General features: G+C 43.8%; 2 protein-coding genes across 12 annotated transcripts; one reads left to right on the top strand and one right to left on the bottom strand.

The window, feature by feature from the left end:
• Window positions 1-4555: 4555 nt before the first annotated feature.
• Tor3a (torsin family 3 member A) lies at window positions 4556-25194 on the top strand. Its single transcript, XM_021660184.2, has 6 exons — window positions 4556-4964; window positions 5355-5468; window positions 8578-8843; window positions 11355-11533; window positions 23591-23715; window positions 24274-25194. The coding sequence occupies exons 1-6, from the start codon at window positions 4721-4723 to the stop codon at window positions 24522-24524; spliced, it is 1179 nt and encodes a 392-aa protein (XP_021515859.1). The 5' UTR covers window positions 4556-4720; the 3' UTR covers window positions 24525-25194.
• Window positions 25195-30868: 5674 nt separating this feature from the next.
• On the bottom strand, window positions 30869-128241 carry Abl2 (ABL proto-oncogene 2, non-receptor tyrosine kinase). 11 transcript variants are annotated; one of them, XM_021660346.2, is made up of 13 exons: window positions 127505-128234; window positions 60106-60168; window positions 58366-58536; window positions 53563-53858; window positions 49659-49931; window positions 48085-48169; window positions 46584-46761; window positions 45922-46106; window positions 44688-44840; window positions 43037-43126; window positions 39791-39964; window positions 39187-39423; window positions 30869-38877 (listed from the first exon to the last, which is right to left on the bottom strand). In XM_021660346.2, exons 1-13 carry the CDS (start codon window positions 127659-127661, stop codon window positions 37703-37705), a joined length of 3237 nt encoding a protein of 1078 aa, XP_021516021.1. In that variant the 5' UTR covers window positions 127662-128234; the 3' UTR covers window positions 30869-37702. The 11 variants fall into 11 exon arrangements, with proteins under 11 accessions (XP_021516021.1, XP_021516028.1, XP_021516060.1 ...); XM_021660353.2 differs by having other exon boundaries at window positions 39187-39420; window positions 127505-128229; XM_021660385.2 differs by lacking the exon at window positions 127505-128234 and adding an exon at window positions 64831-65620 and having other exon boundaries at window positions 39187-39420.
• Between the last annotated feature and the right edge of the window lie 9613 nt (window positions 128242-137854).

The raw sequence follows: 137854 nt of genomic DNA, 5'->3' as shown, positions 1-137854 counted from the left end.
GGACTTGGTGGCACAGTGCACTATAGGCAGGACCACAGAGTCGTTTCCGTGATTAGAATTTTCATTTTGCAAATGGAAATCCAGTATCTAAACCCTCAACCAGACAAGCCTAGTTTAAGTTTCCTCCCGGTTTGCTGCGCGATTGTGCCAGCTATTGTCACTGTGTTTGAACATAACCCTTGGAGGCTGGAGGCTGCCTTCTGCCATGTGTTTCTCCCTGACCCACTGCATAAAGACTGTACTTGTTTTCTATTGCTCTGATAAAGCACCATAACCTAGGCAAGTTACAGAAGGAAAGGGTTGTTTGGGTTTACGGAAGCAGCAGGGATGGTGGCTGGAGCAGAAGCCATGGTCTCATGCCTTCAACCACAAGCATGAAGTCCGGCAAACTTGAAATGGTACAAGTTTCTTAACTTTGTTGTTGTTTTGTTTTCGGGACCGGATTTCTCTAGTCCTGGTGGTCCTCGAACTCACTCTTTAGGCTGGCCTTAAATTCACAGAAATCCACCTGCCTCTGACTCCTGCTGCTGGGGTTAAGGGCGTGAGCCAGCACCACCCTGAGTAAGTCTTTAGACTCTTAGCACCTTCCTCTAGTCAGCTCCTCCAGCAAGGCCAAACCTCCTAAACCTCCCAAACTGCTGTGGGCCAAATTCCTGACACTGAGGGACATTTCTCATTCAAATGATTATTGATGTCCAAAAATCCAAAGCAAACCAAGCAGTCAGTCCAGCAAAGCAAGATCTTTATTTGAATTAGGTAGCAAAAACTGGCCAGTCAGGGACTACAGCACAGACTGGGCATCTGGCTGTTTCTGTGAACATTCATCTTGTTAAGTATTTACAGATAAGCAAATGACAAAAATTTATTGTGCTCAGGCTGTTACTGATCAATCAAGACCACAGAACAGACTTGGGAACTGAACTGTAACCCCTGGCCAGAATGCTACAGAGTTTGGGGTTTTATTTTCTCGAGACAGGGTTTCTCTGTGTAGCTCTGACTGGCCTTGAACTCACTGAGATCTACCAGCCTCTTCCTCCTGAGTACTGGGATTAAAGGTGTGTGCCACCACCTCCCACCTGTACAGAGTTTTTAGGCCAAAAATCCACAAACATCTGTGCCCAGTTACCCGCCAATCAGGATTTAGGAATGAGGACTTCCTTAGGGACATGTCTTTTGTGGTACACTTAACATGTTCCAGCTGGTGGGGTGGCTTGCCTAGCGTTCGTGTCTCAACTTGCCAGCCAGGATGCCGGTTACTCAGGGAAGTAATAGGAACTTAAATTTTATTTGACCCTATTCAAAGTAGAAGTTTTATTCAAAATGGCTTCAGTTTGGCTCCTTCTTACATGATTACATAGATCCTTCTGCAGGCCCCACTTCAGGACCCTTTTGCTCCTCAGTGGAACAGGCATTAGAACTTGTAGCTGAGCAGTCTTCATTTTCTAAAGCTATACCTAGGCCGTATAGCTAGGCTCTTCTCTGACTAGCTCATAACTTAAAATAAACCCTTGGACTCCATTCTGTCACGTGTCTGGTTACCTGAGCTCAGGTACCATGCGTTCCACCTTCCTTACATCTTACCAGCTGAATCTCCCATGCCTGTCTCTCCCCCACAATCCCTCTGCCTACCAGACATTTCACCTCCTATTTCCTGCCTAAGCTATAGACCATAGGTTTTTTAATCAACAGGCGTAGCCATATAATACACAAGAGATTTCTTCTACAAGGTAGCGAGAATGAGAGTGGAGTTCACAGCACCTCCATTGAAGAAGGAGATATACTGGTTTAGATTTAATGGATGTGTATAGCCTCTAGCTGTAAGAGGCAGAAGGAGTGCCGTTTGAAGCCGACCTAGTCTATGTAGTGAGTTCCAGGCCAGCCAGCACTACTATAGTGAGACCCTGTCTCAGCAATGATGAGATAAAAACCCCATGACTCCAGAAATAGGGTGCTGCAAACTCAGAAGATGCAGGGCCTCTTGGGCCTGCACTCCTGCCCAGCGCCTGGTCCACGTTTCCAGAGGTCATTGTGTTACCTGGATGTACCCTCTCTTGAAAGAACAGTCACAGACGATGGGGATTCCACAAGTGCTGTAGGCCACTGAAGTGTACTGGAAACTTTCATGTGTTCAGAGTTTGTTTATCAAGTTTGTTTGTAGAGATAAGAGACTTGAGTTGTTCCCCAGAGATTGTTTTCAAGGCAAAGGGTTCTGGTTATCTTCAGGGGGTTGGAAGACCCCCTTTTGAAAAGTGAAGTCCCATGCAGATAAAGTCATTAAGAGAGTATGCATTTTCTCATGTTGCTTTTAATAAAATCGTTCTACCAGTAAAGACTTAAGAGCCAGATGCTGGGGGGAAAGCCTGCTAGCTCAGAGAGGCAGAGAAAGCACCCAGCTGACCTTCCTCTTCAGCCAGCATCCCAGAAGGAATGAGCATTTTCCCACACCATCTCAAACAACCTCCTTTAAACTGAATGTCCCTCCCTTCCACTTCCTGTGCATCTCTCCATGCATTGTCCTTCCTTTTACTCTCTGAGTGTAATCTATGTTCACTTCCTATCTGCTGGTTGCTTACTCTTGACCTATGGTGACTTTATTTAATCCCGTTTACAGTATTCAAGCAGAAAGCCCCGGATTAAAGGTGTGTTCTGGGCTGAGCAGCACCACAACTAGAAACACCTGTTTCTAGTAAACACAATCTCAGGGTTCACAGTGTGATCAGATGCCCTGCAGCACTCTTACATGTACCTGTCACACACATGTGTTGACTCAGTAAGTCTGGGGTCTCACTTCAGATTCTGCACTTATGACACGCTCGCAGGCAAGGCCAAAGCCTTGAATCTTTGGACCATTCTCAAACAATGCTGAGAGCTCATAGCCTCCTGTAGTTCCCACAGTGGCCTCTAGATGTCCCCATCACCCATGAGCCTTTACAGCCACCAGCCCCGAACCCTGAGCCAAACACTGATGTGTGGATTTGTTGTTTCAGTGTGGGGCTGACTTCTTGGTGAACCACCTGCCTCAAGTTTTGTTTGTTTTATTTTTGTTTTGCTTTGAAAATGTCTTGAAATCAGGGCAGTCTGAGGATTTCTTTATCTGCAGTGAAATGCTAGTTCAAAGCAAAGCATCTCAGACACTGCTAGTGTCCCCCAAAGGGTGCCCAGCCGAGATGATTATCCTACAGTCTTAAAATTTGGGTGCTTTTGTCAGATTTCTTTTAGGTTTTTGTTTTTGTTTTGTTTTGTTTTTTATTTTGGTTGAAGTTAGCACATAAGCAGGCGCTGTACCAGAACACTAGCCCTCTTTGACACCATAATTACCAGTAAACACTAGTAAGTAATAAATGCTGGTGTTTTATACATTCCATATCAGTGCACATACTTGCCACGTGAGGAGAAAATACTACCCAGGAGTGTGAAACGTTCATTTGACTCCTCCTCCCAGGGACCCGAGGACCTGAGTGTGGGTGGGACAGTCAACGCATAGAAGAGTCAGGTGACACCCAAGTTCTCCGTAGGTCAGATGATCAGTAGGCCTGGTTGGTGGTGGCACAAGCCCTTAAATCCCAACACGCCCGGAGGCAAAGACAGGCAGATCTCAGCGATTCAGGCCAGCCTGGTCTACAGAGTTTCAGGACAGCCAGGGCTACACAGAGGAACCTGTCTCCAAAAATGCAACAAAAACCCCAAACATAATCAGTATGTTAGACTGTCATGCGTACTCAGATATTTATTGAATGAGTTAGTGTTATCAAGTAAGTACAAAAGTGTGTCGGTTTCCTGACAGATAACACAGAAATTAGCAAGGAAATCTCCAGTTCGCTATTTACAGGCCTCTGGAGAAGGCGAGCAGCGCGCATCGCGGCAGGAGCAGTTGGCAGAACAAAACTGCTCACCCACAATCCTCTTTCGGGAACATGCCCCCTCCCCCGCAAAAATCCAAAGACCCACTCCCAACTAGGGCTCAGCTCTGACTAATTTTACCACCTCTCCCATGATGTCAAGCTGGGGACCAAGCCCGGGTTCTTTGGTGTTTTCTAAACATAGACAGGGTCTCACTACGTAGCCATAGCTGGCTGGAACCTGGTATGTAGACCAGGCTAGCCGTGAACTCACAGAGCTGTGCTGGCCTCTGCCTCCTGGGTGCTGGTATTAACGGCTTCGTAAACCTAGCCGATGGGCAGCCACTTTTCTAACTTCTGTAATTCTCACGTTGACGCAGTAACCCGGGGGGTTTCCAGACCTCAAATCCTCCCTTCTGCCGGACTGGCACCCGTGAAAGCCTGCTGCTGCCCGCTCCAGGGGCGACCTTGGCCGCCCGGCTCTCCACCCAGCTGACTGCCCTGCCAACAAAACTGCCTGCTTGGCCGATTTCAACACCTTCCTCGTTGGCAAAAAGCTGACCTCTACGAGGGCAGGGAGTCCTAGTGTGGGAGGCGCAGCTGAAGGGTTGGCCGCGGTCCTTTTAGGGCCTGCTGGCACCTTCCTAGGCCACAGACGTTGCTGCGGGATAGGCCGCGTCGGGCAGGGTGGGCTGGGGCTCAAGCCTGTCTGAGGATTCGGACATCAGCTTGAGTTTCGGTTCCGACTTCAGCGACTGGCTCGGCCTCCTCAAGGGCGGGCCGGTCACCATGGCGACGCCAATCCTGGGCCGCTCCAGCTCTTGGGTGCGGGTGGGTCCCGGGTCTCCGGACTCCTCCAAGCGGAAGCGCTCGAGGCGGTCATGCTTCGTAGCTTGCTCTGGCTACTGCTGCTGCTGCCGCTGCGCCCCCCGGGCGTGCAGGGCCACCAAGGTGCCAGGACCCCGGGGCAGGAGGCGGAGGATTCGGCCCCGTGGCCGAGCATCCAACGCCTGCAGGAGCAGCTGAGGACAGCCGGGGCCCTCTCCAGACGGTACTGGGCGCAATTCAGCTGCGCCATGTGGCCCGATCACTGTGAGGACCCGGAGACCCCCTGGCCGCCGCTGGGTAAGAGCGATCCCCGCCTCCCATCCCTCGCCCACCCACCAGCTTCGCTCTTCCGCCCGGCGTCACGCACCCGGCCAGAGCAGCGGATCAGGGGGCCTGGTCACATCTCCCGGCGCAGACCCTGGTGCAGAGGTCTGGCTGCTCTGCTGCTCTCACCTGCCCCATTCCTGCCGGACCGCCTTGTTGATGGCTTAGGGAAAGTCCTTTGTAAACACCCCTGGCCACTGTCCCCATCCCCAGATACTTTCGCTTCTGCGGCTCCTGGAGGGAGTGCTGGAGCACAGCCGGAGCCCGGCTGTGAGTTGGGAGCTGAATTCTAGTTTGGGCGCTTTCACTGAGAAACCTCAGGGGTGTCTCCTTCATCACCGTCTGAGAGCATCCTCTTTCCAGGCTGGAGCCTTCCTTTGTGGGGCCGGAGGTCGCTGGATATGCTCACCGCGTGGTTCTGCCGCTTTCACGACTGCTGCACCGGCGGGGACTGCAGGATCTCCAACAACCTGACAGGTCGGAGCTGATTTCCAGGGTTCAGGTATCTAGGGGAGGGAGTTGGAGACTGGTGAGAAACTTACCCCTCAACTTAGAGGGCTGGTGTGCAATTTGAGGCGCTCTCTGACAAGACTTTGAACTCCGTGATTTTCAGAAAGGACACCCTCCTCAGTAGGAACGACAGGGCACCAACACTGAGGGTGTCCCCAACGGATGTTACATTCTGTCATCTAGGAACAAGTATGGAGACACTTAGGTCGGGAGCAAGAAGCCCCTTACCTTATCCCCACCGCACTCTCGGTGCCCCCAGTGCTGGGGACACTTTTTACCTTTAAAGTTGCAGAGTTTATGATCTACGGGAGCTGTGGATATGTGCCACCCAGCTAAGACACGTGACAGGAGACACTGAGATGTAGGCCAGGCCCAGAGGGACAGACACCATCTGTCCCTCCACTCGTGCAGTACCATCCCCGCGTGGGGTCTGAGGATGGATTCTCCTCTCTGTTGAGCCCCACTATGTACCCAGCTCTGTGTTCTGCAGAGACTGAGTCAGAGGGTGATACAGCCTCCCTCCAACCCTTTCCGGACAGTTAGAGCCAGAACAGGAGTAGTAAGCAACCTCTCTGTAGGTGGGTGAGAGCGCGGAGCCACAGAGCTGATGAAAACATTGTGGTTAAAGTGTCCCTCAGGGCTGGAGACATGGCTCAGCAGTTAGCCAGGACCTCTCCTGACAGAGGACCTAAGTCCAGTTCCCACCGCCCACACAGGCAGCTCACAACTGGCTATAAGTCCGTTTCCAGGGACTCTGACACCCTCTTCTGCTTCTGCAAGGCTGCTGTGCCCATCTACACAAGCCCATGACACACACACAGGGACACATACATACCTAATTAAAAAAATTTGTAATTGTTGGGGGTTTTTTTGAGGCAGGGTTTCTCTGTGCAGTTTTGGCTAGCCTAGCACTCACTGTGTAGACCAGGCTTGCCTTGAACTCACAGCTCTGCCGGCCTCTGCCTCCCGAGCGCTGAGATTAAAAGTGTGTGCCACTACCGCCCAGCCAAAAAGAAAAAGAGAAATTTAAATGCTATTTTCTAGGGGTTTGGAGAACCCACAGGGCAAGCATGGCGATGTCTGAGTCCTGATGTCCAGCACCCACGGAAAAGCTGAGCACAACACTGCACACCTGTCACTCAATGGCAGCCCGTGTCTGAAAAAAAAAAAAAGAAAAGAAAAGAGCAGGGAGTGATCAGACACCTCATGTTCACCTCCACTTTCATGCACGCATGCACACCCATATGAACACACACACACACACACACACACACACACACAGTGTCCCTTTCTAGTCCGGTGTGGAAAACTGAGGTGGGAAGGTGATGAGTCCAAGGTCAGCCTTGGCTATGCAGAAAGACCCACTGTCAATAAAAAAAAAGCGCCTGTCTCAAAGCTTAGCCATCAGAGTTCTATGGGGGTAACCTGGGCTTCTCGGTTTATCTTGTTAGAGCAAGGCTGCCAGGGAGGGAGGAGGGGTGCTGCATCCCGAGAGAAACAGAAGGTTGTTTTCCATTCTAGAAACCAGTTCATTGGTTTGTAACCAATATAACACACTCGTGTGTGAAAATCGCCCTTGCGGAGAGCCTGCACCCCTCAGCCCAGCTGCAGGCATACGAGTCACTGCTGCACTTTTTATTAGGCTGGGTGGGTCTAGCGCTTGTGCCGGTGGTTTGTGTTTGAATGCTCCAGTGCGGCAATTAGCGTGACTTGCAAAACCTGTTCTGCCTCAGGCCCAGTGCTTTAAGTCCTTTGCAGAATTTCTGGGTTCCCCCAGAAGCAGTTTCTTACCTGGAGTTTGCCTGCAGTTCTCCCCTTGTGTTTCTTGCGCCTTGAAGCACAAACTAGACATTAGGTTACTTGATGACAGGAAGTGCCAGAGGCTCTGAGTCGGGCTCAGTCCGGGACGGTGCTTGCCGCTCAAGCTTGAGGCTCTGAGCTCAGTCCCCAGCACCCATGTAAAAGCCAGGCGCGGTGCACACTTCCTGGGACAGAGAACTGTGACAGGAGGATTCCTGGGGCTCGTGGGAAAGTCAGTCTAGCGAAACCCGAGCTCCGGGTTCCACGAGAGACCTCGACTTAAAAAAAAAAAAAAAAACAAGGTGGAGAGTGACTGAGGAAGATGCCTGATGCGAAGCTCTGGTCTCCACAGTCCTGTGCACGATGTAGGTGCGATCCCCTGCACACATACAGGAGCACGGACACACCCGCAGAGAGAGAGAGAGAGAGAGAGAGAGGAGGAGGAGGAAGGAAAGGCGGACAGATCACACTCAGTGTGTTGAGCACGGTATAGCACTAGCATGGGGTAGAGTCTCAGGCCACATGCAGGTCAGGAAGCCTGAGTGCAGCTTTACAGCACGTCAGTACACTCTCTCCGGTTTTTTTTTGAGACAGGGTTTCTCTGTGTAGCCCTGGCTATCCTGGAACTCTGTAGACCAGACTGTCCTGGAACTCACACAGATGCCCCTGCCTCTACCACTGCACCCGGCTTGCACTGCTCTCTCCTCAGACTATGGGCTGCTCCTCAGGCCTGGATATCCACATTTACAGCAGCCTAGTTCTGATGCCAGTTTTCCCTTCGTGGCACCAATGGTTTTGAGATGAAGCAAAGTAATGGCAGTGTTTAAAAGTAGACTGTCACTTGCCAGTGTCCCCTCTGGGTTGGCTCCAGGTGGCAAGCCAATCGGTGTTCATAGGAGGGTTATAGCCAGCCTGGACTCCAGCTAGCAGCACGGCCTCCCTGCCTCCAAACTGTGCCCATTCAAGGGGGAAAGGAAGGCAGGCCTGGCTTTGGGACGGGACAGACAGAGAAGGTGAACCCCTTTGAAATGTGGCAGGGCCCTCCACACTGGCCTGTCCACCCAGTATCCAGAGTGGGTAATTCTGTTTTCCCAGGGCCCAATCTTGATTTCTCAGATTCTTCAAAAATGGCCGTTGACCGGCATGTGCCGTGAGGTCTGACCTCTTGCTCCTTGTTGCACGGTCACAGGGGCCAGATGGTAGAAATCCTGGGGTGGGGAGGGGAAGGGCCAAACGCGTCCTGTGCCCCTCACTGTCACCTCCGTCCTCCTCCCAGGCTTAGAGTCAGACCTGCGGGTGCGGCTGCACGGCCAGCATCTGGCTAGCAAGTTGGTCCTAAGCGCGGTGAGGGCCTACCTGGAGGTGCCCGGAGCCCGCAAGGCCCTGGCGCTGTCCTTCCACGGCTGGTCTGGCACGGGGAAGAACTTCGTGGCTCGGATGCTGGCGGACAACCTGTATCGGGACGGGATGAGGAGTGACTGCGTCAAGACGTTTATCTCCACCTTCCATTTCCCTCACCCCAAGTTTGTGGACGTGTACAAGGTGAGGGGCCCGCCGGCCCGGCCGAGAGGGGGTAAGCTGGCGCAGGATGGGGAAGGCAGCTGCGGGAAGGAAACTGGGGCAGCAGCTGTGACAGGGCTTTTCGGGGTCCCACTTGCGGTTCAGTAATGAAGCCCCCTCGGAGACATCTCTACAGTTTAAGGGGCCTTTCTGCTGGGGCAGCCTCTCGGCTAGCCTCTAACTTAACCTGACTTCTGGGCCACTGCGGCCCCGCCATTGGCGTTCTCTTTTCTCCTTACTTTGTTCCGTCCCTGCTTCTGTCTCCTGCCTCTGTCCATCCGCTCCGGCGTCCTGCCGGACCTTCTGTCCCCGCTCCAGCCAGCCAGCTGTTTATTTAACAAAAGCCATAGTCCTCTCTTGTTAAAAAAAAAAAAAAAAAAAAAAAGGCTGTTAGAGTGGGAGAGGTTCTACAGCTTATTCATTCTGAGTCAACAGCAGGGCCACGCCCAGTCTGCATTTTAGCGTTGCCTTTCCTGACCTCCCCCACCGGTGACCTCCCCCCATGGCAGCCGGCTTTTCCCTCTCTTTGGGCAAGTGAGGAGGTGACAGACAGGTAGTGGGCCAGAGAAATGACGCTGCCAAATGTCCTGCCAGCATTTGGCATTGCCTTGAAAATACAGGGGCACACCTGCATAGCCATTTGATACAGTAGGCGTGGGTGTAGGTCACCCCCAATCCCCGCCCTCTCACAGAGGCAGCCCAGAGCGCCAGGAAGGAAAACTTAACGTCTCTAGAACACTCTGGAACTATTTCTATGACAGCTGCACACTGGAGGCCAGACACAGCCCCGACAGAATCACAGGGCGGAGGGGAGGTTTGAGTGTGTTAAAAATAGTGAAAAGTAGCTGGGTGACACATACCTATAATCCCAACACTCATTGGCTGTAAGGCAGGGACATCTTGCGTTCAAGACCAGCCTGGGCTGCACAAAGAGATCCTGTCTATGTCCAAGGGGAAGAGACTTTGCCACCCCCTCACCTAAGGCCACGGCCTCCTTAGCTGGCCACAGTTGGCCTCCTGTGGTCCTGCCCTTCCCCGAAGTTTTGGCCGAAGTTTCACACCCTTGTAGGTGTATGAGGCGGAAAGGGGAATGGGCTGTGGGGGTGACTTTCTCCAGATTTACTCTGGGCTATGAGTGTGTGCCTGGGCCTTCCAATTGTGCCTGCCTGGATTCAAACAGGAGAGCTCAGTTAGCGATGATACCAGCCTGCGCCTTACGGACGGGGCAGTAAGGTGGCCACAAAGGCGTGTGCTCAACACCTGGCTTAACCGGCTTCTTTGTTTTCTTTTCCCCCCTCGAATATATAATTGAATAACAATTTGAGGTGTTTTTATTTTTTTCTTCCATTTATTTATTTGGTTTTCAAGACAGGGTTTCTCTGTGTAGCCGTGGCTGTCCTGGAACTCACTCTGTAGACCAGATTGGCCTCGAACTCACAGAGAACCGCCTGCCTCTGCCTCCCTGAGGGCCACCACCTAGCCCCTACTGCAGCTTTTTACAAGCCAGCAAGCCCAACAGAAGGATCCTTTGCTCTTTTGCTATTTGGAGGTTTTTATCATTTACCCATGTAGTAAAATTAGCTTGAAAATGAGCAGCCAGCTGTGACCACAGCCGTGTTGGCTGGCTCTCAGCTGTAGCACTTTGGGAGTCTGTAAACTGGGAAGATGAAGTCAGCCTTGAGGGCAGAGCTTGCCTGAGTCACCTGAGAGTTTCAGAATGGCCTTGGAGTGCAAGGGCTGGGTGACCTGAGCCTCAGAGAGTGATCCTGTCAGGACGTCAACGGTTGAGCTTTCCAGAAAGAATTCTCTGGCCTTGACTGCAGCGAAACTGCTTGAGGATGTCAGCTTCCCCACTAGAATGCCGACATGTCCACACACATGCACATGTGTGTGCTCGGGTGTCGAAGGGATGAAGATGCCAAGGAGGACGAGCTGGACAGGTGGTGTAGACTTGCCGGGCTGCCCCTGAGAAGCGGCTGTGCCCAGCTCCGAGAGCACCACAAAGCTTATGTTCAGTGGAGGGTTCACCGTCTTCTTGTGGTTGGGCCGCCCACGTGGTAACCCTCAAGTTACATAGAGCCTGTGCACCAAGGCAGAGCAGGCTGGCTCCCTTGAGATCCCGGCCCAGTCTGCGTGCCAGTGGGCCATTTGCTTTGTGGCTGGCAGCCTCTGGGCCTCGAACCTTTCCTTTATTTCCGGGGGTTCTTGAGCCCCTGGGAAGGGTGAGGAGCCCTTAGCTCCAGGAAGGGACTTTGCTTTTGGAGAAGGCACCTGGCTGGTGCTTGTTCCCTGGGCAGAGCTTCTCGCATCTTCCCAGCAGGTGGGGATGCTGAGGCCAGGATCAGGAGCATCACCTGGGAAGCTTGGCAGCCTGGTGGGGCCCTCCCCAGACTTTGGTAGTTGTGGTGGGTGGAGCCTGGCCTCGGGTGCCCCACTGCGCCTGGGCCGAGGCACGGGCTTGCAGAGGTCTGCAGCTTTCTGTGTCCTGCGCAGGAGGAGCTGCTGAGGCAGATGCAGGAGACGCGGCGGCGCTGCCACCAGAGCACGTTCATCTTCGACGAAGCGGAGAAGCTGCACCCCGGGCTGCTGGAGCTGCTCGGACCTCACCTGGAACGGAGGACCCCCGAGGCCGACCGCCCCGAGCCGCCCAGAGCCATCTTCCTCTTTCTCAGGTGAGGCCTGAGCAGGAGGCTGGGGAGCGGAGGCCCTCCGGAAGCCAAAGCCCCCAGCCTGGAAGCAGTAAAGGGACTGTGAGCTCGCCCACCCTCACCCTCCATCGCTTCCCGGGGACTCTGGGAGGAGTTAGGAAAGGAGCTGAAGCGAGGCTGCCTTTTCAAAGAGCATCGGAAGCATAAAGGAGGGGTGTTTTGAGTTTGCTTTTTCCCCCCCCTTAAGGTTTTCCTACAGTGTTTTTTGTTGTTTTAGATTTATTTATTTATTATGTATACAGTGTTCTGCCTGCACATATGCCTACAGGCCAGAAGAGGGCACCAGATCTCATTATAGATGGTCATAAGCCGCCATGTGGTTGCTGGGAATTGAACTCTGCACCACTGGAAGAACAGCCAGTGCTCTTAACCTCTGAGCCATCTCTCCAGCTCCCTACAGTGTGTTTTGATCATATTCACACACATCCAAACCCTAGTTACTAGATCCAGTCCCTACCTTCCTGCCCATACCCATCCAACTTTGTGTCCTTAAAAACACAACAAAAAAAAAAACCATTGTGACCAATTTCTAACGCCCAAGTATTCTTAGCAGCTGTGTTGTCTTCGCTGGCGTGCACGCCACTTAAACCAAGGGCTATGTGAAGGAAGGACTCTCCCTCTCCCAGTAGCTAATAATTGCCAGTAGCTCCTTAGTGAGGGTGGGACTTGGTGCTCATCTCCCCTCTCCTCAATAGGACTTGGTTTATTTTGGGGCTTGCCCAGATCTTGTACATGTTGTCACAACTGCTGGGAGTTCATATGCGCAGCTGCCCAGCTGTGTCCAGAAGACAGTGTTGCCTTGTAGTCGTCCGTGTTCTTCCACTCTTCCTCCTTCCTCATCCGAAATTATCCCTCTGCCTTGGGGGGAGACGGCTGGGCATTTATCATCTATTTGGGGCCAGGCGTATTGCAGGCTTTTACTCTGAGCACCTTAGCCAGTTGTGAGTCTCTGTGTTAATCACCATCTACTGAGGACTGGAGGGATGGCCTGCTGGTTGGGAGCACTGTCTGCTCTTCCAGGGGTCCTGAGTTCAGTTCCCAGCAACCACGTGTCAGCTCACCACCTTCTATAATGTGATCGGATGCCCTCTCCCGGCACTTGGATGTGCATGCAAATAGAGCACTCATAAACCTAAAGGTTTTAAAAATTACCATCTGCTGCAAATAGATGCTCCTCTGATGAGCATTGAGAGACCCATTCGCTATAGGCATAGTGATAAGTTGTTAGGAGTCCATTTAATGCTATGTCCAATTAGGACTGTCTTGGCCACACTGAGTTTTTGTGTTTTCATATGAAATTTAAGATTCATTTTTCAATTTTTATGAAGAACTGCATTGGAATTTTTTAAAATAACTTTTTAAAATTTTATGTGCATTAGTATGAAGGTGTCAGATCCCTTGGAACTGGAGTTACAGACAGTTTCGAGCTGCCGTGTCAGTCCTGGGAATTGAGACAGTGCTCTTAACCACTGAGCTATCTCTCCAGCCCCCTGCATTGGAATTTTAATGGGGACTGTGTTAAGTCTGTAAGTTGAAAAGACATGGGAGATCTTTACATCCTCTGATATCTTATTCAGTGTCCTTTGTTTTTAAGCCTCTCAAAGTGTTTACTGCACACATCTTTTACTTTCTCAGAAGTATTCCAGGGTATTTTTTTTGGGCCATCGTTAATGGATTGATCTCTATCTTGGTGTGTTTGACATGTGTATATAGGAAGGCTGCTAATTTTTGAATGTTTTGTATTTTGCTCCTGTGCTGATTGTATCAGCTGTAGTTTTCCAGTGGCGTCTCAGAGTTTTTTATATATAGAATCACATCGTTGCCAATAAAGATGCTCTGGCTTCTTCTTTCCTGTCTGTGACCCCTCAGTCTCCTTCACTGTCTTACTGTTCCAGCTAAGACTTCAAGCATCATATAAAGCAGGACGGTGCAGAATAGACATTCTTGTCCTGTTCCTTATTTTTATGGAAGTGCTTGAGTCTTACTGCTTAGGGTGGTGTTGATGTGTAGGCTTCCTGTGCGTGGCATTTCCTACGTTGACGTAGTCCCCTGTATCCAGATTCTCCCAGGACTTTTATGAATGGATGTTCATGTCAAAGGCCTTTTCTACGTCTAATAAGATGATCCATCTACTTACATGGTGGATTGAGTTTATTGAGAATCTCCTTGATAAAAGAAATTGGTCTATTCTTTTCTTCTTCTTTGTTGTTGTTGGGTCTTTGTCTGGTTTTAGTATGAGGATAAAATTGGCTTCATAAAAGGGATTTTTTTTTTCTTTTCTACTTGGTAGAAATTCACCCATTTCTTTCAGATTTTTCAGCTTAGTGGAATATAGATTTTTAGTATAAGCCCTTACAGTTCTCTGAATCTCCTCAGATCTACTGTAATGCTTCCCTTTTCATCTCTAATTTTATAAATTTGGATCTCCCTCCTCTTATTTGGTTAATTTGGCTAAAGATTTGTCTGTCTTTTCACTGATTCTTTGTTTTGTGTTTTTATGTGGGTCTTTTTTTTTCTTTCTCATTTCTGTTTCACTAGTATCAGCTTTGATTTTGTTTATCTCATCCCACCTATGTTATTTTCTTATTTTTTAGTTTTTGGAGTGCTGTTGATCTTGTTTTTCTAAGATCTTCAGGTGGATCATTAAATTATTAAATTGAGATCGCTCAATTTTTTTTAAATGTAGGTACATAAACTTAACTCTTAACTTTCGTTGTGTCCCATAAATTTTGGTATGTTGTGTTTTTATTTCCTGGCCATGTCTGTTTGGTGTTCTGTATGATGTTGGTATGTTGTTTTTGTTTTTTTTTCTTCTATGTTAGCTCTAGCTCCCAAGTAACGAGATGGAGACCTATTACACTTATTAATAGCTTTAGAGCACTATAGCTGGGCAGATATTGATCCAGTCTAACCCGTCTATATTATCCTGGCTACTTCCCAGCCATGTGCCCCATGCTACTTGCTATCTAGTTTAATTTCGACCAGTCCTGCCCCATCTTTGTCCTCATGGTGATTCCTCATGGCCGGTAACTCCTCAGGGACCTTCTCACCCATGCCCTCTCTCTTTACCTGAGACCCCCATATAGGGAACAGAAGTCCCGCCCAGTGTCGGCTCTTCAGCTTCCTTATTAACCAACCAGAGATAATTAGGGAGTAATTTTTACACAGCAGCAAGACAGGGGATTCCTCAGCAGCAATGACAACACTAGAATCTATTAGCTCACTGCTACTTCAGCTATTAACAGTTGAATATACAGAGACACACTAATACAATGTAAAGGTTACCTCTACATCTCCCCCTTCTAGTCCAGGAAATAAATGGCTTTTTCTCAAACAGCAATAAACTATATACAATAAGAACAATTATGAAAACTATCATGTAAGAATTACATTCACAATGTCCAGTCTATTTGTATTTGACAACCTTGGAGAAAGTATTCTACCATCTATCTTGGTGAGTACAAAGTTCTGTACCTGATTCAGTTTCTTATTACCATCTACGCCTTTAAATCCTCTAACTTTCTTTTTTTTTTAAATATTTTATTTATTTTATGTCTTAGTGCTCTATCTGCATGTATGCCTGGATGCCAGAAGAGGGCATCAGACTCCAGTATAGATGGTTGTGAGCCACCATGTAGTTTCTGGGAATTGAACTCAGGACCTCTGGAAGAGCAGACAATGCTCTTAATCACTGAGCCATCTCTCTAGTCCTATATCCTCTAACTTTTACAACTTGCAGTTTCCAGCTCTAAAACATCTCCTTAGACCCTAAACCACTTTCCTAGCCCCTTTCCAACCTAAGCTCATCTGTGAGCCTGTGTCTAGTCTTCAGCCCTGCCAGAGACCTGAGGAGGATGAATATTATCTGAGTAAACCGGAGGTGCAGAGCAAGCAGCTTCCAAAACCACAGAAACAACAGAGACAACAGAGACAGCTGTCTGCCTGACAGCCACCCAGTATTCCTCAGCCATGCTGGGGCATCATCTCCAGCCTCCTGGTCCAGCATATGACAGACTTTTCTGTGAAGCAGGAATTACAAAACACTGCTTGCCCTGTCTTGGCAAAGCTTAGTAATAGAGTTCTCTGCATGTCTTGCTTGTTCAGCTTGGACAGCATGCAGTCTGCAGTTGAAGAAAGGGCAGTTTTTGCCCAGTGGCTAGTTTGCCACTTTTGAAAAACGAAAACAAAAACAAAACTCCATATGGAGATTCTTTGATGCCCATCATCTTCTTTGAAGTAGAACAGGGGTGCTGCCAGGAGCTGACATGTCTCACTGTCAAAGAAGCTTTTTATTAATAAAACATCTTTAAATGCTAAATAATAAAAAAAAATCTTTAAATGGTTTTTGAAGACCATCTATGTATCTGTAGTATATCTGAATGGGCAAACATTGCTTGTTTCTAGCTATTTATATCTGTTCAACCTAGGAAGCATATTTCTGTAATTAACTCTAGTATCTAGCATGACCACAAGTTTGGTTGACTGACTGCTAATTTGCATTACTTAATTATCCTGAACAATTTGTAATAGCAGCTTTCAAAAGAACTCGAACTTCACATTGCATTATTAAATGAGTTGCATAGGTATAATACCATATACAAGGGTTGAAATATATATACATAGTCTAGCAAAATATAATCCTGAATCTGTATCAATATACAAGTCCATACCAAATGTGAAATATTTGGCTTGCTAATGCTCTTTAGTCTAAAAGTAGATTCAATAATCTATCCTTTTATCCTAGCTGAAGCCCTGGGTGAAGCAGTCTGTAAGGCTAGACCAACTTTGAAGCTATTCTGGAAGCAAGTTTCGATGAAACAGTAGCTAGGCAGTCTGTGAGGCTGGGTCTAGCAGGATGCTGGAGTAAACATGTCTCAGCATCCTCCTTAGCATTGAGGGTGAACCTCATCAGGCTTGCTTTAATTGCATTGGTTTCTGGTCCTTTTGTTCTGTAAACATGTAAACTACCACAGGTAATATACGTTTTTGCATAAACACAAGTATAGCGTGTTCAATGTGCCCAATTTAGCTAAAGATGATTCGCTTCTCTTTGTTTGAGCAGGTGAAAGACATCTGTCTTCATCAGCCAGTCCGGACTGTATAACCAAACTGTAATACAAAATTTCATCCATGCCATATAAAAGGATGGTATGATAAGTCCTGAGGATTCTATAGCCAACAAGGTTATAGCTACGCAGAGACATATTCTCATGTCTCAGCCAGGCTTAGAGCTGTTCCCATGTAGAGGGACCAGCAGTACAGCAGCACAGGTTACCTGCTTTGTTGGTCTTTGTTTCTTCCTCTCTGTCTGCAGTCAAGATCTTCATTTTTAGGAATTTGGATGGGATCCAAAGTTTTTCTTCTGTTGATGCAAGTAGAAAGCCTCTTTCCCAATGTAACACATTTCCTCTCTTCCATTTTGAAGTTAAGGCATATATAGACAGATTTAATTTAGCAGTTCTTTTCTTATCTAGGTCTGCTTTATTATGAGCTTTTTTTGTCTTTTTTTTTTTTTTTTTTTTTTTTTTCTTTTTGAAACAGGGTTTCTCTGTGTAGTTTTGGCTGTCCTGGACTCACTTTGTAGACCAGGCTGGCCTCAAACTCACAGAGATCCTCCTGCCTCTGCCTCCCTGAGTGCTGGGATTACAGGAGTGCACTATGATGCCCAGCTTATTTTGATCTTTCTTAAGGAGCATGTATAAAATTACAATAATTACTGGACATATAATTATGTTTATGTTGACAGTCAAAACAAAACTATATATGGGGTCCAAATGCCCTCCTCTATAGCATTTTTTTTTCTTTTAAATATGGAAAATACTTTCTTTTTTAAATCTTTCTCTCCTTCCTTTGGAGACTTCAACTATTATTTTCAAAGTAATGTTTCTGTGATGGTCTATACCCACTTTCCTTTCTTGCTTTAGCATCTAGGTATATTTTAGGCACATTGTACCGCTTCAGAAGTTTGGGTCTGCCTACCTGTGCTGTGACTAGCCTTGCCCCTACTTTTTCATTTAACTGGAATGGGCAGTTCTGCCATGGGACCACGGAAACCACAGCTTCTGTGCTTTGGAACCTATTCCTTGGCTGGCATGTATTCTACCTCCTGTCCTGGTTATTGAATTAAGTGGTTTTTTTTTTTTTCCCTTTCTTTCTGTAGTGTCTATGCCTATGCACAAAACAATTCTATCCATTTCTCTTTTACTGCTCTCAAACTTTTAATATTATTTCTCTACCTAAGTTTCTTTAAACTCTGGAGCCTGGAAACCATGTGCTTCAGCACACATTACTGCTCCTGGAGTCTTCTCAGTCATTCCGTGGCTCTGGGAAGGTGCTGGGCTCAGACAGTGGCAGAGGCTCCTCAGGCCCACACGTGGCACTCCAGGCTACAGCCCGGCCACTTCTCTGGGTCTGCCATCTGCCATGCTACCTCCTCCCCTTCTTTGTGGCCTGCACTGGTGGCGTAACTCTGATCTCTGGGTCTCTGCTTCTGCCGCCTGCAGTCCCAGCCTGCCCCTGGCTCTGGCCACAGCAGCTGGCCTAGGCTGCACTTCCTCATGACGTAAGCATAGAGCGCTCATAAGCTTGCCCAAGTCTCATGTCCCGAGCTCCTAACCTTGGCTTTCATGCCTCATGTTGGAAAAACCAATTGTTGAATTAAATGTTTTTTCTATGTCTGCTCTAGCTCCCAAATAGTGAGGCAGAGACATTTATTAATAAGCTTCAGAGTGCATGACTGGGAAGAAGAGATAGTAGGTAAGATTTCTGTTCCCAGTCTGGGGGTCCCAGGTAGAAAGGGAGGAGAAGGTCGTAGGGCCATGAGGACAAAGATGGATCAGGAACAGGCCGGGTAAGACTAGATGGCAAGTAGCATGGAGCACATGGCAGGGCAGTATAGATGGGTTTGAATAGGTCAGTATCTGCCCAGCTGTAGTAATAGGTCTCTGTCTCATTCAGGAGCTAGAGTGGGCATAGAAAAAAAACCTTTCATTTCAACAGAATGGAATTAAAGACTTTACACCTATTGTTAGGATATATTTTTTAAAATGCCACACACTCAACAGATCTGATAAGAAGAGATTTATTTGGGGGAAGGTAAGGGGAGAGGTGTTGGAGCCTAAATGGGCCATGAGGGTAGAGAAAGAGACGGAGATAGACAGAGACAGTGGGAGAGCATGGGAGAAGAGAAAGAGGAGGGAAGGAGCGAGAACCCAAAGCAGGGAGAGCATGCAGTGATGGGTTGGTCCTTTATATGTGGTGTGTACCTGAAATGAGTCTGCCAGGTATGTCTGCCACACAGATGACATCATAGGTTGCCAGGCAACCTAGGGGCAGACTGCCTATATGCTAACACTGATACCCATCTCTTTCTTTGGATAAGGGAGTTTTTTTCTTAAGAGTTATTATTTTTAAAATTATGATTCTGTGCTTTTGTGTGGATATGTGCGTGTGATTTCGGTGCCTGCTAAGGCCAGAGGTGTCAGGCCCCCTGCAGCGGGAGTTATAGGGAGTTGTGAGCCACCTGAGATGGGTTCTGGGAATTGAACACGGATCCTCTGGAAGTGGAGCATGTGCTTTTAACCACTGAGCAGCTTTCTAGCCCGGGGAAGTTCTTTTCCCCTCTATAATCTTGTTGAAAATATTTTCTGTGCCCTAACCTAGGCCTGTTCCTAATCCTGTGCCTATTACTTGCAGGTTTGATCTTTTCTTTAGTCCTGGAGTTCCTGCACATTCTGTTCTTAGCATAGTTTTTGGGTTTGACATTTTCCTTGTCTTGAGTTTTTTTTTTTTTTAATTTTCTTTTTTTTTTTTTTTTTTCTTTGTCCTGGAACTCGCTCTGTAGACCAGGCTGGCCTCACACTCACAGAGATCCACCTGCCTCTGCCCCCCGAGTGCTGGGATTGAAGCTGTGTGCCACACCTGATGTTCTTTCTTCATCTTGATCTACTGCCGAGGCCCTCCTGAGTTTTCTGTTTGAATTCCTAAATCTCCCACGTTTTGATTTTTTGCTTTTCTTCAGAGATTATAGCTTTATTAAGTTTTGTTTTTATGACTTTGTTTCCATTATTTCATTCTATTTTGAAATCATTGTTATCTGTGTCATCAATGGTGATTTTCTCAGACATTACTGTGGAAGTGCTAATTCTTCTTGGTGGAGACTTGTTTCTTGTGCACTTGGGATGGGACCTGGGCATCTGCAGTTCATCACTGATAGCAGCTCTGGGTGTGGGAATCTGGTGTCTTTGTTGAGTGTGTGTTTGAAGCTCTGTTTTCTGTTACCCAGCTTGCCAGGCACTTGGCCAGCTGAGACATAGGTTTGAGTCTTTGGACAATTCAGTGTTGAGGTTGCAGTGGGGCATCAGAAGTAGATCTAGCTCAGCCTGAGCTAAGGGAGAAGCAGAAGCAGACCTTCCATTGAGTTAGGACAGCCTCACATCCGGTCTCCATGATGTTTCGGAGATAGATGCTCAGGATCTTCCTTAAGCAACAGGAACTGGCGGAGTTGGTGATGCAAATCTAGCGTCCTTATTGAAGGTGTTGGGAAGGGATGTGGTGGAAGACAGTCACAAGATGAGTGGTCCCCAGGCAGCTCCTACAAGTGGGTGGAGTTGCCACTGTGGATCCGGTGCCCTTCCCTGGAGAGGGCATCCTGGGTCACCAGGATGAGTGGGGTTGGTAGGGCTGGATAGAGTTAGCATCAGCAGGCTACACTCCCTGCAACAGAGATGGAGTGGGGGTTAGTAACAAGAGTCTGAGAGCACGGATCAGCAATTGTTCTAAAACCAAGTAGAAGAACATGTTAAATTCCTCAGGATTTCCACTCTGGAAGGGCAGTCTCTTCTCTGAAAGTGAGGAGTGAAGGGCGGGTCTCCCACAGTGTGAGGCTGCTGGGCAGGGGCAGCTACTCCGGCATCACTGTGCTTTTGTTCCATGCACCCAGATCCCCAGAATGGCTCTGTGGAGAGGAAACTTGTCCAGTATGAACACTTCACTAAAGACCCTTGCAGACTCAGTTTCGGACTGTTGGTAACCTGTTGCTTACTCCCTGGCCACGAAGCCTCTCTTCCACAGCCTGGTACCTGCTCACTGGTAGTGTGGGGTGGGAGGTGGCGTTTTCTAGGCTTTAGGGTTGCCCTGGGGAGGCAGAAGTGATTTGCTCCCCACTGAACTGTGGAAGGCAGGTTTGGGTTTAGAGTGGCTGCCTAAGACAAGATGAAACACATCTAAGCCACTTGGGTTTCTGCATAGGGAAGGCGAGGATAGATGGAGTAGGGCTGAGGATGTTAGAGTGGTTGTAAGAGAAAAGAGGCATTTGTTAACGTAACTGGAACGCCAGAGTGAGAACTGCCCCTTTCTGAGGCAGTGGCCTCAGCTGTCCGTGCAGAGGCGGCTGAAAGGTTCCCTAAAGCACTTTCTCTCCTACCCAGCTGCTTCACAGCTTGGCAAACTCTCTCAGGTGTTGCAATTGCCCAGTGTGACCCAGTGACCCTCCTATCTCAAGGCAAGCAATTTGGTCACTGACCAGCTGGCAATCGTCCTGCCCTTTCCCCTAGAGACCTGACCTCAGTGGACTGAGGCCACGTAGCCGTACACAAACACACACACTAGTTCATTCACATGGGTGAAGGTGGAGCTGGGGAGATGCCACCTGACAGCAGTCAAGCTTGCCTCTCAGGGAGTTCACTTTCCCAAGGGCTCTTAGACAGACAGGGCAGTGATTTCCAGCAATCCTGATGCAGGCTTGAACCGAGGCCTTCCACCACGGAGTCTGTGATTCAGTCTGCCACAGCCACCCCTCTGAGGGTATCCCAAAAGTAGCCACCTCCAACCCCTTCCTAACGTTCCCTGGTGTTCTAGTTATGAGAGATGAGATTTGAATCTCTGGACTTAATTTCTATAATGAACGTCAGTGTGCCTTCCCTTTGTGGTAAGGATTCTTGCATGTGTGTTGTGTATGTGCAGGCTAGCTTGTGTGGAGGCGACACTGGCTGTTCTGTATCTCTCTACCTTGTTCATTTTTTTTTTAGCGCCCCACCCCCCTCCGACCTTGCTATGTGGCTGACTGGACTGTAACTTACAGAGATCCATGTACCTCTGTCTCCTGAGGTAATTAAAGGCCCGTGCCACCATAACTTGGCTCCACCTTGTCTTTTGAGACAGGGTCTCTCACTGCATCTTGGTAGACTGGCTGGCCATCAAGCCCCCAGAGCTGAAGGTATAAGTGCACACAGCTGTGCCCAGCTCTTCACGGGGCTGCTAGGAACCTGGGCTCAGGTCTTCACGCTCAGGCGACCAATACTTCGTCCACTGAGCCGTTCCCAGCCCCCAACACAGCCCACTTAATCTGCAGTTTAATTCTGAAATATACCTGAGACCTGCTGTTGAAATGAGGGCCTGGTGCCTTTCTGCCAGCTCTCTTGTGGCACCTGATGGCAGGCAAGAGTAGGTGAAGCCCAGGAGGCCTTGCTTGCCCAACACGGATGACAGCCGGTTTCCAGTGCTAAGATTTTGCAAGAGTGAGCTTTATCCATACAGCTGACACCCAGTACGATGGGGGCAGCCAGGCCTGGGACAGAGTGCAGTGCTGACTAGCTGTGAGGAGGGCGCAGAGCCACAGAGGTGCTGCGCAGTCCAGGTGGACTTGGCCACGGTCCTGGTTCTTCCTGCGTCTACTGATGACATCCCTCCTTTTCATCTCGGGTCTCAGTCTTCAGGTTCTGCTTATTGGAGACTCTTGCTCCCACTACACTCGGGATATTTTAGGTCTGTCCTGAGGAACAGTAGAATTATCAGGAGCAGGGACAGTGCTGCTTATGGCTTGGTTTCAGAGGTGCCAGCTGAAGTGATCAGGGAACCAAAGCCCTATCCTTAGCCAGCTGGAAGAATTTAGGCACTTGCTATATGGTTACACTAATACTGACTTTCACCTATATGTCTGCCAGTAGAAGACCCAAGTCCCATGGCAAGATTGGACATGTGCGCCTAGAAGCGGGTTGCTAATGTCTGTTTCTGTTGAGCCGTGTGGTCAGTGTATGAACAGAGGGCTTTGAAGAACAACCACATGGACGTGAGCTGTCCATGAGCACAGCATGGGGAGGGCACTGTATCCTGACCGATGAAGAGCCCCTAGATTGTCTGGGCCCAGTTTCTTATTTTATGAATGAAGAAACTTGGAGGCCCAAAGAGGTTCGTGATTGAGTCTAGCTCTGTTCTTCCAGGAAGAGTTCACGGCTGGTGACAGAGCTTGTGACGCTGGTCCTTTCAGCATACAGTCAGCAGGGGCCTGGGAGGAATTGAGCACCTGTTTGGTGCCAGAGTACAGCCCTGCTGAGCTGAAGACACTGTGCAGGCAGTGAAGGCTTCCCAGGCATTGTCCTGTGACAGACGCAGCCTGCACCGTGCTAGAACAACACTGGCTGTAGGCAGCGCAGTCAGGCAATTCAGAAGAAAGCCGCAGGTAAATGTGCAGACTGCGTGCAGAGTGGGTCCCTGGGGCCACACAGAGGAGCAGGCCACTGCTTCTGGGCTGAGATGGGACGGCATTCTGTGACCTTGGAGCTGAGAGAGTCCCCAGAGGCTGGCTGCCTAGTCCAAGGCATGGAAACAGGCCTACTGTAGCAAACTCGGATGTGGCAATCTCTGGTGCTGGGTCTAGGCTTGCCTCTGCTGATGCAATTATGTACCCAGAAAGCCTCCTGATAGCAGGTGCAGAAATCAGATGAGTGATGTGAGCAATTGCTGCAGGCCTGGACAGTGTGCCCTGACGGGAGCCCCGTGTTTATCCATTAATGCCACATGGCCCTAGAATCTTATTCACATCTGACTTGCAGGTCACACACAACTTGAGTGCTTCCTGCACTGAGCACAGATTCATCTGGGCTAGGAAAGCAGGGTGGGGCAAAGCAGGGGAGCTCTTCTGCCCTACCCCTTGGAACAGGCTCCACCCTCCAGGAACTGGTGTCAGTGGAATTTGGAATTGAGTATGGGAATCAGCTGTTAACAAGCGCTTGTTTCTTTCAGTAATCTTGGGGGCAGCGTCATCAATGAGGTGGTCCTGGGTTTGCTCAAGGCTGGAAGGTCCAGGGAGAAAATTACAATGCAGCACCTGGAGACTCCCCTTCAATCTGAGATCATGGAATCCGCAGGTTAGTGACCAGCCCAGGCATATGCACAGGCCTTGCCAAGAGCCACAGCTGGAGGCGAATGGTGTATGCATCCAATGGGAGATAGTGAGGGTATCTGGATGGTAGAGGGCACAGGACCATCTCAAATTGTCAGCTTCTGTAGCAGAAGTACAAGTGAGCCTAAACTCCTTTCCTGAAAATGCCCTCTGAAAAGGCCCAGCCACAGAAACAACCGTGGTCCCTGATGCCCATAGACTAGCCAGTTTCCCTGACAGAACGGTGCAGATGGTTCAGCCATCAGTGGAAGGTAGGACGGCTACTTCTTTCCTGTACCAAAGCAAGCCACAGTCGTGGTGCCTGCACCCTGCCACAACATGCTCTAGCCCTGCTCACTGTGCTTCTGTGTGCCTAGAGCAGCCACAGCTGCTGCACAGCTCTTGGAACCTACTGCTTCCAGCACTCCTAGAGCTTTGTGGGAGACCATATCTTGCTCAGGTCTCAATTTGGGGGAGCACCTTAAGTCTCCAGCAGTGTTTGGTCCCAGGTCAGACTCCATATAACTTTGGGTCTTGATTTCAGACAGTAGCTTTGGCTCCAGCCGCCTCGTGAAGGAAAACCTTATCGACTTCTTTATCCCCTTCCTGCCTCTGGAGTACCGCCATGTGCGGCTGTGCGTCCGGGATGCTTTCCTGGGCCAAGACCTCCCGTATACAGAAGAGGCCCTGGATGAAATCGCCAAGATGATGATGTACGTCCCCGAGGAGGAGCAGCTTTTCTCCTCCCAGGGCTGTAAATCCATTTCCCAGAGAATCAACCTCATCCTGCCTTGACGGTGACTCACCGTGCTACCTGAGCTGTCCTCCTCTACCACAGAGACCCTGGATCTGCCAGGCACCTTGGTGTCCAGCAACCACTGCTCCAGCTAGTGTGCAGGAGGCAGTTCTTAAAACCACTCAGTGCCTTAAAGCCCTGCATTCTAGACTTTCTAGAATGTGGGCCACAAGTCAGAAAGCAAGCAGGAGGTCCAAGTGCCAAAGGGTCCACAGAATGCTCCCAATGTCTCTTGACTCCATAGCTCTTCCTGGAAGGTGGCTAGACTTGAGTATGAACCTGAAGCTGCAGGATTCTTGGGCTACAGAACATGGAAGAAGGAAGATCTGCGGCCCAGTGGGAGTGTGCCCCAGGGGGAGGCTTGGCTGGCTTTGGGGCGGGGGTTGGGGAGTAGTGACTGTGTGTGCGCAGATCAACCAAGGGCCTTAGACTAAAGGGTAAAACACACACTTTCAAAACATGCCAGTGACAGTGCTGTGACACATACCTGGAAAAGAATTCAAGAAACCTGAGCTGCCTGTGGAGTTTGAGACCAGCCAGCCAGGCTTGATCAACAAAACCCCACAGCTGTCTGTAGCTAAGGCATGTTCTGTTCTTCAGATTGAATTTTTTTTAGGTGCCTTGCTAAGAATGTCATATGTGTAGATTAAATTTTGTATTTTTCTAACATCCTTGGCCTTTTTTAAAGGTTTATTTATGTGTATGAATGCTCTATCTGCATGTACACCTGCATGCTAGAAGAGGGCACCAGATCACACCATAGATGGTTGTGAACCACTATGCAGTTGACTGGAATTGAACTCAGGTCCCCTGGAAGAGCAGACAGTGCTCTTAACCACTGGGCCATCTCTCCGGCCCCTCGGCCTCCTTTCTTACTGAGACCTAGTAACTGTACTCAGTACTGATGGGAACTGGTGGAGGGAAGGGTAGGTGTGAGCCCAGGCAGGCTGGCACACGCTGTCCCGAGAACTGGTTTCGGTTCACTGTGGGGCCACATCAGCTGAGGGCAGAGCTACGCCAGCTTCTTACCAAGAGGCTCCCACAACTCCCGGCGGCTAGCAGACACGCGTTCTCCACTCCAGCTTCGACAAGGAAAGCTGTGGTTCCTGAGGCTGGCATGGGTTGGCAGATTATGCACCGCCAGTCTGTGACACCTGTGTTCTGCCCTTTCCTCTTCCGGTCCCTTGTCACGTTTTTGAAACACGTAGATCTTTGTGCTTTGGCATAACCCCCCCTCAACACTCTCCCTTTTAGCTCTTGTAAAATGGACTGTTTCTGCATCCCCCACGTAACAGTGGGTTGTATACGAGTACTCACCTGCTGGGTCAGAGTGATCTAGCCCAGCCGTATTGGATGAGTGTAGTTTGGAAGCTGGATCTTGAATTGCAAAAGCAGCTCACAAAGTTCAAGGGTTGAGGGGCTCAGCTCTGCTGGTACAAATCGAGGATGGGGATTTAACGATTCAGATTTCTCATAAAGCAGCACAAGTGAGCATGAAATGAGGCTTAAATTTCTTGTTCAAGCCAGGTGCTGTGGTGCCTGTCATCCCACATCCAGGAGGACAGAGCAGGCCAGGACAGACTGAACTACACAGTGAGAACCAAGTGACCTGCAACAAAACCATGCAGAGATTGCCCCCATCCAAGAGGCACGCACACTCTCCCACTCAGGACAGACGATGTTGGAGAGCTGAGCAGGTCTCACCTGAGCTAACAGGACTCATCTTAGAAATGCCTCATGGTCACAAGGGCATAGAAATAGAAAAGCAGGAGAGGAACTTCAGAACGACCAAAAGGTCAGTGGACAGATTAAGACGGAAAAAATTGTAATTTCTTGAGACAAAACCTATGAGGAAAGCAGTTGAGCAATCGCACCCATACACACATCTCAGTAGCGCTGTGCCCTAGAACTAGAAAAACAACAAGGTCAAAAGGAGTCTACCATCACGGTGGGAGTAAGTGAAAATGAAATAGCTATGTGTGGTGTTACGGGAGCACGCACCTGTAACTCAAGTCCTCAGAAGGCTGAGGCAGGAGGCTGCCAGGCTTAAGAAAACCTGGACTGCCCATTGCGTTTGCAACTGGCTGGGGCTCTGTAGCAAGACCTGTCTTTTTGAGACAATGTGCCGTAGACCCAAAACTGGTCTTGATGTAATTCCAAAATGATCTTGATTTTTTGCCTTCATCTTCTAAACTGTATTCCAGGCATTACAGGCTGGTGCCAGTACATCTGGATCTATAAAGAGTTAAAAGTCTGAGATGGACATGGTAGCATAAGCCTTTTATTTCAGAGCAAGTTGGTTCTCTGTAAGTTCGAGGCTAGTCTGGTCTACACAGTGAGTTTCAGGACAGCCAGGGCTATGTTAGAGAAACCCTGTCTCTATAGTAAGTAAGTAAATAAATATATTTAAAAACCTGGGTGTAGTGAAACACATTAGTAATCCCAGCATCAAGGAGGCTGAGAAAAAGGGTTTAGAAGTTTAAGGCTGGTTTTTATTAGACAAACAAGCACTAAATACCAATTCTATTGAAACTGCCTCCAAAATTAAAGAGGAATACTTCCAAACTCAATACATGAGGCATTACCTTAATAGCAAAGTCAGACAAAGATATAAATTTAATCAAACAATAACTACCACTCCAAACCCAAAAGCCCAGCGGTCAATACAATACAAAAATCCTTAACAAACCATATAACCAAATATAACATCACAACAAAAGGAACTCATCCCAGAAATACAAGCATGGCTCAACCTCTGTAATTCATTAAATGTGATATTTCACATTAGCAGAATGAAAGGTAAAAACCATATGAACATTTCAATAGATGAAGAAAAAACACTTGACAAAACTAAAAAAAAAAAAAAAAAAACAAAAAAACTTGCAATTTAAAAAAATTAACTTGCAAGGTGGCGGTGGCACACACCTTTAATTCTAGCAGTCAGGAGTTAGAGATAGGCAGATCACTGAATTTGAGGCCAGCCTGGTCTAGAGCGAGTTTCAGGACAGCCAGGGCTACACAGTGAAACCCTGTCTCACAAAAACAAAACAACAACAACAAAAAAAAAAACAACCCACAAATAAATAATAAAAATAAAGCAAACCCAATAAATCAAGTACAAAAGTGTGACACATTCTTTTAATCCTGGCAAAGGCAGGCACATCTTGGTGAGTCGTAGGCCAGCCTGACCCAGGACAGCCGGGGCAGTTATACACAGAAACCCAGTCAAGAGGTCTAGAGAGACTGCTCAGTGGTTAAGAGTACTTGTTCAATTCCCAGCACCCACTTGGTGCCTCAGGGGATTCAGCACCCTCTTCTGGGTATGTGTGCACTAGCCAGGCATGCGTGTGATGCGCACACAAAGACAAAACACTCATGCATAGAATATTTATAAAGGAAAGTCTTAGGAAAGAGACAAAAGCAACAATAAAAAGTGTTCATCCTAAGAAATGGAAATGTCAACCAAGCTGAAAGATAGCGTCCTGCAGCTTTTCCAGATACAGAAGACAAACTTCTATTCACCTCGATAGGACACTAATGCCAGACCAAAGAGACAATTCCATCCAAGTCTACCCTGCTGAATCAATGAATTTATTGGGGTTGGGTACAGGAATTTGGGTGACCTTCGGGTGGCTGCATCATTGAAAAGCCTCTCCTAGCAAGGGTGACTCAAAAGCTGCATCCCTGGAGCCCTCTGCCCAATGTAGCATGTAAGCAACTCCCCCAAAGTCTCTCTCCTGCAGCCACTGTTCAGTGTCCGGCAGCCTAGAGGAAGGGGTTTGTGACTCTAAGTTGCATGAGCTTCTCTCTTCCATCCAGAGGGAAAATGGTTCCACTCAGAAGAAACACCTTACCCAATCAGAATAAGACAGCAAATCCTAGGGTGGACCCAGACACTGTTGGGAAGAATACACCTTGGCATAGGCATTATGGAAATGGTATAGAGGTGATGCAAGGCATTGTGCATAGCTTGACGTGGAGGCGGTTATTTGGATCTCCAGCACCTGGAAGGCAGAGGCTTAGGATCCAAAGTTCAAGGCCAGCCTGGATTCCATGATGAGATGTGTATTTTTCCTAGCATATTTGATCCCCAGCACCACAAAAAGGCAAAACAAAAAGCATTAAAAAAAAAAAAAACCAAAAACCTCAGCTAAAACAACTAAGTTTGAATTAAATATACAAATGTAAGATCTGAGTCGAGCACGGTGGTGCAAGCCTGTAATCCTAGCACTCGGGAAGGCAGAGGCAGGCGGATCACAGAGTTTGAGGCCACCCTGGTCTACAAAATGAGTCCAGGACAGCCAAGGCTACACAGAGAAACCCTATCTCAAAAGACAACAAAACAAACAGATGCAAGATCTGAAACTATGAAATTATTGTAAGGAAATAGAGAATCCTTTAGGGTAGCAGGAGGTGAGGAAAGAGGGAGGGAACAGGAAGAGGCCCATCAGTGGATACTGCAGGAGTTAGAAATTTTGTCTTGAATATTAAGATAGACATGGCTCATCCAGGACCTGAATTTGGTTCCCAAAACTCATGTCCAAGAGCTCACAACTATCTGTAACTCCAGCTTCAAGGATCTAATATCCTCTTCTAGCCCCCGAGGGTACCAACACACACACAAACACACATACACACTCATAGAAAAATAAAACTCCATTTTTGTTTTGTTCAAAAATGATGGAGCTGGGCGCCGTAGCGCACGCTTGTAATCCCAGAACTCGGGTAGGCAGAAGCAGGTAGATCTCTGCCTGGTCTACAAAGAGAGTCCAGGACAGCCAAGGCTGCCACCCCGTATCAACCACCCCTCCCCCACAGAAAGGCTTTAGATAGGTAAACCAACTAGAAAGGTTTGAGGCTGAACATGGTAGCACACACCTGTGATTCCAGCATTCAGGAAGGAGAGGTGGATGGTCAGGGTTCAAGGCTAACCTGATCTACATAGTAAGGATGAGGCCAGTCATGACAACGTAGTAAGGTTCTGTTTAAAAAAACAAAACAAAACAAAAAACTAGAAATCAATGTTTAAGGAGGCATGTTTAACATAATTTCAACATTATGCAGTGTAAACAATGATTGAAACATATCCCATAAATATGTATAATTTTATATACACTAAAATGTGAGAAGAATGCTTTTAACAGGACTGCTTTAAATAGGCTATAATGTATTACACAATTCTGGAATAAGCACAAATTCACTAGAGAGAGTGAAGAGAATGGGGTCTTGTCAAACAGACATCTGCACAGATGTTCAGTGCAGCACTATGCTTGGTAGAAATAAGACGGAACCAGCCTAAGATTTCATCAAAGATGTTGGGGCCCTAGAAACGTACACACAATGAGAAAAGTATCTGAGCATAAAACCCGATGAAATCCAGTCTTGTGGCAACGTGGATGAATGTGGAAGGCATTATGTTACTTAAAATGACCCCACTCATGTGGAATGTCAAGAAACTGATCTCATGGAGGGAGGAGAGGAGTGCACCAACGCCCAGGGTTGGGCCTGGGGGACAGAGGAGAAGCAAAAGTGGAAGCACTGGCCAGCGGCCACCACGACAATGTGCCAGGTGAGAGAACTCCGTCCCCATGTTTTGTCTCAGCGGCTCACTATGGTTAAGGATACTGCACAGAGTATTTCAGGAGCTCACAGGATTTTCAGTGTTCTTACCACAATGAAAACAGGTCATGGATGGTCTAAACACCGACTGAGTTAGTGCAGTGTGCACATGTATAGGACCACACTATTCTCAACAAATGTGTACAAACGCATCAAAAAGATGCTGGAACCTGGGCGTGTTGCTCAGTTGTTGAGTGCTCGCTTATCATGTATGCCAGCACCCACAGAAACAGAGTGTGGTGGTATACAACAGTGACCCGGAGCAGGGGAATCCTAACCTCAAGGTCGCCTTTGGTTGCCTGGCAAGTTTGAGGCCACCTTGGGAAGGATACATGAGGCCCTGTCTCAAAGGCATGAAAAAAAAAGGTAAGTAATTTTGAATAAGACTGTTCTTTGAGGATCTCTACTTAATTCTGTTAATACCTGTCTCAAAACACTTTAAGAACTTATTTGCAGTTGTGTTCAGAATGGAGTTTTAGACAGTTAAATGTCTCCATGTAATCACTTCACCTTACACACACTCACCTGACATCTGCCAGCCCAGGCTCCAGGAGGTACCGCATGTACAACACTCACCACAGGATGAGGATTCATAGCACCGCGCACACTCCAGAAAGAATGTGTCATTTTCTGGACTTGACAGTCTACTACTGAATGCCTGTAAAAATCTGCTTAGCTTCCCTGTCAATTAAAATCCTGGGAAAAATACTCCAACTCAAGTTCATTTTGCCGATAAAATATTTCAACCTTTATTTAAAACAAAACACAACTTGCAAACCTTGTGAGACACAGCAGGAAGCAGTCCCTGCCTAGGGCATCATTTATTTACATCAAGTTTAACACTGTTAGCAGTTCACAGTCAGACAACAGAGTGAGAGAATTAAATTAGAAAAACAACTGAAAATATATTACAAGAACAATTAAGAACAAATACTTGACAACAGTGGTAGTGTGACCCAAGACTGATGTGTTTTAGTCAAATCCCATATGGTCTCACTGGGCACTGTGTCCCCTTAGCAAGGCACACAGCGCCCACTGTGGGCATCACCCTCTGTGCACCACCTTCGCCTGCAGTGTAACCTTTGGTATAAACATTAGTTTTAAAGAGTCTGAATTAGCAAGTTTCAGGACAAAGTTCTATCAACCACAAAATGTTTGTATTTACTTTTACCAAGCAAGCACAAATCGGCGTTTCTCCACTGATAGTCACGACAGAACCAGACTGCAAAGGGGAGGAAGTGCAGGGGCTACAAAGTATGGGTCTGTGTGGGCAGTGTGCTCAGGGAGCTGCTCAAGGCGGCATGCTCACCACACCACAGGTGATAAGGAGCTGCAGAGAGAACCTCACCTTCTCTTTAATTTCTGAATACTCATTTTCCCTGAAGGCCATTTCTCAAGATGGAGGTCAGGTGGCATAGTGGAAGCTGGCCATGGAGATCAAGAATGCTCGTTCATGTGGCCCTGACCATCAGCATTCTTGCCATTCCCAATGCATAGCATGGGTCCTTAAGAATACCAAACATAATGTGGGAACTAATGGTTCTGGAGCACTGCAGCCCTCTGCAGCACTATTCTGACTCAACAATAAACTTGTTGTTTTATAACTGCTGAAAACTAGGAACCTACGTATGAGAAATTTTTATTAAGTCCCACGTGCCCTAAATTGTATGGTTACAAAAAACAAGATGTTAAACTATTCAGAGGCTCAGAAGCAAACCTAAGCGAGCTCCACCCACAGAATCCGCAGCATTTCCTTTCACTACCTTGTTAGTATGACAATGTCTCCCCCATGTGCTAACGGGCTAGGGTCCATACTCTGGGAACGGCTGAGTAATTCAGGACCTGCAGAACAGCCCTATTCTTCCCTGAAGATGCTATGCCCGAGGACCCTTAGATGACGGTAAATTTGCAGACCCACTCAGTGTGCCACTCACCTGTCCTTTCTGGCTACCAGGGTTCTGCTACTGTGTTCAGGTTTACAGCGACAGGGAAATGAGAATATTATTATCCAGGAGATGTAAACAGCCTCAGGTTTACAGGTGTACACGGAGCTAAGGGAGTGTGTGAGGAGGGAAGGGCAGGTCCAAAAGGGGCTTCCTTCCCTCAGCTCATCACACAGGGCTGAGAAAGGCGCAGCAGCAAGCTGCCAGTTGGCATCTCCTGTGCAGAGATGAGTGGGGGTCTGAACCAATAGGGACTTTGAACCCTGGTGAGGCTTGTTTCAACAGCTCTAGTTCAATAGTTATGCACACCAACCCAGCAGGCAAGTATTTCTCCCAGCAACACTCAGGACCCATCTTTGAAGGTACAATCCTGAGGATGACTTCTGGCAGCTTCTAATCAAGATAAACTGCCCCACACCTTATCCAGGGTCCTCCCATGGCACCTGGGAAGCTAGTCCAAAAGGAAATTTATCACACACAAGTAGCAGCCTTATAAAAACAAGCTGGAGCCACAAGAGTCAGCTGCCAGCGCTTGAGAGCAGGGTGAGTCATGCCAGCCTCCTCAGTAGCAGGATCACAGGCAATAGCAGTGAAGCTGGGCCACTGTGCTCTGCTGACCAGCACAGGAGACAGGAGCCACTGCTCAAAGCACTACTGACCCAATATGCTGGAAAAACTGGAACTCCATGCATAAAACTTAAGAAGTAGGCCAAATTTTAGAAGCCTCACCTCTCTGCCTCAGAGGCAACGGCAGCATGGGAGCCACAGGAACCCTTGGACTGCCTCAGCCAGTTTGTGTGCAGGGTCCCTTGGAGCTGCCTTACTCTAGGCTTCTGCATGCCTACAACACCCAAACAGAAACAGGCAATTTCAAAGAACTGGGCTACTGGCTTGATGAAGCTAAGGCAGTTGACAGGAAATATAAAAAGTACTGGCCATAGCAGATGCTAAGGGCAAAAAGATGGATCCCAGATTCAGATGAAGCAAGTTAATGCATGCAAGATCACTAAGAACAGAAATAAAGACGACTCTCAACCCCATACCAACTCCCCTGAAGGAAGATACGGCCTAATGATGACAATGATATCACTAGCAAAGGCAGAAAAACACGGAGAGGTCAGAGTAGAGTGCAGCTGTATGTAAGCTGCCTCCGCATGATTTACTAGAAAAATACAGGGTGGTCAGAATATAGAGTGCAGCCTGATGTAAGTCATCTCCACATGATCTACCTGAGCGTAGGATAGGTTATTAACTATCATACTATCATATTAGAACTAATAGGTGACTTAAGCTCAGTTACTTTTTAAGGAGATGATAAATGCCAATGTTGTTTATAACCGACAGAAAATTCTAGAAATTCTCCAAGTACATCAGTCTTCTTCCCCTAACCCCTCCAAGCCCCCAAGGCATGTTTTAAAAAGATGCTGTCAACACCAATGGGAAATGAGTCTGCTCCTACCATGGCAAGGACGCCAAGAGCCCAGCATGTGTGCAGTAGACGAGTGCTCAAGAAAAAGAGGGCCTTCATCTTCCCGTCCAGGGCCTGGGAGAGCCGCCAGGCTCCAAGGGGAGCAAGCCCTCCTCCAGTCTCACTCTGCAGCCTGGCTGGTCTGAGCTTGGCTCTCTTGCATTACTGTTGTTACTGTTGATCACATGCTGTCACCTGACTACTTTAAAGATGAGAATTAAACCAAGGAATTGGTCCCTAATGTTCTGAAGGTCCTTAGCTCTGAACTGTTAGCAAACATTTGCAGGATCTTCACATACTCATTTAGCAGTTTCATATGTACCTTCGCAACAAACTATGGAGGTGATTCTCTAGCTGCAGCTCCAAGCTGGGTCACCCTGTACAGACATTCGTAATACAACTGTACAGCTGATTTGCATTTGATTTCTCAAGGTGCTTTCAGACACACTATCTCACAGTCATTAAAATGACACCAAACGACAGATTTATTTTTGAACAAAAAGGAATGTAGGACTGTTTTTTTTTTTTTTTTCTTTTCTTTTTTGTTTTTAAACAACTGAAGCTGGTATTCTTCAACTACAAAGTGCAGATTTCTGTGTGGCTGAGGTCTGGAAGAATGGTGCTATGTTCTCCTCAAAACCAAGTTCTACTGATGGCTTGTCCAGCTACACTGCCATTACTGAACATCCAAGCCCCTCCTGGCCAGGGCCTGCCAGAGCCTGTGCTTTAGAAGTGTGCGGCACCAAGTATACAGATTGTCTAGCTGAGCATCCCACAAGGCAGCAGGTGTGGAGCGACGCTGCTGTGTCAGGGCTCCTGCATTCTAGCCTCAGCTCTGCCACTGACTGCTCCAAGACATGGACTAGTGACAGCTAATATTCCCAGCCTCATCTTCTGTCAGTGATGAGTGTGTGAAACCTGGATAAGCTCTGGGAAACACACTTGCTAGTCTCACCCCACCACAAATTCCAATAGAGAGTTGGGCTAATTCACCAGTTTTCCTTTAAAAAACCTCTGGAGGGTTAATGTGTGCTTCTGCGTCAGGAGTTATCACTAGCAGTTAACACCCATGGAGTTCCCACTGTGCACCACACACCTTATACAGGGGCCATCGTGAAAATGACCAAATCAGGTTCTTACATGACAGATCAAAACTTGGTGTATCATGCTCAATTCAGTTCAAGTCATTGCAAAACACATCTTTTACAAAGGGCCAATTTTAAGGTCTCTCTGTGAACGTCATGATGAGAATCACCTGAAAATGTGAAATATAATTGTACCCAAAGTTTGAAAAAACGCTTCCTATAAAGCATAATTAGAACATATTCTATATAGAACATTGCATTTGAAGGTGGGAAATCCAACTAAAATCACAAGACTTTTATATGAAAGTAATCAAGCTGTGACAATCCAAAGATATGCATAGATCTAACGGCTTGAGGAACTGCCAGACACCCTGAACCTTTTCTCTTGCCATCTGCTTTGTTTTTAGGCTATACAAGAGATTACATTTTTAGTTTCTAAAAGTAGTTTTCTCTAGATTCAAACCTTATAATTTGCTGTTTTTTTTTTTTTTTCTCTCTCCCCTTTTCTAAGCTGGCCCCTTGCAGGCAGATATGTGACAAACCCAAATAATTCTTTCATAGCAAGCTGACAATGCCTCTTTGGCCCGAGACCTCAATCCCTGACAAGTCCACAGTTCCTGATCATGCAGAGAGAATTGTGCTACAACAGCTAATGCTACTCGTAACAGAACTGAGAGAAAAGTCACTTCAACTCAGGGATTTAGTGAGGTTCCTCTGTGAGCACGACATGGCCTTGACTCAGCACTTCAGACTGAGAAAAGCAGAGAGCTGAGAGACTCAGTAGTGTTTCTCCAAGCCTGTTTTCAGAACTCTGAAGGGAAAACCAACAACAAACAAACAAAACAAGACCCAAACCTGAAAACAACCATTGCTTAAGATATCCCACTATGACAGAGATAAACTTTAAAAGCAGCATTAATAATGGCCTCAAATTTTAGCTTTCTCTTCCCCACCTGTACAAAACTAACTGCTAAAATAAATTCAAGTTTATGGGTGCATCCGATGGCAGAGAGTGGTAAAGGAGGAGGAGGGAGTGTTCTCTTTCAGAGACTACAGGGGCATTAACCTGATCTCTAGCAGCCAGAATGCAGCTGTGGGAACACTAACCTTCAGGGGCTATCTCCTCCACCCCAAGCCTCCTCTTACCCTGAGCCTTATCTGGAGCAGCAGTGATATGTAGCCACATTTTATTTCTTTATAATGAAAACTAAATTTCTTCCTTGGTCAAGGATGCCAAATGCAACTTGAAATAGTTTCCCCTTAGGATTCTAGTCCAATTATTGTCAAGACAGCAGTTCTAAAGTTTCTTATTTGTGATTCAGCGAAGAGAATGAAAAGCTGCCCAACATAAAAACATTAAGTAAAGAGCTTTTGAGAAAAGCTCTCAAAGGAAGCTGTGTATTAGTCTGCAAAACACTCTTGAGAATGTGGGCTATTGCCTTCAATTAATAGATCAAAAGATGGGCAGTGACTTGACAGCAGATCAGTGACAGTCAGGAAGAAAACACTGCTCAGTGCTGAATTCCTATCTTCCCACATTAATACTCCTTTGGAAGGAAAAAAATCAGGACATTTTGTATTGGGTTCTCTCTAAAGAATAAAAGGGGTGTTCACAAAGTAAAAACCAGTAACTGGAAATAGTCCCAGCACCAAAAACATCAATAATATGTAACCTGTTCTGTTCCATGTTACTCTATTAAATAGCTTCCATAACTGTAATTAGGGAAGGGAAATGCCCATTTTTCAAGGGCAAAACCTACCTGTAGGTTAAACCTTTAGGTTTCTGGATCTAACTGGTACTCCCTGAAAATAACCCACCCCTTATTATTATGCATTCTTAGACAGAGATGAAAGGACAAAATAAATATATTTCCAACACAAACTCCAAGTGCAACAAAGGGTTGGGGATAATGTGTGAGCAAGGAAAAAGGCCATGAGAATACTGTGGAGGCAAGCCCTCGTTGAAGCCCCGACTGTCCACCCAGATCAGCTTAAGGTAATCAGGAGGGTAAAGGTCCAAGTGGCTACGTGGATTAAGCAAGCTCCTCAGTCTCAGGCCTCTGGGCCAGTTTTCAATAAGGTACTGTATCTGCTTGGTATTTTATCTAACAAAAGATTATGTCTAGCTGCTCACGTGGCCATTACGTCAGTATTCAGGGGCACAAGAGGTCTCTCCTATGAGAACCTGTAGTGACCACTATTTTCAACATTGATGCTGGGTAATGCCCTGAATGCTGCCAGATATAAAGGAAGACAGCCTGCCCAGCAAGGGACAGAGAAGAACCCCCAAGACAGCCCCTACACCCATGGTTTACAGAGAGCTACCAAGAAGCAGTGAGTGGACACTGGCCCACTAGGAAGTAACATGCTGGAAGAGGGGGAGACGTGACTACTAATCACCTCGAGAGTTTTGGTGGGGTCATTCTGACTAAACTTCTCTTGTATTCTGTACTTCCTGCACCAACTCATACACCCATGGCAAGCAGGGCAAAAGCAGATTGAAAGGGCCATGTTTCCCAGATGAGTATTCTAGCAATCTAATTTGCAGTTCTTGACACAGCAGCAATGATCCATGGAAGCAAGACCAACAGCCACTTCCAACAGCCTTGAGTAAAACACTCCTGCTACATCCCTCACTTTACTTTCTTCTGTTCCCCAAATTTGTTGGGTGAACTAAAGCACAACCATCCCCAGGACCTGCCAGGTCAAGGCCCGTTTCGTGATACCGAACAACTAAGAGCAGCCCAATGGATCACCACAGGCCATTCCAGATAGGGAGGGCTGTACTTTTTTATGACGTATACAGATGCAGTTTCCAGTGCAGTTTCCAATTCTGTCCACACTGCCCTGATCCACCAAATTGATGTCTTATCTACTTATGTGATTTCCTTTTTGCTATTTTGAGATGAACCTGTAAACGTGAGAACTCAGGGATCTGAGGTACTTCACATAAACGCACTCAAGTATCAGTCTTTCACTTTTGAAAACAAGAACACAGGAAAACGAGTCCCTTTCCCTCTCCCCTCAGAAATGTGTGCCTTTTCCCCCTAGGCTGACAATGGCTACCTCTGCACCACATCACTAATTTCCTGTACACATGACAATAAGTTATTAAGGACAGGGTTTGTCCCAGGCACACCAGCAGCTGTGGAAGACACCTGCAGCTCCTGTAGGCTAAGTTCCAGTTTGCTCACAGCCTCTCGGAAGGCAAATTTGTTGCGAGTCTGAGGGATGCAGTCCACGTACCCTGAGCAGTAGTCGAGCAGCTGGTGCCCAGTGTCTACCAGTTGGCTGTTGGGCACAGGTTCCGTGATTGCACTGGACAGTAGGTCGGCACACTCCAGCAGGGCCTCTTTGCTGATTTTGTCAGCTGAGATTTTCTCAGCTGCCTGTTTGGTTTTTCTCAGAGCCACCTTAGTACCTGCTGTGCCATTGGCCATTTTGGCTGGCGAGATGGAAGACGTGGGCAAAGGCACTTGGGGTGGAGGCATCACGGGCCTCCCAGGTTTCCCACTACTGGGCACTGGCCCTGGAGCTGCCTTTTTTCCTCCCTCCTGGGTTTCTGGAGTGTGCTGTCCTGCAGGTGGGGCCGTCGGCTCCTCCTCAGGGTCTGAGCATGTGGACGGATGCTGCAGTAGTCTCATCACTGGCGGCGGGGGTGGGGCACACTTTGGTTTTACACGGCGGGGTCGATCCTTGTCTCCAGAGGATGTGACCTGATGCTCAGATAAGAGCTTGAATTTATTCCCCTGAGAGTCTGTGCCAATGAGCTGCACATCAGCTGGAGTGTGTTTCAGAGTGGGTGAGATAAGAACTGGCACTTTGTGGTTGTGAGTGGTTGGGAGGACAGCTACAGCCTTGGCTGGGGAAGACCAGCCTGGCTGCTCTCCATCCTCTGGGACTCCAGCGACTCCAAGTCGCGTCCCACCATTCCTTTCCTTGCCTTTGGGGGCAGCTGCCACTCCAGCCACCCCTACCCCTGGAGAGTCACTTTCTGTGATGGCTGCATCAGGGGCTCTCAGGGGAAGAGCTGTGGCTCCTCTGGGCAAGAGTTTGGCTTTTGGTCTCTCCCTGGCTGGAGCAGCACCTTCCTCAGATTTTTTTGGAAGCGTGTCATTAGCCCTGTCCACATTCTCTTCTGGCTGAGAAGAGGTGGACACTGTCCTTTCCAGCTGGAGTTTGGACCTCTGGCAGTTCCTGGGAAGGGTCATTGCCATCCTATCCTGCTCTGGAAGCCCTGAGGACATGGAAGATGTAGAGTTGGACCTTGGAAAAGGCTTGGAAGTGTCATCACTGGCTGTGGGTTTACCTGCTCGCAAGCCCAGTGTCTTTTTGATTAAGCGAGGTGTAAAGAAGCCTGTGATGCCAGACCACCCGCCCCCAGCAGTGCCACTGCCCCCACCCCCACCACTGTCATCATTACAGAGGTTCCTCTGTGCAAAGCTCCCCCCATAGCACTTGGCTGGCACCAGATTCGACTCTTGCTGGCTGGGAGTGAAAGAGAACCCATCAGCATGCTGTAGAGAAGCAACAGATGAGAAGTTACCCGTGAGTTCATATTTCTTGTGGGGCTGATTCTCCATTTCTCGAAAGGAACTGCTGCGTTTAGGGGGCGTGGGGGCATTTCTCTTTTTCATGAAGGAGCTGAAGAAGCCTCCCTTCCTATCCCTGGTGAAGCATGTCTCTTTGGCATCTTCTAAGAGGCTGCTGGGTGACTTATCTCTTTGCTTTCGAGGCAGAGCTGGGGACCCACTGGAGGCCTGTGCGCTTCTAATGAATCCTGCTGAGAAATAGCCAATCAGTAACAGGAAAGGCAAGAGGTGATAAATTAGAAAGTTCTACCTGCATTTACTAAATGTCAGATGTTGGCATTACCCAGGAAATTAACAAATCAATCACTGATTCAGTGACTAGTGTTTCAACTGTGATGTGGATATTAGTGGTGACCCTTGCTGGTTTGTCTGTATTCGCCCCTTCTCTAGAATACAGATGCACCTGTCATCATCTCTCTGGGCAACTATAAGGGAGCCAGGGGCTGAGAAAGCAAGAGCTGGTAGCAGTTGCATGGAGATGGAAGTGCAGGACCAAGGCCCACAGCATCACAGTTCCTGGTTCTTCAGGGATCCACTTTTTGCTCTGACCCCTCCTACCTGGTGCCGAGCTGGAGGCCAGGCTCTCGGAGGCTTCAAGGACCCCATCTATGTTCTCTTTGTTCTCCCCCTGCTTCTTCAGGGTCCGTGTCTTGGAAGGAAGCAGAGGCAATCGAGGCAGGTATGGAACCACAGATGATGAGGAGGCAGCTCTGCCAAGCTCCTCAGCTACCTCTGTAAGAAAGACAAAGTCTGGTAAAAAGACAATATAAGACAGAGAACAAGGCATTCTCAAGAACAACTGAGAAAAGAAAAACGGAGAGCAGAAGACTGAAGTACATAAATGCAGCTGGGTGCACAGTCTGTGCTACAGTCCCAGCTGCTCACAAGGCTGAGGCTGGGGGGGGGGGGTATTCCATCAGCCCAAAAATATGAGACCAGCCTGGGCAAAATGGCAAGATGTCACCTTGAAAACAACAAAAACAAACATACAAAACATAGAAATGAAATCAGAGTGTAAAGCCTTCTGTGTACAGGCACTCATGTACATGGAGATCAGAGGCCGATGTCAGGTGTCTTCCCCAACTGAGACAGGGTCTGTCACCTGCCAAGAGCTCACTGCTTCAGCTAGACTGACAGGGCAGCAAGCACAGTGAGCTTCCTACTTCCATCTCCCACAAGTGGTGTGTGTGGTCATGCCCAGCTTTGCACGTGGGTGCTGGGGATCTGATTCGGGCCCCTGACCTGTAACTGAGCTTCAGTAACTGAACCACTTTCCAGGCCCATGTAACCTCTTATGGACAACTTCTCTTCCTCAACACTATCCCTACAGACTTACATGTTATTGCATGTGGCAGGATCTCTTCCTCATTGCCACAATTCTGATGGTGAGATTACCAAAATTCATTTTATTTAGGATGTTTCCAGTTTTAGCTAGTGTGAAATGTGGCTAGGAACAACCTGATACTTTTTTTTTTTCTCACAAGTTCATGTATAGTTAATTGGTGTAAACCAAAAGGTCATGGGGTGGACAGTGATCTTCATCAGGCTCTGACCAATGTAACAGCCGTAATACCTGGCACCCACAGTCTGCGAGTAAGCAGTGTGTAAATGCTCTGCTTACTTTCTTGGCATGCTTGCCAGAATTGCAGCTGTTAATACTGTATATAACTTTAATTTCGCATACTTGGTAGGCATGTCATGGAATCATACGATTTAATCTGTATTTCCTGCTGGTGAGTGATGCTGCTCACAGCTTTACCCACTCACTAGGCATTTGGATAACCTCACTAAATGCTGTTCAGATGCTGAATAAAGGGGATTCATGTCTATAGACATTTTTATTTTTAGGTTACAGGTTTCTGTAAAAAGGAGAGTAATAAAAATTTATTCCTCTTTGACACATACACAACTAACCCACTACAACAGGAAAAAAAACAAACACACACCTAATTCTTTTGAGCTGAGGACGTCACTCAGGTGCTGGGGTGCTTGTCTAACATTCATGAGATCTTGGGTTCAAGCCCAAGTACCAAAATCAGAACAAAACTCGAAACAGTGACAGCAAACAACCAAAACTTGATTATCAAAATCCTGTTCATCCTGTTGGTCACCCTTGGCTCACTTAACTGAGCCATGAGCTTTGTGGTCTTTACTAAAGCAAAAATATTCTTTATGCTCTTCCCTCCTCAACAATCAATTACATTGCATACATTTGTTAACACTTGATAAATTTTAATTACACTTATTTGGTGTATGTGTGTGTGTGTGTGTGTGTGTGTGTGTGTGTGATACAAGAACTTGAGAGAAGGATGAAAATATTTTTATTGTAACGCCAATATTGTACTTGTTTCCCCTTCTTATCCCATGTGAAAATCACTAGAAGACAAGATTTAACTTTTTGATTTCTTCTAACTTTTTAAAACTTGAAATTGTAAGATCAATTACACGCAGTTATGAAGGGAAGGAAAAATATGTACAAAATTTCAGAACTATCACAACATCTAATAGGCAGATGAAACTAAGCATTCTGTATCCTTAACTCTCCAAGAACAGGGTCTCACTACTGTCATAAATGGGCAGGTATTAACTTTAATAATCTCATAATGTAGCTTAGAATAGCCTTGAACTTGAGCTTTTCCTGCCTCAGCCTCTTAGTGCTGTGCGAGCTGGTGTGCCTTCTGCTCATTGTTTGACTTCTGTGAGTATTCAGGAGCACTACATACAGAAGCAAGCAACTTCCTGCTTGTGCCCATATATTTCCTACACGCGTTCATATATCCATTTCTTGAGTAAAGCCAGGCTTATCTCTATTGATCTATAGCCTAATCTACTTAAAGATATAATTTAGGTATCAGTTATATGTTCATATAATCAAAAGTCTGTTAGATGTTTAAGCTGGTCCTACTTTTTTATATTATAAGCTATATGCAGATGCTACATCTGTCTAGATGAATCTTGGTTATACTCACAATTTCTAGAAATGGAATTTTGTGATAGCGTTTTGTTTTTTTTTTGGTTTTGTTTTTTGTTTTGTTTTGGTCTTCTCTTAAATGTGGTTTAGAGTTAGAATATATATTTTTTAAAGACATTTTTAATTATGTATGTATGCGTACATCTATGCGTGTGTGTATGTACATGAGTGCAGGTGCCCACTGAAGCTAGAAGAGGGCAATGGAACTTTTAGAGCAGTGGTCCTCAACCATCCTAATGCAGTTTCTCATCTCATGTTGTGGTGACCCCAAAAGAGTTACAGGTTATTTGTGAGTCACCCCAGAATAGGTGCTGAGCACTGAATTCTGGTCTGGCCCTCTGCAAGTGCAACATATGCCTCGACTGCTGAACCATCTCTCCAGCCCCTAGAATATTTTCACACTTATTTTTTAGTCTTCTTTATATTGTGTTATTTAAGAACTACTTGTTATTGCTTTCTTTGTAGAGACTGAGTAAATTTCAAAAATGTAATTTCAGTATGAAATATGACATAGAAAAATTCAGAACTAAAAAACATAAAAATGCCGTTATCACTGCTGGGCGTGGTGGTACATGCCGGTAATCCCAGAACTCAGGGAGACAGGGCCAAATTGCCCTGAGTTCAAGACCAGTCTGGTCTACAAAGCGAGTCCAGGACAGCCAAGGCTGCACAGAGAAACCCTGTCTCAAAAGGGGGGTGGGGGAGAGAATACGACCAAAAGTCAACTCATTATCTTTAAAAAGTCAAAAACTGTAGGAGCTTCCCAGTTTTGAAATTGCCAACACCACCCTGCAACTGGCCACCAGTAGTCAATCCCCTGCCTCAAGACTCACCTTCAGAGATGCTGGAGTCATGGAACATTGTTTCAAAAGCTTGATGGGTTTCGGCAAAAGAGGGCCTGTCGGCAGGGCTCCACTTCCAGCCTGTGGCAGAAGAGAACTTATAGCCTCTTTGACAGACTCATGGCAGGCACGCCAGGCAACAGGTCCACGCCCCACGGCATGTGCCTATCAGTTACAGCTTGTACACGTGAGCTGTGGGGCCTTGGAGGTGTGAGCACCCACTCCTTGCTGCTGGTCCTGTTTAGCCCTGGGTCCTATCCCCACTACTACAAAAACGAGGAAAAGGTGGAGAGAAAATGCAAAGTTTTACCCCATTAAAAAAGTGAACTAAGGAGCTGGCAAGATGTCTCAGAGGGTAACACGTACTCGACACTAAGCCTGACAATCCAAGCTCAATCCCTGAGTTTCACATGGTGGAAGGAGACGGACACAAACTCTCCTTGACTTCCACACTAACAGTGCAGCGCATGCATGCGCACACACACATACACACATACCCGTGACCCGGAAATAAAAAAATAAAACTTAAAAAATGAATTGGCTGGCCATGGTAGTACACACCTTTAATCCCAACACTCAGGAGGCAGAGGCAGGCAGATCACTATAAGATCAAGGACAGTTTGTTAGACACAGTGAGTTCCAGGCCAGCTGGGGTTTCATGATGAGACACCATCTCTCCTCCCTTCCCCACCAAAATGCCCAGGTTCCTAAAAACTGAGTGTAGAACTTTAACAAGCTCACACTTGATAAAGGGTAGCATGAGACACAAATGCTCAGTGCAAAAATACACTAAAGAAACAGTATAGTTAACGTGCGAATACAATACGCTTTCATTTCTACTCAGCTTCCTATGTTTGCAGCTTTAAGCAAGCTGATGCTTTTGTTCACGTATGTAAGAGATTATTTTGTGGTTTTTATTTGTGTAGTAAATGCATGGGAGTGTGTACTTAGATGCAGATGCCAGAGAAAAGCACAGGGCATCTTTTTCTACTGTTCTATGCTTTATTGCCTTGACATAGGATCTCTTACTGACCCAGAAGCTTGCCACTTCAGCTAAGTATGCTAGCTCTCCAGTGGGCTCTTGGGATTACTTGAGATCACTGATACTGGGGTTACAGGCATGTGCAGCTGGGACAGGCTTTTTATGTGGTTAATAGGATTTGAACTCAGATCTTCATGCTTGTAGAGTAAGTGCTCTTAAACACCAAGTCATCGCTCAGCCCAATAGAAGTCACTTTTAAAATCATAGTCTTTAGTAACTACTGATTTTTGAGAAACTGGAACTATATCTGGGCCACAGACAACTATTCTTAGGATTCTTTTTTTTTTTTTAAGGTTTATTTATTATTTATACAGCACTCTACCTACATGTGTGCCTGCCCACCAGAAGAGGACACCAGATCCCACTATGAGCCACCATATTGTTGCTGGGAATTAAACTCAAAACCTTGGAAGAACAGCCAGTGTCTTTAACCTCTGAGCCATCTCTCCAGCTCCCTATTCTTAGGATTCTAATAAGACCCAATGTTACATCACACACTGTGCAAGCTCCTTAGCTGTTAAGAGACTGGATCCAGTCTGATAAGACTGAGCCATTCTGTTGCTGGTTCTTTTTCAAAGCTCAAACGTGCAAAACACTTACATGCTCTCATGAGTTCGTATACTTTAGGAGGGCATCCCTCAGGCTGTTCCATTCGATATCCTTTTTCCAGTAGGTCATAGACTTGAGATAGGTCAATACCTGGATATGGTGACATTCCATATGTAGCAATTTCCCACAACAGTACTCCAAAAGCTGTGTAAAGGAATTAAAAAACATATTTCTATTGGCCCCAAGTAAAAATTTCTATGCTAATTTGGTCTATTGAGTTTCTCTGGTTAGTCTCTATTTCTCAGGGCAGTAGAAATTAGATCCAGGACAAGGTCAAATTGTAAATGAAGTTATCAGACCTCCCCTATATAATATGTTGACTGTGATAGAAGTCTAGATGACAAACCCTCACATGAAAAGCAGGAAGCTTTAGAGAGGAAAGACAGTTATGCTCCAGTGCAGTATGAGTGTGGAATGGACCCTCCTTCAAGGCATGGGCTTCCCCTCCCCAGCCCCCTTTACTAAATATGGGCTCCGACATAGCCCAGGCTGGCTTAGGACTTACTATATTCCAGGCCACCCTGCACACCTCATGCTCCTACTCCTTCAGGCTCCTGCGTGCTGAGATCAGAGGCCTGCACCACCAGGCCAAGCTCCTTAGTTGTTCACATAGAGTCTCATCACATTGTCGAGGCAGGTCTCAAACTCAGGGACTGAAAGGATCTGAGCTTATGAGCACCCAGCATGCTGGAACTGCAGGCACCCATTACCATACCCCAGCTGTACACTAACAGTTCTTTCCTTGCTCCTAACTCATGTGCTGGGGTTGACCCAGTGTACCCCACCACTGCACTGTACTCCATCCCTATGTAGCCCAAAGTGGCCTTCAACTTGCCAAGCAGCCCAGGCTGGCCTCACTGCAAACTTCCAAGCCTGCTCTCTCAGGCTCCTGAGTGATGGTATTACAGGTATCCACATTCTTTCCCAACTGTTTCCAGCACCCTCTCAACTTAGGTTTTATTTTTGTTTTTCTGTTTTTTGTTTGTTTTTGTTTTTTGAGCATCATAAAAACTCTGAAGAACTAAGGGAATTATCTGGGCATGGCGGCACATGCCTGTGGTTCTAGCACTCAGGAGGTTGAGGCTGAAGAAATGCCCAAGTTTTGCCCTAGACTATATAATGAACACCAGGCCAGCTACAGCTTATGTTAAAAAAAAAAAAAAAAATTAAGACCATATACAAAGAAACCAAAACAATACATGTAAAAAAATTATGTCAACCTTACCCCAAACGTCAGATTTAATTGAAAAGGTATTATAGGCCAGACTTTCAGGTGCTGTCCATTTAATAGGAAATTTGGCTCCAGCATGAGCAGTGTAGGTATCTCCAGTCATCAGCCTACTTAAACCAAAGTCAGCCACTTTCACCACATGGTTCTCTCCCACGAGGCAGTTCCGTGCAGCAAGGTCTCTATGGGAAAGAGAATCCTGTGTTATTCCAGCTGATGACGAGAAAGACAAGGGTGAACACTCTAGTCTTGCTTCTCTGTGCTACAGGCATACTTGGTTAGAAACTGCTGACACTGCAGTACTTGACGATAATCACCAACATGGTAAAAACTCGCTAATTATTAGTACAAATTGAGAACCCACAAGGGGGCGGAATAAAGCCAACGGACAAAATGAACTTCTTTAAGTACAACTGGGTAGCAGCAGGCCCCTCCCCTAAAGGCTTTAAAACATTTTCCTAAGACAAGTGTTACTTTAAAAGTACGGCCACTAGGTGGAGCAGAGAGCCTTGGATATAGTGTCAGGCAAAACAGTTTTCGGGTTTGCAACTGTAACAGAAAGATTCTCTCAGGGAAAAGCTCTGGCCACTGCTCCCCTGACCTTCATGTCAAGAAAGAGTTGTTGCGGCTAGTCAGAGGCCACAGCCAGGCTCACCCACCTGTGGATGAAATTCTTCTTCTCCAAATACTCCATTGCAGAAGAGATCTGAGTGGCCATGTAAAGTAGCACAACTGCCGTCACCTCCTCGCGGTTGCATTCCCGGAGATAATCAAGCAGATTCCCATACGGCATGTATTCCGTCACAATGTAAAATGGTGGCTCAAGGGTACACACACCTGACCAAGAACAATTTGACACTCTTCACCACATTCTATGAAATAAATACAATAAGAACTTAAAAACAGTATGACATACTGTTCTCTGAAGCTCAGAGACGTTTTCAGTATCTGCCTGTGAAGCAAAAGCAGTCTCTGCACTAACCTGACAAGGGGCTAGACTAAAATTTCTAGAGTTTTGTTAAGTGCCCACATTCCCCTTCTACAGTGTATGAACTGTGTTAATTTAGAGTGACAGCACTTAGGCTATGGTGAAACCGCCTGCCTCTAATTGCACTTTGTAAAAAGCTTTTCATAGGCAAGGATTTCACTGATAATTTGGCAGATTCCACATTAAATTTTTCTTTGGGGATAACTTAATTTTAGCATTCAAAGAAAATGGCTGGGGGTGGTGGCACATGCCTTCACTCCCAGGACTCTGGAGGCATACGCAGGAGGATCTCTGACAGAGCAAGGTCCAGAATAGCCAGGGCTACACAGAAAAACTCTGTCCTGAGAAAACAAACAGAAAGGCCCAATTTTAAAAGAAAACAATGTTTAGTCAAAGGTTCCTTTATAGGCGCAATGAACTCTGAATCTGGAAAACCACAAACTGGACAGTTTCACATACTGAAATCAATCTGGGACCTGGAGAGACTACTTAGCAGTTCACAGCACTGGTTGCTCTTTCTGGAGGACCTGGGTTTGTTTCCTAGCGTGTATGGCAGCTCACAACCATCTGTAACTTTAGTTCCAGATCTGATGCCCTCCTCTGGCCTCCCAGGGCACTAGGCACACATGTGGTACATAGACACACACGTAGGCAAAACGCCTCTACATTATAAGTGAAAAAAAAAATTTTAAAGGGGGCTGGAGAAATGGCTCAGTGGTTAAGAACACTGGCTACTCTACCAGAGGACCCAGGTTTGATCCCCAGCACCCACAAGACAGCTTATAGCCACCTGTAATTCCAGTTCCAGCATTGGACAATGCACAAACATATACATCCAGGCAAAGCATGCATACATATAAAATGAAATGAAAAATAAGTCATTTTTTAAAAAGCAATCAACCCAAACAAACAGTTTGCCAATTAAAATGTGAAGGTGTGTGTGTGTGTGTAAGTGTGTGTGCGCACACATGTGTGTAGCACTGAGACTAACCAAGACTCGATGCTTAGTAGTCAAGTGTTCTACCACTGGGTACATCCCCAGATCAAGATAACATTTCCTGTGGTTGACTACAGTGCTAGAACAAAACAGAACAATCTGCAAAAACACAATCAAAAGACAAAGGGCAGGGATGGGAGCATGGGCTTATGAAATCTATGGTCTGAGTTCTTACCTAACAGTTGTACTAAATTAGGATGCTTGATTTCCTTCATCACTGCAGCTTCTTTCAGGAACTCCTCTACCTCCATGGTATCTTCCTGTTCAAGGTAGAAGGTAAGACAAAAAGGAGGTCAAACCTGCCTCATGCATTTAAGTCAACTCACAAACCTACTCCAACTATAAAAGTAAAAGGGGGCTGGAGAAATGGCTTAGGAGTTAAGAGCACAGGCTGCTCTTATAGAGGACCAGCGTTTGGTCCCCACCAAACGCACCACTTGGCAGCTCACAATCACCTGTAGTTACAGGACTCTGATGCCCTTTTCTGGCTTAAATGCAGGCAAAACACCCATATACATATAATAAAAATATTTTTTAAAGTAAAAGATCATCATTTGAACATTTTAGCATATTACTTTAAGGAACTTTACTTCAATCTAATATGCACCATAAAAGAACAACTAAGAATAATATCCTTAAATTTGGTGGCTGGAGAGATGGCTCAGTGGTTAAGAGCAACGTCTGCTCTCCCAAAGGACCCAGGTTCAATTCCCAGCATCCACATGGCAGCTCACAACTATCTGCAACTCCAGTTCCAAGGGATCTGACACCTTCACACTAATGCACATAAAATTAAATAAATTAAAAATCTATATCCTTAAATTTATCCAGTATCAGACTAACCATAATAAAGAGGGGAGAGATTCAGTTCCCTGGTAGTTTAGTGCTTGGTCTTCTGATTAGAGCCCGTGTTTCTTAAAGAACAAAGCCTACCAGCTGGGCAGTGGCGCCTGTGATCCCAGCGCTCAGGAGGCAGAGGGAGGGGGATCTCTGTGACTTCAAGGCCAGCCTGGTCTACAGGACAGTCAGGACTATGCAGTAAAACCCTGTCTCGAAAAACAGAAGAAAAAAAAAAAAAAAGAAAGAAAGAAAGCAGAAGCATAGTCATACAGCTTCCCTGCTTCCTTCACATCCAGAATATGCTTAGTAGACCGGCTCATGACTACCCACGAGGACAGCGCACATGACTGACACACCAGGGCACAGAGCGGCAACTCGCGACTTTACACCAGGAGGCTTAGAAACAAAAGACAGTAAGAGCAGGAAGAGGACTTGTGTGAACTTACAAACAAGGGCAGGCAGTAACAGCTGTAGGCCCAGCACTTGGAGACTAACCTGGACTACTCAGTGAAGCCGTCATTTCTACCTTAACTAAAAAGGTAGAGGACGTGGGGAAGGAGGCATGAGGAGAGAGACCAAAATAGGGAGCTTAGGATTTGTAGACTGTGCGTGAAGAATTCTGTCTAGTAGGGCTTGTTCTCAGCAGAACTTATAATTTGCTTCTAAATTCCCACCGAGCTCTGTATCAACAGCCTCCGAGAGAAGGCTTTTTCACACGTGGGTTGCACTGCAGTGAATAATCTGCCCCGCTCTGTCAGCAACGGCAATAAGTTAATCAGCACAATTTGCTGAAGTATTTGGCACCTGTGGGTGGAAAGTGTTCCAAAGTGGAAGAAGGGCACACCGATCTTTCCAAGTGATTTAGCACACACACGAGGCTGTCTGGAAATGCAACTCTCAGCAACCCACCTTCAGTGTCTTCACAGCGACGGTAAGGCTGTATTTCTTCCAGACTCCAACATAAACCTCTCCATACTGACCGCCCCCAAGTTTGTGCTTCATGGTAATATCTGTTCGCTCCATTTCCCATTTGTCATGGATGGGAGACACACCGTAGACGGTCGGCTTGTTACACTTGGGTGCTGGGTAGTGCAGTGTGGTCACGAGCCCGTCAGCAACTGTAGAATGGTGGTGGACGAGCTCTGCCAAGGTGCTAAAGCGGCTCTCCGCGGTCACGTACACCTGAAGAGGAGGATCAACAGAACTAATTTTAGATGCACATTTCACCGGCGTGGAGACTTGAAGACAGAAGGGTATTTGCTTTGTTTGTTGAGACAGTGTCTTAACTATATAGCCCTAGCTGTCCTTGAACTCAGACAGCCATCGGCCTCTGCCTACAGAGAGCTCAAATTAAAGGTGTGTACCACCATGCCTGTTTTTTTTTTTTTTTTTTTAAACAGGGTCTCCATTACGTGTAGCCCTGGCTGGCCTTGAACTCCCGATGCTTCTCCACCTTCAAAGCACAAGAATTACAGGTATACACACTGGAGCTCCTAGCATCCCAGGAGATTATTGTAATTAAGACAAAGTAGGTGTTAATACCAGGGCAAGGGAGATGGATTAATCTAATTTTAATCATCCTTTCCTACTCTTCCTAAATTAGTCTTGAAGGAGAACGTCCAACACAGCTGCAGGGACCTCAGAACACTTTTAAGCAGCAAGAGTGTAGAATGTGCAGAGCAGCACTCAGAAGACGCCGGAGGAAGAACACCAATCGTTTCAGGTCAGCCTGGGCTAAAGCAAGATGCTGACACAAACAACCCAAACCTGAGAGAAGTAATTAAAATAGGCAATCAGGACCTGCCTCCTAAGCTAATGACGTAGGTCCTCACAATCTATACAGAACATAAACTGATAGATACTAATTTAGATATTGGGAGCTTAATATGGGTCTAACTTTTATTTATTATCACATAATTAATTATACATCTTATTTATTTCTACAACACCTTTTTAAATGTCTGTGTTATTAAGAGACATAACAGGACTTCAAAGTTATTAACAAGATGTTTGCTAGTTTGCGATAATTGGTAAGAAGTGCAAAGTAAGATAGCAGTCTTTGGCTTTATCTTTTAAGGGAGTATGACTTGTTTTAATTAACTAATTACTTTACACAGTGTCCCTCTACATAATCCAGTGTGGTCCTAAACTTGTGATCCTCTTGCCTCAATTACATGAGTGATAGGATTCTAGGGCATGTTTCAACAAACAAGTGAAAAGTTGTTTTATTGTATATAAAAATGTACATAATTTGTAAGTGGAGAATCTGGTCTTTCACAAAATAAGCTCCCCCAGTAAACATGAGCCACACCAAAAATTGCAGCATCGCTAGCACTCAGGATCCACCTGTTTACCGCTGCAGCTGTTTCCACTTCCACATGTGGGACTAGTTCTGCCTAAATTGCATGGAAAGGAAACCATACAATGTGTGTTGTCTAGAGTCTGCATTCGTCAGTTCTCTTTATTAATCTATAACTCATGCTATAAAGGTCAGTATACAATTCAGTAGCTTTCAGTACACGTACAAGGCTCACCAATCAACCACTGTTTGACTCCATCGCAGGACTCTCATCATTCTCCACAGAAAACATAGAGCGCTCAGCGATCACTCCCACGATTCTCTCCACACAATTCTTTGGCAAATACTAATCTGTCAATCAACTTTATGTGTATAAAACTCATCTACAGGAGAGGTCAGAAAAAACTCTCTGTACAGTGATGGAAAACAGGTATCTTGGGCTTGGGGCTCTATAGGGTTTCTGCAGTAAATACTCAGATCTGCTTAGAAAGCAAAAGTAGCTTCAGATAGTAACAGACAGACATGGTGATAGGAGCAGCTGGTAGGCCACAGCTTCCTACAGACCGGTGTGGAGAACATCATGTTCATTTCTGTTTCTGTAGGAGATTCTATTTTAACAGTCTACCATAATCTATTAGTCAGTTACACTCTTGGGGCTTCCAGTCTGGAGCGACCATAAATCCTGCTGCTGTGAATAAATGTTCCTGCATACGCCTGGCACATATGTGTGCTCACTTCTGTTATGTATGTGTTAAGGAAGAGATTTAAAGTGTTTCCCAAAACTCATGCTGAAGAGCTGGTCTTCAGCTTGTGGGTCCAACCTGTAAGCTTCTCTCTGCTCCCTTTCTGGTAGCTATGAGGTGAGCAGTTGTGCTGTACCACGTGACCCCATTATGACATTCTGCCCGACTACAGCTTGAAAGTAACAGAGCTGCTGGTAGCAGACTGAACTCTTTGAAACCATGAGTTAAAATAAACGTTTCTTGACTGTTTCTCTCTGATATTTGTCATAGAGACAAACAAAAACAAAACAACTAATAACTGCTGGGTCTCTTCATAAATCACAAACTCTGATCCCATTCAGACAACACATTATGCTTGAACAAAGGTACAAAAAGAGAAAGGAAGCTAGTGATATACTTCCTATTCTGTAACAGCTTTTACACTTTACAAAAATTGTTTCATTTAATCCTTACGATAATCCTACAAAATGGAATTTAAGAGCAGACAAGGAGGAGACTAAAGTGATGGATTAGTGGTTGAGAGTACAAGTCTCTTGAAGAGGATTGCAGTTTGGTCTCCAGCACCCATCCAGGAAGCTCACAACCCCAGTTCCAGGGTAATCTGTACCCACATGCACAAACCCAAGCAAGTTTAGTGTGCACACCGCAGCGAAAGCACTCTGAAGATAGGCAGGGCGGCTGCTACAAGCTCACATTCAGTACAGACCCTGTCTAAGTCACCCATCACCAAAACCAAATTGTCACCACCAGGCAAACTGAGACTTAGGTAAAATCTCACAGGTGTTAAGTACAAAGCAAAGCAGCTCTGCTTGCTCTGAGCCCCGCCTCCCTCCAACTGTGTCTAGCAGACAGAGGAAGGAAAGGGGGCTCAACTTAACTGAACACTCAACAGAGCAACTGACGTAAGCTCAGGCCTAACAGTTTTGTTTTAAAATTTAACTACTATTATTATTTCACATGTATGGTTGTTTTGCCCACATGTTTGTGCACCACATTAGATCTCCCAGAACTGGGACTGCAGATGGTTGTGAGTCACCACATGGCTCAAATCAAACTCAGGTCGTGTGCAAGAGTAGCCAGTGCTCTTCACAACCAAGCCATCTCTCCAGCCCTAAACAGCTCCCATGTAACACATTCACTCTACTCAGACTGAGCTTCCCAACACACACGTTTTCAAGTAGCTGGGTAATCCATTTATATTAACATACACTAATGAAAATACCAGTCTCTGAACTCCGCATTCTTACTCTGTGAACTTAATTTCTTTTAATTTATTCTAATTTATGTGCATTAGTATGAAGGTGTCAGATCCCTTGGAACTGGTGTTACAGACAGTTGTGAGCTGCCATGTGGGAATTGAACCTGGGTCTTTTGGAAGAGCAGACAGTGCTCCCAACCACTGAGCCATCTCTCCAGCCCCTCTGTGAACTTTCTTCTGGAAATTACTCTCCTTACAAAGGCTTGAAGTTGACTTGTAACTTCTCTTTATATATACTTGCTGAGCATTTGTGCTGATGATTAAAACAGCTAACCTGTATGCATCTTTTCATTCCTCAACTTCAAATATGGCTTACCCTTAATTATTTATAATGTTTAACCTATATTACCGAGTTGTTTGGAAAGAAGAAAGCTCTAACATGCCAGATAGACCAAACAAAGTCAGGAACTACTTTATTTTGCATCAGACATAATAATAATTTTCTGCTTTCTCCCTGTTCGATACATTCCTACATCCAGTACATGTGTACATGCGGTTACTGACAGGTCTTACCTTGCTGTCCGTGGTGGTATTGATTCTGTAGTGATACACACGGCCCTCATACCTGAGTGAGATGGACAGCTGCCCAGGGCTGCTCTCACTCTCTCGCACCAGGAAACTGCCATTGATGAGGCTGCTGAGGAGATACTCTGCTGCGCTCCGGGACACGGGTCCATGGTACCAGGAATGCTTCTCCAAGCTGTTCACTGGAGTGATGTAGTTGCTTGGTACCCAACCCTGTCCATTCTTGGAGCGAACCTCACTCCACTCGCCATTCTGGTTGTATCCAAGGACTCGTAACTTTTCACCTAGCCAGGAAGTCACCACAGAATGAAAGAAAAGAAAATGTTAAGGCTTTTTCAGACTGGAGCAGCAGAGTGCAAACTTCAAACTCACGGAAAAGTAAACCAAGGACTTCAGCGATCTCTACTTTGTAGCTTAAGTCTCAGGAGCAGGACAGAAAATGGTTTCTGACAGTACAGATTTTTAAAGCAGCATATGTTACTTAAAAGTCTTCCAGAAACAATGTATTGTGTGGTAAGTTAAAAAGTTTACCCAAGTAGCTAGAAATGACTCTGTGTGTGTGTGTGTGTGTGTGTGTGTGTGTGTGTGTGTGTGTACCAGAAAAAGGTGCTGGAAACCCTGGAACTGGAATAAAAGGCAGCTATTGAGTTACCCAACATGGGGTACTGAGAACTGAACTCCAGTCCTCTGAAAGAGCAGTAAGTGCCCTTAATCTTGGAGCCAACTACCCAGCCCATCTGTCTACCCCTTCTTTACTGTGAGTCTCCTGTAGCTTAGACTGCTGGCCTCAGACTCATGATTCTTCTTCAGTCTCCTAAATGCTAGACTATAAATATGTACTAACACCAGGATAATACTCACTCCTAAAAAAAATAAAATAAAATTTACTTTCACTTAAAATAGATATGATATGCATACTTAGACACACATACAATGATTCAGTGTTACAATTAACAAGACATGTGAAACACAAAGTTACCTAAATTTTCAAACGATACCAAGGCAACAAAGCCTTCACTGTAAGCAAATACCTCCTGCCTTTAAACCTCCCAACACCCTAGATCCAACAAAGAGTTTTCAGCAAGAAAACTGCTTAGAGGAGTGGGAGGGGCTGGTGAGGATTCTCAAAGCACAAGTGTTTCCAGGACTCAAGGTTTAAAAGTTCCCTTTTCTCACTTTCTTCTTCTTTCCCATAAAGAATGAATCACTCTTTTCCATTCCTCTAAAATTAGTCTGTGGAAACAGAAAAAAACTCTAAAGTTGGAACCCCAAATCCCAAACACTTGGTGAATCTTTCTATCAACTTCAATCTTTTGATGTTGTTATTAAAACTGGAACCATCTGGTGTAACTTCACTGCACACTTTGCCCCATGCTTGTAGCACAGACTAGAAGCTTCTCTGTTAGAACAGATAAAGTGACAGATAGTAACAGTAACAGAAATGTTCATCTAAGGACTCTACCTGAGGCTCTTATTTTCAAGACTTTTCTACAGAGGTCCCACCTGCTAACAGTGCTAGAGAGCAGAAAGAAGCCACCTGCAGTAGAGGGCCCAGGAGATGCCAGACCAAGGCTGGTGAGGACCAATTCATACTTGTGGTAGCCATCTACATCTCTCCTGTGGCCTACAGAAACGTTTATTGTAATGTGGCTTTCTATTTACTAGCCCCTACCATTTCACCTGAGACCCCTGAACATGAAGAACCAGAGGCCTGTGCAGGAGCTCACCCATGTACATATTACATAGTGTACACAGAAAGTAAGACATGAGTGTCTGGTACCATGGTGGATATCCACAAATGTGAAGGTGCACAGTAGACATACAGAAAAAAGGGACTTGCTAGGAAAACTAAAGGTGTGTGTACATGTGCCAGTATGTGTATGTGCGTGTGTGCATTGTGTGTGTGCGCGCATGTTTGTCCAAAGTGCAGCTTTGTTAAATACTTAAATAGAACTGCTCAATACAGGCCATCATAAGGAGAGAGCCGAAAACCCTAGGGTTTTGTCTTTTTTCCCCCTTCATCTTCTCCCCCCACCCCCTCTTTTTAGTTGGCATTTTCTACTCTGGAGTCTTGACTACTATGGACATTATCAGGGAAGCAGACACTGCCCTTGTCAGTACAGGACAGGAACTCACCTGGCCAACAATGTTTCTGGTTCAGTATCTTAAAATGCTAGAACTGCAGAAGAAAGCTGCATGTTCAACACAAAACTTAAAAAAAAAAAAAACAAAACTATTTTTATTTTGTATGCATAAATGTTTTGCCCGTGTGTGTGTATGTATGTATGTATGTATATGTGTGGTGCCTAAAGGGGCTAGAAGAGTGTAACAGGTAGTGTGGGCCACCCCTGGGTGCTGGGAATTGAATCAGGACCATCTGCAGGAACAGCATGTACTCTTAACCACTGAGGCATCTCTCCAACCCCAAAACTTTTCTTTATTTAACTCAAGCAAACTATCACCTTCAAAAAAGGAATTAAAATAAGTGTCATTTTCTTTTAAAGGTTTTTTCCCCCCTTAAAAATGTAAAGAGGTTAGCCAGGTGCTGTGGTGCACTCCTGAAATTCCAGCACTCAGGGAGGCAGAGGCAGGCAGATCTCTGTGAATTTGAGGCCAGCCTGGTCTACAAAGTGAGTCTAGGACAGCCAAGGCTACACAGAGAAACCCTGTCATAAAATAAATAAGATAGATAGATAGATAGATAGATAGATAGATAGATAGATAGATAGATGGACGGATAGATGGATGGATGGATAGATGGCATGATGTCATACACCTCTAATTTCAAAACTTGGGATGTAAAGATAGGAGCATTAGCTGTTCAAGGCCAGCTAGCTTTATATCAAGATCAAGCCTGGGTTCCATGAGACCCTGCCTCATTAACAACAACAGTGAAATTTTAGCATGACATCTTTTATTAATAAGAACCGTATATCAAAATCAAATATTTCATGGTTTTTAGAGATACCATCGTCAGTCATGATACAAAGGGAATCCCAGTCCCTGAGTAGCCCTCTAACAGTCACTGTAATTATTACCTAGTAAGATTTTATCAGTGTTTCCTTGGTGAATGAACTATCTTGGAAAATAATGATAACATTTTACCTAGCCAATAATGTTCGTAATCACTGCTTTGCAAACATTCTCCACTCAACTACCATTACAGGTACACAACACTGCCATGTAAAGGACTACCACATATGGCTTGGCAGTCCTTTGCTTTAGCTTCAAACTTATGCAAAAACTCCTGTTGTGTGCATAACCATAACCTCCACACCCCTACTTCTTCCAACATCTGCCCCAATAAACCAAAACCTCACGGCTGACCCGAGGAGGTCCTGCGTTTTCATTTTCCCTGTGCCTCTGGTGTGTGTGCTCACACTCTCTGAACACCCTACCCCCTACTCTCAGTAACTCAGTTTGGGGCATCACTTAAGAACACTGGCTGCTCTTCAAGACAAACTGGCCTAGATTTCCAACACCATACGGTATCTTGCAACCATCTCTAATTCCAGTTCCAAAGATACAACCATTCTTGTGATCTTCACAGGGTACCAAGCCTACATATGGTACACATGTATAAAGGCAGGCAAAAGGCTCAGATGTATTGATTAAATAAATGTAAAAAACAAAACAAAAAAACACCACCTGTTTACAGAAACTCAGTTTTATGCAATTCTACTTTTAGTAAATTTGACAACACTTAAAAATTGATACACCAGGGATAGAGTTGTAGCTCTTTAGCAGAGTACTTGCCTAGCTTTCATCTTGTCAAGTTTGATCCCAGCACTGGAAAAGGGGGTATTTGTAAAAGTTTTATATAGAAACATTTCCTCCCAGTCAGGGAAGGCCTACTGACTTGGCATCATCATCTCCACTAAACTCTTCATTCTGAACTGTACAAATGAAAGCTATCTGTCTAAGAAATAATCATTTGTGATAATTTCATTTAGTCAAATATTTTTGAATACATTTAACTCACAGTGGAAGGCTTTACAGGTTAAATAAAACAAAACAAACAAGCAGTGCAGGCAGGCTAACCTAACCCAGTTCATCTGTGAAATGAGAATGGCCCGCTCTTTATTCTTCCCACTACTTTCACTGGTGGTAAGGATATAATTGGTGATTTCACTGGTCCTGCCCTTAGTGTTTCCTGGCTAACGAATAATCCTACTTACTATCTTAAAGATACTACAGCAGGACAGAGCCTTCCTAACTGTACCTTTCACTGGCCCATAGAAACAGCTAGCTGTCTAGGCCAGTGCAAGTGAGAGCTGGACAGCAACAAAATAAGAACCATGTATCCGACTAAAGCACTGGACTACTCTCTCTCTACAGAAAGTCGTGCTCCAAAAGGTGAAAATTTTGCTAAAGTAAATGGGAGTGCACTTCAGTGAGAGAGATGGCTTCCACTTTGGGTCCAAGCTCCTAATCTGACTATACACTGCTACAGGCCACAGAGGGGCAGTCAGTGAACACGAAGCTCCTCTGAGTAGCACGGGGGTTCTGCCCTGCAGGTTGTTTCGGTCACAATTCAATGCAAAACAGATGGATGCTAGCCAAAGTTCTAACAATATGGACTTTTTCCTGAGGTGTTTTAAGCCATTTTATTCTTAATAAACCCTGAAAATGGAGCTGACTGTTTTTAATGCATCAGTCCAGAAACAGAAGACTGAAGAAAAAGTGCTTGGGTACAAATCACCTGGTCAACATGAGTGGCCAAAGCCAGCACAGGTTCTTCATTTCTCAGCCACCAAGAAAACAGTAAAACAGACTTCAGAGAGGTCTCACCTTTAGTGATACTGAGTGTGTTGTCACCACTTGCCACAAAGTCATAAAGTGCAACAAAGAGGTTAGGGTCGCTCTCAGTGGCTCCCAGCAAGTTCTCCTTGGAGCTCCACCTGATGGCTTCATTCAGTGCCTGAGATTCAGCATCACAGCCATAAGGGCGGTGCAAAACTTCTGAAAGACATGAAAATAGAAGTCCAGTGAGCCAAACACCTAAGAATTCAGAGTGCAAGGGAGGCATTTCAAGTGCTGGTCATACTGAGAACTATATAGTTAGAAATAAGCCAGGAGTTAGTTCAAGGTTATCCTCCACTGTACAGTGAATTAAAGGCAAGCCTCTACTTAAGACTCTATCTCAAAAAACAACATACACACAAAGAGTAAGCAAAGGTGCTGAGTTTCCTGGGCTCAATGGCAGCAACTGACTTGTTGAAACTCTAATACTGTAGTCAGAGGAAAGACCACAACCAGAGAAATTAGTTCTGGTTTATAAGCACTCACCTAAATCAGACCTAAATGAAGAGCAAGGGTGCAGTTCTCTAAAAATGAGAAATACAACGTATGAACAAGTGCTTACTATCTTTAAAAAGCAGGTGTAATACTTTGCTCTGCTAATGACTTGCAACCTTTTGAAGGTGGGTTGAGTCAGGGTCTCAAACTGTATACAATGGCCTGTCTCAAGATGCTATGAAGTGGAGGACGGTGGCCTTACACTCCTGATCCTTCTGCCATCTACCTCTCGAGGGCTAGGATTACAGGAGTGTTGGTCACACCTGGCTAGCATAGTGATGACCTGGAATATGGATGGTAAAGTCAAGAAACCCTTCTAAGCTAGGTGCCTGCATATGCCTTCACATAAACAAACAAACTAGAGAAAGTTTCTCAAGAAATATCTAATAAATCAAGATCCTCTATTTACAAATAACAAATACAGACACAATCCTTCTTGCAAGGTAAATCCTGATGCCCTCTGATAAACAGAGCCAGGCATGATCTGAGTCAGGCGTGGCAGCTCACGCCTGTGACCTACCACTCAGGAGGCTGACAGCAGCCAGGAGTTTGAGACCAGCCTAGACTACACGTTGAGAAAAGCGAGACTTACCTTATCTCAAAAACAGTAAAGAAAGAAAAAGAAACACATTTTAATTTAATACAAAGTACTGTTTGCATCCAAAATACCTTCTTATAATAGCTTACAATTGTTCATTTCTTTAATTTTTTAAAAACCCTCAGCTTTTTTCCTGAGCAGATTTTTGTAAACTATTAGTAACTTGATCAAGGTTCTAGAAAATACCACCAATATACTTTGAGTTTCAGTTATGTACACCAGTTAAGGCCTTGTAAGATCTGTTTCTTCCCCAAGGCTTTATAGTTTCTAAATCTAATCCTGTACCAATTTGTTAAAAATTACCTGATTCTCATACTCTAGTTTGGTTATACAAAACAAACCAACACATCAAAAATAACAAAACCCAAACAAACAGACAGAAACCCCACTGTTCTTTCAATAGCAATCTCTTTGATTCAAGGAACTGTTAAGTGGCTGCTTGCCAAGGCGGATGATCGGTCTATGTCATGCAATATTTCTTTCTTATGTCTCTTTCTTAGTTTATTTACAATTGATTTAGCCATATTTAAAAGAGGTAAAAAAGCTTTGCATCTGTGGTTTCATTTTGTTTCAAGTCATCTCCTCTTTTCCATGTCTCCTTCAATGCCTTTGTTCAGATTCCCAGCAGATCTCACCTGGGCTACTGCCTCCAGTCTTGTCTCCCTCAAATCCATCCTCCACACAGCTGGCAAAGTGATCTATTTAAGACAAAAATTAGACCATATCACTCTTAAGCCCTTTTAAGAGTTCACCATCAAACTCCTGTTTCCTGGCTTTCAAGCCCTTTCATGAGTAAGGCAGACTTGCTTCTCAGCTTCACCTCTCCCCACACCACACCTCACACTGTAAGCTTTACTGGCGCTGCCTCCCACATCCAGGCCTTTGTTCATACAATCCATTACCCTTACACCTGTAATGACTTTTCCCACTCTTCCTTTGTGTGTCTGTGCACAGTAGGTATACATCTGTGTGTATGGAGGCGAAAGGACAATGTCACTGCTGTTCCTCAGGAGCCATGCACCTTCTTTTCAAACCAGGTATGTCTGACTGGCCTAGGACTCTTCAAGTAGGTTAGTTGGGCTGCCTCCCAGCACTGGAATTACAAGTGTTTCTCCATGCCAGCTTTTAAAAACATGGGTTTTAGGGATCGAACTCAGGTCCCCATGCTTGAAGGCAAGTACTTTACTGAGAGACCCATTTCCCCAGTCCCTCTTCCTACTCTTCTCTTGACTGGCTGACTCCTCACTTTTCAACACGCAGTTCCCCTGTGAATCTGCAGTGTCCCCGAGAAGCCAAACAGGCATTTCTTCCGTGTGCTCTTAACAGAGCACTGCATTAATCCCTCCTCTCCAGATTTCTTTCCCAACCTCAAAATGTATTTAAGGATAACAATCACACTTCCCTCCAGAGGTTTCATAACCTGTACTCAATAGTTAGTTGCATGATACCCACCTCACACAAAAATATAACCCACAGAAAACAATGAAAAGTATCTTAATCTTAAAATCATTAACTGGATTAGTATGGTGGTGCACACCTTTAATCTCAGCATCAGGGAGGCAGAGAAGGCAGATCTCTGTGAGGTCCAGGTTCCACGCTATTCAGAGCTATAATGAGTACAGAGTGAGACCCACCCCTACACACACACACACACACACACAGTCTCAAACAAAAACACCAAAGCAAATAAAACTACCCATTAACTAATGATTAGAAGTCGGTTTTCTATAGCATTCAGAAGATGCTGAAACCAACTTAAACCCAACAAAAGTAGCAAATGAGTTTATCTGCCTTCTTTTGTAAAACCCAGCATCTTCAAAGTTAAGATCCACAAAGCTAATATGAGGAAACAAACAAGTGGTATTGTGCATGGATTCCAAACACAAAGGCCAGAAAGCACCAATGACACTGCTGGAATTTACCAAGCAAAGCTGCTCCAGTCCACAGCTAACTTCCAATCTGCTCCTTGTGTCAGATCTCTCAAATCTTTTCAGGTGCTACAGCCACAGACTTTGTGACCATGCATGACTCTATTCTTACTCTCAGAAAACACCTATCAGACCAGAGAAACGGCTCTGGGAAGTACCAAAGGTCCCTGCTGCCAAGCTTGACATTTGCAGTTGTGTTCTCACACCCCACATGGTAGAAGAACGAACCTACTTCTGCAAACTCTCCTCTGACCTCATGTGTGAATGTATGTACGCACACACATATGAATTATGTAATTTTTTTGTTTGTTTTTAAGATAGGGTTTCTCTGTGTATCCCTGGCTGGCTTTTAACTCAGAGATCCTCCTGCCTCTGCCTTCCGAGTGCAGGGATTAAAGATGTGCACCTCAGCTGCTACCACCATCACCCCCACTGGTCAGCTTACAAATAATTTTAAAACATCCAAAATCTACCTATTTCTCCCTTTTGATCTATCAATCTCACCCTTTTCGCTTCTACCAACACTTTCGCTAGGCTACTGATTTCTATATATCTATATTTGTTCCTTTTAAAGCTTTTCTTTTTTTAAAAAAAGGCCCTATTTTGTAACTCTTATGTTTAAAATTCTTGACTGGTCCCAATTTAAGATTAAAAAAAAAAAATCCTTAAAGAGCCTCTCAGGTACCTCACACTTTAATTTGCCCAGCTCTTCATTTTTTTAAGGCAGGGTCTCACTATGCAGCCCTGGCTGAAGGCCCACCTTCCTGAAGTAGAGGTGTGCACCATCACACTCAGCTTGATTTTTTTTAAGTGTGTGTATTCACTGTATGTCTGCACTTGTGTATTGGTGACCATGGAGGTGAGAGGAGAGCATCAGATCCATTGGAGCTGGAGTTACAGGTGTTTGTAGCCATCTGGTGCTGGATCTGAACTCTAGTCCTTGGCTGGAGTAGGGAGTGCTCTTGAGCACCGAGCCCCTCTCCAGCCCTAGTGCCCTTTCTCTCCCAGCCTTGCTTCATGCTGACCATACCCTCCTCCTCCTGCCTAAACAGAGCAGATTTAAAAACACTGCCTTTTTCCCCACTCCCCTTTCTTCTGCCTAAAATATTTGTCCCAGTAACATTTCACTCAAATATAACTCTCTGAGGATGACATTTTCTGATGATCCTATTCTAACGTGCATTGCCTCTTAACAATATTTCCCAGGTTTCCTTTCCCAATTTAGTCCCCACAGTTTGGTCCACAAAACAAATCATACAATTGACTTACATACATTATATATGCATGCATGTTGCCCAACTCTCATAGGTGCAATGTTTTATGAGGGCAGGAATTTTCTTATTTGTTCACTGAGTGGTGAACAATGCAGCCATCCCCACCCCCAAAGTGTAAGGAGGCTTTTACAAAAAAGATTTTTAAAACCAGGCATGGTGGTGCATGGCTGTAATCCCAGTATCCCTGAGGCTAAGGCAGCAGAGTCTTAAGGCCCACATCAGATAAAAGTTTACACAATACAACAAGACCCCATCCAGAGCAACCAACCAACACACAGCCAAAAGTTTACTTTTTTATCCTGGCAAACACTCAGCAGGGCTACTAGCAGGAGCAGTAAACCTTCTGGATCCCATGCGGCTCACATCACACTGGACACCCCTTTAAATATGATGAACAAAATGTCTGCCAGCCAACTGTCAATGCACAAGGAAATACCTAGACACGTCTGCCCTGGGGAGGCACCCCAGATCCCACAGAGGTTTTCTTAAAGCCAAGTCACTACCTTCAAGAACATGTTATTTGATAAATGAGAAAAATGGAGTTCACAGAACAATTTTGTGTAAATTTAAAGCTATGGGAAGAGTTGGGGGAGAGTAAATATAATCACACACACACACACACACACACACACACACACAAACCTCTTTAATTTTTAAAAAAAATTAATAAAAGCCAACCAATAGCACTTAACTCTTAAATGAAGTAAAAAGCACAGGGTAAATGCAGTGCTTAAGGAAAAAGGCCAAGAAGAAGCCAAGCCAAGGGGATGGTCTTTCTGTTCCCAGCCTGTCCCTCCCATCTCCGGCTGTTACAGATCTTCCTTCCTTCTTTCTTCCCACTCACTTTTGTTTTTGTAGAACAAGTTCCTGTCCAATCTGTCTGTACAGGATATCCACAGAAAACACTGTCCTACCCACTAGCACCGAACAAAGTAAAAATATCTTCAAATAAAAACGTCCTAATTCTTCCTGAGGCCAAGACTAAGCACAGAGTTAAAGAACAATCTTAGCAGGAAGGCTAGGGAGCAGCAAGTTGACTAAGAGCAAACTAAAGAGCAAAGCAAAGGAGCCCCCAGTCTGTGCTGTGCTTGCCACCCGTGAAGACAGGCAAGACCCTTGAGTCAGATGTACTGCGTCCACGTCAACATCAGTGTGTGGTCTACGTTCTGAACAATGCAAGCTGGCTAACGGAGACAGCAGGGTGACTGATTCTTTCAATGAACCCACTGCTAGAGAGGTAGAACATGGAAAGATGGCAGCAAAGGACCCCAAACTCTATTTACTTGTGTAAAAGTCTTAGGGAAAAGAAATAGTTTGACAACCCAAAAGAAGTAATTTATTATCTTTTCTATTGATGCACTTCCAGGACACCCTCCCCCCCCCACACACCCAAAACAGCAACTTACTTAAAATCCAGAATAATAAAACTGAAACAAATTCAAATTTGGGGGGAATTTGGATATTTAATGTTTAACCTATAAAACACATTTTCAATATTATTCAGTCAGGGTTTTTATTTTTATTATTTTCATTATAAATTAATGAAATTATTTCCTCAAAGTGTTTTCATTATTTTATACTATTTAACATTATATTACTTTGTATATTCTCTAAGAAGCTAATAATTTAATACCTCTTTTTAAAAATATTTTACTTGGATATAATATTTGGTAGTTTTTCAATTTAGCTTAAGTTTTTCCATCAAGACATGTACATCTAACCTCATTTTACATATAATTCAGAATCTTCCATTCCTTAAGTACTTATTAAAAGTCTAGTGAGCACACCTTTACTCTCAATTCTCAGGAGGCAAAGGCAGGCTAACCTCTTTGAGTTTGAGGCCAGCCTGATCTACATAGAAAGCTCCAGGTCAGCCATAGGCCTGAGATCCTATCTCAAACAAAATAAGGCTGAGTGTGGTGGCACACATCTTAACTCCCAGTGCTGGCAGAGAAGGCAGGCAGCTATCTCTGAGTTCCAGGCCAGGCAGGGTTACATTGTGAGATCCTGGCCCCCCAAAAACCGAAAGGACAAACAAACAAGGCATATAAACCTTCCCTGACCACAAGTGAAGGTAACAGGAACAGATTAATCCACATTTCATTACTGTGTTATCTACACTCCACCCCACCGCCCCAGCCCTCACCTCTAAACATACCTGTCACGTGGGCCACAGGCAATTCGGAGGCCCCCCTGCCTTCGCAGGAAAGCAAGGTGTCCTGGTCTTTTCGGTAACTGGTTAGTGGCAGCTGAACAGGCCCCCAGACCATGCCTTTGGCCAAGCAGTGTCACAGTTAAACTGTTCTGAATAGAGAAGCCTTAAAATTTGTCTCTGGCCAGCAACCCATACACGTGGTACATCACTCACATACTCAGTGGCCAGAAGAACAGAGGACAAGTTCAGCCCACAGGGTGGAGACCTGGGTAAGGGTGGAGCTACCCCAAAACCTCAGGAGTGGGGTGGGGGTGATACACCAGCTATTTCAGTCACACAACAGTAACTGTTCAATAATCAGCTGAGATTAGTAAGTATAGAAAGTTCCAGTCCCAAAGAGATAAATGGCTGAGACTGTTCAGCGTTCCAGTCCCAAGGAGATAATGGGTGAGACTGTTGAGCGTTTCCTTGGAGAAAACCTGTTTACAGCTCAACATCAAATACTTTTGAAAAGACAGGAAACGCCTAACAAGACTCATCTTTTACATCACTCCAGTTAGTTCAAGAAACCACAATCCAAAGTCAAAGAAATACTCAGAGTGTGACTCACAAGCACAGGCAGAGCAGAAGCAACCCCCAGCCTTCCCTAACAAACGGCCTTTGTGGCTCAGTACAGGTAACAGGCTGGGCACACAGTGCTGGAAACCGTGAACGTGGAAACACAGAAAGGGGAAGCCTAATTGTAAGTACAGAGGGAAAAGTTACATAAAAGTTAAGAGCTTAAAAATCCTAATCATTTATGAGACACAAACCAGTAAAGCAATGAATAACTAAGTAGTTTGGCCTACAAAAATAAGTCAGGGAACATGGTGGCACACATCTGTAATACCAGAGCTTGTCTAGGTGGAGTCAGGAGGATGGCGACATCCAGTCAGCTTGTGCTACAAACCCGTCTCAAAACCCTCACCCATAGCAGCGATCATATGAAGAATACAAAACAGCACAGCCGGGACTGCCCACTACACTGGTTACTAAGCACCTACTATGTGCCATTTGTTTAGGCCAATAAAAGCAACACAGTAAAACGCTAAGAAAACAGGACCTAATGCCTACATTAAAATAAAATTATAAAAATACAAATTATAACTAACATTGCAAGAGAAAGACTGACTTTGATATATGTAATCAACAACAGTTTAAAAACCAAAACCCATGTTTTCAATGGAACTAACCTTCATAAAGCTACTCTACCTACGTCATGGGAAAACAAGAACTAAATGACTAAAGGCCACTTCAAATAATGACTCAGAATTTCAAATACCAGGTGGAATTTCTCTTTCAGAGAGTTATAAAACTTTTCTGAGAGAGTATCTCCATAATCCACGTTCTGTTCATATATAGAATCTATCATACAATGTACTATTCAATCAGTAAATCACTTAAGCTACCATAATTTTATAGTGTGATACTACAGAAGTAAATGCATAAGCAAAGTGTGGTATATACATATAGTGGAATACTATTCAGCCATAAAAGGAACAACATTTTTTTATGTTATAACACATAGACTTTCAAAGCATCACAAGATGCCAGACACAAAAGGACAAATATAATTCCGTTTATACAAAATACGTTGTTTTTTTAATATAAATAAAACAAATTTAATGTTATAGAAAGAACTTTAATGTATGTAATCAACAACAGTTTAAAAACCAAAACCTATGTTTTCAATGAAACTAACTGTTTAACTTTGTAACTTTACAATGCTACTCTATTCATATCATGAAAACACAAGAATTAAGTGGCACAAAAATGTAAATAAATTTAATGTTATAGTGAAAATAGTTATAAAGGCAATTTTATGTTATTCACATTTAATTATTAATTTTCAATTATTATTTATTGTATTAAAACCAAGAAATTTTAACAAATGAGTACTAATTCTAAAATATCCGATCATTATCAGTATGAATAATATTTTTATTAAAAATAACTTTTTTCAAAGAACAACTGAAAGAATAGCATTGTCATTGTTTACAAATGTTTTTAGCAACACCTTAAGGCAAGGAAGTGTACTAATTAAAAACTGACAGCAGTTCACGGTAGCACACGCCTCTAGCAGGCAGTTTTCTGTGAGTTCAAGGCAGATTGGTCTAAGAGGGAGTTCCAGGACAGCGAGGGCTATTACACAGAGAAGCCCTGTCTTGATAAATAAAAAGCAAAACCAAAATAAAATAGAAACCAAACCTCCCCGCCTCCCTGCCTCAAAAAACAAAAACAAAAACAAACAAACAAAAAAACCAGAAAGTGACAACCTGGAGCAGGAGTAAATCCTTGACTGGGGGAGAGTAGCTCCTCAGAGGCCAAATCACTGAAGCAGAAAGGGAAGAGCCTGCGTGTAGAGAATGAAATGTGTGGCCACTGCTGAGGCCGCCTAAGGCTGCCAGGGTAAGCACATGAGGACTTACAACTCTAGTCCAATTACAAAAGGAAATTGGGTGGACTGCCCTAAGCAGGGAAGTCATACAGCCTGACTTCAAGATAATCACCACTGCCTGGGAAGGGGCTAATACACAGAGAAGACAATGAGAAATTGCTGGGACTCAGGAGGAGGATCATATTGGTCTGGAGTACAATGACAGCGGTGGACACAATATAAGAACAGATGTACTTAAAGATGTGGTTCACAGATGGAAGCCACACGGCTCAAGACTGCTTAGATGCAACAGAAGGAGAAAACAAAGGTTTTAAGCTGGAGAGCGTAGGTAGGTGTCATGCACACTCAGAAGCAAGTTTGATGAGTGAGTAAATTTAGAAGGTACAAAGAAGCATTTTGATGCATAAATCTGAAGTTCAGAGATGATCTTGTGCTGAAGGCACCAACACCCATGTGGCAATTAAAATCAGGACTCAAGGGGCGACAGTGAGACAGCTCAGCTGGTAAAAGCACTTGTTACAAAGTCTGATGAACCAAGTTCAATCCCTGGATCCTACACAACAGGAGAGTGCCAACTCCCACATATCCTCTGACCATCACATACACATCAGGGTATACACACCCTGAAGATCATACCACATCCCCCAAATAAATAAATAGATATAAAATTTAAAATAAAATAAATTAAGACAAGAGCCGGGGAGCTGGCTCGCTTGGTGAGTTACCTGCTACACACACAGGAGGCCCTGAGTTTGATCCCCAGAACCCAGTTAAAAGAGCTAGGCTGCTGGCACATATTTGTAATCCGAAGGCTAGGGAGGCAGAGACAGGTGAATGAATCCTTGGGCCAGCACAGCCTACTGAGTGAGTTCCAGGCAATGAGAGGCCCCATGTCAAAGAAAAGAAAGAGAATGGATATGGCTCCTAAGCAATAGCACTCAAGGTTATCCTCTGCCTCCACACACACATGCATCTGCACAGACTTGCACCCACATGAATGTATACACACAAATGTACACATACACAGCCCTAACCATAGAGATAAATGAGACTGTTTAGATAGTAAACAGAAATCATAAGTTCACACTTAATGGACAATGATGATTCAAGTTACTCAAGATTCGTTTCTAGTTTGAAACCATGGAGTCTAGAAGGTAGCAGGATATCATCTTACATGTGGAGAAAAACAAAAACAACACAAACAACCACCCTTCCCCCAAAAAAGCTGTGTATATATCTCAGCAATAGAGTACTTGTTCCTTATGGGAAAGGCTCCAAGTTCAACCCTACCATCACAAAACAAAAAGACATTAACCCAAATTTCTGTATCCATTGAAAATAACTCCAGTTACAGGGGAGTTCAAAGCCCTTTTCTGGACCTCAATGTGCACTGCACACAAGTGGTGCATAGACATTCGGGCAAGCAAAACATCTTTACACATAATTTTTTTTTTAAATACACTCTTCAAAAATAATGGTAAAACAGACTTCACTATCAGCAAGAACCCAATGCCAGAAGGCTGGTTCGAAAAGAACTGTTAAAGGAAGATATTTAGATGGAATGGGAAATGTGGAATTCTGGAATACCAAGAATAAAAAACTAGAGTCGGGAAAGATGGCTCAGTGGTAAAGAGTTTGGTTTCCAGCACCCAAGTTTGTAAGCTCATCACCTGTAACTTTTGCATCCAATACTCTTCTTTGTCCCTGCGGGCACTGCACACATGTACACAAACTCACATAGATTCACAAAATGTGGTAGTCAGAATAAGAATGGCCCCATAGGCTCATATATTTAGATGTTCAGTCACTTCTCAACCCTTCTAATGAAAAGGATTAGAAGGGTTGGGAGGTGTGGCCTTGTTGGAGGTTTGTCACTGTGGGTAGACTGCCAGCTGCCTGTGGACCAGAATGCAAAACTTCCAGCTACTGACCCAGCACCATGCCTGCCTGCATGATGCTACTCTCCACCATGATGATAACGAACTGATCTCTGAAACTGTAAGAAAGCCCCAAATTAAATTGTTTCCTAAGAGTTGCCTTTGTCATGGTGTCTCTGCACAGCAATAGAAAACTCAAGATATATACATACATGTAATTTTGTTAAGGTTTAGAAACATATTAAATTTGAAAGGATGGGAAAGCTGAAAAGATGACTGACAGCACTCACCTAGTAAACTCAAGATCCAAGCTCAGTGACAGGCAGAGAGGCCAATGAAGCCATGTACATGCACACAAAAACTTTCACAGTTGTTCCCACCATCATCCCTAAGAATCAAGTGAAACTACCAAATCTCCAGGATCAGTTCCTGTACGCACATATAAGATGTATTACATAATAAAGAACAAAACACATGCTATAATAGATGACCTATGGAAGCATTACACCAAATGAAGGAAAAAAAGGTCAAAATTTAAAACATATTGTATGCTTCCATGTAGATCAGCGGTTCTCAATCTGTGGGTTGTGACTCCCTTTCACAGGGGTTGCCTAGGACCATCAGAAAACACAGTTATTTATATTACAATTGTGACAGTAACAACATTACATTTATGAGGTAGCATCAAAATTAATTTTGTGGTTGGGGTCACCACACATAAGGAACTGTATTAAAGGGTCACAATATTAGGAAGGTTGAGAACTGTTAATCTCTTCCCAATCTTTCTGCTTACCTGGGCCTAGTTCCTCACAGTAAAGTTTGATGTTAAAATGTGACAGATCTTCAGCATAACTTTATACATACTTATGACTCCATGGAGTAATTATCATTTGTTTTCCCGTGTTTATCTGAATGGCAGGTCTGAAAACAGGATAGAAGTCAGCGAATTTTTTGCCCGTTTGTTTTTACAGTAGTCACAGTTTCTCAACCACCAACACAGTCTAATCTTAGGACTTAAAAAAAAACAAACCTACAAAAAAGAAGCCTTGTGAAGACATTAGCAGTCACTCTGTGTTCCCATACTACAGCTCAAGGCTCCCGTTAATATGCTTTCTGTTTCTGTGGAGTGCCTGCCTAAACATTTCGTCTAAATCAGTGCTTCTCAACCTTCCTAATGCTGTGACCCTTTAGACCGGTTCCCAACCACAGAATTATTTCCAGTGCTACTTCATGGCTGGAATTTTGTTCCACCGTGAAGGTACTGTAAGTGCCCGAGTATGGCCCTGTGGGCAGCACCACTGCTCTAGGCAGGTTCACGGACTTTCACTTCAGTTTCTTGATTATTTTCCTTTCTTAAAACAAACACTTGGTGGACTTGTCTCTCCTGTCCCCCAGGGAACTGTTCAGTGGGGCTCTCAGTCGGTGGGGGTGCTCCTGTGGCAAGAACCAATTAGCTTCCCATTCTTTGTTTGCATTTATCTAACAATCCCTATTAACACAAACCAGCCAGTTTTGAAGTAGAAGGCGAACTCACCCCATCCATATAAAAATGTTGGCTCTACCATCTCTACCATCTCTGGTTCCCTTTCCCACCCGAGAACTGTGTGTGTGTGTGTGTGTGTATGAGTGATGTGTGTGTATGATGTATGTGGTGTATGGGGTGTGTATGAGGTTTTGATTGTGTGGTGTGCATGTGGTGTCTGTGATGTGTAATGTGTGGTATGTGTATGGTGTATGTGTGTGTATGTGTGATGTGTGTTGTGTATGCTGTTTGGTCTGTGTGTGTGGTGGTGGTGTATGTGTGTGTATATGTATATAGTGTTTGTGAGGTATGAGTATGTGATTGGTGTGGTGTGTGTATGAGTGATGTGTGTATGGATATGTGATGTGTGGGGGTGCAGGAGTGGGCAGGGGTTATGTGTATTCAATAAATGTTTGGTGAGTGGTCAGACCTTGCTTTTCCTGTCTTTTTATTCTGTAAAGAAGTGGTCCTGCAAGCCCCTAAATGGTCTCACCATGCCACCATCACTTGTAATCTCAGCCCTAGGGAGCAAGGACTAGAGGATCACTGGGGCTTTCTGGCCAGCTGCTTAAGTCTAAAACAAGGTCTACACCTCCTGAGGACAGAGGTTGTCCAGACCTGCATGTGATGTGTCATATACACACAATTTATGTTCATTCAATGCAATTTCTTCTTAGCATTACAAATTATATGCTAAAGTGGTAAGTTCAGGATCAGATCAAGACACATGGGAATGTAGGTAAGTCATTAATATCCCAAGCAAAGCATGGTGATGTGATGCAGGCCTACAATTCTATCTTCCCCGAGACTAAGGCTGAATAGATGAAAGGCAAAGACCTACATTTGAGGTTGTCCTCTGCTTCTATACATGTACCCTGTACGCATATGAGAACACAGACCACACACATACACACAGTTTTTAAAAAGAACGAATTGAAATATTTAGAGAACTGCTGGAGAGATGAACATCTGGGTTTTTATGTTTGTGGTTTTGCATCCTCAGAACCAACCGCTGATTTGGTATTTGTGGTCATGGGGCACCCAGGAGGAATCTACATACTCACAGTATCTTCTCCACTGCCAGGGATCACAACACACTGATACCTGGCTTTCCACACTTACATAGCGAAACTGACCTCTGACCTAAAGCCAGAAATGGGCAAATACAGTAACATCTTTCCCATAAGTGAGGGGATAGTAGAGAATGGAGTAAATCAAAACAGGTATCATAGGAAAAGTACAGATCAGTAGTCCTTATGATTACTAATTTTAAAACCTTTAATTAATTTATAATAAGCCAAATCCAACAGCAGGAATACAAGACTCAAAGAACAAAAATCAATGTAACATATGTTAACACAAATTAAGGGGAAAACACAATCACCTCAATAGTTCTAATATGTAGGAAAGTTTTAAAACAAGCATTCCCTGATTTAAATATTATTGTAATTGTTTTTTAAAGTGATGCTCAAAAGTCATGCCCTACAGAATTATTTCTAGTTATGTTTAGCAAGAATATATAATAATAGCATCTCCATTGTCTGAGGCACAAGATGTTTAATTGTAAACAGCCCTATAACTGTGAGCACAATTGAATGTCAGTACTCACTGACTGAGTCTATAAACTCAAGCTACATTCCCAAAGTCTGAGTCCACAGTTTTACCACTTCTGGTACCTTTACGACCTGCATCAAGTTGGTATCACTGTGCTTCAGTTTCTCTGTCCATAAGTAGACAATACAAGGACTAGAACCATGGCACAGCAGCAAGTCTGCACATACATAACATCTCAATTGAGATCCCTGACTCCTACAGAAAAAAAGAGCTCTGGCCGTTCACTGCCTGTAAACCCAGCACTAGGAAAGTGGACACAGGACGATACCTGGGGCATGCTGGCCAAATAGCCTAATCAAATCAGTAAACTCAAGCTTCATCAAAGATTATGTCTCACAAAGCAAAATGGAAAGTGGCTGAGGAAGGCACCTGGGGTCAACCTCTGGCCTACACACACAAGCATACAGGTATACATTCACCTGCATAGAAACACACAAATACTCAAAACTAAAATCATTACTCAAAAGTGGCACAAAAATTAAATGAGATCCTATTGTAAAGACCTTAAAACAAGGGCTATAAATAAATATATACTTTATTGATGAAGACAGAACATTGAGTAGAAGGAAAGATACCAGTCTTATATTTGGACCTTAACAATTACATGCTTAACCTTCTTATATGCTCAACTAGCAGACTGCATTGGATGAAAGATAGACTCAGTGAGTTTATTTGGATAAAAATGCAAGTGGCTGGAGAGAGAGAGAGAGTTCAGTTGGCAGAACCAAGGATCTGTATTTTGTCCTCAGAACTCACATTTTAAAAAGGCAAGCAGAGCTGGGTGGTGGTGGCACGTGCCTTTAATCCTAGCACTCAGGAGGCAGAGGCAAGTGGATCTCTGAGTTTGGGGTCAGCCTGGTCTACAGAGCTAATTTCAGACATCCACAGCTACATAGAGGAACAATGTCTTGAAACCCCCCCACACACACACACAGTCTGAATGGGTAGCACATGTTTGAGCTATAACCCCAGCTGTAAAAGAAAATATGTTAAGGTAACAAATTATATACCTTACATCTCTAGCCTTTTTAAAAAAAAATTTATCTAATTTTATTTTATATGTTTTAGTGTGAAGGTATCAGATCCCCTGGAGTTGGAGTTACAGACAGTTGTGAGCTACCATGTGGAAACTGGAAATTGAACCCAGGTCCTTTGGAAGGACAGACAGTGCTCTTAACGGAACCATCTCTCTAGCCACACCTTACATCTCATGACAGAATTTTTAACATTATAATTTAATGCCAAGTTGAAGCTGGATGATTCTTCACATGACAATGTTTAACAACCCTGTCCTCTATCCAATAAAGGCCAGTAGCTCCCCCTTCTCAGATGTGATAATCAAAACTGTTTCAAACATACTCTAGAGGGCAAACTGCTCCCAGCTGGCAACTACTGACTTGATTTTGGCTGCAATCCTACAGGAGTCAAGGCTCTAACAAAAGGTATAACCGAGTAGCACTCACATCCCATTGTTCACACTTTGCACCCAGTGCAAAGATTCAGAAAACAGCTTTCTACAAAGGGGATGCATTCTTACATTCCTTTTTATCCTCTCCTTATCTACCAGCTTTCCCATTTAAGTAGATTTTTAAACTTGTAATTTGAAAGCTGAACTAGTGTTGTAATATAGTTTATAAATATTTTCAAGATCAACAGTTGATACAAAAAGGATGTTCTGGTTAATCCTGGTTGGCATCACTCTATTTGAATCTTCCAGTTTTGTTGCACTGATAAAACCATAGAGAAGGATTCCCTAGAATGGGTTCCCTGATTTCAGTGCACAGTATAATCACCTGGGAATCTGGTAGAAAATGAGTATTGCTGCATCTCACTTTGTATTTCTTTCTGACTCATGGCCTAGGGCAGGACCTATAGATTTCTAGGATCACTCCAGGGTGGTTCTGAACTTTCAAACGGAAGCTTAGAGTGTCCTTAAGTAATGGACTCTAAAGTCATCAACAGGGACTGTAGACCTGGCTCAAATGTCAAGAGCATGAACTTTTCCTTCAGAGCAGAGAGTTCAGTTCCCAGCACGTTACGTGGCTCACAAGCACCTGTCACTCCAGCTGGGATCTGACACCACTGACCTCTACAGGCACCTGCACTGAAACGTGTGTGCGCGCGCACACACACACATCCCCAACACATACCAACACCTAACTAAAACAAGTCACAGATACAGAGCCTGCCTGTTGCCACACCATTCAGCTCTGACAGAGGAGGTCACCCAAGAAGCCCTGTGACGCCTGCCAGCAGCAGGAGCCATTACAATGTGCTAGTGTGTGGTGGACAGGTGGAAGAGAATGAGAAGTGGAACAGTTTGAGCCTTGTGAAAAGAGATGAAATTGGAAATTCGAGGGACGAGAGGAATAGACTATTATGAGTGGTCAGCCCTGCCACCGGAGGCCATGGTGAAGTCCTAGCCCATGCTGCTGCTCAGGGCCATGTCTGGGTCTGTGGTTACAGCAGCCAGGGTTGGTGTTGATGTGGCTACTACTATGGGGTAGTATGACCACAGATCATGGGAAGTGGGCAGCTGTCAGGGACTACGTGGATGTATAGGGGCTGTGTACAACTGGCCTCACCTTCGAGCAGCACTCAGAGAGCAAGCCCTGTGCCTCACCCAAAAAGCACAGTACAGCTTGCCCTAGTGGTAGGAACATGGGTAAGCCAGCCCCAAAGGAAAGAGCACGGGAGTGCTGGCCCTGGTATTTGTCTGCCATGAGGTGGCATTGGTGCAGGGTGATGCCCTCCCTTCCTCCCCTCTTGACACACGCAGTAGTTGGGAGAGCTGGCCCTGAGGTCATGAGAACGGAAGAGCGATTCCTGCCCCTCACTGGTGGGGCAGCAGGCCCTGCATCTTGCCTGGGCAACACAGTGGAACTGGTCCTGATGGTAAAGACACAAGTGAGCCAGCCCCAAGGCTATGAGAGCGGAAGAGCTGTCTCAACCCCTCACCTGGCTACAGCAATTGGGAGAGTGGCCCCAAGCCTTGACTGGACAGCACAGTGGAGCTGGCTCTAGAGGCAATGAATCAAGTGAGACAGCCTTGGGGCATGAAAGCAGGAGAGCCGGCTGATGGTGTCATTGGGTGGCCTAGCCAGAGCAGTGCTGGAGAGCTTATCCTGGTGGAGCAGGTAAGGGAGAACTGGCAAGCTGACCAGCTCAGCTACCACCTAGGCCCAGATCTAAGGCTTTGAGTTGGCCCACCCCCAAGTCTATATCATCTGTGAACTGTTGGGTTCTTGTTGCAGAATATTTGATCACACTGCGAACCCTGAGATTATGTACTAGACAAACCTGCTTCCAGTTGTGGTGTGGCATAGCTCTAGCACACACCTTTAATCCAAGAGCTTTCTGTAAACAGGATTAAATAAAGTTAATCCTAGGTCAAGAGGCAGAGCAAGCAACCAGATGACAGAAAGTGAACATCAGGGGAAAAAAACAGAGAATGAGAAGTCCAAAGAATGTACAGAGAGCCATAGAAAGGAGGGACATTCAGTTTGAAGGGTTTTCAAAATAGCAAGGAAAAAAAGAAGGGACTTTTTCCTTCTGGGATATCGACTGAGTAGGAAGGTCAGCTGGGTGCTTTCTCTGCCTCTCTGAGCTAGGAGACTTTCAACCCAGCATCCGACTCTTAAATCTTTATTGGTAAAATCAAACACTTGGGAATTTGTTTAAAAACAGTATCGTAGATAAACAGAACACGGAAGAAGTCAATTACTAAGCTTTGCCAAGACAAGGTAGGCAGTCCTTTATAATTCCTGCTTCACAGAAAAGTCTGTTATATACTGGGCCAAAGGCCAAAGATGATATCCTAAGACTGCAGAGAAAACTTGGGCTACTGTCCAGGTAGCCAGCTGACTCGGTCATTTCTATAATTTTGGAAGCTGCTTGCTCTGCATTTCCTGCAAACTCAAGTAATATTTATTCCTTTTCAGGTCTCTGATGAAGTTGGAAGACTAAATAACTAAAGTCTCACAATTAAGCTTAAGTTTTTAGGATTTAAGAAAATGTTTTTAAAAGATATTTTTAGGTCTGAGAAGATTTTTAGGTTGGTAAATGCAAGCTACAATAAAAGTGGCTTAGGCAATGGCTTCTCAGCCTTTTGGCTAAGATCAAATGTAAGAGTGGTCTGGATATAGAACTCTGAACTTACTAGGTCAGGATAGACAGTAGTGTACTTTCTCCTAAGTTGCCAAATACAAATGGACTGGACATTATGAATGTAATTCTCGCATGATAGTTTTCATAACTGCATAATTTTTTATACTTGTCCTTATTTTATATAGTTCATTATTTTAAAAAAAAAGAGCCTTTTACTGAATTAAAAGGGACAAATATAGAAAGAATCTATTGTGTACTGTATGGAACCATTACCTGTCAATAAAAAGCTGATGGCCTATTAGCTGAGGCAGGAAATAGGAGGTGGGAGTTCCAGCAGAGAGAAAAATCAACTCTGGGATAGGGTGAGAGGGAGATTAACCCCAGACTTTGAAGAAGACAGATGCATGAAACTGAGGTGAGGTAACCAGCCATGTGGCCCACATTAGAACAGAATAAATAGGAAAAAGAAGTTGAGGTAGTTGGGAAATGAATCTAAGCTTATACCTAAATATTTATTCATAAATAATAAAGTTTCAGAATCATTATTTCAGGAACTGGGGCACAGGGGAAAACCCCACAGTTACAGGTTCCACTGAATCAAAGCTGCAGGATCTCCATGGCAAAAGGCAACAACTTAGGAGAAACCAATATAGATGGTGTCACAGAAGCCAGAGACATTGAACCAGATCAATGACTCACTGTAATGAACATTAACAAGTGAAGATATGTGGACACGCAGAGACACAGTATAGCTTCCACAATGGGATGCTTTTTATGCTTTGTTTTTTGTTGTTGTTGTTGTTGTTTGTGTTTTTTATTTTAGGAGAGAGGTTCAAGGTTGGAGGGGATATGAGGGAAGTAAAAGATGAGTGGGACTGAGGTACATGAAGTGAAACTCATGAACAATCAATAGAAAGATTTTTTTAAAAAGTCACAAAAACCCAGCCCCTGACACTAATGATGATACTCTGCTATGCTTTCAGACAGGAGCCTAACTTGACTGTCATCTGGGAAGCTCCAGCCAACAGCAGATCGAGACAGATCCTGGGACTTGCAGTCAAGCACAGGGCAGAACTCAGGGGGTCCTGAGGAAATGTTGGGGAAAAGATGGAAGGACCTGATGGGGACAGGAACCTCACAAGAAGACCATCAGAGACAACTAACCCAGCCCCATGGGGGCTTTCAGAGACTGAGACATCAAGTGAGGAGCATGCATGATCTAGACCTAGGCAACTTGCACACATGTAGCTGATGGGGCGCCAGGCAAGTGAAGGGGAGGGGCTGTTTCTAACATGGACTCTATTGCCTGCTTTTGGATCATGAAGATAAGAGCAGCCCTGATGTGACTTGATATGGTAGGGAAGGTTAATACAGACGGGGGTGAAGTATTTTTGGGGGAAAAGGAAGAAAGGAAGGGGGAAGAAGTGGAATTAGGGGGGATTGGGAGGAAGGGTGGGAGGAGGTACCTTTGGGGTATAAAGTAAATAAACTAATATAAAATTTAAAAAATTAAAATTAAAAACAAAGTCATAAAAGAGCCGGGAATGGTGGTGCATGCCTTTAATCCCAGCACAAAGGCAAAGGCAGGTGAATCTCTATGAGTTCGAGGCTAGTCTGGTCCACAAAGCAAGTCCAGGACAGCCAGAGCTATTACACAGAGAAACTCTACCAACGAATGAATGAATGAATGAATGAATAAATGAATGTTGCAAAAGAGAATCTTTGAAAAAAAACTGGCAAGCTACGTGGCTCCTAACTCCTAATATATTTGAATGCTTGTTTTAAGACCTGAAAACTAAATGTCACGTACCTTTATGCGTGTCATCTTTATACTGTCACCTTTATACTGTCATCACAGTATCAATGACATGCCATACTATGTGGGGTGGCCTACTAGATCCACTAGTGTCAATCAGGACTACAGTAGGGGAGGAAATCAGACCTTTCCTGTTCATGTGACTTATCACAATGAGGACCAATACAGCTAACCTGGAAGGCAGCTGCACAGTTCCCTGTAATGTAAAATACCTGTGTATTCCCACTCCTAAGTATTGACACTAGAGAAATGAAAACTTTCCGTTCATACAAAACAAAACCCTGTATGCAACTGTTGGTTTAAAACTCTTCCCCAAACTGGGGCTGGAGTGAGGGCAAAGGAGTTAACTCAGAACAACTACCTGTGACTCTAGCTACAATGAATCTGATGTGCTGTGCTGGCCTCCCCAGGCACTTGCATACATACAACATGCATGTATGCAGACAACGTACATGAAAATTAAAGTCTTTCAAAAAATCACTCCAAACTGGAAAAATCTAACTGTCCTTCAATGGATCAAATACTATAAACCAAGTTTGATGCCCATGGGATGGAAAGACACTGAACAATTAATTAGAGGGTTAGTCCACTGACACGGTCAAGTTGCACTCTACTGAGGTTCACAAAGAAGCTGTTCACAAAAGGTTTTATACTGTATATTTCCATTTATGTGATATCTTAGAAAAGGCAAGACTATAGTAGTAAAAATAAATCAATGGCTGCCAGGGGTTAGAGACTGGAAATTTAACTACAGAGCATTAGTACACGAAGACTGTTTGGTTCAAAGGAGATTCCAATCCCCCAGCATTTTAACACTGACATCTTCTGGGGTCAGAATGGCTGTATTAGCTGTGGGACTACATAAATTTGCAAATGTTAAAACTCATAGAACTTGCCAGATATCACAGTACATGCCTACAAGCTCAGTATTTGGAAGTCTGACGCAGGAAAATTGAGAGTTTAAAACCAGAAAAGGCTATGTAATGAGACCTGTCTCAAAAAACTAAATAAGCAAATAAATAAATTCATGGAATTATATAGAGAATTCTACACTGAAATTTTTAAGTGAAGAAAATAGAAGACAAGCAAAGTGTTAAAGTTGAATTGTTTTCATGCCAGTTCCATGAAAACTGAAAATACCATAAAAAGCACATCATAAAACACTAATTTTATAGTATCTTAAGACAAAAATGTACAGCCCAACCTGGAATTTAAATTTAACTTATTTAGATATAAGTAACTTCTGTTCATAATCGTAGTAAATGGTTAGTAAGGGCCTTTCTAAACATGAGAAATATGTGGAATTCAGCAATCCAAGGCCTCTCCATCTTAGCAGAAGTGCACCATTGCCTGTGTAGTTAAGGCAAGGACAATGAACTATCTAAGGGATGAGAGGAATGTGCCAATCCTCTTTTCCCCCACGGAATTCCCAAGTCAATGCAGCCAGCACCTGGTACAGTGACTTCAATGCAAGCTCGGAGCTGACATTCCTAGGAAGGGACTCACAATAAACCTAGATCATTCCTAAAGATCTATAATACAATCCTTTGTAACATAAGCAGTCAGCTGTTTCACTGAAACTAAGGAAGCATGCAACAACTGTGCTGTTCATTCTCTCTCTCTCTCTCTCTCTCACACACACACACACAAACACACCACAGCTTCTGTACACAGAATGTACATGTCTGTGTAGATACAAAAACCACGTTAAGCAGTGTCTTAGCGTCTTTTCCTGTTGCTGTGATAAAACAGCCTGACATAAGCAGTGAAGGGAAAAAGGGCTTATTCTGGCTCACAGTTCCATGTTACAGTCCATCATATAAGAAAACCACAATGGCAGAGGAGCCTGAGGAGCTGGTCCCTCCCCTCACATCTATAATCATGGGACAGAGAACAATGCGTGAAAGCATCTTTACTAGAGCTCAGCATATTTTCTCCACCTAGGCGTCCCCTGACATGCTAACTTGAATAGGAAAAATCTCACAAAGCCCACTCCTAGGTGAAAAGTTAGAGGCAAACAGTGGGTGTTAAGAAGGGGAGAATCTGTTTTCTCCAAGGATGAATTCCTTATTGGTTACCCAATCTCAAGCGATCAACTCTAAACATACGTACATCACAGCAACACTAAATGGACTCAGTGAACTGTATGTGTGTGTGTGTGTGTGTAATAATAACTAAAGAAGAGGAGGTCATGAATTTGAAAGGGAGTGGAGGAACACAAACGGAACTGGAAGGAGGTGGTAATGGTGTAACTATAGTACTCATGTACAAAATTCTCAACAAATTAAAAACGGATCTTCCATCACCAATCAATCACCAATACCAATACAATCCCACACAGACATTTCAGAGGCTTCTTTAAAGCAGACAATCCCTCAAGTTTGCCTTCTAGGTATCAAGTTGATAATTAATACTAACCATCACATACAAGAAGTTCTAAAATGTATAACTATCAATAATTTTAATGTACCAATTATTAAAATTTTATTAAGTATCTACTTTTGCCACATACTATAACAAGGCTAGAGTTATGTGAGTAAACTAGAAAGATGAGATCTGTGCCACATCCCAATTGTCCCAGAAACTCATGGAGGGTGGAAAGAGTTTTAAGCCTCCAAAACTTTGAAATAACAATACAATTTATTTGCAATACAATTTTACTATTAGTTACCAGACAAATATTTATATTACTTTGGTTATAACCAAAGATTAAAATCTTTTGAAAATAAAAAATCTTACCAGGTACTGGTGGTGTACACCTTTGTTCTAGTGCTCAGGAAACAGAGACCAGCCTGGTCTACAGAAAGAGGGTTCTAGAACAGCCAACGTTACTCAGAGAAGCCCAGTCTTAAGGGGAGAAAAAGAAAAAAAGAAAAAAAAAAAAAAAAGGAAGAAAATAGAAATTTCCCACTAAAAATAAAAAATTTTAACTTGTACTAATATACATTCACTACACACAGTGATGAGTTCTCAGGCTTTCATTCCAGTGTTATTTTGTCCTTTGTTCATATTCATCCTGATTCATACCTTCTTTCTTCTCATTTCTACTTTCATGGTGTGTGTCTACCTACATGAACTCTAGAATATACAAGTAACAGAAAACATGCAATATTAGCCTTTCTGAATTTGAGCTTTTTGCTTATTATTGCTAATATCCACTTATAAGTGAGTACATAACATGTGTGTCTTTCTGGGTCTGGGTTACCTGACTCACAAAACAAAACCCTCAACTCAAAACTTACCCCGCCTATAAAACATATAGGGATAAAGACGGAGCAGATACTGAGGAAATGGCCAACCAATAATTGGCCCAACTTGAGATCCACCCCATGGAAGAGAGCCAGCTCCTAACACTAGAAACGATACTCTGCTATGCTTACAGACAGGAGTCTAGTATAGCATAACTTCCAAGAGGCTTCACTATGCAGCAGCTCAAACAGATCCTGAAACCCATAGCCAAATACTAGGTGGAGCTCAGGGAGTCTTGTAGAAGACTGGAATGGGGGATAGAGGAACCTGGAGAAGACAAGAACCCTGCAAGAAGACCAACAACATCAACTATCCTAGGTCTACCAGGGCTCACAGAGAATGAACCGCCAACCAAGGACCATGCATTGACTGGACCTAGGCCCCCTTACACATATGTAGCTGACGGGCAGTTTGGTCCTCATAAGGGTCTCCTAGCAATGGAAGCAGAGGCTGTATCTGACATGGACACTGTTGCCTACTTTTGGATCACTTTCCCTAGCTGGGCTGCTGGGACTGGCCTTAGTGAAAGAGGATGCTCTGGAAACAGAATGGTGGATCAATGGAATCGAATAGAAGACCCTGAAATAAACCAACACACTTATGGACACCTGACTTTTGACAAAGACGCCAAAACCATACAATGGAAAAAAATACAGCATCTTCAACAAATAGTGCTGGTCTAACTGGATGTCTACATGTAGAAAAATGCAAATACATCCATCCATACTTATCACCCTGCACAAAACTAAAGTCCAAGTGGATAAAAGACCTCAATATAAAAACAGACACACTAAACCTATTAGAAGAAAATGTGGGAAAGAGCCTTGAACTCATTGGCACAGGAGAACACCAACAGCACAGGCTCTAAGAACAACAATCAATAAATGGGACCTCGTGAAACTGAAAAACTTCTGTAAAGCAAAGGACACTGTTGTCAGAATAAAACAACAGCCTACAGATTGGGAAAGGATCTTCACCAACACTATATCTGACAGAGGGATAATATCCAGCATATATAAAGAACTTTAGTAGTTAAACAGCAATAAATCAAGTAATCCAATTTAAAAAATGTAGTATAGAGCTAAACAGAGAATTCTCAATAGAGGAACAGTGAATGGCAGAGAAACACTTAAAGAAATGCTCAATGTCGTTAGTCATCAGGGAAATGCAAATCAAAACCACTCTGAGATTTCACCTTACACCCACCAGAATGGCTAAGATCAAAAATTCAAGTGACAACACAGCTGGAGAGGATGTGGAGAAAGGGGAACCCTCATCCACTGCTGGTGGGAATGTAAACTTGTAAAACCACTCTGGAAATCAATCTGGCACTTTCTCAGATGATTAGGAATAGTGCTTCCTCAAGATCCAGCTATACCACTCCTAGGCATATATCTAAAATATGCTCAAGTACACAGCAAGGACATTTGCTCAACCGTGTTCATAGCAGCTTTATTCATAATAGCCAGAAGCTGGAAACAACCCAGATGCCCCTCAAGTAAGTAATAGATACAGAAATTGTGGTACATTTACACATTTAGACAATGGGATACTACTCAGCAATTAAAAACAAGGAAATCATGAAATTTGCAGGCAAATGGTGAGATCTAGAAAAGATCATCTTGAATGAGGTATCCCAGAAGCAGAAAGACACACATGGTATATACTCACTTATAAGTGGATATTAGACATATAGGATAACCATACTAAAATCTGTACACCTAAGGAAGCTAATCAAGAAGGAGGACCCTGGGTAAGTGTTCAATCTTCACTCAGAAAGGCAAACGGGACAGATATCAGAAGAAGAAAACAGGGAAGAGGACAGGAGCCTACCACAGAGAGCCTCTGAAAGATTCTACCCAGCAGGGTATCAAAACATATGCTGCGACTCATAGCCAAACTTTAGTCAGAGTGCAGGGAATCTTATGAAAGAGGGGAGAGAGAGAGATAAAAGACCTGGAGGGGACACGAGCTTCACAAGGGGAGCAACAGATCCAAGAAATATGGGCACAGGGGTCTTTTGTGAGACTGATACTCCAAACAAAGACAATGCATGGAGAAAACCTAGATCCCCTACACAGATGTAGCCCATGGCATTCAGTATCCAAGAGGGTTCCCCAGTAATAGGAACAGGCACTGTCTCTGACATGAACTCAGTGGCTGCCTCTTTGATCACTTCCCCCTGAGTGGGGAGCAGCCTTATCAGTCCACAGAGGAAGACAATGCAGCCACCCCCAATGAGACCTGATGGAAGGGGAGGAGGATCTCCCCTATCAGTGGACTTGGGGAGGGGCATAAGAGAAGAGGGAGGGAGGGTTGGATTGGGAGGAGGTGGGGGGGCTACAGCTGGGATACAAAGTGAATAAACTGTAATTAATAAAAATTAAAAAAAAAAAAGAGGATGCTTAGTCCTGAGGAAACATGATGTGCTGGGGTGGGCTAGCACGGTTGTCGGGGGAGCTTTTCTGGGAAGAGGGAGGTGGAGAAAGAGAACAAAGTGAGAGGGTGACACTGGGAAGAAAAAAAGGAAGGAGCTGCAATTGGGATGTAAAATGAATAAGTAAATAAATTAAAAGAGAAAACAAAAACAACTCTGGCTGGGCAGTGGTGCTGCACTCCTTTAATCCCAGGAGGAGGAGGCAGAGGCAGGTGGATCTCTGAGTTTGAGGCCAGCCTGGTCTACAGCTCTGAGTTTTAGGACAGCCAAGGCCACACAAAGAAAAACCCTGTCTCCAAAATAAATAAATAAATGAAGAATGGAATGGAATGGAATGGAATGGAATAAGAAACTATGACATCTACTAGTTGTAGATCCTTCTTATTAACCTTTGTAATATTTCCCAAGAGCCAGGCACACACCTGCAATCCTAACGCTGAGGACTCTGATGCATGAGGACCATGAGTTCAAGACTACTCTGAATAGACAAGAATCCCAAGGTGGAGGGAAGAAACAGGAGGGGCAAAAACTCTAATATGTACTAATAAACAAAAACCTCTAACCCACTAAAACTAACTAAAAAATTAATGTCCAAAACAATTCTGGAAAAAGTTACAAATTATCTTTACAAAAACAAAGTTTTTGTTTTGTTACAAAAAAAGTTACAAAAACAAAACAACGAAAACACACACAAACCAAATATTGAAAATTGATGTTTTCAAACAACAAAGACTCCAATAATCACACATACAGTATATTCTGCACATACCTGCTCCTAATAAATATACTACTGCATCTACAGGGATAGGGATATCATTACATAGAGAACATACAAATTTCAAAACAAAAGGTCCAAGTTCTAACATGTCAAAATCCCAATGACATCACAACTTTATCAAAGCATACACTCATTTAAGCTGCTGATCTTATATCCTACTTTAAGCTCCACCACCCTTCTATGAGAAATATTGTTTGTTTACATTTGAAATTTAGAATCATTCTTGATTCCTTTGCCTTACTGTTTCACTAAGTACCCACACCTAACACCTTTATGTAACAGAGACAGGGAGTGTAGGTTGTGCTCGTTCTTCTTTGCCTCTTCCACGGAATGCCACATTCTTTAAAACTTCTTACGAATGCCAAGCATTTATAACGTTATTCTAGCATTCTTGCTGCTAATAAGACTTTTGGATGTAAACTGTATAAAGAGTAAATTTCCAAACACATTATGACTTTTTGAGCCATATAACATACATTAATAAATTCTGTGACATTTTAACACAAATGTACTTGAAAAGTCCTTGATTAAGAAAAGACTGTGTAAAGACTCAAATAGTAAAGAATCAAAGAATTAGTACTCAAGGATGTAAAAGGACTTTTATTGATAGGTATATAAAATTTCTGTGCAGATGTATAATTAAATTGCTCTTTAAAGCAAGATTAAGGGAGAGGGACTACATGTGGTGGTTTTATGCTTATAATCCCTGAACTTGAGGTAGAAACAGGAGGGTCAGAAGTTCAAGGCTAGACTGGATACGTGAGAGCTTGTCTTAAAACAGCAGCATAAGTATAAAGGTAAAGTAAAGGGGAAGGAAGGGATAAATGCAGTGCAAATATGAACCTCGTGCCAATCCACTGTAATGCCAGTCATATCACATTGCAGCCTCGTGGCTAAGATCAAGTGAAGCACCAGCCAGAACTTTAGAGATGGGTACAGATGGCTAATTAAAGCTCTGTGCTTACTATTATTATTATTACGGTGTGCATGCTTGCCCTGGCATTCATCATTCACGTGGCTTCTACTGTCTCCTTCCAATTTCACGTGTGTTCCAGGGCTGAACTCAGGTTGTCAGGCTTTTGAGGCAAGTGTTTAACCCACAGAACCATCTCACCCTAAAGCCCTGTTTTTAAAAGTAAGGTAATGAATACGAGACAGGTTGAGAGTCATTTAAGGTCATTTAATTAGGAACTTGTAAGTAAAAATTAGTTTCTGTAGAACAAATCCCTGTTCATTGCATGTGGGAATATAAAAATGGACTGGCCACTGTATGAACACAGAATTAGCATATAATCCAGCAATTCCTCTCCTAGGTACACACTTTTAGAAGATGAAAACAAGAACTCGGGCAGATACTGGCATGTGGCAATGCTTCATTAGAGGCAGAAAGTGGAAAGAACTCAATTTTCCACTAATGAATTAATACACAAAATGCAGCATACACAAATAGATGAGCAGGAAAAATAAACTAAGTTCTGAAACATGCTGTAATGTGTAGAACCTTGAAAATACACTAATGTGTACTAAACACAAAACAACATATATTGCATGGTTCCACTTACACAAAATATCTATCCAAGGCAAATTCATAGTGATAAAGAGGGCACCAGGGATCATGAGGAGGAATGAGAAGGTACTCTTTGCTGGAGACAAGAGTTTCTACATTAGCTGATGAAAAAAAAAAATAGAAATAAACAACAGTAATAATCACAGTATGAATTTAATTAATGGCACAGAACTGTGTGATGGTTTGAAAGAGAATGGCCCCTATAGATCCACAGAGAGAGGCACTAATAGAAGTGGCCTTGTTGGAGTAAGTGTGTCACAGGGCAGATGCTCAAGCCATGCCCAATGGGACAGTCTATTCTTGCTGCCTGAGTTCCAGATGTAGAACTTTCTGCTCCTTCTCCAGTACCATGTCTGGCTGCATGTTGCCATGCTTCCCACATGATGATAACAGACTGTATCTCTGAAACTGTAAGCTAGCCCCAATTAAATGTTTTTCCTTTACAAGAGTTCCTGTGGCCATGGTGTCTCTTCCAAGTGATAAAATCCCAACTAAGATGTATACATAAAATTAGAGATGAAAAAAAGTTGTATACGCATTTTACAACAATTTTTTAAAACTTTAAAAACTGAATCTAAGAAAAGCCAATTGGCTGGGTATGGTGGTATATATCTTTAATTGCATTCCTCAGAGGCAGAGGCAGGTGGATCTGAAAAGTCGAGGCCAGCCTGGTCTACGGAGCCAGTCCCAAGACTACACAAAGAAACCCTGTTTGGAAAAATCAGAACAAACAAACAAAAGATAAAAAATAAAAAAGCTAATCTTCTATAGGCAAATAACTGGCACAGAAGAGTTAGTCTAATGGGCCAAGAAAAAGTAAGCAAGTTTTTAAGTTTTGGTTGGCTGGTTTCTGTTTTGTTTGTTTAACACAATTTCTCTGTGTAGTCTTGGCTGTCCTGGAACAGGCTCTATAAACCAGGCTGACCTTGAACTCAGATATCTGTCTGACTCTGCCTCCTGAGCACTGTGATTAAAGGCGTGTGCTACCACATCAGGCTTAATTCTAATTTGTTAATTTTAAATGTTTAACTAAATAAATTTGAATTTTCAAACAATTTTTTGCATATTAAACTTTCTTTCCCCTCCCCCCACTCAAACTCAGGGACCATCACGCTCAGCAAGCACTCTACCACTAGGTTAAATCCTTGACTGTGTATAAAAAATGTTTAAGCCAAAAGGGGAAAAAAGAATCCAAGACATTTTTAGTATGCTTATAAGTTCCTTGACCCCATGGTAGCTCATTATCCAAGTGGGTTCTCTAGTAAGGGGGACAGGAATTGTTTCTGACATGAACTTATGAGCTTCCTCTCCCCCCTGAGGGAGGAGCAGCCTTGCTGGGCCACAGATAAGGATATTGCAACCATCCTGAAGACACGTGATAAGCTAGGACCAGATGAAAGGAGAGGAGGACACCCCCTCTCAGTGGACTCGGAAGGGGGCAGGGAGGAGATGAGGGAGGGAGGGGAGGATTGGGAGGGAAAGAGGGAGAGGGCTACAGCTGGGATACAAGTGAATATATAAAATTATTCTAAAATAAAAAAATATTAAAAAAAATAAGTTCCTTGACTACTGTTTTACCTGATTGCTGTCACAATTAGGGAACACATAGGAAGCATAAAACTGTATGGTAAAGTTATTAAGATTACGTACTTACAAAAAAAAAAAAAAAAAAAGAACATCTTTAAAAAGCTTAAAAGCTTTCCCTGGGAACAACTTACCGAGTCATTAATTCTAAGGAAAACACACGGCACCAACTGACATCAGGACACCAAAGAAAAGCCGTCCTAATGGCAAAGGGGAAATTGGGAAACAACTGCACTTACACAGTTGCATCTCAGCAGGAGTGTAATTCAGTGAGTCACCAGTTTACAGTGTACAGAGCTCAGCTATACTTATCTAGAAGGGCAGGGCTTACATAACTCTGTACAATTATTTAGAGTGCACAGATAACTCCTCCACACGGAGGCAAAGTCTGTAATTCTAAGCTTCCTATCTCAAACCCCAACCCTGTAATAAGCAACCGCATTACACTAATTATGACTGTTAAAATAACTACTCATTGGAATTATTTATAACTGATTATTTCACAAGTCAAGTGTCTAAGCAATTTTCACCTTGAAAAGGCAAGGAAGGGCAAGCTCCGAGGTAAAGCACTGCCTATTATTGTCAGTAACTCAGTTCAATCTCTAGCACAATAGAAAACTGAAAACAGCTAAGGGAATAAAATTTAATAGCTAATATATTCTATAACACTGTATATTATAAATACTAGAAAATATAAGAAACAGAATTTTTTAAAAGTTTTTTAAATTATTTATTTTTAATGTGAAGCACCTGTTTGTCAAGATGGCTCAGTGAGTAAAAATAAACCTGTCACCAAGCCTGACAACTTGAATTCAATCTTCAAGACACACATGGTAGAACAAGAGAAGCAAGCTATCCTCAAGCTATCCTCTGATCTCCACACACACTCTGTGATATACAAGTGCCACACACATACATTCATGAATAAAAATGGCTGGAGAGTTAGGTGAGACTAAGGTAATAATAAACCATGGTATTTGGTCCTCAAAAGCCTAACGTACTGGAGCCAGAAAGATGGTCCAGCAGGTAAAGACACCTGCAGCCAAGCCTGTTAACTGGAGTTTGACCCTGGGACCCACATGGTATAGAGAGACCCAACTCCCACAAGTCACCCTCTGACCTCTATCCACACACTGTGCCTTCTCTGTGCCCATATACAAACACACACAAATCAACAATCTAAATGTAATTGAAATTTTTTTCAATAGCCTCCTGAGGCTGAAGAGAAGGCTCGGTGGTTGTAACACTTCCTGCTCTTGCAGAGGAGAAGGTGCAATTCCTAGCACCCACATGACAGCTCACAACTGCCTGAAATCCAGCTCCAGGGGATTCAGGACCCTCTTCTGACCTCCATGGGCTCTTACACATACTGGACATACATATACTCTGGTATAGGCAGCATGCATGCATACGGCTATGTATGCATGTATATGTGCATGTGTGCACTCGTGCACACACAAGACATAAACAAAATTTTTAAAGTTTTTAAAAAAGAATCTCACACATTAATAGGAGAAATACAAAAACAAACCAGCTATTATAAAGACATAACCAAATGTTTTTGGAATACACAGCAAGACATGGAAGACCATGCCTATAATCCCAGCACTTGGGAAACAGAGGCATGAATTCAAGGCCAGCATCAACTATGGAGCAAGCTGGAGGTCAGCCTGGACTATATGAGATGCTGTCACAAAACACAAAACCAAAAAATGAAGAAAAAAGAAAATGTGTCTATAAGTACAGACAAAAGCAAAGGCCACATGCATAATCACTTAGAGCTGGGATGAGAACTCAGTTGGTCAAGTGCTTGATGCATATGCATGAGGACTTGAGGGAGAACCTCAGTACATGTAAAAGCCAGACAGGTACAACAGCCCACTCCTGTAACTCCTGCACCAGAAAGCCAAAGACATTAGGATCTCTGGGGCGTCCAGCCAGCCAGGCTAGTTCAGTCACAGAGTGCAGTGAGAAAGAACACACACCACCCTCAAACTCTGGCCTCCTCTGAATGACTCTGCCCATCAGGGTTTCAGAGCAGATGCTAAGATTCATAGCCAAACTTTGGGCAGAATGCAGGGGATATTATGAAAGAAGGGGGAGATAGAAAGACCTGGAGGGGACATGAGCTCCACAAGGAGAGCAACAGAACCAAAATATCTGGACACAGGGGTCTTTTCTGAAACTGATACTCCAAACAAGAACCATTCATGGAGATAACCTAGAACACCTGCACAGATGTAGCCCATGGCAGCTCAGTATCCAAATGGGTACCCTAGTAAGGGGAACAGGCACTGTCTCTGACATGAACTCAGTGGCTACCTCTTTGATCACCTCTTCCTGAAGGGGGCTCAGCCTTACCAGTCCACAGAGGAAAACAATGCAGCCCATCCTGATAGGACCTGATAGGCTAGGGTCAGATGGAAGGGGAGGAGGATCTCCCCTATCAGTGGACTTGGAGAGGGGAATGGGAGGAGATGAAGGAGAGGGTAGGATGGGAAGAGGATGAGGAAAAGGGCTACAGCTGGGATACAAAGTGATACACTGCAATTAATATAAAAAATTAAAATAAAAAAAACAACTCTGGCCTCCATATGCATCCTCACACCTGCACCAGCAAAACACACACGCACACACACGCACACTCACGCACACACACGCACACACACTCTTGGCTTCAATCAATGAAAGCTGGTAAGCAAGAAGTAATAGGGAAAAGAATACACTCCCACTTTACCACACACCCACCTCGGAGGAAGGAAGGCTGGAGGGAGGAAGGGAAGAGGGACTGCCGTACCCAATGCTTCACTGCTAGGGCAGTGTACCAAGGAGCAGTGTCTAAGGTCTAACATCTCTCTTGTTCTGTCACAAGACTATTCCAGGAGAGATCTATAATGTTTTAGTACCAGCAGCAGGTTGGAGACAAGGGCCAGGGTAAAGGGGAGCTCTTCTTCCCAAAGTACTTAAGGGTCACTTCCAGGGTGGAGCGTTGTTTTCAGGGGATATAGCTAGCAACACCTAAGATAAAACCAGAGCCTAGTAAAACATCCAGCAAGATGGCAACCTGTACATCACATATATTTTACCATAATTTTAAATAAATTTAAAAAGAAAAAATATATAATTTAACAAATTTAATATAAATAAAAATTAGGAATACTATTTTTCTATTTCAGCAAACATTAAATATAATCTTGGCTCATATTACATTTAACAATCTCCTTTCAAATTTACAGAACTCTACAAAGTCTTCTATCACAACAATAACCAAAAATGCACAAAAATACCATTAAAAAGCATGGCATTATCTCATTATGGAACAGGGGGCGGGGGGATCCTGTACCAAGTGGACAACTCAATACCTAAACATCTTTGCAACTTGTAATGATGCAAACTGCCACCACAAAGAATGCACATGCATTCGACAGCCGCATTCTAACAGCACAGCTGGCTGCCCAGGCACACTGCTGAAAGACTAAGATTCCCACTTGGTCAGTCTTCCATCAGCCTAAAACAGAGTTTAAAGAAAATGGTCATATTTACACCCCTGGTATGTTTCTTTTCACAAGAAGGTCAAGCTGGGCCAACACTCAGTCAACCCCTCATCACCCTTAGAACCCTCAAGAACATGAGCTGACAAATGACTGAGCAGGTAAAGGTGCCTGCTGCCCAAGTCTGATGACCTGAGTTCAAAACCTAGGCCCCACATGGCAGAAGAAGAGAAACAATTGCCCAATTTATCTTCTAAGTTCTACACACACACACACACACACACACACACACACACACGAAAGAAAAAGAAAAAAGAAAAAGAATCCTAAAGAAGAAAATAATTTTACTCCTGATAATTTTTCAAGTCTAGGGCTTGAGTTGCAGCTCAGTGACACAGCACTAGTTTAGCATGTTCAAGACCTGGGTTCAGTCCCCCAGTGTGTGTTTGTGTGTCAGAGAGACAGAGAAACAGAGAGAGAGAGAGAGGAAATTATTTGGAATGATGGCTGTCATGATTTGACATTAGCATTCAGGTACAAAACCAGAGAAATTATTCTATTTTGGTAAAGAAGTACTGACAATCAGCTTAATGAAGTCTGAGCCCTGGGAAATCCCTTACTTTCTCTAGCCTCCATCCACAAAACACACACAAAAAATAATTCTTATGCCATCTGGACATTGTGGGGCTGCAGCGACAATCAAGAAACTCTCAGTGAGCAGAAAATGTCTCAGCAGTTTACAGCACTTGCTGCTTTTGCAGAGGACCTGGGGTTGGTTCCCAGCATTTGATTTGGTAGTTTACAATCATCTGTTAAGTCCAGTTCCACATAAAAGTAACTAAGTCTTAAACAAACCACACCGGAGTGTTGCACGTGTGCACATCCACACACACTGAAGGGCTGAACCCAGGTCTTGTACACGCTAGACAAGTGCTATGTCACTGAGCTGCAACCCAAACCCGAGACTTGAAATACGGTCAAGAACAAAACAATTCTCTTCAGGATCTTTTTTTCAGTGTGTGTACGCATGTGTGGATGTGTGCGCATGTACACATTGTGTATGTGTTTGTACATGTAGAACTTGGGAGGCAGAGGCAGAAGGATCTCTATGAATTTAAGGCCAGCCTGGTCTACATACAGTCTCAGGAAAGCCAGGAATTCATACTTTGTCTCAAAAAAAAAAAAAAAACAAACCAAGCAAACAGTTCTATGTGGGGCTGGGGTGACAGCAAAGCACCTGCACACATACACATATAACTACACATAAACACAAATGCAAACACACAGAATCACAAACTTTTTATTTTATTTTATTTTTTTTTTGAGACAGGGTTTCTCTGTGTAGCTTTGGTTTTTCTGGACTCACTTTGTAGACCAGGCTGGCCTCAAACTCACAGAGATCCACCTGCTTCTGCCTCCCTGAGTGCTGGGATCACAGGTGTGAACCACTGAGCCTGGCCAAACACACACTTTTAAATTGTTTCTTACACCCATGTTCTACTCTTTACCGCCCCTTAAGGCAGGCCCCAGCCCTGTGCTGCCATGCTCCTTCTGGTTTCCTGGCTTCTGTAGGTTTTCCACGTTAAACACACCAAGCTAAGCATAATTAGGATCCATACATGAAAGAGAATATTTGGCTGTGTCTTCCTAAGCCTGGAGTTACCTCAGTATGTTTTTTTTCCTGTTCCATTCATTTGCCTGAAAATCTCGTGATTTAATTTTTCTTTATAGCCAAATAAAATTCCATTGTGTATATGAACTACATTTTCATGGCTGCTTCTGTTTCCTACTATTGGGAACAGAGCAACAACGTTACCTGTATAAAGTTAATCCAGTCAAAATCCCAACATGGATGGGAGAGGGGTTTACAAGGCCTGGCGCCTAGGAGCAACTGGAAATTGATGTCTGCTGGACGAGGGAGATTCATTTTTCCTCAGGGTTGTAGCCACTAGCAGACTGTGTGTCCTTTAATGGATGGCCTCACGTTCATGTGCACATGGGAAGTACTACAGGTTCAGGGTACTTGGAGAGGGACACGTTAGGGCACCCTGGGGAAGTCTGGGATAGGAAGGTCGATAGGATCAAAATACATTGGAAAAATATTATTATAAGTCTGTTATTATTTCTTATTTCTATTCTTCAAAGGTAGAACTCAAATCTAGAGGTAAAATAATATGTAACTAAATTTTAAAACATTTATTGTAATGATCAGTATTGTCTATTGTACCATTATTTTGGCTTCTCTCTGATCTTACCTTTATCCCAAGAATTCATTCTTTACAAAGCAGCCAGACTGAACCTTTTCAACCTAAACCCTCCAACGAATTCCTCTTTTGATTTCTCACAAAGGTATACAAGCTGAACATAAACTGGTCCTCAGCAATCCAGGTCACCCATCCTCACCTTGTCACATTTTTCTCTGTTTATGTATTATACCTTACCTTTTCTACCCATCAGTTTTTCTTGCCAATCTAGCCATTCTTGCTCCTCTGTCATTCTCAAACAGTTTCCTCTGCTTCAAACATCCTCTCCAGAATTCTGACCTTCAGTCCTTTCCCTGCAACGTCTCTCCTGCAAACCACTAGTCAAACACCTTTAGGACCTAATTCTCTACTTAAATGTCACCCTATCAGTAGCCTATCCAAAACAGTGTCACCACTACTTTGTCGTCTTACTCAACTTTTTCTCTTTAGAACTCTTCTCCACATGATGGAGTATATACATACTTGAAGAGTGTCTCCAGACCACCTCAATGCAATCACCACCAAGGCAGAGGCAGGGACTGTGAAGCATCACAACTTCATCCCAGTGTCATTACGGTTCTGTTAGATGTTCCACAAGTGCTAAGTAAATAAACTTAACAAGTCTGACTCTAGATGCCATGCTGTCAACTTCAATTACTAATATAAACCAAAGAAGTAATTTAAATCATAAATGTTCTTTATCGACTGCCTCTTAGTAAACAGAAGGAAGTGGCAGAAAGACTAAATGTATACTTCTGAAATCTTCAATTAGTAATGTGTTAATTTTTCAAAATTAAATAAAAGTTAAAATTTTAACATAGTAACAATGCCTGAACTAAGTTAGTTTTCTAGTTCATTCTGCTTTCTCAAGGTACAAAACACTTATTGAAGATGCAGCTACTATCTACATGTGCAAGGCCCCAGCTTAGCTCCCAGCAAGGAAGAAATGAAAACATAAAAAAAATGTACAACACTAAGGACAAAAATATGTATTTCTTATTCTGAGGTGTTTTTTTTTTCTTTTTTATTATCATTTATTACAATTTATTCAATTTGTACCTTGGCTGTAGGCTCCTACCTTCTCTCCTCCCAATCTCACCCTTCCTCCCTCTTCTTCCCCTTTGCCCCTCCCTTAGTCCACTGATATGGGAGGTCCTCTTCCCTTCTATTTGACCCTAGCTTATCAGGTCTCATCGGGACTATGGATACTTGCTTTTTGACAAAGAACCCGAAACAATACAATGGGGAAAAGATAGCATATTCAACAAATGGTGCTGGTCTAACTGGATGTCCACATGTAGAAAAATGCAAATAGATCCATATTCATCACCCTGCACAAAACCAAAGTCTAAGTGGGTCAAAGACCTCAACATAAAACCAGATACTCTAAACCTGTTAGAAGAAAGAGTGGGGAAGAGCCTTGACCTCATTGGCACAGGAGACAACTTCCTGAACAGAGCACCAACAGCACAGTTCTAAGATCAACAATCAATAAATGGGACCTCATGAAACTGAAAAGCAAAGGACACTGTCGTCAGAACAAAATGACAGCCTACAGACTGAGGTGTTTTGATACGATTCTCAATAATTTCTCAGAGCACAGGAGCATTCCAAATGTTACCCTTCCTCTCTTGTATCATATCATAACTAGCAACTACACTGTCACTAAGAAATTACTTCCATTCATTAGCTCATCCACAGAGCATAAAATGGTCATCAAGAAAACACTTCCACTGATTACAAAGCCTGATGACAAGAGCAAAGAGCTGTGACACACTAGGCATCCTTCCATTAAATCAGCTAGACTCTGACACTATTATTGCGAGGCGGCATCAGACCCCGTTGGCTGAGGGCTCAGTCCTATGTAACTGTTCCCCCCTTTGGATGCTAGTACACTTTCCTTTGGGGTTTGTCTAATTTGCTCAAGAAATCTTATTTTTTAAATACATAATATCACAGAAATAGAAATCAACAGATGAAAGATGAGACAAAGGATATAAAAACCTCCCAATCCTGCAGGAGCCACTCTCTTTACACACTCAGCTATCAGAAATCTACAGCAACCCAGTCCTCTTGGGTTCATGAAAGGTTCATTATGTAGGCCATTGATATAATCAATAGCTAATGACCATAAATTCATCCTTTTTCTTCTCTTCCCTCCCCAAAGATTGGGGTGGGCTCAAATTAAAGCAAGCACTTATGCCATAAGTGGTGGCACACACCTGTAATCCCAGCGCTCAGGGAGGCAGAGACAGGCAGATCTCTGTTGAGTTTGGTCTCCTGAGTCCAGGACACCAAGGCTACACAGGGAAACCCTGTCTCAAGAAACAAAAACACCAAAACAACAACAAAAAACAAGAACTATAAAAGGTTGCACTGTTATCAGAAACTACACTGCCAAAGATAAAAACCGACTATCCTAGAATATATGCAAGCCTATGCAGACTGTAAGGTTACAGGTCTCGTACTGAGCAGGATGGGGGGGGGAAGGAGTGGAGAAAGGAAAACAAGCAGGAATCCACGCCTCCTTATGTGTTATTAGAGACACTCAGCTCTCTTGGAACAGTGCTTCTCTCACCTGACGTGAAGGCCACAGGACGGAAGTCACTATCATGAGACCCCCAATGATAGGTTAAAATTACAAAACCATAATTACAAAAGCAAGCACTGATTCGGCCAGCTTTAAGAAAAAAAGACTATCGTACTTAATTTCTTCTCTTTGTTTCTTTTCCTTTGTGTATGCGTGGGGGCGGGGGGGTGTTGTAAGGGGTTTACTAAGTACCAGAAGGGGCAGCAGGCTGTGCAATAATGAAAGTTCTCCCTAAACCCTTAAATTCAAACTCTGATAATGTTGTATGCCTGTCCATTTCTTCAAAATTAAATTAACTAGGGTATGATACTAACTATAGAATAACAATCTTATTCTCCCTATATAAAATTATTTTATATATACATATTCTCATGTCACTTAATCTGTATTGTTCCGTATTATTTTAGTTGAAGACTGCCACTAATCTACATTCAGTCCAGACTTTTTAATAATTTAACTTTAGATCCCGACTGCAGTTTCCCCTCTCTCCTCCTTTTCTTTTCAGAAAAAAGGGAGGGCTCCCATGGATATCATCAGCCTTGGAATAATAAAGTTGCAGTAAGCCTAGGCACATCTTCTCCCACTGACACTAGATGAGGCATCCCAACAGGGGTAAAGGGTTCCAAAGTGGGCAACAGAGTCAGAGACAGTTCCTGATCCCACTGTTAGGAATCCCACATGAAGACCAAGCTATACAACTGTTACATATGTGCAGAGGGCCTAGGTCAGTCCCATGCATGCTCCCTGACTGGCAGTTCAGTCTCTGTGGGTTTCTGTGAGGCCAGGTTAGTTGATTCTGTATGTTTTCTTGTTGTGTCCTTGACCCTCTGGCTCCTACAATCCTTCCTCACCCTCTTCCACAGGATCCCCCAACCTCCATATGCTTGGTTGTGGGTCTCTGCATCTGTTTCCATCAGGTGCTGGGTGAAGCCTCTCTGATGACAGTTATGCTAGGCTCCTGTCTGCAAATATAGCAGAATATCATTAACAGTGTTAGGGGTGGGCTCCTTTCACGGCATGGGTCTCAAGCTGGACCAGTCATTGATTGCCCATTACCTCAATTTCTGGTCCATCTTTACTCCTACACATCTTGTAGATGGGGCAAATTGTAGGCCAAATGTTTTGTGGCTGGGCTGATGTCCTAATCCCTCCATTAGAAGTCTTTCCTGGTTACAGGAAATGTCTGGTTCAGGCTCCATAAGCCCCATTGCTAGGAGTCTTAGCTAAGGTCACCCTCATAGATTCCTAGTTTCCATTGCCCTAGGTTTCCAGCTCATCCCAGAGATGCCCTCCCACCGAGTTGTCTCTCCCAGTACTCTCCCTCCATCCTCCCCCTACCTGACCCCTCCTGTTCCCATTCCCAATGCCCCCCTACAGTTCAGATTTTTTAAAGTCACAAGACTTTCTCCCCATTAGTAACCAATATTCTATACAGTGACATATAAAAAAACAGAACAACTAAAATTAGAAAATTTGAACATCAACTGGAAATGGATGTAGAAATTAAAAGTTTGGGGTTAGGGCTATAGCTCAGTGTAAAACACTTGACTTACATGTAATGCTGGTATGCAATCCCATGAAAATAAACAAGCAAACCAATCTAAACACAAGCACTAAAATTGTTTTTTTCTTGTTGTGGTAGTTTGTGTTTATTTGAGAAACAAATAATCAAAAATATAAAAACAAAATATGGTCTTATATTTTACATAAAAATATGAATCAATCACATTGCACTGCTTAGTCAGGATACACAGCTGGGAACTTTATTTAGTAGTTGTAGAAATAGTTAGGGAAATCGATCCATGGGAATACACTGCCTCTAATTCCACCACAGCTGTATCATGGAAATGAACGATAAAGTAATCCAAATCAGACAGACAAGTGAAAGGCCTAATTACCCCAAACTTTCTCATTTCCTATGTCCCTGGGGAAATAAGAATAAAACCAACGTACAATGAGAATGTCAACTGAAGCCCTACCAGTCAACACTGTTGACTCTGTGGTATTCACAGCACTGTCTCCCAGGCCGCCTTCATCTTCACAGATAAAATACACTTATCAGTCTGATCCCATGCCTCAATTTCCATTATCCAAATCTCACTCTTAGGATTGCACACAGCGTCACCCATTTGTTGTAAATTAGCATCAATCGGGTGGACTGAGTTAAATCTGGTAATTTATTAACAGAATGAAATACACAGTATTCAGAGAGATTATATAATCATCTCACATAGAAAAACATGAGCATGTATGCATACATGTGCACATGCCTGTGATGTAAGGAGAACTAAATTTGAAGTACATGCCTGTGCACCTGTGATGCAGACCTGTCCTCAGGAGGCTGGGCAGCAGGGTGCTGAGTTCAACTCAGTCTGGGCAACTCAGCAAGACTCTGCCTCAAAATAAAAATGTTTTTAAAGGGTGTGGCAGGTGAGAAGAAGAAGAAATAGGACCCATGAGATGGCTCGGCTAGGTCAAGGTGCTTGTCACCAAGCCTGAGGACCTAAGGTCTACCCTGGGCCTCATGGTAAAAGTTGAGGACTCCAAAAAATTTGCCCTTTCATCTTCACCATGTGCTATAGCACACACAGACACACACACACACATCTATTTCTTACAGGCACATAAAAAATAGAATGTTCTAATTATAAAAGGCTGAGGTGTAGCTTTGTGGCAGAATACCTGCCTGCATGTGTAAGGACTGAGTTCAGTCCCCAGCACTGCAGACAGAAAGGCTGAACTACACCTAGTATATGGGGACTAGCCTGCGCAACATAGCAAGGCTTGTCTTTTACAAGGGATGTCTTAATAAAGAAAATCTCATTGAGCAAAATAGTTTCTGAAACATTAATTCTGATAAGTTTTTCTTTTTGGGGGTGGATAAAAAATATGAAGTTTGTTTCAAGTGGGAAATTACAATGTCCAACGGGCTGCACTAACTATACAGTATACGCTGTGATCTGCATGTGATGTGAACAAATACCCCAATGGCTCCTGTTTTAAAATATAATCTCCATTATGAAGTCAGAAATTCAATCTGTGGTGTTAAGAGTTGGGTACTTTAGGAAGCGATTAGGATTAAACAAGAAATGGGGCTTCCATGCCTAAATCCTGGTGGCTTGTAAGAAGGTTCCCATGAGGTGGATGGACACAGACACACACACTCTAATAACCTTTTCTAAATAATTTTCTTAAAATTTGCCATATTAAATATGCCATTCCTGATGTGATCTGATAGACTAAGATCAGAAAGAAGGAGAGGAGGACCTCCCCTATCAGTGGACTTGGGGAGGGGCATGCTCGAAGAAGGGGGAGGGAGGGTGGGGCTGGGAGGGGAGGAGGGAGGGGCTTATGGGGGGGGGAATACAAAGTGAATAAACTAATTAATAAAAAAATTTTTTTTAAATCAGTCAAAAAATATGGAACTTAGCTCAAGGACAGCCTCAGCTTATTACTAAGTTCAAGACCAAGTTGGACTACATGACACACTGAAGAAAGGTGTGGGGGGACGGACAGAAAAAGGGCAAGAACACTCTCCCTCTACTTTATACATTTTTCTTTAAATTACACGTTTCTATAAATCATACTGCATTGTATTGTCTTATGTCACTAGAAAGAAATGGAGACAATAAACAACTGTTAAATACCTTTGCTAGTTGTTCATGTGTGTGTGTTTGATAACAGGGTCTCATAGCCAAAGCTAGCCCTGCACTGAAGACCCTCCTTCTGTCTCCGTGCAGGGTCCCTGTGCTGAGACCACAGACACACATCAGCATATCCACTTGTTAAATACTCTCCAAAGGAACATCAATGCCCTTCCAGTTGGCCTGTCTCTACAGCCACAAACAAGATACTTTCTCAGTGTTGAGAACAACACACAATTTTAAAAAGCAATGATAATGCTAACCAAATACCAGCTTTCCTGGTTTTCCAAGGAAAGGTATAGTGTAAAAACATAAGAAACATGTTCTGTACCAACAAAGAAAACTATAACTTTTCCCAAGTGATCAAAGAAGTCAGTTTGAAGCAGCACCACTAGAAAAAGTGGCCAAAATAATAGCCCAAACAGGCCCCCAAAGTCTACTTTCTTTACAAGCAAACGAGACAGTACTAATTACACTAGAAGGGAAATCATTTTTAAGATGTAGTGGTAACTGGATCTTCTTGCTGAGATACTGGAGTAGCCCCTAGTGGCCTGAGGAGGAACAATTTTTAATTTAGTAAAACGGATGATAAATTCACTTACAAAAACAAAAACAAACAAACAAAAAAAAACCCTTCTTTTTCACACTGGTTTTGTAAATGTCATAATTTTGAAGCCAATAAAGTTCTTACAAAACAGAAGCCTATTTGTTTTTACCTAAAGTATTGTTTCTAATATAACCTCTTCAAAAAACTTTTTTGTTTATTTAGACAGGGTTTTTTTGGTTTTTTGTTTGTTTTTTGTTTGTTTGTTTGTTGTTGTTGTTGTTTTTGTTGTTGTTGTTTTTCTGTATAGCCCTGACTGTCCTGGAACTTACTTTGTAGACCAGGCTGTCCTTGAACTCAGAGATCCACCTGCCTCTGCCTCTGAAGTCTGGGATTAAAGGGGTGTGCCATTACCACCAGGCCAAAGAACTTTTATATAAAAAGAAACTCTGAAATTAAAACCAATTTACCTTAATATTTTCCTAGTAATACAATTAAAACAAAGGAATTTATTATGAAAGTTAAAATACTTCACTGATCTAAAAGTCAACAATCTTATTATGAACTCTGGATACTTTCCAAAAAGTCAGCAGTTGACAAAACCACTCCCAGGGGCTTAGAAAGTATTTATTTACATTATCGCATTATTTCTGCTACTGTAGAATAAAAAGTAATACCTGAAAAATAATTTTTGTTTGCTTTACTGAGACAAGGTTTCCCTGTGCTGCCTCAAATTTACAATGATCCTCTTCACCCTACCTCTTCACCCTGGGACTGCAAGCCTGCACCAACTACCATGACCATGGGTGAAAGCAAGGCACTACTAACAACTTTACTGGAAAAAAAACAAAAGAAAGTACCTACTTGTGAAAGCTAGTCTTGACTACATGTGGAATTAACTAAAACTCCCAAGCTGCTGAGCACACCTGTGAGGGATTTTTTTCTTGACTAGATTACTTGAGGTAGGAAGACCCATTCTAACTCTAGGCCACACACACCTTCTTGTGGAAGAAGGAAGCTTTTGCTTTTGCCTGCTTGCCCTCACTTACTGGCAAACTCATAGACCGTGCTGCTGAGGCATTCCTTCACTGGCATTAGAGCCTACATCTTTGAGATCCTAATGTATACTGAAGACCAGCTGAGACATCCAGCCGACTTAACAACTACTGGATTCTTGGACTTTCCATCAGAAGGCTGCCATTATTTGTCTAGCTAGACCACAGCCTTTAAGCCACTCTAATAAATCTGCTTTATATACATATATACATAGAGATTCATTCTATCAGTTCTGTTTCTCTAGAAAACCCTAATACACTACTTAATTTTTTTTTCCCCAAATAAGCAATGAGCTGAACACACAGAGTATCAGGCTTTCCCCTGGAGAGTCAGGGAAATGTCACCTTTCATCACCTATGTTCACCTCCTTCCATCTAAAGCACTTCTACCCCTTTCCTGTGTGGCCTAACATAACTCTTGCCTTCAAATCGTAACTAACGCCTGCAAATCTCCCAAAGTAACACCCCACAGTACTGCCTGTCATACAGCCATGTGGCCTCTCTTGCTTTATTTATATAGTAACTGTCACATGGCTGTTCTCCATGCTTCCACAATCTTCCATGTTATTATAAAAGAAAATGAAATGTCTAGAATAATGTCAGACACCACATTATTAGTACTAGCTCCATCCAATCTGTCAGATTATGAAATGTGCTTCTGTCTCCTAAAAAGTTTTAAACTTTTCTTTAAAGAAGTATCTTAGCAGAGTATGGCCGTGTACACCTACCACCTCAGCACAAGAGAAAGAAGACCTGAGTTCAAGGTCAAAGTCTGAAACCAGACTGGGCTACTTAAGATTTTATCTCCAAACAAAAAAGACTTTTTTTTTTCCAGTGCTGGTCATCAAACCCATGGCCTCACACACACCAGATGAGTAAGTGCTCCACCACTGAACTACATCCCTCAGCCAAACTCTTTGGTACTTCTTTCAGGAAGGGAAGGCTAACACATAGAGTAGAACTAACACAGAGTAAGATGGAAATAAAGTCTCAGTAACTAGTTCATAAAAAAGGCTACGTGGTCCTCAAGTCTCTCTGGGGAAAGCTGCCATCAGTGTAAGGACACTCCAGAAAAGTCTGTGTAACAAAACTGAGGCTTCCCATTGATGGGGACGTGTGTGAGGCATCTTAGAATAGATGCTGTGGTTCCAGACAAGCCTTCAGAGGACTGGAGCTCCAGCCATCAGCGTTAACAGCCAAAACAGCCAAGCTAAGTTGCGCTCACATTTCTGACACTCAGAGAACTTGTGAGATAATAAATGGTGGTGTTTTAAAGGTAGATGCATTTAGGGTAATTGGATATTCAGGAGCAAATATAACTAATACACTGCATTTCATGTGTAGGAGGAGGGGGAAGAGGAGGAGGAGAGGAAGGGGGAGGGGGGAGGAGGAGGAGGAGAATAATGGTGGTGAAGCAAACAAAAGGATACCAGCAACCAGATCCAACAACTCAAGAAAAACCGAACAGTTTGATCCAAAAACAGGCAAAGGACTTGGAAATTTCCCCAAGAAAGTTATGCAAACGGTCATCACTAGTCATTAGGGAAAAGCACATAAAAACCATACTGAGACACTGCCTCATATCCATGAGCCACCCTTACTTTCCCTCCCCGCCCGAGACAAGGTTTCTCTGTGTATCTTTGGCTGTCCTGGACTCACTTTGTAGACCAGGCTGCAGACCTTGAACTCATGGAGATCCGATTGCCTCTGCCTCCCTGAGTGCTGGGATTACAGGTGTGTGCCACCACTGCCTGGCTTTTATTATTATTATTATTATTATTATTATTATTATTATTATTATAAACATCATTTAAAAATATGTAGAGAAATTAAAAGGTCTGTGTACTTACTGTGGGGGTCTGGTGGTCTAAACAAACAGTGTCCTTCATAGGCTCACGTATGTGAACCTGGTCCCAGCTGGTAGTGCTCTTTGGGGAGGTTAGCACAGCCTTGCTGGAGAAAGTCATGGCCCTGGGGTGGTCCCTGAAGCATTCACAGCCTCACCATACCTAGTTTTCTGTTTCCTTCAGCTGGTGGCTGAGGATGTGGCCTCCCAGCTCCTGCCACCTACTGCCAGGCCTGCTTGCCATGATGGATTCTCATCCCCTTGGAACTGGAAGCCAAAATAAACTCTTCCTTCCAGAAGTCATTTTTAGTCATAGTGTTTAATCACAGCAACAGAACAGTAACCAAAACAGTATGTCAGTTTCCTTTCTACCATGATAAGCAGTCTAACCCAAAGCAATTTGAGGAGGAAAAGCTCTATTCCTGCTTACAATTTAGTTACTCTTCTGTTGCTGTGGTAAACACCAAGACCAGGCAACTTAGAGATGGAAAGATTTACTTGGGCTTACAGTTCCAGAGAGACCTGTAAGAGACCATCATGGCAGGGAACCGAAGCAGCAGCCATGATATCAAGAGAACTCGCATCCTGAACCACAAGCACAAAGACAGAACTGGAAGGAGGCATTCCTCAAAGCCCTCCAGTGACACACGTCCTCCAACAACGCTGCACCAGCTAAGCTTCGCCGACCACCACCACCACCTGGGGCCCAAAGGTTCAAAGACCTGACTCTATGGTGCACATTCTCCTTCACACCACCAGGCAGGAGGAACGTAAAATGGTGTAATCACTACAGAGGCCAGTACAGTGGTTCTTCAAATACAGGATTACCATATGATCTAACAATTTCATATCTGGATAAAAGCCTAACAAACTGAAAAGTACTTATGTGTCCTCTGTAGCTGGGTAGAATGATACACACCTTTAAGCCCAGCACTTAGGAGACACAGACAGGAGGGTAGAAGCTCGAAGTCATTCTCAGCTCCATAGTGAGTTCAAGCCTACCTGGGCTAGAAGAGACCCCATCTCAGGGAAGAGGTATCTGTACACTTATATACATAAGGGCATTATTACCATGAAAATTCAAAAGGTAAAGGCAGCTAACGTGGTCCATAGACAGAGGGCTGGACAAAGTGTGATACCAACTTACAATGAAATATTAATGAAATCTAAGACCCCTGCAGATGTTCAGCGTGAGCTGTTCAGCGGGTAAAGGTAACTACCATCAAGCCTAACAACCCAAGTTCAACCCCTGGGACCTACAGGGTGGAAGAAGAGAACCAACTTCTACAGGTTGTCTTCTTACTTTCATGTATGGGCTATGCCATGAGTGGGCACATACATACACACATACATACAGAATAAGTAAAAGGTAGTTAAAAAAAAAAAAAAAAACACAGAAAAGACACCTGGAATAGTCAAATTCAGAGACAGAAAAAGAATGGTTGCTAGGGGCTTGAGAGATGGGGAAATGAGGAGTTAATGTTTAATAGATTCAAATTTGGGTCTGGGAAGATAAAAAGGTCTGGAGAAACTGGATAGTGGTGACACACACCTTTAATCCCAGCACTTGGGAGGAAAAGGAAGGCGGATCTCTGTGAGTTCACCAGCCTGCTCTACAGAGAGAGTTCCAGGACAGCCAAGGCTACACAGAGAAACCCTGTCTCGAAAAACAAAGCAAAACAGAGTTCTGGAGAGAAATGGTAGTAATTGTCATACAGTCAAAACACACTCAATGTCATTGATCTGTACACTTAAAACTTGTTAAATATACATTTTATATGATCTGTGCCATATTTTACCACAACAAAGACCAAAGAGATTTTTAAAGGAGTCAAAGAGAACTTGAAGAAATGATAAATAGTAACTGAAATGAGAGATTCAATAGATTAAATTGTAGATCAGACCAGCAAAAATGTGCTTTGAAGAAATAAAAGACTGCACAGGAGTCAACAAAAAAAAAAAAAAAAAAAAAAAAAGAAGCCCTACAGATGTTAAGTGACACAAGGACAAAAGAGAAAGTCCAAAATGTGCCAAGATAATATGCAAGAAGGAGAGAATAGCAAAATAAGAAGGCAATATTTGAGGACATAATTGCTCAGACTTTTCCCAAACCACTGTAGTTTCAGGAAGCACAAAGGATAGCAGGACAAATAATGAAAACTTCCAGTAAAAATGCAAGATACCAAAGATTTACAAAGCCATCAAATGGAAATGACAGTTGTCTTCAACAAGTCAATTACACAGACCTAACTTCTCAGTACCAACAACAAGACCCAGGAGATAGTAAGACATTCAGCTAAGGGAAAACTAAATGTACTTCAAGGCTAGTCAACTACGTCCACTCCGCTTTTGAGAGTCTCTCTGTCCCCAGTGGTGGTATATGCCTGTAATCCCAGAACTCTATGGAGAGCACAGAGAGAACATCACTTGAGCTTGGGAACTCAAAAGTAACTGGAGCAATATGGCAAGCTGCCTTAACACAACCACACAGGGGCTGAAGAGAGCTTAAGCCCTGCAGCACATCTGACTTCACTTCCCAGCACCTGTGTCAGGCAACCTACAGCTGCCTCTAACTCCAGCACAAGGGATCCAATGCCCTCTTCTGGTTTCTGCAGCACCTACATACACATGTATCCATACAGAACCTCACGCCCCCCCCCCCCACCTCTCATAGTACGGCACTAAACTCTTCTCTTTCTGTGCTGCAGATCAAACCCAGGATGTTATGCATGCATAAAGTTTCCACTGAACTCAGTGCCTTCTTCATTTCAGTGCTCTGAGTCACTGAGTGGCTAAGTTCTCCATCTACAGTTTTGTGTTTCTATGGATTACAGAACCTTAGAAAGACACCAAAAGACTCAGAACCTGTAAAGCAGGTATGCTAGCTCACTCCTGTAACCCTAATACTCAGGAATCAGAAGCATGAAGTTTGTTTGAGTCTGAGACTAAATAAAGTCCAGCTTCTGGTTTTTGTTTGTTTAGAGACAGGGTCTTGCTGTATAGCTTTGGCTGTCCTGAATTCTCTATGTAGACCAGGCTTGCCTCAGAGATCCACCTGCCTCTGGCTATCAAGCCCTAATGAAGCTCTAATGAAGCATGGCTATGGAGGATCCCATCTCAAAAAGAAAAAGGCAAATATTGACCCTTAAAAGGGAATACCATACCCAAATCAAAAGGAGTTTTGTTTTTTGCTTTGTTTTTGTCCCTGTGGACACTGAACTTTTAGCTTTACTTACTCCACCCACTACGATATTTGGGGACAAGAAGAAACAAGTAGTAACTATCTGTTGGGTGCTTCCATATAGAGGCGTTATAGAATCATGGTATGTTCCAGTTATAAATGTATCTCTCCCACTGTTGTGCCAGAGTCCCCCACAGCACTGCCTGGTTTCATGACTCAGGAGGACATAAGAGAAGTTAGCAAATACCTGTAGCCACACTATAACTTTTCAGCATCAAGGTCTAACTAAGCAGGTGGAGGGCTACAAAGCATAATGAGAAGAGGCACTGGGCACACTGACAGTTTAGAACAAAGCGGGCACTCTTCCAAAAGTAGTTCTTCACCGCTAAGGATGTAGCTCAGCAGTAAGGCACCTGATCAAATGCTGTCTCCACGGTAAGCTCTCTGCGTTTCTCCGGGAAGATGCTAACACAAACGCCCTGCCTCCTATCGAAATTTCAGACTCCCAGAAGAAACGGAGATGTCCAGGACCAACTACTCTGTACAGTTCAGCAGACTGAGTCACTCTTTTCAGACCTGAGAAAGGAGGGAAACTTCCAAAAATCCAAGCTCCTACAATGCAAATTCCAACCTTGCAAGCAGCTCTTTCAAAGGCTGTATGTCTTGAGTCTATTATGTGCCTTTTTTTTTTTTCCAGTTAACTGAGGTTAACTGAACCCCCCTTTGGAAACAACATGGGGGGTTGTTACGGTTTTAGTGATCCTTATTTTCTGTCCAAAATGTACCTAGAGATAGCACACTCAGTGGCAGGATGCTTGCTTAGTGTGCATGAGGCCGAGTTCAATCCCCACCATCACTGCAAAACAAAAAGCCCAAAACAAAATTTATCACTACTTATTGCCATTTTAACTACATTTTTTTTACTGAGATTTTTCATAAGTTATCTATTTATGCTCAATTTTAAACCTTACAAACTACAAATGCACTAGATACACTAGGAAATTATAATATTCCCTATCTATAATGAATAATGAAGCAGGAAATCTTTAATAATTTAAGATGGTAAAAATTTATTCTTCACTCATTAGGAGAGACAACATTTGATACAATTTAGTAAATATCATCTACATCAAAGAAGTAAAGATAACTGATTGTACTTTTTAAAGAAAAACTGTGTGCCTTATTTCCAGATTTCCACTTCTTGCCAGCTGACATGTACATTTACAAATTAGGGACTAACTCTGTGGGAGTGCTATTCCTGTATAAATCACCACCTCAGAACTAGACAGAGAGCCCACGCTTCCTTCTTGAAAGAAATTAAATTCATGGCATTTTCAAGGAACAGAAATTAAACTCATGACATTTTCAAGGAATAGAATATTACCTTGCAGTCTTCCTCCACACTGCTTTCAATAGTTAACAATGCCTTACTTAGACTAAGTATGTTCTGTTCAAAGGGACACAAAAGAAAACTTTTATCACAAGGCTACTTCATTTAAATAAAAAAGATCTGAGGGGACTGTGGAAGATGACTTAGCTAAGAGCACTTGAGGGCCTGGGTTCAGTTGCCAGCACTTAGGTTGGGCGATTTACAATTGCTTATAAGTTCAGCTCCAATGACTCTGACACATTCTCTGGGCCTCTAAGGGTAGGCTCTCTCTCTCTCTTTCTAATACACACTCTCACACACACACACACACACAATTAAAAATAAATAAATATAAAAGAGGGGAAAGAGCTATGCTATCAGATCTGGGTACGAAGCTCACAATCCCAGCACCTGGGAAAGTGAGGCAGGAGGATCTACACAAGTTCCAGGCCAACATGAGTTACAGTTAGCTCCAGGCCAGCCTAAACTACAGAATAAGATAAGAGAGTTAGGGACAAAGGCAGACAGACAGGCCAGACACAATGGCATCTACCTATAATGCCAGCACTTGGGAGATAAAGGCAGGACCATCAGGACTTCAGGTCATCTTTGATTATATAGCAAGTTCAAGATCAAAGCCAGCCTGGGTCACCTGAGACCCTGTCTCAATAACAACAACAATAACAGGAGGCAACTAGGCTTTGGTTATTCTATCAGTCAAGCAACTCTGAACCCCAGTGTCAGTCTCCGATCCGAACCCTGATGTGATGATGAAATGCTCACTATTTCGCCTCTATAATCACTTCTGTTGCTGTGCTGTTCCTCAATAAACTGCTCTGCAGGACAGAGGACACAGAAGCCTTCAAGAAAAATGTGACCTAAGGGGACAGAAATAATAAACCTTTTTAAACAAAAGCATAAACATTAGCGTGAGAAATATAAGCTGGGGGAGGGGCTCTAAGAGGAGGTCAAGAGGAACACGGTAGCTCAAGCCTGAAACCACAACAGTTCTGAGCCTGAAACAGGAGAACAAGTTCAAGTACAAAGCCAGCCTGAATACAGTGTAAGACTGTCACAAAACAGGTCAACGAACATTTTCTCCTTCACTTAAGATCTCTAGCTTAAAAGGTTCAGAAAAAGAAAACACTTAACCAAAAATTAAATTTAGTCTTTGTTATGCCTTGGTTGCCAATATAAATGAGGACCAACAGAGCTTTAATGGCTATTCTCCAAGGAAGAGAGAGGGCACAGGGGCTTGTTTTCAGTTTTGTTTGCATTCTTGCTCTGATGCAATGAAATGTACCTTATTAACAGTGAGGAAATTTTTTTCAATCCTTATCATACAAGTGAAGAGAAAGGGTAACAAATGCCTATGCGGTTTTTCCCTCGTTTGGAGACAAAGCAAGATCATTCTTGCCCTATACACCTACAGAGAGCTGAGGACCCAACCCAAGGCCTAGCAAGTGTTCTACCACTGAACTAAATCCCCAAGCCCAAAATATCTCCATTGTATTCTTTAAAAAAAAAAAATCCAAGAAAAATTTTTCATTCTTATGTTGATGCTATCTATCTCTTTAAAATTCAATAATTAAAAATAAATGCAAAGGACCAGGCAGTGGTGGCTCATGCCTTTAATTCCAGCACCTGGGAGGCCCAAGCAGGCAGATCTCTTGAGTTCAAGGCTAGCCTGGTCTATAAAGATGAGCTCCAGGATAGCTAGGGCTACACAAAGAAACCCCGTCTCCATGAATGAACAAATGAGTGAGTGAGTGAGTGAATGCCAGCGAAACGGCTCAGTGCTTACATGATGAGTTAGATCTGCAAGACTCACATGGTGGAAGGTGAGAACTTGCTCCCAAGTTGTCCTGATCTGCATGTACCCGCCTGGACACACACACACACCCATCCACATCTGCACAGTAAACCATGGTCATGCCCACAACCTCAACACTCAGAAAACGAAAGCAGGAAGATCAAGAATTCAAAGTCATCCAATCGGCCACACATAAGTTTAAATCAGAAGAGATCCTGTCTTGAAATAAAAGGAGGAGGAGGAAGAGGAAGAGGAGCAGCAGCAGCAGCAGTAGTACTGGGGCTGTAGCTCAGTGGAAAACAAGACGGCATGTAAAGAGCCCTGTTTGATTCCCAACTCTACCAATTTTTTAAAAAATGTATTACATTTACTTATTATATGTGCTCACACAAATCCACATACCTGCATACATACAAGTGCATATCATGATACACCTGTGGAGGTCAATGGACATACTGTGAGAGTTGGTCCTTTCCTTCCATAATGTAGGTGATAGGAATTGAATTCAAGTCATCACACTTGATGGCACATTACCTGTACCAGCTGAGCTATCTCATAAGTGCCACTCCCACCTTACAGAAAAGTCCAATAAACTAAGTTGTTGGGATGATCTTTTTGTGCACTGTGTAAAGACTGTCTCTGTATATTCAAATACTGGTTTCTGTACCAGCAGAGAGCTGAGTACTGACAGGACTTCGGTATTGCTAAGTATCATCTGTCTCAATCTTTTATAAACACAGGCATCCCTCACCTTCTGACTGATTTAATAAAGAGCTGAATGGCCAACAGCAAAGGCAGGAGAGATAGGCAGGACTTCCGAGCAGAGATAGAACTCTGGGAAAGAATCGGGAGGTGAGGAGTGATCAGGTACGGAAAAGAGCTGTCAGCCAGTCATGGAGGAAGAAACAGGTGCTGGGACTAAGACACTGAGAGGTAACGAGCCACGAGGCAGAACGAAGGTTAGTATAAATGGGATAATTTAAGATAAGAGCTAGCTGGGGAACAAGCCTAAGCTAAGGCCAACCTTTAATAATTAATAAAAGGACTCCATGTCTTTACTGGGAGCTGGCAGTCCAAGACTGCCAGGCACCTAAACACTTCTACTAAATACTCCAAAAAAGACCCTATATTGAAAACCGGTTAATATGCACTCCCCTCACCCCCTCCCACCCCTGGCCAGTACAGACTGCTTTCTCACAGGTCCTCTTTCAATAACTTTCTTAGATAATTTTTCACATTTTTATTTGTTTTGTTTATTGACACAAGGCTATACTGTGTAGGCCAGGCTAGCCAAGATCTCATTATCTGCAGTCCAGGCTGGCCTTGAACTTGAACCAATCCTTCTTCTACCTCTTCTGCCTCCTGCATGCTGGAAATACAGGCATGCACCAGAATGCATCAGTAAACCAAAGGTTTGCTGCACTGCAAAACAAGGGGAAGACAAGGGGAAGAAAAGCTACATTTCTCTTTGTTTTTAACCTTTACTATCAGAAAGACTTGATAGCTGAGATGGCTCAGCCATTAAAAGTATTTACTGCACCCAGGCAACAGTAGCACACACCTTTAATCCTGAGGCAGAGGCAGCCAGATCTCTGAGTTCGAGGGCAGCCTGGTCTACAGAGTAAGTTCCATGACTGCCAGGGCTATATAGAGAAACAACAACAAAGGAACAAAAGAAACTTATCTTAAAAAAAAAAAAAAAAAAAAAAAAAAGACTGGACAACATAGTGGGTTAAAGTCTGACACTATGATCCTGCTCTGGCCATACCACTAAATTCTATGTTGCTTCATTTAATATGAACAGCAGATGAGAAAATTATTCTGTGCTTGTTTTAGACTCCTTAAATCCTAGCCGAGAAGCTGCTGCTAGCTGAAAGCTTCTGGAGAAGGGAGAGTCCATTTTCTTTAAGAGTAGTTGCACACCTCCACACATACCCCACATGGCTACCACATTCCAATGGACGGGCCCTACCATCATGAGTATGGGGGCAGCACAACTCGAATCCATGTCCAAAAACAAAAAACAAAAATTCGGAACAGGTAGGAGTGAGGTAATCTAGGAGGAGTTGGGGATAAATATGATCAAAATACTGTTTACATGTATGGGATTCTCAAAAGATGAACTAAAAAATAATTTTACAACAATACACATCTTTTTAAAGCTACCTATGGTATCGAACACCTGTGTTCCTAGCTACTGGGAAGGCTGAAGCAGAAGGACCACTGGAGCTCAGGAGTTAGAGGCCACCATGAGCAACACAGCAAGACCACAGCTCAAAAAGAAACAAACAAAAATCAACAAAATGTAAATCTGGCTACAGTAGCATATATCTATAGTTTCTGCTACTTGAGATGCTAAGGCAGGAAGAACATTTGAGGCCAGGAGTTCAAGGACAGCCTGGACATAATAACATTTTGCCTTTAATATAAATAAATCAATAAAGTTAAATTAATCTTAGTAGCAAATATCCACCTAGCATGAATGAAGCCCTAGATTAGATCCTAGCACCAAAATAATAATAAATTACCTTAAAATGTTAAAAGTAAATACCCTTTGCAGGCTACAGATACAGTTCAGTAGTGAGAGTTCACCTGGTGTGTGCAAGGACTGGTAAGAGCGCCAGCAGGGAGAGTTCACCTGGTGTGTGCAAGGACTGGTAAGAGCGCCAGCAGGGAGAGGTCCTCCCACACCACCTGCTCACTGCAAAAACCCAACAAACTCTAACACAGTACAGTACAGAATTAAAAACCATTACTTTCACTATTCCACTCTCATCACCCACTCAGGAACCTAAAAAAACAGCTGATAACATGGGCTTCAATTGTAGTTGTCTGGACCAAGAGGGATCCCCCTGAATCCAATTAGCGACTGAGCAGTATTCAGAGCTTCCAGAGCTCAGATGAGTGGCTACTACACAGAAGCATGTGTTTTCTCCCTAAGGGGGGGGGGGGGTATTGTGTTACATGCAAGTAAAGGGTGACCCAAGAATTTTGCAACCAACACAGCAAGCTTTTTAGCTTTGCACTAATTATTTTCAGCTGCCTTCTCAGGAACAAAACAAAACTGCACCTTCTTCATCCCCTTGACATTATTGTTATCATTTTAGTCTCTATGAATTAAAATGTTTCATCATGACACTTTCACATGTACATACAGTGTACTTCAATCATATGTACATGCAAACATGCACACCCATCTTGACATTAAAGCCAGATGACTTTGTTTTTGACTTTGAAATCAAAGAGGAAGTGATGTACAGTCCTTCGTGGTTTCAAAGTTTCTAGTAATTTCTCACTCTGCATCTAAAATGGATGCAGCCCAGCTTTCTAGAATCACCGTTAAAGACTATCAGCTTGGATGTCTAGATGGCAGAGAGAAAAAAAGAGCGTAATTCAGCCCCACCCAATGCCTTCTCAACAGCTCACAATGGACAAGTAATGTGAGTGATGAACTTCTGGCAGGTTAATCTACTACTGAGATAGGAGAGGGAGATTATGAACTCAGAACCTAGTCTACTCTTATTGGGCCATTTGCTTATAATGTTAAAGTAAAAAAGTAGAAAAAGACAGTAATATTTTCAAAACCAAGAGCAAGGAAGACTGCTGGCTGTGCTGAAGCGGCATTAACAGCGTTCTCGTACGGAGCACCATGCAGTACTACCCAAGCACTTTCCATAAAGTAACGCATACGAACCGCAAGGCAACCCCATGGTATTCAATACTGTAGGCATGTGGCAGCGCATCAGGGACACTGACAAGGAGAAGTAGCTAAGGAATGCTAGACATGAAGAGTCAGGAGCAGGCAATTGAGCTCTCCTGGATCCTGACCATCATGCTAGACTGCATATTACAAAAGCATGGTAGCTAAAACAGTGCGATCCTGGGGCATAATTAAACAAGCAAATCAATATAACAAGAACAGAAATAGACTCAGAATCACACAGACTGTTGTACAGGTTGTGCCTGATAACTCTGAAATACTCCACAACAAATGCTCCTAAATCTGAAATTACCCAAATTCCCAAATCCCTCTTTTTAAAAAAGGAAATTTCAGATTTTAGAATTTTAGATTAGGGATACTCAACCTGCAGAATCTATGCAAAGTCTAAAAGCTCCCAAATCCAAAATACTTCTGTCTAGCACCATGCATGTTGGATATTAAAGAGTTTTCAATGGTGAGTATTGAAATGCCTAACCCTTTCTGTCAGGAGCTCCAATTCCATACACCCAATCCAGAGCTGTAATAACAGGTGTCTAAAGTGACACATTCCACATTTTCACTGCAGCACTGTACACAACCGAATTATAAAATCCACACATATAATAACATGACATCCTGTAATTAAAAAAAAAAAAGGCCTGGGAGATGGTTCAGTTGGTAAAGGCAGATCGGTGGGTCTCACTACCTAGCCAGCCTAGCCTAAGAGGCAAGCCTCTAGTCTCTGTGAGACTCTGTCTCCCGAAGAGCACCACTCAAGGCTGACCTCAGAGCTCCACACATGAAGGGAGCCAACCATGGTGAGCCACACAACTGAGAAACTAAGGTAGGAGGATCATCATGAGTTTGAGGCCAGACTGGGATAGTGAGAGATCTGTCTCAAACAACAAAAACCCAGAGAGATGGCTCAGCAGGTAAAGGTGCTTGCTGCCCCAAGTCTGGCAACCTGAGTCATAGTTGGGTTTAGGTGTTAACACATCTTAACTGCAGGACTGTCTTCATGGGATTGGCCTGTGGGCTTGACTATGAGGCATTTTCTTGATTACTAATTGATGCAAGAGGCTCCAGCCCACTGTGGGTGGTGCCATCCCTAGGCAGGTGAGTCTGTACTGCCTAAGAAGGGAGCTGAATGTGAGACTGGAAGGGAACCAGTGAACAGCATTTACCCATGGTTTCTGTTCCAGTTTTTGCCTCCAGTTCTTGTCCTGGCTTCCCCTGATGATGGACAGTAACCCGTAAGGCAAACATCCTTTCCCTCCCCAAGCTGTTTTCGGTTAGTGTTTCACCACAACAGAAGGAAAACTAGGGCACCACATAAAGGTAGAAGGACACACACATCACGCACACACTAAATATATACTGCAAAATTCTATATTTGCTGCTAGGGAAGAATCAACCAATACCAATTAAGGGGAGTGGGTAGGGGACAGGTCAAAAAAACAGGATATGTTCTTCCACTGGTCTAAAGCTGGGAGAGAAGAGGGTACAACACAAGTGAGATGGCTCAGGAGAAAGGCACTTGTCACCAAGCCTGATGACCAATGCTTGATCTCCAGAATCCACTCAAAAGGAGAGACTCTACTCCCTCAGTCTATCCATACTTTGACCTGCACACATTCACCACGGCACACACATGCCCACATATTTACATATATTTACTTACACAACAAGTAAATAAATATAAAAGTTTTACAAATAAATAATAATAAAGAGGGAGGCAGTGGCTACATATGTACATATATAGATATGCATGTATGTGTGTAAATATAATCTACATCTGGACATGCAAGAAACTGATGCTTCCTGCTACCATGTTCACACAGCTGGGAAAAGCGTGCAGGGAGTACCACACCTTCTGAATTTAGATGGCTGAAATCGCTGACCCTTCAATAGATAAATTATTTACAGCTTAAAAGAAACACCAAGCAAGCCATTCAGCAGGAGGGATAAATGCCAAAAGAATATTTTAAGAGTTATGATAAAGAAGAGCCAAGCAGTCATTATACACTACAGACAAGCCAAAACTGAGGAAGCCAGCTGGAGGAAAAGTTCACCAGCCAGATGCACAGAGCAAAGAAGACGCAGCCCACAGTGGGAAAGGCAAGCACGCAGCCTTGATTTTTCAGGACATGACAGCGCCAGGGTTTCCACCCAGCCCCACTGCAGTGACTCCTGCTCACCACGGGCCATAATCTCCAGCACACCACTTAAAACATTTCCTCCCAACACCTCCATACTTAGCTCCACTAGCTCCCCATCCTAGCTACACAAGGGAAGTATTTTTAGGATCATTTAAAAATATGCTTTGCCCCTTTGGGGAGCAAGTGAGGTGGGAGGCAGGGTCTCCTGTAACCAAGGACGGCCATGAATTCACTATATGCCAAAGGAAAACCTTAAACCCTGATCACACTGTCTACCTCCCAAGTGCTGGTACCCAGTTTTTTGTAAAAGAGGAAAATTGATTTCCCTAAGTGAAGTGTTGAACAAACACATCCAACCAGAAAGTTGGTTTGTAATAAAACAAAATAAAGCTATATATAATGCTTAGGAATACATCCAGAAGCATGGTGATCCAGCCAAAGGCACAAAATATACCTAAATATGATACCTCATATTACTATCTCAAAATCATCTTAGCCTTAACATTTTTCAGACTGTTTTTAAAAATGCATTTGAAGCTCTCTAAAAGTGCTTCAACAAAAACAAGTAAACAAAAACAGTAACAGAAAAACTGGGCAACCAGGACTGTAAGTAATTCAGGTAGAGTATTGCCTGGTATGTGAGAGGCCCTAGATTCAATCCCCACCTCTATACCCACACAAATAAAATAAGTGCAATTTTTCAAAAGTTCTAAGTACTAACAGTTATGGCCTTCTGAGTACTTACTATGCACCATGCACTCTGGGAATTTTACACATAACAATAATTTAATTCTCACAACAACTTTATCAGGTAGATATTCCCCAACAAAATACACAAAGACAGAAAAATACCTTGCCTACAAACATATGCCTTCTAAGGTCTTTTAAGGTTCTAAATTTGTTCATACCTAAGTCAAGCTACCAAAATCATTAATTTAATCGAGGATCTTAAACTCACACAGTCTAAGACAAAGTCTGTGCTATTAACATCATGCATTACAAATGGTTATAGCCAGCTGTGGTGGCACATGCCTTTTAATACTAGCACCTGGGAAGCAAAGACTGGGAAGCAAACACAGGCAGATCTCTGAGTTCGAGACTAGCCACACGGCTATAAGTGCAAGGATTCACTAACAAAGCCCCAATCCTCAAGAACATAAGTACAAACTGGACATAGTGGTGCAGGCCTCCAATCCCAACACTTGGGAGGAAGAGGCAAAGGGATTGGGAATTCAAGGCCAGCCTTGGGTATACAGTGAGGCCAGAAGATACCCTGTTTCAAAGAAGCAAAGGGGCCAGGGAGATCACTTAGTCAATGAAGTACTTGCCAAGCAAGCATGAAGACCTGAGTTCTGACTCCAGCATCCATGGAAAATGTCAGACCAGGCAGCACACACCTGGGGACCACTGGGGAGGCAGAAATAGAAGGATCCCTGGGATTTGCTGTCCAGCAAAGTTGCTGTCTAGCCAACTCTATGAGCTCAAGGTTTAGTGAGAGACACTGTCTCAAAAAATAATATGGAGGAGTTGGGGGTTTAGCCTAGTGGTAGAACACTTGCCTAGCAAGCACACATATGTATGCACATATGTGTGTGTGCGCACACACACAAAAAACTAGACAAAAGAATGCAAAAGCAAACAACAATGAAAATAATTTTAAGATAAAAAATCTGTTTAAAGTTAGAAAAATTCTTTTGTTAAGTGCGTCAGTATCAGCTCCTCCTTCACTGGGGGCTTCACACATACTGAGCAAGAGCGCCACCTTCATCCCAGACAGGTCTCAGTACCTGTGCTGCCTGGAGACTCACTCCGCAGTCCAGACAGGTCATAAACTTTGCTTCTTCTGCCTAAGCCTCCAGAGCAGAGGGGATTACAGGTATGTACCACTTATTTTTATCTCAAAACTGTTTAAAAGAAACATATTCCCTGATAGCAATTATCTACACTTGTTTTAATAGTTTATTTTTAAGTCTAAAAACAAGGGAAAGGTACAACACAATTTCTACAAACTAGTATCAAATGAACTAATCTATTGTATTTGTTAACCTTTAATAAATGATATGCTACGTTTTCCCCTTCTGCATTATGATAAAGGCTTTTTAGAACATAAGAGAAAACTGGGTACATACACTATCTCCTAAGACAGCAGAGAACTGAAGAATACACCAAATGTAAGTCAGGCTGCTGGGGGCTGGGAGTGCAGCTCAGCTGGCAGAGAACCTGCAGACGCTGAGAGCCCTGCTTCTACACAGCCACACTGCCAGGAGGATGTGGCTGCACACACTGTGGTAGGGCTGAGGTGGGGTGAGGGCCACCAGTTCAAGGTCACTCCCAACTACATACACAGTTCTAGGTTGGCCTGGGCTACCAGAAAGTCTGTCAAAAGGGTGGGAGGCAGGGAGACAAGCCAATGGCAGGAAACAATCTCTCTAAGTAAAACATCCTTGTGTGTGTAAAACCAGAGGATGTACAACTCCCAGAGTTTCTCTTACTGGTCTGCCTTTTGTTACAATGATGTCAGCCAAGAACAAAGCAAGAGTGAGGAAGAGTGTACTTCCTTCCTCCACATCCAGAAACAGGCTACAGGGGCAGCAGCAACTGCTTCAACTCTCCCAGCACCAGTTTGTCTGTCTATAAACTAACGTTACTAAAATCACTATTTTTAAGGTTTCTTGCAGTGCTAAATCTTTATACCTCTATAAGAACCAAAATCATAAATAACTTTTTAAAAACAACCAATAACTCTTCACATATATAGTACTTGCTCTCAGGAAAAAGAAAAGCAAACCAGAAGGAAATTTGGAAAAATCCAGAGATTCAAAGAAATGACCCAAATAACATTAGCCAAAGACTGTAGAGAAAGCACATTAGAGCTGGTGAGACACCTGAGGAGGTAAAGGTGCTTGCTGTCAAGTCTCCCAACCTGGCTCAATACCTGGAATGAAAGAACAGTTGTCCTCTGACCTCCACACATGCATTGTGACACATATGCTGCCCCCAAAATAGATAAATCAATGTAGTAAAAATAATAAATGTCAGCTGACTACTGGTCTCCCAAACCACATTAAAAAGGTGTAGTGGCACACACCCTTAGTCCCATAATTCAGGAGGCAAAAGCAGGCGAATCTCAAATTCCAGGCCAGCCTGGTCTACAGAAGAAGTTCCAGGACAGCTACCCTAGGCTACAAAGAGAAACCTATCCTTAAACCACAATGAATACAGATACCTTATATGAAAAAAAAAAAAATGCTTAAAAAAAACAATACCTAGAAACATTTCAGATGTCACAATTGGAAGCAGATGCTACAGACAATTATTTGGGAGAGAAAAGAAGGCTACATCCTATATAGTACACATTCAGCCCCCATTACAATGTATCATTTAGCTCAAAATATTTTAGAACAGCTATTATGATCATGGTGACAGTCTTGGAAACGTAGAGCTGAGACAAGAAATGAACATTATATGGACTGTCCTACTCATCAGAGCAGAAGGTTTAAAAAGCATAACAGAAGAGAAAACAAGAAACAGAATAAATACCGGCTGAGTTTTTAGCAGTCTTCCACTTCCTGTTCCTGGACAGGCCTTGCTGCATTCCTGTCCTTCAGCTCTCTACACCACCAGTGAGCTTTCTATGGACTGCATAAGCTGACTTCTTATACCTAGGGAGTCCTCCAACACACTCCACCCACAGAAGCTGCTGAAGCAGATAGAAGCACCAATTCTGCAGAGTCCAGAAGAACTGAGTACAAGCAAGTCAGCAAAGAATGTGATGAAATTTGCTAGCTGAAAAACCTTTGTGAAGACATCAATGTGAATATAAAGACACAAGAAGACAAATACTATGGAAAGTTGAGAAATAATTAAAATATCCCAAACTTGAAAGACAACAAACTCGAAAAGTGATAGGGTAAAGACTTCTCTTCAGACAAGCCTTTCGTATATCTATCTACCATACCAAACCCTTACACTTAAGACAAAAATTTTTAAAGGATAAAAATGAAAACATGGGGCAAAAATATAACTCAGTAGTAGGGCCCTTGCCCAGCATGCATGAGGCATTTCATTTCCAGAATAAAAAAGATTCTACACTGCCAAAAAGGAACAGAAATAAGTAGGGTGTGTTGGCTCATGCCTAGAATCCCAGGACAGAGGCAGGAGGATTATTCAAAGTTCACCACCAGCCTGGGCTACACATTGAGACACTGTCTCAGAAAAAAAACAAAGCAACCAACAAACAAAAGCAAACAACACTAAACTAAGTAAGCACCTGACCTAGTGGGTGGCCTTAGACATGAGACAGAAATAACCACCTTGCTCAGAGCTGAATACACCTTGACTCCCACAGTCCATGACCAACATGACGTTTTTGTTTTTTTTTTTAACAGTTAATAATTTCAAGAAAACAGCCTGAAATAATTAGGTCAAAGAACTTACAATAGCATTAGAATTTTTATAAATAACAGGGTTAATTATAGAGAATAAAAAAAATGAATGAAACAAAATGATAAAGATAAAACTTCATAAAGTTTTACTTGAAGACTTAAAAAGCAAGCACGGCTGTTCACTCGGGAGGCCAAGGTAGGAAGGCTGGCTAGAGTTCAAAGCCACCCTGGTCCACATAATGAGTTCCAGGCCATCTAGGGCTACAGTGTGAGACTGTCTCAAAAAAACCAAACAAGTAAATAAGGTAAAATACAGTTCAGCTGAAAAATCGGACAATTAAGGGGGGAGCATATGAAGAGAATAAAGGCAGATTTGAAGTACTTTTTTAAACCCACCAACGATTTCAAAGCACCTGCACTGACTATAAATTATGTACTAGAATATGACAGGTATCATGTATCGCTATTGTTAAGTTTCAAATGTAGGCCAAATGGCTAAGGCGCCTATTTAACATATCAAAGCAGACCTGGCCTCCAGGCTCTCCAAGCATCCCTCAGCCCCTCCATGTTACAAGGTAAGGACCTGGGCCCTGAACTCTCCATCCCGGGGGCTGGGCTGCCCTTCCTACTGGTGCTCTTCCCTACATAATCCAGACATTTCCCTTCCCCACCGTTTCTATACCTTTCTCCTGGATGCTGTCCCTGGTTCTCATCTCTCACCTCTTTTCCCCAACCCTTCTCCCCACATGGCCCAGCACAGGGTCATGTCCACTCTGGACTCTCCCAAACATCTCGGCCTCTGGCTGTGTTCTCCCACATACCTACAATAAACTTTCTCCTCTCCATACCTAGAAGCGGTTATTTCCTCATTATTATTTTTTTCCATTCAACTATCTGTACAATGAAGATATATATGCAGGAAAATGTCAGGGTAAAAACCACTGATTTGTATACTAGCCAAAACATTAAATTTTTTAAAAAGGGGGGGGAGAGGGATGGCTGATGACTGTGTGCCCACAAATCTGGGCTGGAGTTAAAAGCAACAGTTGCTCTTCCAGAGGACTCAGTTCAATTATCAGCACCCAAATGGTGGCTCACACCTGTCTGCCACTTCAGTCCCCCTTAGGCCACATGTAGTGCACAGACATGCAGGCAAAACACCCACACACACATAATACTATAATACTAATTAAATCTTTTAAAAATGTTTACATTAACCTTAATTTTCTTTTAGTCAGGGTCTCTCCATAGCCCTGGTTGTCCCAGAACTCACTATGTAGACCAGGCTGGCCTCTGGCTCACTAATGCTGCAATTAAAGGCCTGTGCCACCATGGCCAGCTACTTACTGACTACTAGATAAGCTCCTCTGTGGTACAGTTCTTTTCTACACTTAGGTATCTTTGTAAGTTAAATGCCATCTTTAAATCAATCAAAGAGCTACTAAAACAAAAATTTTCAGGCATCAACCTTTTTATAAGTAAAGAACAGATGGGTGATATAAACAATATATTGTTAGTTTTCAAAGAATATTTTCTTCATAATTATCTGGAACCACAAAATACTAAAATGGCAATCTTGGGTTTTAACTCAGTAGTGTTTTTCCAGTTTCTTATAATTAGCATAGAGAAAGAGTAGATTGTGAAATATATGTACACACTATCTAGTAAGCTACAGAGCAATACTTTTGACCTTGAGCACATCAACTGAAAGATTTCTGGGCCAGTCCTCTCCTAGGACAGCAAACCAGGGAATACAAATGGCCTGCGCCTGCTGAGCTGTTTTGCTGATTAAAACCCAACACTGGCAGAGCTCACTGTGGAGAAGCCAGAGAATCGCCACATACTCAGCACTTTTACAAGAAGCAAATGAATGGAGATGTAGTTATTATTAATGTAGTTATTATTTCTTCAAGGAATTCAGACTACATCTGGGATACTATTATATTAAATGTGTATTCCTCCATGTGTTTATGTGACTGAACTTTGACTGGAAACAATGTTCTACTTTGTATGATGTTCTCAGAGTAGCATGCAACCTAAAAGGCAGTAATTACTAACAACAACAAAAAATGTTGCACAAAATATCACTGTCAAACATAAAAGTCTTTAACATTAAAAAAAGAGAGAGAGAGAGAGAGAGAGAGAGAAAGAGTGCTTGGTGGGGTGGGCTAGAGATGACTAGGTGGTCAAGAGCAGATGCTTCTTTTCCTGAAGAACACCTAGTCTGGCTTCCACCAAACAGCCCATAGTACCTGTACCTCCAACTCCAGGGGACCCAAAGCCTCTGTCCCCATAGACACCTGCACTCCTGTGACATACCCAGACACGTACACATAACTAAACATGATAAGAATAAATCTTTTCACTGGGTATGGTGGTGCATTCCCTTAATTCCAGCACTCAGAGACAGGGACAAAGGGATCTCTAAGCTGGAGGCCAAGGCCAGGGCAGCACCCTCTAAACTCTGAAATGAAAATATTCATTAACAGCTATCTGAGCAGCAACAGTTTTGAGAAAGTATTTCTGTCTAAATTATACCTTAAAATTCTCTTTAAGAGTCATCAACATGTATAATTAGTAAGTATAGTCTAGACTAATACAGAAAGAGAGAAAATGCTCTGGGCTGGCACTCTGCAGCTAAAAGTTCTTGCAGCACAGGCCTGACATATTATCTGGAAATAAAATGGTTCTTATAAATTGCATGGTGCAATAATAAACTAGAGAGAATACTCTGGGCAGCTAATATAAATTTTAATACAAGACCATTGCAGTACTTCAATTACATACTCTAATGTTATAAGGTGATGCCCTCCTCCACAAATTTATGTTCACACTCAAGACATCCTATCAGATGACCATCCATAATCTGGATATGTTCGTGTCAAGGAAAAAAAACAGCTACCTACAGTTTTCTTATCTGTTCTTGTCTTCTTTTTCTGCGTGTGTGTGTGTTTTGCATGCATGTGTAGAAGGGCAAGTTCATCCACACAGGCCCATGTGGAGGCCGGAGATTGTCATGAGGATGTCTTTCTCAACCTTTCTGCACGTTATTTGAGGATTCAAATGACTGGAGCCATTCCTAATATGCCCTCTCTGCCTCATGGTTGTGGATCCAGATGTGAGCTCTCAGCTGTCCCTTCTGTTCAGTAGTTCTGAACCATGTACCCAGAGGGCCTGGGCAGTAAGTATTTTACACTCTTTTCTACATTTATAACTTTCAATTACCCTGCCTCCACCACCTGAGTGCTGGAATTAGAGGCATGTCCAGCCAGATAGATTAGAGAGATAGATAGATACTGATTGATTATTGATTTCTGGCCTACATGGAGAATTTCCTGCCAGCTTATGGTACTGAGACCCTATCTAAAAAAAGAAAAAACAACAAAAGTTTAATTCTCCTAACAATTAGTGACCACTGTCAGACATGATGAACCTACAATTGCAGCACTTCAGAGGTGGAGGTACACTAGAAAGCTCAAAGCTAACTTACATGTCCTATGTGGTGGCGCACAACTGTAATCTCAGCATTTGGGAAGTGGAAGCAGGTGAAAAGGGAATTCAAGGCCATCCTTAGTTATCAAGTTCTAGGCCATCCTCGACTACAGGAGACTCAGTCCTACCAGCCTGAGCTACACTGAGACTGTTTCAATAAACAAAAAACAGTTCGTGGACCTACAGCAGATCACAACGCCTTTCTGGACTATCACTTCACTGGGGTGGGGGGGTAGTTATTATAGCAGATCACGCTACCTTTCTGGAATATCACTTCGGTTTGGGATGTCCACAACTTAGCCTGTAAAGACTTAAAAACACATTATAGGTACAAAAGAGAAAATTCTGATGACTTAAAATAGTGAGTTTTAAAAAATTTCATTATTCAAAACCTCCTAATTTGTGGTTAATTTTTAATATAATTTTCAGAAAGCAGGTAAGAAGGAAATAACACTGACTTGAAATCGGTTAACTGTTGACAGGTATGCCAGATATTAAAAGGAGAGTAAGCAGCTAGGCATGGTGAAGCACACTTGTAACCTCTGTACTAGGCAGGCTAAGGCAGAAGACGCCAGCCTGGTAAACACAGCAAGATTCTGTCTCAAAACAAAACAGACAAGCATACATTCAACCCTAGATTACTAGCACAAAGTATCAGCTCAACAATAAAGCTTCAAGTAAAAACTGACAAGTCATAACATCTCATTTTTTCCATACCAAAAAATGGACTACGATTTCATTCATTCTAATTACATTTCTAACAATATTTCTGGCAAAGCAAATTATTATACGTGCTTACTGATGTTGTTAAGAGCGAAAAAAATGTCAGTCTTAGCTAAAGAAAAAAACTCATGGATTCTGATAAACTTTTCTAAGATACATATAATAGCAAACTGACGTTAAAACCTGTATGTAGAGCCACTGAGAAAGTTCAGCAAGCAAAAGCACTTGCTGTGTAAGCCTCTTGACATGAGTTCAATTCCAAGAACCCATGACAGAAGGGAGAGAACTGCGAAAAACTGTTCTCTGGCCTCCACGCACACCTGCATTCAAATGTACATATGACAAACTGCACATACAAAGACACACACACAATAATAAGTTTTAAATTTTAAATCTACACATAAACTCAAGAGTTTGTGTGTATATGTGTATGTGTGTGAAGATGCTGGAAGAGGTCAGAAGGCACCAGATCCCCTGGAGCTGGAGTTATAAGCAGTCATTGAGCCACCCAGAACGGTTTTAGTAACCACACTATGCAAGAGAAGCAAGCCCTCAGCTACTCAGCCACCTCTCCAGTTCCACACCAGACCTTTCAGCTAAGGGTTTATACCCTAGAGATTCAGTAAACTCAAGACCGGGGTGGGGAGGGTTCCAGCTTTTGTTTTTCGTTTTTTGTTTGTTTGTTTGTTTGGTTGGTTGGTTTGAGACAACTCTTGCTATCCAGTCCTTGTTGGTCTGATACCCAGGCTAACTGCAGCATTCCATCTGCCTCAGCTTCCCAGGGCTGGGATTGCAGGCATACACCAGCCAAAGGATAGTGAGATACACTAGTTCCATGACCTAGATTATTTTTCACAATAATGCCAAATGTGTCCTTGCTTTGTAGTAGACCAGGCTGGCCTCAAACTCAGTATCTAAGGCTCAGGTGTTTGTCTATTTTTAAAACACTACAGCAGGTTAAAGGCAGGGCGTTTGGCACACTAAGCAAGTGCCTAGCCAGCTAGTAACACTTTCGTCTCCTTATGTACAAGCAAAAATGTCTTCACATTACTAATCCCAGGCACCCCCAGGAGGCCAGGTTATTCTTCATGATTACTATTGTTAAATGGAAATATTAACTAAATCCAAAAGTTCCTTCTTGTACATGTCTAGCTTGTTTGCGGCCTTTAATTTAATGCCTGAGAACACCTACCCCCTCAAAATTAAAAAGGATTTACTTTACCTTTATTTCTTCCAGTATTTATTAATTCTTTTCATACTAGCCTTCAGCTACCATATTCACATCCTATGCATCAGCTTATAACTTTCAACCTTGCTAATAACATTATTATCATCCCAGTTGCCCATCTTCTTTTTTGGGCTTTTGAGACAGGGTTTCTGTGTGTAGCCTTTGCTCTCCTGGACTTGCTTTGTAGACAAGGCTGGCCTTGAATTCACAGTGATCCGCCTGCCTCTCTAGCTCTGAGCGCTGCCCATTTTTCTTTAATAATAAGAATAATATTGATGAAAGCAGGTAAGATCTGGCTTGAAAGCAGGCTGGCCCTGAACTCAAAGTGATGCAGCTGTCTCTACCTTCCAGGTGCTAATAATTAAAGTTGTGCACTCTCAGTCCACCCTGAACTCATAAAATATGCAAGGATGCTCTTAACTATTGCTCTTCCTGAGGAGCTGGGTTCAGTTACCAGCACCTACTTGGCAGCTCACAACTGTCTAGAGACCCGATACCCTCCTTCTTGCCTCTACAGCACAGACATACATGTAGCAAAACATCCACACACATAAAAATAAATTTTAGTTGGTTTTAAAAATTAAAAAAAGGAAAAGGGAAACAACTCCCATTTATTCAGAAGTCCAAATGCAAAACTCAACACAACTCATGGAACAGCTCCACAATCTCTGGGATTATCTCTTTCCATGCTACCATCTATCATCACTTCCTTTAAAACTCCCTATCCCGTGACTAGTCTACACTTCTTCCCTTTCCCCGAGCTATGTGGAGTGGGACACTGTTTCTCCTTTACTTTGCTTCTATACGTATTATGGTGAATTTCTAGTGTGCTACCTCTCCTCCAGTCTCTACTCACCAGCCCTTTCTGTAGAAGTCCCACCTCCACCACCAGCCTCTCGGGGCTTAAGATAACTTCTGATTCTTCCCCCTTCTCTAATCTGCCCTCCTGTAGAACAGCACTCTCAAAAATAGTCAACGATGCTACTGAAGAACAAAAGAATCCACTTGGCTTCAGGAGGAAAAAATAATATTCATTCTTTTTCTTTCTTTCTTATTCCCCCCCCCACACACACTGCTGTGGCTTGAACTCAGGCCTCAGTCACCATATGTGCACTTTGTCACCGACTTACAGTGCTCTATGCTTAATTTTTCCCACTGCACCTTTTCTTATACTCTATGTCTGTTTGTTAATTACATTAGAAAAGTGGCTCCTGTATATATAATTAGTAAAGACACACCAATTTATAAAGTATGTGCTCAAAATTTGCATTTGTCAAGAGTGTAGGCACTTGCCTCAAAGCCTGAGGATGAGTTCAATTATCTGGGACCCACATGATGGAAGGAGAGAAGTGATTTCCCTAAGTTATCTTTCGACCTCTGCATGCATGTGCATGCGTGCACGCGCGCGCGCACACACACACACACACACACACAAAATAAATGTAATTTTAAATAGTTTTAAAACAGCTCTTCTGAAAAACATATGAGACCGAGTAACCCCCAGCTACGAGGAGCACCCACGCATATACGTACACGCAAATGCGGCTCAAAGAAAAACTGATGTTCCTACCCACATGGAAGCCCTAACCATGCCCACCCATCGACAGCCCCGCCAGCCATCTCAGAATCCTGTGTCTTCCTCGGATACGCAGAACAGAGTGGGGTGGCAAAGCCCTTCATTTTTAGTTTGGAGAAAATACACTGTTGAAAGTAAGGGGATACTAAAAAGGGCTCACAGTCACCATTCCGACACTGCCCGCTGCCTGATTAATAAAACACATACCGAATCTGCCACAGCCTCTTAAGATTCGGTACCTATTTCCCAATTCCTCAGGGCACGGCTCGTTTATCCTCCCACCTCCTGAACCTGAGCACATACCTGCCTTCATCCTCCCCTCCCCAGGGGTACCATCCACTGCTCCCCAGTCGCTCCGTCCCGTCCCAGGACAGCAGACGGTCCAGCCCGGGTCCCCGAGACCCCCCGCTCGCTCTCTCCGCCGCCGCCCCCAGACGCTGCCAGCCAGGCTGGAGAGTCGAGCCGGGCGGGGGGAGGGGTGTGCCTCGCCTCCCGTGACTGGCCCAGATGGCAGCCGATTCCGCCCCCACTCGTGGGCACCCCTCCAGCCCTCGCCCCCCGAGGGCTGCCCGTCCGCCTCGCCCCTCGCCCCGACCCCACCCCACCCCCGGCCCGACCCCACGCCCTCCGCCGGCTCCGGACACACTCACCGTGCTGGGCGAAGACATTGAAGCCGGTGTCCGCGGTACGCCCCGCCGGGTCCCGCCTGCGGCCCGAGGGCCTGGCTGCGCTGCTGCCCCGGATCCCGCGCGGCTGCGGCTGCTGGAGCCCCGGAGCCTCCCCGACGCGGCCCACCTGCTGCCCCATCCCGCCGCTCGCGTACTCCCGCGCCCCCGCCGACCCCTGCTCACATTCCTCCTCTGCTCCGGCCTCGGTGCTCCGGGAGCCGCTCCGGCCTGGCCGGCCCAAGCGCAGGCCCCCCGGGCCCGAGTCGCGGGCGGCTCCGCACGCGGACTCCTCACAGCCGCCGCCGCGCTGCCTCCCAGCGACTCACAGACTCTCCTTCTCCCTCCCCCTCCGGCGGCTCCGCGCCCCAGCCGCCGCCGCCATCTTTAAACCACCGAGCACAGGGCGAGCGTGGGACAGAGCGTCTCCCGAGCCCCCCTTCTCGCCCAGGCACCTCCGCTACTCGGAGGGCGGGGCTTCGTGTGGCCCCGCCCCGCGCCGCGCCCCGCTGGGTGGAGGCCCGGGCCCACCGGTCCACCGAAGCCTTCGGGGACCTTCGAGTGCTTCGCCGCGATCGGCCTCCGGGTCCGAACCTGCCGCTTTCACCCGCGTTCGGCTCCACACTCTGCCTCCCTTGGGGGAGTGTGGGCGCCCAGCTTCCCTAGCAGCCTTTCCTGTCCCACCTCCACCTGTCAAGTCAGAGGAGGCTGAGAACCCATGTGCACAGCTCAGCAGCAAACAGCTTCGCTGCCTTTCAGCTGAGGAGCCCTTCTCACACACTTAGCGGCAGGCCTAGAAGTGAGGTTTGAAATGGTACAAAATGAACGGGGAGGCGGCAAAGTGTGGGGCTAGCTTCATTTTAATTTGGGGAATTATTTCTCGATGTTAAGTTGCATTTGCCTAGGTTGTGTCTTACGGCTAAGCAGTTGTAGCCCAATTCCTCCTACTACCATAGATTTCTCTTGAACTCTTCCACCGTCCACCTAACCGCATGTGTTTCTGTTTGCTTTTAAACCCCTGACAGTAAAGCTAATCTTCCCACAGATACGTTCCTCGCCGTGCATGAGGTCAGGCCCTCCTTTGTTGACAAAAAGAAATCACTTTGACCTTGTTTCTGAGTCAGAACTTACTCATCTTTAGCGTCTGTTGTCTAAATAGAGACACGGCAGAAGAGAAGTGATTTTTATAGACTTACACCCTGTGTGCAGAAGAGAAGTGATTTTTATAGACTTACACTCTGTGTGCAATCGTCTGGCCATCCCACCCCACTGTGTGCTCTTTCATCTTAATGTTGAGCCATTTGTTCTTTCTAATTCTCAAAGACGTGATGCTTCTTTCCGGCTATTCCTTTGACTTCCTTGTTAGTTTTGCTCTTAAAGGGATCAGTTACTGACAAACCTCTTGAAATTTTGCTTTTGAATGAGGACTGAGCCGTCCTGTAGAATGAGAAAAACAACCACAAGGAAGAGAGGAGTTACCAAAATCCATGTAGTTTGCCCTCAAGTGCCTTTTGTAGAACCGTGCAAGATGACAAATGCATGTTGATGAGACTCAAACTCAGGGCCTTGAGTTCCTGGCCAGGGCTCTAGCCCTGCGCTGCATACCCACCCCACAGCTGATTATGATAGACGAATTCATTGTTAGACGACTGTATAATGATGTGGCTGGCCAAAGATGGGTTAATGTCAAAAGCATGTGCACTTCAAGCCTGACCTCCTCAACTCGGAGCCCCAGGAAAAGCCAGGTGCCCCAGCCCAGGCTCTGTGATCCGAGCTGGTCTACAGGAAGGTGGGAGGCAGAGATGAGAGACTGTCTAGAAGCCAGCAAGCCAAGAGGCCTGGCTTGTATGTGCAGTGACAAAGGGACCCGGTCTTAAACACGGTGCAAAGGTGAGAACTGACAATGAAAGTTTCCTGTTACCAGTGCACAAGCGCACACACACACTAAGAACACTATTAAATTATTCCATTGCTAGGCTGGGCATGATGGTGCAAGCCTTTACCACCAGCACTCAGGCAGGCATATGTCTGTGAGTTCAAGGCCAGCCTGGTCTATAAAGCAAACCCAAGACATGCAGGGCTGTTACACAGAGAAACCCTGTCTCAGACAAATAAAAATGACAACACGCCTCCACGCTGTGGTGTGTACTTGTGTTCCCATGTTGTGTGTTCCCAACTGCTAGGGAAGCTGAAGCAGGGAAGTGGCCATAAATTTGAGTGACACCAGCTTGTGTGGCGCAGCAAGATGTTGCCCCCAAATACTATTTCTTTAAGTCACAAAATGGTTGCAGCTACTGAAAAAATTAATTCACAAAACAAAGAGATTATAGAAGTAGAATTTGTTTTTATTGTTTGGTTTTTATTTACCCGGGGAATTTCAATTTGGTGACAACAGTTTGGTTTTTCTGCTAATTCGTGAATGAAGGACAGTAATTGCTGTGTAGAACAATGCTGTGGTTAAGGGCAGGGACTCTGAAATTAGAAGGCTTAGGCTCAAAACTTGGCTCTAGCAGTATGCCTTTATGCCTGTACCCAGAAACTCTGGAAGCTGAGACCAGAAATCAAGCTATCCCAGGCTAGATAGTGAAACCTTTTGTAAAAAGAAGCAACAAAGAAAAAAAGAAAAAAGAAGAAGCCAGGTGCGGTGGTGCACACCTGTGATCCCAGCACTCAAGAGAGGCAGAGGCAGGCAGATTGCTGTGAGTCCAGGAGAGCCAAGGCCACACCGAGAAACCCTGTCTAGAAAAAGAAAAAAAATTAGAAGAAGAAGGAGGAAAGAAAGGAAAAAAACAGAAGTGATGGCAGAGGGAATGCAAGAGAGAGGACTGGAGGAAAAGAAAAGGGTACTTGGTGTTTAAAAAAAAAAAAAAAAGGCTTCCCAGGTGTGGTGGCACAGCACTCAAGCAGAGGCAGGCAGAACTCTATAAGTTCAAGGCCAGCCTGGTCTACACAGTGAGTTCTGAGATAGCCAGAGCTATATAGAAAGACCCTGCCTTAAAAAAAAACAACCAAACAAACAGGCAAGGTGGCGCACATCTTTGATCCCAGCACTCAGGAAGGCAGAGGCAGGCCCATTACTGTGATGTCAAAGCCAGCCTGGTCTACAAATGAGAGTCCAGACCAGTCAAGGCTACACAGAGAAATCCTGTCTCGAAAAACCAACCAAACAAACAAAAGTCTCATGTAAATAATACTCTTAGCCCCCCCCCCCCAAAAAAATGAGGTAGAATAAGATTTAGAAGTTTAAGGCCAACCTTGTCTCACACAAACAAAAATAATAATGCAAAAGCAACAACAATATAATGTTTTGAGTTCGTTTACATATAGATTCTCCAAACACTAATTCTGGCGGGGTTTTTTTCTTTTTAGTTATTTTTAATATAATTTCTGTTACTTGAGAATTTCGTATGTATGTGCAATGTATTTTGATCATATCTTCCCACTTCTGTCCTGTTTATCTCCCCTGCCCCTGAGCATGGACAACCAACCGACCAGCGGGAATATCCCTGGGAAAAACTACTCTCCCTCCCCAGCAGCTACCAACTATTAATCACTTTTCAGCTAGAAGTGGGGCCTTACGAGCTCCTCCTCTCTCCATGATGGAATTTTGGCTGGCTTGATCTTTTGCAGGACTTGTGGAGATAAGTAAAGCTGCTATGAGTTCATAAGTGCAATGGCCATGTCATGTCCTGATATGACCAAGATTAAGAGCAGCCCAAATCTGTGGGGAGAGATATAAATATTTAGAAGGTAATTTGACAACTTAACCATCTAGCAAAGCAATAGCAATTCCCCACTAGGGCCTGTGAACTTCTCAGCCATGGGCTTCGACAAGATTAACAGTACCAGGCATAAATTCCCTCCTGTGGAACAGGGCTCAAATCCAATTTTTTTCAAAGATCACTTGGCTTGGGAGGAGAAACTATATTTATGATATAATATATGAGAGAAGGATACATTTTTTTTTTTAATCATTTGACCCCATAAAAGTTACACCACTATTGCTGCAAGTGGGTACATGTTGCCTGGTAAGTCAGTGTTGTAGCATTCAGGGTCCAGCACTGGGTAAGACAACTGACATCTTGTCAGTGGCCTACGTTAGCAAATTTTAGTACTATGAAAGCTAGCCTGCAGGGAGGAAGATTCACAACCAATTCCAGATTGAATTCTCTGTGTCCTACAACCAAAGTACACAGTGTCTTCAGCAATAGGATCACGGGTGGGCAATAAAGAGAAATAGAAGCTGGTGAGGTGGCCAAACAGGGAAAGGCACCGGCTGCCAAGTTCAATAGTCTGAATTTGATCCCTGGTACTCACGGAAAGAAAGACAGTTGCTCTCAACTTGTTCTCTGACCTCTACCTGTGCCCATGACTTGTTCACACCACAATAAATAAACAAATAAATAAATAAATATTTTTAATTAGCTCCTGCTCGAGAAAGCTAATTAAGGGGTGGGGGGAGAAGAGCAATAGAAATTGCCTGTTTGAGGAGTTTTAAGGGGCCCCAAGACCAACAGCTTGTAGGGAAGTATGTTAATACTTGGCACTGAGACTTTCACTTACTAGCCTATGTCCACCTATGCAGCTGTTCAAACTCTTTTTATTTATTTATTTGGTGGGGCAGGCTTTCACCATGTTGTAGAGGAATTTTAATGGCCACTCTGGCAAAGGATCACATCCAAAGACCTGTGTGATCCAGCTGGAATATGATATGGCTTTAGTACACACCTTTAATCCCAATGACGTCTAATTGCAGGATGGACAAACTGATGAATCACAGAAAGATTTGACATAAGGAGTTAGAGACAGGATCCACCCAACCCTCATGAGGATAGCCAGGAAAGAGAAGCTACTTAAGAGCAACCCAGGGAGAGAGAAGAGTGGAGCTGAGCATAGAGGACTAGAGAGCAGTTTAGTGTAGTTCGGTTGAATTCGGTGCAGGCAGTTCATTGCAGTTGCGTTCATGGAGTTCAGAGGCAGTTTTTCCAGGCAGAGGAATTCAGTAATTGCTCTGAGAGAAGTTAGTTTGAATCAGTCAGCTTGGAGAGGAGTTTGAGCCAGAACAGCTGAGTTGAACCAGCCAGCCAGAGTTCAAAAAGAACTAGTAAAGGTGAGTTTATTCAGCAGTAAGTCTTGGAAGCTGAAAACATTCTAAGAACTAGGTTAGCAGACAAAGGCTGGAAGCGGAAGCCTTCAGGGTCTGGGCTTGCAGGAGATTAGATTGTGCAGAGGCTGGAAGCTCCAGGCCTAGGCCTCGGGATGATTAGATAGAAACGCTCTGGGCTCAGCCCAAGCCATGGATTCATAAAGCTTGAACTCATTTTTCTTTCTTTAACTCTTAATTCCTGTATTCCCCTCCTTACTTCTTTCACAGCATATATTCTGCTACACCCTCCTCCCCTCTCTTATGGGCTCTTCCTGGCTTCCTGCCTCCATTTTCAAGTTTTAAGACGTGCTCTCTCTCTACAGCCCGGGCTGATCTCAAGTGCTCTGATTACAGTCATAGGCTACCACTGATGCTTTTTGTTTGTTTGTATTTTTTAAGGCAGGGCCTTATACTGAACTTTGGTTGGCCTGGGGCTCTTCATCCTTCTGCTTCCCTCACCCTCCCAGGTGCTGGGATTTACAAACGTGTGCTGTCGTGACTATGAGCATTGATCCCTAAGATCCTATTTGGACCAACACAAATGTTCTGTAAGCAGAGACTTAGGACACATCCATGATCTTGCAGTGTTTTCTACTCCTCTGTTTTCAGAGTGAGAGGAGAGCTCTGAGAACTTAGAATGGAAGGCAGAGAACAGACTAGGGAGACCCTAGCTAACTAAGTATAAAAAATACCACACCTCGTTCCTTATGCTAATCACTGGATTCATCAGAATTCCACATTTAAAATGACTTCTAGTATCATTTCTACCTTAACTGAAGGTGGCTGGGAGTTTTAGGGAGCCACCATGTAAGGAAAGTAATAGGGAGTTAGAGGTATGTATAGTCCCATAGTCCGGTGGTACAGTGCTTGCCAATTATGTGCAATACTCCAGATGTGGTCACTGGAGAGGTGCTGGGGTCAGGAGGAAGAGAAGCAAGAGAATGAGAAAGAAGGCAGAAGAGGAGGGGGAGGCAGGCAAGCTGCACAGAGGCCCTCAGCTGAGGGGCGCACTGCTCAGTGTCTTTGCCATCCTCATCACTGAGCCTCACCACTTTTGCAGAAGCTAGGAACCGCTGAGCACTCCTCTCCAACCGGCATGTCCCCCAGGGGTCTGCACTTCCGAGTGCTGTCATATTTACAGTGTTCATAGGAGCTCCCATGTTCCTTTTTTCTCTGCATCTAGATGGACACACGGGGTTGTCAATGCAAAATCCAGCTCTCATGTCAAAAGGAAGGCAGTGATGAGTGACTGTGGCCGAGCAACACAGATTCAGGTTGTCCCAAACATGTTTAACGCAGAAGAGGTTTCATGAGGTTTTCATAGTTGCCTAACACAGAGAATCATAGTTGAAGGCATTTTAAAGGTATATTGACAGACCATCATGTAGGTAGGTTATAGCAAAGTGGGAAAATGTCTGCTGTAGATTTCAGATGCTGATGATGTGCCTAGCGGGAGGGGCTGGTGGGAAGGTGATGCACATGAGGGTGTGCGGAACACACAACTGTCAGCTGAGTTCGTATGTTCCAAAGGTTTTGCCCAACCATCACTAAGATGTAGGTCAGGGGTTTGGAGAAATGTTTCAGCAGTTAAGAGCACTGACTGCTCTTCCAGAGGTCCTGAGTTCAATTCCCAGCAACCACCTGGCAGCTCACAACCCTCTGTAACTCCAGTCCCAGGGTACCTGATACCCTCTTCTTAACTCATTGGGCTCTAAGCACCCAAGCAATGCACAGTATACATGCATAGAAATTACCCATTCATATTTAAAAAAAATTAAAGATCCAAAGTCAGACATAGAGGTGGGCAATGAATGGCTATTAAGACTATAAAGATAGCACAGGATATCTTGGCTCAGGTTCTGTAACATTCTAACTGTCTGTAATCGTGAAGTTCTAATCAGCCAGTCAGCCTCGTGAGATCTTTAACGTAGGTGTGACTGTTTTCTGGGAATTTGAATTCACATTGTTAAATGAGACACTGTTAGGCTCAGATGATTTCACTACTACACAGCCACCTCCTGCTTTGCCCATATGAGTTCCTTGCCTTTAACACCAACCAGTTCTCTATAAACAGCAAGGTGGCTCAGTGTGTAAAGGAGCTTGCTGCCAAGGCTACCTGAGTTTGATATCTACAACCCAGATGGTAGAAGAAGAGAACTCCCAAAGGCTCCTGACCTCTACCTATCGCTAGATCGATCAAATTCGCCTTTTGTTGTTGTTTTGTTTTGTTTTTGAGACAAGGTTTCTCTGTGTAGCCTTAGCTGGACTTGCTTTGTAGATCAGGCTGGCCTCAAACTTACAGAGATCTGCCTGCTTCCCAAGTGCTTGGATTACAGGCATGCACCTCCTTACCCGGCTAATCAATCACATTCTTCACACACACACACACACACACACACACACACACTCATACTCACAAACATAAATAAATATTAACAACTTTAGCATATACTCCACCCTTTGTTATTTAAAAAGTCTAAAATTTTATATACTGTTTCAAAATTATTTTCCAAGATACCTTGGGTTCTAGTTACTGAAGAAAGTGTTAGAACGTCTTCAGGCCCTTTTCCTCCCACCTCTACCTCGCCTACAATAGGCACACGTGCTTTATCCAGTCAGCCTACTTCTGGCATGTCTTCTCTGTGCTATGACTTTGTAACAATTGCATTCTCCCCAGTAGGGTCCTGAGTGCCCCCCACACACACAGTACTCAGGGGCCTGCTCAGATGCTTTCTCTACCGTAACAGAACCTTAGACTTCAACAGAGTTCTAAGAGTCTCCTGGGAAATAGAACTAATGATTCTTTGCCTATAAAATTAACTCGCTTTCAGCTACATCTTCCAAATGTGATTAATTTCTTTTTTTTATTATTTGAAATCTTCATATCTGTATACTATGTGATTTGGTCAAAGCCATCCCCCAATTTTTGGTATACAGCTCAGTGTCACAGGGTTAGAGAGAGTGGCCAAAATAATCTCCGTTAGTCTGGAATCTCTCCTATAGTTAGGTATCCCAGTGAGGAAATTCATTTCTTCTGAAGGTCAATCATTATCGAATGTTCTCCCTAAAGATAAAATGAGGCACCCTCACCTGAGGTCTGGGGTTTAACCCAGTTGGGAGAGTGCTTGCCTGGTGTGGACAAAGCCCTGCGTTCAAGCCCTTGTATCACACAAACCAAGTGCGGTAGTATGTACCTGTAATCCCAGCACCAAGGTGATAGAGGCGGGGAACAAGGAGTTTAAAGTCATTTTCTGCAGCCAGGCTTCTCATTGCTCACCTGTAATCCCAGCTCTCAGGGAGGCAGAAGCAGGCAGATCTCTGTGAGTTTGAGGCCAGCCAGCCTGGTCTACAAAGCGAATCCAGGACAGCTAAAGCTACACAGAAAAACAGTCTTGAACAACCCCCCCCCCAAAAAAAAAAAAAAGAAAAGAGAAAGGTCATCTTCTGCCACATCATGAATTCAAGACCAGTGTGGGCTACATGAGACCTTTCCGGGAGAGGGAGGGAAGGGAGGGGAGGGGAGGGGAGGGTTGGGGAGGGCATAATAACAGCTTCTGTGGAAGTTTTGGTTTCTTGAAAAACTCAGTTGTGTTAGGTGAACATGTTTTTGTTTTGGCCCCAAGTGAGAGATGTGAAAATGCTTTATCCACCACTGAAAACAGACTCATGAGAGGCACAGGATGTTTTCCAGCTGGAAACTGCCTCATGCGTGGGGCATGGTTTTTTTCCATCTGGAAAACATCCTTGTTTGGACCCTGAGCACATACAAATAATAGCCCAGGACAGATGTTCCTTTGCGTCTCTTCGCTATGCTTTGGATAGCTTGGCATTGCTTGGCTTGGCTTTGAGACGCTCCTAGAGAGCAAGGCTCCAGAGAACATTTAGAGGTTGCTGCTACTGTTTGCTGTTTAACTGGACTTCTGGAATCTGGAGGACCGAGTATGGTGTGGCCCTAAAGCACCCAATGACCGTAAGCAGCAGGAAGTAGCTAGAGAGGTCTGCATCTCTTTTTTCACCTAACCTGCTTTCTCTTCTTGCTAGGAGTGGGGGGTTTGAAGGGAGGTAGAGTCATTTAAGAACCCTAAATAAAGCAGGTTTTTGAAAAATCTAAGCCTACATACCTGTTTTTCCTGGTCCTGATTCTTCCTTCCAGCTACATGGAACAAATCTTGGTCCTTCTTCCAGGTGACAGCCCTTGAAACACTGGGAAGCCATCCTGAATCTCCCAATACCTTTTTCATTGCATACATGCACATGCTAGTAGTTTAGCTGCTTCTTATATGTTCTCTGTGTGTTTTTTCTTAGGAAGTAACATTTTCTTTTTTCCTTTCATTATGTGTAAGTGTGTATCTGTGTGTGAATGTAGTATCGACAGAGGCCAGCAGAAAGCTTCAGGTCCCCAGAAGCTGGGATTGCAGGCAGTGTAGGCCACCTGAGGTGGGTGCTGCAAAGTGACTCCCGTCCCCTGGAAGAGTAGTTTGCACTCTTAATTGCCGAGCCAGCTATCCAGCCTCTGCTTATATTTATCTGCCTGTTCTGAAAACATTTGTGTAGACAAATGGAAATGAAAAAAAAAATGCTGTCATTGTAAGTATAGCATTTCTCTGAAGCGATCCGGCCATGCAGTCCTTTTAACTGCTTTTTCTCTGCATTGTTGTATTAAGTCTTTAAAGGCCAAATGCAGTCCTGCTTATAGATCAATACTTTAAAAGCTGTATTGACCATAATGAGGGGGAAGCAGGGACGGAGGAAGATGAAGAATTTTTATCTGGCTGAGATAGGATAAGTCATTCTCTTTGAAGGGGAAGAGATGGAGTAAGTGACCTCCTGTTGTTCCCTCTAGCCCCAAGAGTCTATCATTCAATATTTCTTTGATTAAAAAACCTTATAAATTATTAAGAGACTGTTTCAGACAATTGGCAAAGTGCTACACAGATGTTACCAGTGGCAGCGTCTATTCATTTTAAATGAATAAATTAGCACTCACTTCCCTTTCGATGGCAATAATGAAAGAGCTGACTAACCAATCCATCTTACATGTAACCTAGCGTCAAGTGCAGTGTAATGGGCTCAGGTCTGCACTGGAAATTATGTGCAGTGGAGTTGTTTCAGTAACCCGTTGTCACATAACAAACCATCTGTGAAAAACGGCTTAAAACAACAATGATTCCTTGGGAATGGTATCCACA

The sequence above is a fragment of the Meriones unguiculatus genome, chromosome 11 (genome assembly GCF_030254825.1).
Source record: "Meriones unguiculatus strain TT.TT164.6M chromosome 11, Bangor_MerUng_6.1, whole genome shotgun sequence".
NCBI classification, from domain to species: Eukaryota; Metazoa; Chordata; class Mammalia; order Rodentia; family Muridae; genus Meriones; species Meriones unguiculatus.
This window is presented reverse-complemented; position numbering and strand designations above follow the sequence as displayed.

What these genes read in the sequence shown, in the direction of transcription:
- Tor3a (XM_021660184.2), top strand. Translation starts at nt 4,721, where the DNA reads ATGCTTCGTAGCTTGCTCTGGCTACTGCTGCTGCTGCCGCTGCGCCCC. An exon ending in GATCTCCAACAACCTGACAG is followed by an intron (nt 5,469 to 8,577) that starts GTCGGAGCTGAT and finishes TCCTCCTCCCAG; the next exon opens with GCTTAGAGTCAGACCTGCGG. An exon ending in GCCATCTTCCTCTTTCTCAG is followed by an intron (nt 11,534 to 23,590) that starts GTGAGGCCTGAG and finishes TGTTTCTTTCAG; the next exon opens with TAATCTTGGGGGCAGCGTCA.
- Abl2 (XM_021660367.2), bottom strand. Translation starts at nt 127,661, where the DNA reads ATGGGGCAGCAGGTGGGCCGCGTCGGGGAGGCTCCGGGGCTCCAGCAG. An exon ending in ATACCACCACGGACAGCAAG is followed by an intron (nt 49,932 to 53,562) that starts GTAAGACCTGTC and finishes CCTCCTCTTCAG; the next exon opens with GTGTACGTGACCGCGGAGAG. An exon ending in AATTAAATCTGACGTTTGGG is followed by an intron (nt 44,841 to 45,921) that starts GTAAGGTTGACA and finishes TCCTTTACACAG; the next exon opens with CTTTTGGAGTACTGTTGTGG.